At 44.1% G+C, this 121,896-nt stretch overlaps 3 protein-coding genes across 5 annotated transcripts in view; all 3 read right to left on the reverse strand.

Annotated features, from left to right (window-relative positions):
• Positions 1-6,930, reverse strand: part of LOC111151940 (nuclear respiratory factor 1) — a 146,533-nt gene extending 139,603 nt beyond the window's left edge. The window contains exon 1 of one of the 3 annotated variants that reach the window (XM_022510178.1): positions 6,844-6,930. The gene's annotated coding sequence lies outside the window, so the exon portion shown is untranslated. Of the gene's footprint in view, positions 1-6,241; positions 6,290-6,843 lie in introns of those variants that run through there. The other 2 variants (XM_022510171.1, XM_022510175.1) reach the window with 2 other exon arrangements.
• A 51,254-nt stretch (positions 6,931-58,184) lies between these two features.
• On the reverse strand, positions 58,185-60,724 carry LOC111151906 (small lysine rich protein 1). Its single transcript, XM_022510119.1, has 2 exons — positions 60,712-60,724; positions 58,185-58,378 (listed from the first exon to the last, which is right to left on the reverse strand). The coding sequence occupies exons 1-2, from the start codon at positions 60,722-60,724 to the stop codon at positions 58,185-58,187; spliced, it is 207 nt and encodes a 68-aa protein (XP_022365827.1).
• Positions 60,725-76,321: 15,597 nt separating this feature from the next.
• Positions 76,322-121,610, reverse strand: LOC111152015 (striatin interacting protein 2). Its single transcript, XM_022510284.1, has 21 exons — positions 121,482-121,610; positions 113,780-113,849; positions 110,920-110,994; positions 109,783-109,917; positions 108,315-108,435; positions 107,488-107,556; positions 107,183-107,289; positions 106,344-106,471; positions 104,808-105,011; positions 103,336-103,571; positions 103,010-103,075; positions 102,166-102,229; positions 101,186-101,257; positions 98,306-98,380; positions 97,543-97,640; positions 96,985-97,111; positions 94,290-94,390; positions 90,231-90,297; positions 79,175-79,279; positions 78,111-78,315; positions 76,322-76,666 (listed from the first exon to the last, which is right to left on the reverse strand). The coding sequence occupies exons 1-21, from the start codon at positions 121,608-121,610 to the stop codon at positions 76,416-76,418; spliced, it is 2,505 nt and encodes an 834-aa protein (XP_022365992.1). The 3' UTR covers positions 76,322-76,415.
• Positions 121,611-121,896: the final 286 nt, after the last annotated feature.

A 121,896-nucleotide genomic window follows, 5' to 3' on the forward strand; every position in this document is an offset into this window, starting at 1 on the left:
TTGGTATTCCTCCCACCTTCCTTCTGGTGTTCTCAGTCCTATCTCCTGGAGGTGCCTCAGATCTCTCCAAAGTTCTTCACCTGAGATACTCACTCAAAATTTCTTCCCTTGGGTCTGTCCCAGTCAATCAAACTGACTAATTTCAGCCAACCAACACAACCAGTATTTGACGTAATTAACTGAAAAGGCCCTTGACGTTTGTGTGTGTCAACACTTGGAGAATTTCAGAAAAGTTATGGACCCTCTCCCCAGAAAAATTGCATAGGCACACATAAAAAACTTCTCATACAATTTCAGGAGATCAGGGTTACGTGGCCAAAATATAATCCATGAGTCCCAGAACTATAAAATCCAGGTTAGGGGCACCTGGGTGGCTCAGTGGGTTAAAGCCTCTGCCTTCGGCTCGGGTCATGATCCCAGGGTCCTGGGATCGAGCCCCACGTCGGGCTCCCTGCTCGGCAGGGAGCCTGCTTCCTCCTCTCTCTCTGCCTGTCTCTCTGCCCGCTTGTGATCTCTGTCTGTCAAATAAATTAAAAAAATCTTTAAAAAAAAAAAAATCCAGGTTAAAAACCCCTGTACTTAACATTTAAATATTACAAAACCTCAAAACTCTTCAAGAGGAATTTGCATTGACAAAAAACTCAGGATGCCTGGGTGGCTTAGTCTGTTGAGCACCTGCCTTCTGCTCAGGTCATGATCCCAGGGTGTTCAGATGAGTCCCAAGCAAAGCTCCTTGCTCAGTGGGGAGCTTGCTTCTCTCTCTGCCTGACACTCCCCACTGCTTGTGCTCTGACAAATAAATAAAATCTTTAAAAAAAAAATGATAAACTCAAACATATTATACTACATACTCAAATCTATAAAATCTAATTGTTAGAACTGAAGTCTTCTCCCAAAGCTTTTATGCTTTAATTCCCATAAGAGAAAGGGAAGAACAGAACCTATTTACGAGCATGGGTCATCTATTAAACTGGGTTTTACAGACCTTGCCCATATTCAATAATGCTCTAGAAATCTATTGTGTTCACTATCATGATTCCTGTCAAAACAATACACACGCACATTACATACACACACACTCAGAAAATACGTTTTATCTCTTAATTGCCAAATCCAGTTTTCATCCCAATGAGCTCTCCCTAGGATTTCATGTTGCTAAATTTCCTGTTAAAATTCCCTTAACCCCTATCCTTAGCTTCTTCAAACCCATACTATTTATCTTATCTCTTTAGCCATTCTTTTTCAACTTCCCTCATAGGCCCCTCTTCCTCCATTTGACCTTCAGATGTAGATGCTTGACAGGGTTGCCCTTAGCCTTCTCCTCAATCCTGATATTATAGTCTTTTGCAGTTTCTGTATGACATTATGCTAATGAATACAAATCTCTTAACTGATCCCTGCTTCCCCTTCTGCTCCAGCCCAAATCTGTCAATAGGGAGCTACTTGACGGATCTTGACTCCCACATCTAGAATCATACCCTATCACCTTCTTTCTCAAATTCTGTTCTTCCAATACATCCCCTATCTTAACTAAAGGCATCATCACTCATCAATGAAATATAATCTCTGAACTCCCCCATTCTCTTTCCAATCAGCACAACCTCATCAGCTTCATTCATGTTCCACTACTGCTCAAACACAGCAAAATCCACTTGCTATTCCTCAGACTATCAATGCCCTTCCTCTAACCTCTTCTCCATCAGAGGAAACACTCACTTTTCCAAGTCCTACTTAAAGATCTCCTACAGTCTTCCCTAACCTCACTTATTCTCCCACATCACTCACCCTCTGCCTCTATAATTCCATACCAATCTTTGTTTTACTTCTCAACAAGCTATATCATAGTTAGTCCAGCCCTTATCTTTCTCCTTTAGTAGACAAGGCCTGCGGTTTACTTGTTACTGTAGCACTTAACACATCCCTGGACTATAGTTATGTCTTTGATCAATGACTGGTGAATGAATGGCAAAACTCCAAAGTAAGGACAGAGTTAAGGTTCTATCTCACTGAAGGGTGTACCTTATCCCCTTTTGAACATAAAACAAGAATTGAGTCCCCTAGTCCCTCATTCCCCATTTCTAGTGCAATGCTTAGTTTTAAGCAATGTTTCATGGGGACATTTCCTCACTTCCTCTTGTTCTTTGTAGGGTTAGCTGCCAGCCTAACCACATTAGCATTCAGGAGCAGCAACAAAACAGACTCTCCAAGTTCTAAAAAGCAAAGACTTTACAATTACCAATAGTAATACAAGTTCCTTTTGAAAAATAGTCTTAACATTTACGCATACGAACTTCATTCTTCATAATTCTGAAAAAGGCTTGGCATAGTTTACCCAACAGGCACCATTTAAGAGTTATTAAGAAAATGTCCATTTAAACCGTCAGCCAAAATTTTCACATTTATAACAACATAAATCGGCATGCATGAATAAATCTAACTACTATGCTTGTATACTAAGTACACTCACTATAAACAGCAGTCTCAATCACCAGATGACCCACACATTAAATAGTTCTTTTAGCTTCCTTTAAAAATACAGGCCCATCGCTTCTCGGCCTTTTGGCTAAGATCAAGTGTAAAAATACAGGCCCAAAGGGGCACCTGGCTAGCTCAGTCTGTTAAGCTTTTGACTCTTGGCTCAGGTCATGATCTCTGGGGGGTCATGATATCAAGCCCTGAGTCAGACTCTGTGCTCACCTTGCAGTAGGCTTGGGATTCTCTCTCCCCCTGCCCCTCCCTAGCTTGCTAGCTCACTCTCTCAAATAAGTAAATCAATCTTTAAAAAAAAAAAAAAAAAAAAAATGCCCAAAATTCCACTGATCATCCCAATCTATAAAACTAGAATCTTTTATCAGAATCAGTTATTTTCCCCTCTTCTCCCCAACTTTCCCAAAACATATACACACATACACACACACACACTCACACACATTCACACACATCCACATACACCCACACACCACTCTCTTAACAAACCTGGTTTCCTCAAGAAATTATCTGATGGCTCAGTAACAGTTTGATAAAGCAGGCTACAAGGTCTGGGATTCTGGAGGAGATCCCATATGGTACAATTATCTTCTAAAAGACTACTTTTGGTGACAGAATACAGATTTGTCTCGAGGGACCACAAATGTGGTAGGCTTGCCTTATTTGCCTCCTAGTTTTTTTGTTTTTGTCTTTCAAGAATATACTAAAAGCTCTCTTTAAACGTGTATTTGACTTTTCAGTTCATATAAATGTTCACATTTCAGGCACACAGACATGGTGAAAAGGCAAAAAAAAAAAAAAAAAAAAAAAAAAAAAAGACCGTGTGATGAAATGTGTTTGAAGCTTCAATAACTAAACTGCAGAGTGGGATCATAAACTCATTAGCCTAATTCTGAACTGCACTTCAGAAAAAATATGTATTCCAAGGCATATATAATCCACTTATTTTTCTTGAGCAGTCAAAAATTCTTCTCATTTTCCAAGTTTGTACATATTACATCAAAATAACTTCAAACAAAGCAGTCTTGTTGCTTCAAGATTAAAAGTTTCCAATAGCTCAATGTGGTTGTAATCTTCTGGAAACACCTGAAATTGATTTGTCTCACCTCCTTTTACTATTTCTCTTCCAGCCCACTCACCTTAGAATATTGATGGATAAAAGTTCTAACTGAAAAGCTCAAAAAGTAATAACCCACCCCCTAGCTAATATATGATACACATATGCACAAAAATTAACATGTATCCAGAGTCTCAAAACAAAACAAAACAAAACCAATGATTGGACTTGGTCTAAATAAAATGTTCTAAAATAAGCTTAACAAGTAGGTTTCTTTTTCATTGCAGTTTTACAAAACATTTATGGAAAATTGTATTTGGATAAGCTCAAGCTGAAAATAGTAGTTTTAGCTCTCGAGGAAAACATGAAAGAACAGAGAAAATTTCTAAAACATTTTTTTACAAAAGATTGGCATTTAAGACTGATTTTCCAAATACAATACACACACACGTAATTTTATAATTAATTCGCATCACACAATGTCACACACATTTAAATTCAAATATCACATTTCCTAGACTAATTACAACCCCAGAGAGGGTACACTGAAATTCTTGAGGTTAGACACTTCTGAGACTCAACAACAGAGTTCCCGCTTTACATCCAATTTTTCAGTGGCACTAAGTGGATGAACAAGCCCACTGCAGCACAAAGCATTGGGGTTGCCTAAAGAGATCTAACAGAAGCTGAACATATGCAATAACTTCCTGTTCTCCAGAGGACTGGAGGGTGTGTTTCTAAAGGCTGACAATTCATAGCCCTTCCAAAAACCAAAAGTATGTCTTTTCAAATACTTGTGAAAAAAATTTTAATTCCAAAAATTAACTGTTCATCATTATTACTCCCCAAAAATTTACTGAATGCCTTACTATATATAAGAGGTATAAAAAATTTAATCCCAGACCATAAGCAGTTTAAATTTCCCTTAAAAAAGTCACCCATTTGTGATTACTTCACATAAAATACTTCTTGAAGACAACCCAGGGGTCTTCTTGAACTCACAGTATACAGGCAATGCAAAATTCAGGTATTTAAATCACAGGGAGTTTGTCTTCCACTCCCTAAAAAAATTAGAAATGGATGTACACTTGTGATTTAATAATAACAAGAAACCCACAATTTTGGGTTCCATCAATACATGAATTGGGAGGGAAACTTGAAATCCTTTCTTCTTTAATCCCTTTTAGATGTGGACAAGGGCTCTCATTATCTGCTACTCTTCAAGAGTTTCTTCCCAAATCCAGGAGCTAAGTTTCCTCAAACCTGGTAAGAAATCTATTTTCATGAAAACTCCTGGCTTGAGGATGATTTCTTTTTTTCTTTCCTTTCCTTTTCTTTCTTTCCTTCCCCCCCCCCCCCAGCTAAATGAGAATATAACCACTGACTACTAAGCAAAAAGTCATTTTCTCTCATATATGTTGAGTCTGAGATTGGGGGAGGGGAAAAGCACATAGCATGAAATCAAAGGATTTCAAAAAAGGATGTGCCATAAGATGGTAAGCAGTACTTATTAATCTGATTGCTTTATTTTTGTCTTTGTCATGGATTCAGTTGAAAGTCACATCTAATGCCTGACAGAATAAAAAAAAAAAAATCCCTTGACACAAACAATTTTGAACACCCAAGAGTAAGTATTACATGAGATAATTGTTTCCTCTTCGGCTCATAAAATAAGGAAATTACACTCATGCACAGATTCTAGTCATATTTTCACTACCTTATGAGATAACACATCAAGAACATTTAAACACAAATCTGGATACTAGTACTGAATTTTAAAAACAAAACAAAAAAACCCAGCATCTCCAAGGCTCCCCTCCCATCCTTCCTTGAGTGAGGAACCCAATAACTTACTGTTCATAGTCAAAGTAAAAGGAATTTTTTTAAAGGCTGGGCATGAAATAGGAAAAGGATCACGGTGAGCACAGATGATGCCCTGGGAAAAAAAGGCGAGATGGCGCATACCCATTCTCCTGTGAGCACTGTCCAAGCTGACAGGTTCACTCACACTGCCTTCACCTTAAAAGTTTCCCAATCCACTGTCTCTACACACTTAAGAAAACATGAATTTTGCTCTGACCACAAAAAGAATCAAGCACAACTGACACCAGCTCTGAAGTAAGCAATTAATATATTCTAACGTTTAAGAAAGGTTGGAGATAGGCAACAGCTCCTCCAACTGGCTGGAGATTACCATTTGAAGCCCTAAAAATATTAAGATTTTTAAACAACTCCAAGTTCTGATGGGCACAGTTAGATGCACTATAGAAACTTTGGGACCAGCAGCAACGACACAACAGGTGAGAAAGGAGGTGGACATCACTGCACAGTGAGGTGGACAACATGCAGAGGCAAACCCTTGAGCTCCCAGAAAGGCTGGGGATGTGAAATAATACACATGCACAAGGCCATCCAGAGCCCCTGTCTTTACAGTGGCAACAGTTCGGTTCCTTCCGAGGGTCGCGCCACTCCCCCTTCTCCTCACCCAGGGGACCACCACCCCAGGCACAGGAAGAACCAAGGCCCCTCCACCGGCAGCATCTCAGCTGAGGAAGAAAACACAATGTCGCTCCTTATTTCTGCGTACAAAAGGACTTTGCGCCCTCCTCCTCGAACTGCCGCCGCTGCCGCCCGGGGCCGCCTCCTAACTTGCAAGAAGGTGGGCAACGCGCCATATTCCAGCGTCCCCCAGTCTACCTGGGTAACAAGCCCACGCCACCCCGGCGGGAGGGAAGCTTCGGCGGCCGCCCGAAGAGCCAGCCTCCTCTCCTGCAGGAGACAGCGGCTCCCGCACCCCGGCCCGGCCCACCGCGCCGCCCGCGGACCAGACCGGGGAAGGGCCGAGGGGGCGAGCGGGGAACCGCGGCTCCGGTCCCGCGCAGCCCGCCCACCTCCCGCTCCCGGGCCCGGCGCGCTCTCCCGGACCTCCCGCTCCCGAGCCCGCGGGAAGGCCCGGCCCGGGCCCCGGGTTCTACGGTGGCGACGAGGCCGCGGCCCCCAGAGCCTCAGGCGGCGGGGGAGGCCGGAACCCTGGGGCTCTCGGGAGGGCAGCGCCTCCCTCCCGAGCCCGCCAGGACGCCTGGGGCCTACTGCGGCCTGCGCATCCTCGGGGTGGCGGTTTGACTGGGCCGGGCCGGGGCCCCCCGCCCGAGGCGGGCCGAATCCGGCGGGGGCCCAGGCCCGGAGCCGGGGGCGGCAGGGTGCAGGCTGCGGGGCGGGCCGGCCGGCCGGCGGGCGGGCGGCGTGTTGCGGCTGCGCCGGGGCTGAAATAGCTGGAGATTGCGCGGTAGGGCACTCACCTCAGAGCGGCTGCGCTACCGTGGGCCTGCGCCGTGGAGACTGCGACCGCGCCGGCTCCTCGCAGCCTCCTGCCACCAGCGGCAATGGCGAGCGCTGCCGCCTCTGCCGCCGCCGCCGCCGCCGAGGAGGGGGAGGGGAGGGAGAGGAGGCACGCACGCGACGCACGGGCTCAGCTTCCCCGCCCGGCGGCCGCCATGATGGGGAGGTCGGCGCTGCTTCAGCTGCGCCGGCCCGGAGGGGGCTTCGGGCGAGGATCCCTCTCGGCCCCCGCGGCTTCCTGGAGCCCACATTTAGCTTGAAATGGTTGGATGGGGCCGGAACCATGAAGGCGACTGGATTAGTCAAGTGTGGACTCTCGGGAGAGTGGCGCAGGCAGCCCAAGATGGTTGCTAATCTGGAAATAGTAACATTTCTCGCCCCCCAACCCCGAGAATTATATCACCTCCTGAGTAAGCCTCGACAATTGGGAACGGGCTTCCCCGCATTTCCCTCAGCCTTGACAGTCGCATCTTCACCCTTTCTTTGGAACGACCTTTGTTTCCCGATTTCAAACCCTGCCCAGGTATTTAAAAGCAAAATTTTCTGCGCAAAGCAATACATTAATTTATCCGCTCGTTCATTCGTTTGGCAAACCTTGGTAGAGGGTCCCTTCTGTGCCACTTTTGTTCTGGGCACGCTGGAGATGCACCTGTTAGACGAAGTCCTTGCTCTCAAGGAGTTTGTACGTTCGATGCGGGGAGTCAGAAGCAATAGGGACCTCCAAGCAGGTGCCTGAGAAGTAAAGAAGAGTGGGTAGCGGAAAAACAATCTAATGTTAGAGACATACGAGAGGTAGCTTCGTTCTTGGTTTTTAAAAGTGTGATCAGGAAACTACGTGCATCAGAATCACTAGGGCTGATTACTTAAATGCTGGGCCCCAATCGCCACAATCTTGGCTTGTTAGCCCAGGAAACTGCATTTTTAACAGCCCCCCTACTCACACTTTGTCCTGGTAATTCTCACGAACACCATAATTTAAGAACCATTGCGTCAGAATGCACGGTTGGTTCAGGCTACCAAATCATCGCTAATCAAGAAGCTGCAAAAGACGTCATGGTCTCCCTGCCACCAGAATTGCCCTCTCCAATCCATTCTCCGCCCTATAGCGTGAGTGGTCTTTCAAAAAAGAAAAGCATGTCATTTCCCTGCTTAACAGGCTCAATAAGATCCCATTGCACATAAGTTAGAGCCTAAAATTCTTTGAGTTGGCTTCAGGGTCCTTAGTGACCTCACCCCTGCTGCCATTTTGACCTCATCTGCCACAGACTTCTCCCTCAGGCTGTAGCCAAATCAGGAAGCTCTCAAGTCATACGTGGTGGGAAGTTCTCCGACCTCATAATTTTTGCAAGGGCTGCTTTCTCTGCACAGAACTTTCTTCTCCACTCTACAGCTTCTCGTCACCTGCCACTTCTTTTTTTTTTTTTTTTTTAAGATTTTATTTATTTATTTGTCAGAGAGAGTGAGCACAGGCAGACAGAGTGGCAGGCAGAGGCAGAGGGAGAAGCAGGCTCCCCGCAGAGCAGGGAGCCCGATGTGGGACTCGATCCCAGGACGCTGGGATCATGACCCGAGCCGAAGGCAGCTCCTCAACCAACCGAGCCACCCAGGCGTCCCAACACCTGCCACTTCTTAAGGTGTCAACGTTAATGCCTTTTCCTCCAGGCAGCGTTCTCGAATCCCCTCAGATTGACTGCTTTCGCTCTTTAATCCTCATACCCAGTCTTTATCATCTGTGCTTACTGAGCACTCACAATGTTTCAGGCCCTATTTTAAGTCCTTTACACACATCATCTCCTTTCTCATGTAGATGTCAAGGAAGAGTGCATGAGGCAGGTATACTGTTATTATTACCTCATTTCGCAGGTAGAGAAAACAGGGGCATGTTGAGGTGGAGCCTAAACCCAGACAGTGAGAGGTCTGAAAGCCATCAGCTTGACCTCAGAGTTGTGCTCCTAACCATTATCAGCATTTTCACATTGCAGGTTGGTCCCCACCGAGGAAGCACAAAATGAACGTAGTGGGTCATGACCAACATTTCATAAAAGAAGTAGAAAATATCAGAGAGCATCAGACTTAGTAAGGCTCTTGTTTCGTGAAGCTTTTATTTGAGATATATAAATGTATGTACATGGGTTTGCGTATTTGTTCTGGATCATGATATAAAACACATTTCTTACTGGATTACGGCTGCAAAAAGTTTGAAAGTACTGCGTTACTCTTTCTCCACAGCACTTCTCAGACCACGAATCTCCACAAACCAGAAGCTGCAGGCGGGCAGGGATTTCTTCTTGTTCGTGATTATATGCCAGCATCTCATGCAATGCCTGGTTCACAGTAGACCTTCAATAAGCATATAATGAGAGATTTCTGTGTCTACTCTCCTCAGACATGCAAGTTATTTTCTTAAGACAAATGAGCCTGTGAACCCCAGTTGCTCTGTCCAAAAGGCTCTTCATTCTGAATAACCAAAGATTCTAGAATCAGTCTCAGGAAAAAGGCAGAAAAATCTACCCTAAGAGATTAAAAGAACTGGATTCCAACAAAGTGACAGTGCTCAGCTTCAGCACAAGAAAGCCAGAAACTGTAGATAGGATAATGTCAGAAGACAATTCTATAAGGTAAGGTGTGGGTAGTAGTTGCATTAAGAAAGAAGGGATGACTTGGGGTGCCTGGCTGGCTTAGTCAGTGGAGCATGTGGCTCCTGGTCTCAATATTGTGAGTTCAAGCCCTGCCTAGAGAAGAAAGTAAAGGAAAGGAAAGAGAAAAGAAAGAGAGTGGAGAAAGAAAGGAAGGAAGAAGGGAGGGATGGATAGGAAGGAGGGAGGGAAGGAAGGAAGAAACAAACAGGGAGGGAGGAAGGAAGAGAAAGAAGGAAAAGAAGGAAGGAGGGAAGGAAGGAAGGAAGGGCAGACTGACTTAATAGGACTTAATCTTGGTGCCCAGAGTGAGGATAAAAAGAAGCCTAGACCTTTGAGAATATATTGGGGGTTCATCAGCCCTGGCAATGCAGAAGATTTCCAAGTTGGCTTTGATTTCAGTAAGCTTCTAATCATTTGGGGATGGCTCTCAGTTGGTTAAACATCTGCCTTCAGCTCCAGTCATGATCTCAGGTCCTAGGGATCAAACCCTGTGTGGGGCTCCCCACTCAGCAGGGAGTCTGCTTGTCCCTCTCCCTCTGCCGTTCTCCTACACCTGTGCTCTTGCTCTCTCAAATAAATAAACAAAATCTTAAAAAAAAAAAAAAAAAAGAAGCTGCTGGTCATTTGGCTGAGTTATAGTGTGTGCTAAGAACCAAATGAGTGGTCCTACAGATAATAAATGTTCCAAGGTAATCAGAATTGAAGTTATGTGGGAAATTTCAGAGAGATGTGTCTTGATTTGGCCTTGAAGGCTGGGCAAGATTCTTATGGGCATAGAGCAGAAAGGTGAAGACACTTTAACTGGGTGGATTGTTGTGGGAGACGGAGCGGTAGGTGGAGGTGGGAGGCCTCCCAAGGGTGTTTAGTAAGTAAAGCAGTGAGGTAGGTCTCTGTTGGAGCAGCCAACATTCAGGCCCATCCGAGCTGGTTTGCTCACTAGTGGGACACTTGACAGGAGCTGACTTGTGGGGAGGCTTTTAGCTATAGTAGGTAGTCTTCTAGTGTTGACTGTGTCCCTTGCGGTGGGGTGCGGGGGACAGCAGGGGCGGAGATGAAGAAATATGGCTGAAGCAACAGTTTTCACAGGGACCTTCCAGGACCCATGTGTAAGAGACCCAAGAGAGTTCAAAGCACCAGCCTCCCCATTTCTACTTTGGAATGTGTGCGGCCCCAGCCCTATAAGGATTAATGGGAACCTGGAGCTTTATAAATAGTACAAAGGAGTTTTGCCTCTTTGGGAGCAGTGAGGGCCGGCCCAGGTGGGGTCTGCATTGCCAGAGAACGCTGGCCCCCACAGCCACACCCTCATGCTCTCATTGTACCATTAGTTTTGAAGTCAGACTCCAAGTTCAAAGCCTGGCCATACTACTTCCTACCTATGAGACCTTGACAAGTCACTCAACATTTTAAGCCTCTGCTTCTCTGCCCAAGATGTGGAGGTTAAGAGATAATATAAGGACTCAGAACAGAGCCTGGACCCAGGAAGCTCATAGTAAGCGCTGGGTATTATTAGTACTTCCCAGCTACCATTAATCATGCAAACTGCTTGGTACAAAATACAGGTACGATAGATGTTCGCTGTTGTGGTGGTGATGATGATGAATAAGTATTCGTGAGCACAGGTAAATATCCCTGGGGACTCCCCCAAAGCTAGTAAGAGGATTCAAGGGATGCCAAAGCAAGGGATTTGTGTAGGGGAGCAGTGTGTTACAAGGTTAGAAATGTCAGGGTGAGTTTTTTTATGCCTGAGGGTGGTTTGGGGGGAAAAGGATGGAAGAGATTGTTCACTGCTACTTTATTTAAATTAATATTTCTGTATTATGGTAACAACTTTTAGGGTGTCTGGGTGGCTCAGTGGTTGAGCGACTGACTCTTGATTTCAGTGCGGGTCATGATCTCAGGGTCATAAGATCAAGCCCCATGTCAGGCTCCACGCTCAATGTGGAGTCTGCTTGAGATTCTCTGTCCTCCTTCTGCCCCTCCTGCTTGTGCTCTCTCTCTCTCTCTCAAATAAATAATCTTAAAAAAAAAAAAGTAACAATTTTTAAAATCTATTTTTCTTTGAGCCTTTAAGCCGATTTCATCTATTTCAAAATCTGGGAAATTCTAACATTCTCAAAGGACCCTCTTCTCCCTGAACCTAGAGTCTCTTGATAACCCCCTATCATGTGTATTTCCTGCTTCAAACTGTTTCCCGAGTGTCTGTCCTGCCCTTGAGAATTTGAACTGTGACCAGGAGCTCTGCCATATAGACACTGCAAGTTCAGTAAGTTAAAACCCAGCCTCATTATCTTCCCTCCAAACTGCTTCTCCTGTGGTCCCTGTCTCAGTTAACAGTGTCTTTTGGATATAACATCTTAGAATCCTTTTCATATGATTTCTCAGGTCAATTCCACACATATTTATTGGGCAGCTCTCTATACCCAATGCCAGAGATATGGGGATACCGTGGGGAACATGGGCCTTATCCTTGAGAAAAGGCTGATTAACGCTCCTTCAACTCAAATGGAATACACTACACTCCTTTAAATAACACCTTCGCTCATGTTATGTTGTTAAATAACTGCTAAACATTTTAAACTGCACTTATATGCATAATGTATTTACTTTGCCTTTTAAACTCTGTATTTAAGTGCCTGATCTAACAAACAGAATGTCCTCATATAAATAATAACAACAACAACAATAATTAACTTATTGAGCATTCACTAAAAGTCAGGTACTATTGCAAGCTCCTATATGAACTCATTGATTCCTTCCCAGCAATGTTATGAAATAGGTACTATAATTATACCTATTTTATACACAAGAAAGCTCAGACACAAGAAATTTAAGTTACTCCTAGTCAGATATCTAGCAAACCTAATATATTTAAAATCTAATAAGTTTTAAAACCTAATATAGTCAACTTTAAATATAGTGAATGTCAAACTCTCTCTCTTAAAGATTTTATTTATTTATTTGAGAGAGAAAAAGAGAGAGGGAGCAAGCATGAGCGGGGAGGGGGGGGTGAGGGGCAGAGGCAGAGGGAAGAGCAAACTCCCCGCTGAGCGGGAAGCCCAAAGTGGAGCTCGATCCCAAGACCCTGGGATCATGACCTGAGCCAAAGGCAGACACTTAACCAACTGAGCCACCCAGGCGCCCCCTCAAACTCTCTCCCTCTTTTTCTTTTAAAGTAGGCTCCATGCCCAGTGTGGAGTTTGAACTCTGGACCCTGAGATTGAGAGTCACGTCCTCTACCACCTGAGCCAACCAGGAACCCCCAAACTCTCTTTCAATACCATTTTCAAACTAATAAAAATCTCTAATACAAGTCTGAAATCAATTACCTAATTATATATTTTACATTATAATCACAAGGCTAATTTATCAGATTCTCTAATAAATTATCTACATATTACAAACACTGAAAATACCAAATTAAACAGAATATTATTACAGCTAAGACAAAAATACAAGTTCTGTGGTTTTATTCCATCGTACTCATATTTAATTCTGAACATTTCTAGGATTAAATATTATTTATCATCCCCAGCCATTGAGGTCACTGCCTCAAGCCATTTGAGCTTGCCTCCGCAGGAGAATGGGGATTCCCATCTCAGCTGGCTGAGATTGCTTTTTGGCCAAGATGTTTCAGAGGGATTCTTCTGCCACCACTGCAAACACGTTAAGTCCTTAAGTCCCTTCAATGTAATGTATGTCAACAAAGTTCTCCTAGATCCTACCCCACCCCACGGATTAGATTCCCCTGGATGCCTAATCTAGTTCTTTCTGCACTTACTGATTAGGTTATGAGGTAGATAAAATTCTGGTAACCATCAAGTTCCTTCTTCTCTTGATTGGATCCAACTGGTCTCTTTATTGGATGATTACATTGATTACACTTGGCGTCCGTTTCCTATTCTTGCCCTGTCTACCACAATCCTAAGGCCATTCCTAATAATGGGGGAGGGGGAGGTGGGCCAGGTTGTAGAGGATCCTCATGGCCTTCTTAGGAATTGGTTCTTAATTCGGGGCAACAGTTGGCTTTTGACCATTTTGAGTAAGACACTTAAAAGGTCAGAATAGTGTAGATCTGCCAGGAATCCAAATACGAATTGAGTCACTGATTCCTGGAAGGCACTCAAAGCTTGCCACTGCTTCACTCTTTTTAAGGCGGAGTCAGGATGGTGAGCGAGAAATTTCACCCAACCCCAAACTCATACCCATATCCACAAAGGAAGAAAAACTTAGTGAAACTGGAGAATATGGTTTAAAGTACTTTTCTAGGGGTAGAGGCTTTAAAAGGTAGGAGGCTCAGGATGGGTAGATGTGGTCTCCCTTCCACTATCAACATATCCTGAATGATAACAGGGCTCTTCTTACCCCTACTTGGAAGCACCCAAACCAGCATCTTCTCTTTTCTCCTTCTAGAAGTCGCCAGGACCTGGGGCTACAGCCCCACCCATGATGGCTTGGACAGCCCTAGCCTTTGGGCAGATTTGTCTTTCTGTCCAATTTCTCTGATGAGCGTGGCTTTTTGTGCCACTAGGAAGTAAAATTCTAAGACTTGTGTTTGGGCATCAAGTGGGGGGAATAGACAGAGATGAACAGAGTCTAGCCTGTCTTTCCTGACTTCTGCATTGTGGTTTGAGGCCAAATACACAGCTAATAATAAAGTTCTCTTTTGCCTCGTTGTGTCATTGTTCCCTTTCCTTGTATTTCCCCCACTGACCTCTCAGGAAGGGGAAATGGCTGGCCAAGACAGGATTTAGGCATTCCCAGATCTCCAACCAGATATCTTCTCCATAGTGTCTTAATAACAGTCCTTGGAAGATATTCTGAACTCCCCAACAGACCTAAATTAGGCTGGAAATGTTTAAAAGAAATGAAAAGAAAAAGCAACGGGGGAAATAAAGGAAACTTCTACACTACTTGGTAACTAATGAAATACTGAGGGACTAGGAGGGAAAAGGTCAGAGGTAATTCCAAGGTTTTAAGAACTAAACGACAGAAAGATGGTGGTGTGGTTGACAGTCATTTGAAGGGAGAGCCAGTTTAGATGGAAAGAGGATGTGTTTGGTTTCAGACAGATTGAGTGATGGGCGGCAACTGGGAAGCCATATGCTTTGGAGAGATTGCTCTGGGCACAGGCACCAGCTGGGAATGGAGTGGAGGTGGGAAAGGCTGAGGCAGAGCAACCAGGCACGGATGCAAACTGGTGGCATTGAAGGGAGGGAAGGATTTGAGAGACATCGGGAAGAAAGATTCATCAGGGCTTGGAGAATGATTAGATCTTGAGGGTGATGGAGCAAGTGAGTTGTCCAGTAACTCCCTAATCCTTACCTAATAACTTTAGACAGTTGCTCTTTTTAAATATCATTCACTCAATTATTTATTCAACAAATAGCTTGTAACAGTCACCTTTGGGTGTGACATGCTAACTCATGAGATTCCCCTTCTCTGGAAAATGCCTCCATTCACAGAAATGACCACCAGAAGTCACTCCTGTACTTCCAAACCCTCACCACACCCCCCAAAGCTGAATGACTCAGGCATGCATTTGACCCAAGCTATGCCAAGTGTATTCTCTGTCCTGGGAATTTAGCATGTTTGGCTAAGAGACACAGACTGGCATCATGCTGGAGCTGAGTCACATTAACAGCGGAGTTAGAGAAAAGATCCATGAACAACACTGAGGTCCTCAAGGCTATACTATCCCTCTAGTACCTTCTGGCCACAGATGATTCGTCTGGAAATAGGTACCTGACTCAGGTTGGCTAATCACATCCTTTCCTGGAGATTTTGAAATTGGAATTGAGATCTCTATCTCTCTTTCTCTCTCTCTAACTTTACAACTTTTTACTTTGGAAGCTGTAAGCAGAAGCCATTCTCCACCAAATGAACTAGGGAACAGAAACAGTCCATCAGTACTGAGAGAAGGAGACATAAGAGAGAATTTCCCAGGGTCCCCACAGTGCTCTAGTCCCTAGTTCTCTTCCTGGTTTTCACAGGATCCCTGCCGATGGGTTTCCCAAGTTCCTGAATATTCTCCTAATAAATTGCCTTTTTTTGCTTAAAGGACTTTGAGTTGAAATTTCTGATGGGTAGACGCTCCCAACCTAAAGAGTTCTAGTAACAATATATCTGTGCGTATGAGGCTCTAGGCAAGACAGCACAGATCCGCTATGGAGCAGGCTTGGTTCTGTACTCAACTTGGTTAGAGCAGTGGGGAGAAGAGAAATTCTGTTATCAATAGCTACGATCCAGGTAAGAAGAGAAAATTCACTAGAGACATTGGAAGCTAGGGCCCAAAACTGCTAACAGAAGGGCTGGACTAGAACGAGGCAAGCCAGGAGACCTTGTGAGTGCAGGCTTGGCACTTCCACAACCCAGAGAGAGCATGCCTCCTTAAATTTTGCTCCTTAGGCACCTTTCTCAGCTCATCCCTCTTCCGGCCCTGGCTAATAGTGAGGGACAGGAGGACTTCATAGGAAAGTTAGTACCTGAACTGGACCTTGGGGAGGAAGGAGCTGGACTTGGTGGCAAGGTCTTACAACTCAAGGTAAAGTTAACGTTATCAAAAATACTCCCGTGAAAACACAAAAGGATTACTCTAGAATCATCAGACGCTCAAGTATGACTTAAGTATCCAGAACATGAAGAAGGTGGGCACACTAAGAAAAAAGGAGGGAACACAGTGAGACTGTGCTGGCAACAAGAAAACAGTGGGGACTGTTAAACTGGGAAGTGACATAATCAGAGCGGTACTTAAGAAGATTAATTGAACAGAATGGCCTGAACTAAAAAGGAAGGGCTAAGGTCAGAGCAAAAACAGTCAGAGGCTATTGTGTTAATCCAGGCAGAGAGGTGAAAGTCTAAACAAATTGGCACTGGAAACAGAGAGACTGTAGGAAAAATAATACACATTAATATAATTTGGCAATTGATTGGGTGTTGGAGACGAGGGAAGAGAGGAATTCGAAATACTACCAAACTCTGTGCAGCTATAACAAAGGATGAAAAAGCATTTGATGAAATAATGTCCAAAATATATACATGAAAAATGCAAGTATCGCTGTGTACACGGTATGCTATTTGTATTTTTCTTTTATTTTGCCTGGGTTTTGTTGTTGTTGCTGTTGAGGTATAATTGACCTATATCATTATATTAGTTTTAGGTATATAGCATAATGATTTGATATTTGTATACATTGTGAAATGGTCACCACAATAAGTCTAGTTACAATCTGTTACCATACAAAAGTTAAAAACAATTATTTTCTTCTGAGGAGAACTTTTAAGATTTACTTTCTTAGCAACTTTCAAATACGCATTACAGTGTTATTGACTATAATTACCATGCTGTAAATTACATCCCGATCACTTATTTGTTTTATAACAAATAAGGGGCGCTGGGTGGCTCAGTGGGTTAAAGCCTCTGCATTCAGCTCATGTCATGATCCCAGGGTCCTGGGGTCAAGCCCCACATGGGGCTCTCTGCTCAGCGGGAAGCCTGCTTCCCTGCCTGCCTCTCTGCCTACTCATGATGTCCGTCAAATAAATAAATAAAATCTTTAGAAAAAAAAAAGGAGGAGGAGGCTTGTACCTCTTGACCCCCTTCACCCATTTCGCCCACCTTCCAACCCCTTCCCCATCATTTATACTTTTAAAAGCGAAAAAATGTAAATAAAAATATTTCTTACATATGCAAAATATAGGCATATATCCTTAAAGGAATACACACAAAACTTTGGCATTACTGGCCTGTTAAGAGGGGAAGTAGATGATTGGGATTCAGTAGTGGGAGAGCCTTTTCCATGTACATCAGTGAACCTTTTGAATTTTGAACCATTTCGATGTATTGCCTGGTAAAAAAACAATTCCTTAAAATTACTGAACAAGGGGTGTTTGGGTGGCTCAGTGGGATAAAGCCTCTGCCTTCAGCTCATGTCATGATCCCAGGGTCCTGGGATCAAGACCCGAATCAGGCTCTCTGCTCAGCATGAGAAATAAATTTAATTCAAAATAAAATTACTGAACAAAAACAACCCCAAAGCCCAAAGATGATGCTAAAGTATGGAGCCGGTGACAGCAGCTCCATTAACAAAAGTAAAGACAGGAAGTTGGGACTCAGTGGGTTAAAGGCTCAGCCTTCGGCTCAGGTCATGATCTTAGGGTCCTGCATCAGGCTCTCTGCTCAGCATGGAGCCTGCTTCCCTTCCTCTCTCTCTGCCTGCCTCTCTGCCTACTCGTGATCTCTCTCTGTCAAATAAATAAATAAAAATCTTAAAAAAAAATCTACTTAAAAAAAAAAAAGGAAGAGAAGTTCATTTGAGAAAAAAAAAAAAATGTGTGCTTCAATTATGACATACTGAGACCGGGATGCCAGTTGTGTACACCCAGATGAAGGCATTCAGCTAGCAGTGAAGAAGGGGAGAACTAACCTACACAAGGTCATGAAAGAGCTTTGCCAGAATAGTCACCGGAATGGTGCAAACAGAAACCAGAATTCATGGGTTGCCTGGCTGGCTCAGTCCGTAGAGCGTGTGACTCTTGATCTCAGGGTTGTAAGTTCAAGCCCCATGTCGGGTGTAGAAATTACTTAAAAATAAAATTTAGAAAGAAAGAAAAAAGGGAAGGAAGGAAGGATGGAAGGAAGGAAACAGAATTCAATGTGTAGTAGAATAAAGAGGAACTGGGAGAGGAGAGATGACAAGAGTAGATTATTCCTTTAAGAAGGATGGATAAAAAAGGAGTACTGGAGAGATTGTGGTAGCTAGAAAGAGCTAAAGTCCAAGTAGAATGCGGGAGCATTGATTATATTTTTAGGCTTCTGGAGAGGAGCCAGTAGAAAGAGAAGGGTTGAAAATACAGGAAGAGGCAGGAATGATGGAGCAAGGACCCTAAGGAGGAGAGAAAGGCAAGAGTGGAATTAGGCTGAAAGGATGTGGGTACCTTCACATTTAAGAGAAGCCAGAGAGGAAGAAGGAAAGATGGGTGAGGATATAGATGTGAATGTTTGTAGGGGATTCATGAGGGAAAGAGGATTCAAGCTGGTTGGTCCTTATTTTCTCTGTGAGGCAAGGGACTAAGTCATCTGCTGAAAAGGGAACCCAGCAGTCAGTAGCTCCGGAACAATGGCGAGGTGTGGAACAGGCCTTGCTTAGGGAGAAAGCACCTTGCAAGGGCAGATGAGGGGTGACCACTAGTGTTTGAGAGCCCAACTGAAATGAGGCCCCACTCAAATATGGTGGCACCCATCAACACGACTCATAAAGCACTTTCTGTGACTTTCCACAGCAGCCCACAGACACTCAGGTGGCCAATACATAGCTTTGTTTCCTTGTTTTGGGCTTTCTCTTTTCTTGAGAGTCAACTTAGTTTTGTTTGTTTTTAACCGTGGTAAAATACACTATATTGGTTTGTTCAGGCTGCCGTAACAAAATACCCCAGACTGGACAGCTTACACAGCAGAACTTTATTTTCTCACAGTTCTGTAGGCTAGAAGATGTCGGTAGGTTTCTTCTGATGCCTCTCTCAGCTTGCCTAAGGCCACCTTTTCGATGTGTGTTCATACTGTCATCTCTCTATGCCTACAGCTGTCAGTTATCTCTCTCTCTCTCTCTCTCTCTCTCTGTGTGTGTCCAGATTTCCTCCTCTAAGGACACTGGTCATGTTAGTGTCCTAGATGTTCATGCCCTAACAGCTCCATTTAACTTAATTACCTTTTAAAAGACCTTATCTCTAAATACAGTCACATTCTGAGGAGCTGGGAGTTAGGACTTCAATGTATGAGTATCAGGGTAATGCAATTCAACCCATAACATGCATACAATATAAAATTTATTATCTTGACCATTTTTAAGTGTATAGTTAAGTGTTTGTTCCCTCATGTTGTTGGGGGTGTGTGTTGGGGGTGGGGTGCCATTTTGTAATATGCCCAGAATATTCTCTTCTCCTAACAAGGCCTGCCTTTAAGACAAACTATTTCACCAAAGCCTAATTGACCCGAGGGAAGGAAAATATGGAGTTCTAGCCCCCTCTAGCCTTTCTGTCTCACCTAAAGGGAGGATGAAGAGATTGAGTTGCACTTGTAAAGGTCACAGCCTTCAACTGAGATCTAATCATCATACTTTATGATATTTCCCCTCCCCCTCCTCACAACTCAAGCATCAGAACCAAACCCAGATATGGCAGGGATACTGGAACTATCAGACCAGAATTTAAAATAACTGTGATTACTATGCTAAGGACTCTCATGGAAAGAATAGGCAACATGTAAAAACAAGTAAGTAATGTAAGCAGAGAGATGGAAATTCTAAGAAACAATCAAAAAGAAATGCTAGAAATGAAAAACACCATTATGAAAATGAATGGCTTTGACAGAGTAGATAGTACATGGACACAGCTGTGGAAAGAATTAGTGAGCTTGAGGATATAGGTCAATAGAAATGTCCAAAACTGAAATGCAAAGAGAAAAAAATATTGAAAAAAAAAACAGAACAGAATATCCAAGAACCGTGGTACTATTACAAAAGGTGAAATGTACACATCAGTGAAATACCAGAAGGAGAAGAAAGAGAAAGGAAGAGAAAAAAGAGCTGAAGCAGAAATGACTGAGAAGTCCCCAACATTAATAACAATGTATCCATTTTGGCTCTCTTGGCCCTGCTCCAGCTAAGGATAGGCCAGAAATCCTAGGGAGTTAGATCCCAACAATAGCCCTCCATCAGTGAATCGGTAGGAGCTGGAGGATAAATACCCCAGCTTCCTCACTCCTTGGTTGGGACCCCATGAGGCATGTTTTACACTGTTTCCCAAAGTTCTTCAGCGGGATCCAGCCTCGATGCCCACAACAGTCCCCTGTTGTATCACATACCTTCTGTTGCCTTCTCTGCCTTCCCTGTCTCACTTGCCCATCTCCAACAGGGCTTCCTGGTATCACTTTCCAAATAAGAGGCTCACCCTCAAATCCTTGGCCCCAAGATTGCTTTCCAAGGTACCCAACCTAGTATCTCTAGGTATGTTCATTATGATGTATTACTTCTATGGTAGAGGATGATTTGAAAAAAAGAATCGCCCCATCTATAAGGTGTTTTCAAGCATGAACCTAAAGACAACATTTTAACTAGTGTATTTATATTATCTAAATAGCCGTCATTTGGTGTATTTGGAGAGCAGAGACTGGAAGATTTACATGAGGTAGAGTTCTTTGAGTTGGATATTTGATATTTTGGTGACCAGGCCCGTTGTAATGCAGAAGCAGAACAGGAAAATTTGCAATCTAATTGTTGCCCCATTATCAACTGACCATGTGCCATATTTTTTTGTACCATAAGAGTAGAGCAAATAAAACGTTGTCCCTTTTATGCAAATAAATCAAGAGTATAAACTGCTTTGAGGTATTTGGAATTCAAGATATATTGTTATGGTATTTTTTGAACAGCTAGGTGAAGTTTACTTTATATTTTTACTTGACATACATTCATATTGCTGAGTATTTTAGAGATGACCCTACATGCTGGGTAAATATAAAATTTGAATATAGTTTTAGATTATAAAGAAAGTGACTAAAACTCTGAATGAGAAAAAATTTGTCTCACTGAATTTAAGACCATCTTAATGTTTGTGAAGGAAAAAAGATTAGAAGAACATGTATTAAAATTATAAAGTAATTTGTATATAAATGGATAAGCTAGGTTTGGGGTCTTGTTGGTTTCTGTTTTTCAAAATTTTGTTTGTATGATTACATTATTTTCATAATGAATACAGTATTTTAGAAGAAAGTTCATAGAAGCAGAGAATACAAGATCTAATTAAAGGAGAGCTGCTTTAATATTCAGCTCTCTGCTTGTTTAATTTGAAACTTCCACAATAGGAAAAGAAGACCCAGTAAACAACTTTGCAAAATGTTTTCAGCCACTGGGTTCTTAAGCAGAGTCTCTTCATAGATTAAAGCATATTTTTAATAAATTTTTAAATGATATGTAATATAAAAGTGCAAAAATTGGATGTACAGAGCTCAGTGAAATTTCAGTCAACTCACCTGTGTAAAACCATCCTGTTGGAGAACTAGCACATTCCCACACCCCAAAGTCCCATCTCCTGCCTCGTCCCGGTCATTACCACCCAGTCCTCCCCAAAGGCAACCATCAGCCTGACTTCTAACCTCATTGGCTGTTTCTGAAGTTTACATAAATGGAAATTATAGTATGTATTCCTTTGTGTCCCGGTTCTTTTTTGTCAGCCTAGTTTGTATAGCTCATTCTCACAATTTATGACTATATCACAATTTATTTATCGTACTGTTCTGGGCATCTGAGATATTTCCAGTTTCGTGTTATTATTAACAATGTTTGTAGGTTCTCATGCATGTCCCGGGATGCACGTACAGATACACAGTTCTGTTAAGGAAATGGAAGGAATGGAAGTTCTAGATCAGTGAGTGTGTGTTATGTTCAGTTTAGCAAAGATTCTCTGTTTTCTAAGGAGGTTATCCCAATTTCCACCCCCACCAGAAGTGTGTGAAAGCTGAAGTTGGTCCACATTCTTTGTCAGTACTTGGTATTTTCTTTTCTTTTTCTTTTTTTAATTTATTTGACAGAGAGATCACAAGTAGTCATAGAGGGAGGCAGAGAGAGAGGGGGAAGCAGGATCCCTGCCAAGCAGAGAGCCCGATGTGGAGCTCGATCCAAGGACACCAAAATCATGACCCGAGCTGAAGGCAGAGGCTTAACCCACTGAGCCACCCAGGTGCCCCAGTACTTGGTATTTTCTAATTGTTCCCATTCCAGTGAGCAGATGTGGTATTTTGTGGCAGTTTCAATTGGTATTTCCTTCTTCACTAAAGAGGTTTAGCACCTTTTTTCCATCTTATTGACCATCTGTACAGCTTATGAAATGTCTGCTGAAGCCTTTTGCTCAGTATTCTATCAAGCAGTATCTTTTTCTTATTGATTTGTACGAGTCATTTATATATTCCGGATGCGAGTCCTTTGTGGGTTATCTATTGTGCAAATATCTTCTCCCACTCTGTGATTGTCACTTCACTCTCTTCGTGGTGAATTTTGATAAGCAAAATAATTTTTTTCTTAATGGTTTGTGCTTTGTGTGTCCTGTCAAAGAGATCTTTGCCTACCCTAAGATCATGAAGATTGTTTCCTCTATTACCTTCTTGAAACTGTATTATTTAAATTTTCACATTTAGATCTACTGTGTACATGGAATATATGTTTGTGTTATGATGTGAAGTAAAGGTCAAGCTGCTTTTTTTTTTTAAAGTAAGGGTATTCACTGGACCCACCATCATTTATGGAAAACTGTCCTTTCTGCACTATTCTGCTTTTCCAACACATAAAACAAGTGATTGCATATATGTGAGCGTTTCTGGATTTGGGCTCTCTATTCTGTGCCAATAGATCTTCACAGATTTTTTAATTCATGAAAGACTTACAGAGGGAGAAAGGGAAAGTTTAGGGGCATTCATTATAAACATATGTAAGTTATAAAATGTATTACTATCATTTTATTTGCTTTAATTTCAAAGTTACCTGTTTTTCTTTTTAACAACAAACATTCAAAACCATCAGCTACTTAATTTTTTTTTTTTTTTTAGTTCTATAGATTATTGTAGATAAAAGGGTGCGGAGACCAAATCCAGCAAGCCTCAAAATGATTCTCCCCCGGGGTCCTTCGTGCCAACTGTTGAAAGCACTGAGTTTTGAGTTTTAAAATTATTCCAACAAAGGTTACAATGCTTTATTAGAAACTCATTCGTCTAGAAAGTAGTTTATATACAAATAATTTTTAGATTCCAATAATGGTAGCATACATTTCATAATTTAAATGTACTGGGATATGACATGTGGAACTCAACTTTGTTAGTATCTTTGGAGGGAAGTAATCCGCTGCTTTGTTTTATTGTGTTTTGTTTCATACTGGTTTATTTAGGGGTTCCGTTTTCACTCCTCATTAGATTTTATGCATTTCTCATGTGCTTCTTCACTCGTTCATTCATCCATTTCTGAAGGGCGACTGGCTGTTATCTTGATTGGCCAACCTTCTTCGTAATAAGATTTGTTGACAAGTCCTGGATTTTCTACAAGAGCTTCACTAGTTTCAGTTACTTCTTCTGATAAACAAGAGAGTTCACTAGCAGCTTTCACACTTTCCAAAGCACCAAACTCACCTCGTTTGTTCCATTTTGTCCAAACTTTAGGCAGACTACAGTAAACATCGGCACGAAATTGCTGTGCAAAATTACTGATTCCCGCTCTTCCAATACCATTTTCTGTTGTTACCCATTCGTGTTGTGAATCGGCCCATGGAGAGTGGAGGGCAGCCTGGGCGCAGCATTCCGATGGCCTGGTCCTCAGCCCCCGGGGGGCCACCCAAGGCGGGCACTGGAATGGGCAGGGAAGGGGCAGGCAGTGGGGCAGCGGGCAGGGGCACAGCAGGTGCGGAAACGGTGAGCAGGTGGCAGGCCACGTACGCCTCACAGCTCCTAGCGCCATGTGCACAGAGGTAGGAGGTATCGATCACTTAATCTGAAATTTTTTAAAAGTTTTTGAGTACATAATATAGATTTGTGGCTCAAGCATTAACTTGTATATAAAGTTATGCAAATGTTGACCTGTGTATTTAATTTCCATCTACCCTAAGAAGTAACTACTGCTATTAGTTTATCTTCCAGATATTTTTTTTTAATTTTATTTTTTATTTTTTTGACAGAGAGAGAGATCACAAGTAGGCAGAGAGGCAGGCAGAGAGAGAGGAGGAAGCAGGCTCCCCAGTGAGCAGAGAGCCCGATGCGGGGCTCGATCCCAGGACCCTGAGATCATGACCTGAGCCGAAGGCAGAGGCTTAACCCACTGAGCCACCCAGGCGCCCCTCTTCCAGATATTTTTAATGCATGCATAAGCTACCATGAAAATATATTTTTCACAATGATAGTATGTTCTATACACTCTATTACACCTTGCTGTTTTTATACTTAACATATCTTAAAATATTTTCCCATAATAATGCAAGAGAGATTCCCTATCCGTCTTACGGTTGCCTAGTGTTCCATTACATTTCTGTATGGTCACTTAATTACCCTGGTGAGGGACATTTTGTTTGTTTCTAGTCTTTCACAATTATAAATGATACTACAAAAAGTATAAGTAATATTACAAAAAGTACTCTTGCATGAGTGGCATTTTATTTGTGAGGGACTGTAATTGTGGAATAAATGTCCAGAAGTGCATTGTTAAGTCAAGGGGTTTCCATGACCAGAAAATGACAAATTCCCTGAGAGGTTCCAGGTTACACTCTCCCCACCAATGGAGGAAGGTGCCTCTTTCTCAGGAACTGTGCTAGGATCTTATAACCTCGTAATTCCAAGACAGGGCTCACACAGAGCCTTCCAGTCCAAGTCCACACTCATTAATTCAGAGGAAAGGTCACAAACTGGGTGAAAGGAAAGCATCCATGGGCTTTTTGCTAAAAGAGAGCAGAAAGGATGTCCTCTCTTTGCTCTGATTGTGCAGTGGAAGAATCAAGTAAGTCTGGAACTGCTATGTCTGCTACCAAGGGTGAGAGGTATCTGGGAATCCTCCAGTCCAGGCTAAAACAGGGCCGAGAGATGGCGAAGGAGGTGAAGGGGCACCTGAAACCAATCTTGCCTAAATCCAAGAGGTTATGTGTATCAAGAACAACTTAATTGTTTGCTCCTTTTCTTTCTCTTTCTCTTTTCTCCTCCTCCTCCTTTTTTCCTCTTCTTCACTTACTCCAATTTTAGGGTTTTTTTTTTTTCCCCTACAACTCACAGTCTAGAGATTCTTCAACACAAGTCTCCACCTTCAAGTTCTTAAAATAATTCGACCTTTTAGTTTACCGACCAAGATGCTCTATTTCTTCTTTTCCCTTCAGCTTCATTCCACTCTTCTTCCATTGTGGTTTTCTGGTACTTAACTCTTGTTTAATTGATGGGTCATCCAACATTGAACATAATACCCCCAAGGCCCCTTTGTAGGGACTATGGGAGATACAGTCCTTTCCCTCGAGGTTTAAGGCCCTGGGGAGAGAGCCAGGCTTTTACACAGAGAAGGGTGATCAGTGCCATCAGGAAATCACTAAATGCCTGATACAATGAACAGGAGGCCAGAGGGAAAAGGCATCACTTCTCCCTGGGGTAGTCACAGAAGAATTCACGGAGGAGACAAGACTTTTGGTTTTTAGGGTTTCAGATAGTACATTGACATGGTCCGACATCAGAAGGTTCCTATAATGTACAGGTTGCAGCTTAACCACGTGGAAAGGGCACAGCTCAGTGACACTGAGTCCATTTGTGTACTGTGTTACCATTCCCACCATCCAGACCCAGAACGCTGCTGACATTGCACAACTGAGACCATCACCTTTAAGTGCTAACTCCTCCTCCCCACCAGGCCTGGCAACCACCATTCTACTTCCTGTTTCTGTGAATGTGACTGCTCTTGGTACCTCACAAAAATGGAATCAGGCAGTATTTGTCCTTTTATTTTACTAAGCATAATATCCTTAGGGTTCATCCATGTTGTAGCATGTGTCAGAATGTTCCTTCTTTTTACTTATTTTTTTTTTAAAGGGAGGAGGGGCCGAGGGAGAGAGAGAGAGAGAGAATGGCAAGCAGGCTCCATGCCCAGTGTGGAGCCCAGTAGGAGGCTCGCATCTCACAACCCTGAGATCATGACCTGAGCAGAAATCCAATCATATGCTCAATCTACTGAGCTACCCAGGCACCAGAATGTTCTCCCTTTTTAAGCTGCCTGATATTCTACTGTATGTGTGTACCACATTTTGTTTAACTGTTTGGGTTTTTGAGACTTTTTACTCTCCTGTTGTCCCATTCCTTCCTAATTTATACCATCAAGCAGATTTCTAGAAGGTCAAGCCTTTATGTTACTCTTTTTTATTGGGCAGAAGGACCTACTGGCATGACTGTCTTTTCCCAGAGACTACAAGGAGCTGAACTCCAACACCTCCAGAGGCCAGAGTCCTCCTCTTCTTAGTTAACTTGGTTTCTTCAAAGAGACACTTCCTTTCAGGGCCCTTTGGGATTTCAGTCTTCTCAGCCCAGAAGTCCTCTAGGGACTGAGCTCCCTGTGCTGGCCCAGAACCCATTAGCATCCAGCTGAGCAGTTTCTGGCAAAGGCCTTCTGAGTGGATTTTCTTCATGTCCCTGGCAGGGACCTTCAGGAAGTGCTGCCTATTCTCACCCTGCCCCACTGACTGGGTTCCTGAGGCATGTTGTTTTCGGGCCCACCCTCAGCTGTGTCCTTTCAGACGCTTTATCTTCCTGGGACCTTTTGTGTTACCCCGGGGCCTTTGCTCAGTCTTTCACAGCAAAAGGCTAGGGCCACTCAGTCTCTTTTTCCATTGCTTTTTTACCTTCTTAAAAAAACAAGTGGACAATTGTACTGTAAGAGAATGCCCTTGTCCTTCGGAAATACCCTCATGTGACTCACGTGGTGAAATCACCAGGATGCGAAGGGCTGTGGGCAAGCCCAGGTCCTGGGGATGTAGGGGTAAAGGAGCATGGTGCCTCCGGTTTACAGAGGATTCAGGAAAAAAATCCATCTATAAGCATATAAGGAAAAAGGATGATAAAGTAAATGGGGTAAAGTGTCAACAACTGATGAATCTGCTGCTGTGCGTTGAATATCGCGTGCTCTGACATTTGTCTGCTGACGGCCCAGGCCCCCAGGGGATGGTATCGGGAGGCAAAGCCTTTGGCAGGTGATGAGGTCCTAAGAATGATAATGGGCGGAGTCCCTGAGAGTGGGATTAGTGCCCTTAAAAATGAGACCCAGAGAGCTCACCCCTTCCACCCTGTGAGGACCCAGAGAGAAGCCAGTTGTCAGTGAATGAGGAAGTGGTCTCTGGCCAGACACCAAATCTGTTGGCACCTTGATTTTGGATTTCCCAGTCTTCGGAACTATAAGAAATAGATTTCTGGGGACACCTGGGTGGCTCAGTGGGTTAAGCCTCCGCCTTTGGCTCAAGTCATGATCTCAGGGTCCTGGGATCAAGTCCCACATCGGGCTCTCTGCTCAGTGGGGAGCCTGCTTCCTTCTCTCTCTCTCTTTCTCTCTCTGCCTGTCTCTCTGCCTACTTGTGATCTCTCTCTGTCAAATAAATAAATAAATTCTTAAAATAAAAGATTTCTGTTTTTAAAAGTTATTTTTTAAAAAGATTTTATTTGACCGAGAGAGAGAGAGAGAGAGAGATCACAAGTAGGCAGAGAGGCAGGCAGAGTGAGAGGGGGAAGCAGGCTCCCCACTGAGCAGAGAGCTGGATGTGGGGCTTGATCCCGGGACTTTGGGATCATGACCTGAGCCAAAGGCAGAAGCTTAACCCACTGAGCCACCCAGACGCCCCAGATTTCTGTTTTTATAAACCACTCTGTCTGGGGCCCCTGCGAGGCTCAGTCAGTTAAGAGTCTGATTCTTGATTTCAGCTCAGGTTGTGACCTCAGGGTTGTGGGATAGAGCCCCCAGTTGAGCTCAGTGCTCAGGAGGGAGACTGCTTGTCCTTCTCCCTCTGTTCCCTCCCCCAACTCATACTTTCTTTCTCTAAAATAAATAAAAACTTTAAAATATATTAGGGCACCTGGTGGCTCAGTGGGTTAAAGCCTCTGTCTTAGGCTCAGGTCATGATCCCAGGGTCCTGGGATAGAGGCCCGCATTGGGCTCTCTGCTCAGCGGGGAGCCTGCTTCCACCTCTCTCTCTGCCTGCCTCTCTGCCTACTTGTGATCTTTCTCTGTCAAATAAATAAATAAAATCTTTGGGGCACCTGGGTGGCTCAGTGGGTTGGGCTGCTGCCCTCAGCTCGGGTCATGATCTCAAGGTCCTGGGATCAAGCTCCCCATCAGGCTCTCTGCTCAGTGGGGAGCCTGCTTCCTTCTCTCTCTCTCTCTCTGACTGCCTCTCTCCTACTTGTGATCTCTCTCTGTCAAATAAATAAATAAAATCTTTAAAAAATAAAGGAATAAAATCTTTAAAAAAATACATACAGGGACGCCTGGGTGGCTCAGTTGGTTGAGCAGCTGCCTTCGGCTCAGGTCATGATCCCAGCGTCCTGGGATCGAGTCCCACATCGGGCTCCTTGCTTGGCGGGGAGCCTGCTTCTCCCTCTGCCTCTGCCTGCCATTCTGTCTGCCTGTGCTCGCTCTCTCTCCCTCTCTCTCTCTGACAAATAAATGAATAAAATCTTTTAAAAAAAATACATACATATATATATATTACTAAGCCTATGGTATTCTGTAATAGCAGCCCAGACAAAGAGGGAAATTCTAAACACAGCAGATTATCTGATACGTTTATATGAAAAATTGGATTGAAAGGCTGTTGGAGGGTGTGTGCCAGAGAAAACAAATTAAATGAAAAACCAAGGTAGATATTAACTATGGGGAGTGGGGGAGGAATTGTATGAACCATGAAATGAAAGCGCAGTAAATCAATAGGCTCAGCGTTCAGTTGTTCCAGGTGTTTGCTGACGGCCTTCCATGGGGCCCCGGGGATCATAGTGGTTAACAAAGTCCCTTCCCTCAACAAATATGTAATCAGGATTTACATCAATAAATACATAATAAAATGTCAAAGGGTGTGTGTGTGTGTGTATGGTAAGTCTGTGAAGAAAAGAAAAGCTGGAAAGCAGATGGAGGGAAAATAATCTGGAAAGATTTCTCTGATCAGGTGGTATTTGAGTGGATCCATGAATGAAATGAGGAAGGATTTCAGGCAAACATCAGGGAGGAGAGTGTCCTGCTAGTTGGAAGAACAAGTGTAAAGGCCCTGGAACAGGAGTACGCTCAGCGTGGTTCCATGGTGGAGGAACCAGGGAGGCCGCTGATGCTGGAGAGGAGTGATGGAGAGGGAGACAGGCAGGGGAAGAGGGAGTCAGGTCCTGTAGGATTTTGTAGGACCTGGCAAAGACCGGAATGATTCGGAGTCATAATGTACACACGGGATACTGATCTCACTGAAACTTGGGGTCAGAGGACGGAGGTCGTGCCGAAATGTCAAACCCTCACCTACTGTAACAGAAAGTCAACAGAAACCATCTGAAGTTGGTACAAGAAATAGGAGAGTAAGCGTATTTGGAAATGTGGAGATAGATACCAGAAGAAATAGCTAAAAGAGTTGACCAGGGTGTGTCTGGAAAGGCAAGAGCAAGGCGTGGCAAAGGAGACCGTTGCTGACCATTACGAGCATTTTAGTGTCAAGTGATTTTTAAAGACCATATGCCCATGTGGCTCTGACAAAAACAAAAAAACAGGAAACAAAACCTCCCAAAAACCCAGGCAGTGACCTCCCGTGTCCTAGTTTGACAGGCGATGGCAGGGATGACCATCTATGACATGGAAGGTTCGCTGTGATTGCCCCCCGGAGTTTTGTTCACCTGCTTGGAAAAGCCCTGAAAAGGCTGCTCCCGCCACCCCAGCGCCATCAGCAGGGGTGTGAAGCAGATCTCTCTGGAAGCACACTCTGGGCCTGCCCCCATACTTCGACTCTTCCTCACCAGACAAGCTTGGCTCCTAGAACCAATTCAGTTCAGCGATAAGCAGCAGCCACAGATGGGGCAGGCTGAGGGCTGTGATAAGGGGTGGGACAAGGTTTGAACGTCAAACCAAACTGACCAAGGCCTTCTTGCTCTACTTCACAACACTGTGGGCCCTGTTCAGTAGGAGAAGTTACGAGAAAAGAGAACTTAGGTTCCCTGAGTGTTCACTGTGCTGTTTATGTGCTGGAGGCTTTACGTACATTTTTTTCATTTAATCCTCACAAGCAGCCCTGTGAGTTTAATGCCGCTAAACCAGATACTGAAGAAAAGAGTTAAGATGGTAAATGTTATGTGTATTTTTACCATAATTTAAAAAGAACAGTGACAACTTTGTGTGGAAGGTATTATTTCTGTTTTCCAGAAGAGGAAACAGAGAGGCTCAAGAAATTAAATACCTTGTTCCAGCTGCCCATCCAGTAGGTGTCAGAGACAGGTGCACCGGGCTTGGATGGCTTTCTGCGCTGTTGGGAGGTCTCCGCGATAAGGCAAATGCTAAATGAAATGGAAGGAATAAGGTCTAGGAGGAAAGTGTAGCCTTTCTTTAGTCTCACAATTTTGTCTGCTACCAGCCTGGTGCTCCTCCCCAGAGGAGTGGGCCAGTGCTGGGGTGAGGTATACCACTGAACATCACCCCCCGCCCCCACCTTGGAACTCTGGGAGAAGCCCTTCATCAGTCTACTTCCAGCCCTGAAGGCCATTCGGGGGAGGGTCTGCAAATGTCTGCAGCAAATGAACTTGCAGCCCTGAGACTTCTCAGATACTCCACGGGAGGCTCCTTTCACTTGATTTCAGGTTCTGAAGTAGCTGAATTTTTAGATGATGCAAATCCGATTCTTTCCCTGCAGGAGTTGGAGGAAATGACAAGTACTTGGTAGAGGGTAAAGAGAGCATCAGCATATCATTAAAATGCAGTTGGGAGAGCCGAGTTGGGGGGGGGCGCTTGGGAGGGCAGGTGAAGGGGTGAAGAATAATTAGGATAATAACACCATCAAACACTTCTGCAAAGCATGCTGTGTTTGCAGGCACCGTTCTAAGTACTTTCTGTGTATTAATTCATTTAACTCTCATAACCATGCTATGAGGTAATTATCAGCTATTATTAGTTAGCTAGATAGTACACATTTATAAAGCATTGGATAAGAAAAGTATTATTTATAATAGACAACAACTAGAAGCCACTGGAGTGTCCCGCAACAAGGAATATTAAAACCATGGAATTTATGGGGCCATAATGTCATCTCATTACCTCCCTTAATCTTTACAACAGCGCAAGAAGAGAGGGCCTAGTAGAAGCCCATTTTACAGGTATGGAGACTGAGGCTGAGAAGACTTATAAGGTTAGATTTAAAAGTAGATTTGAATGAATGAAAGAATGAATACATAAATAAAGTAGATTTGAAACCCAGCCCAATCTAACTTTGGGACCCAACCTCTTACCTATGATGTTATCCTTCCTTGAGGCCTGGAAGATCAAAAGTACTGCACAAAACTGCCATTCACCAGGATTATAGTCATAAAACCTGCGGCTGTGGGCAGATGCCCACATGACTCCACTAGATGAACTAGGGAAGGGGGTAATTCGAGCAAAGTAGGTAAAGTTACTCTCTCTGAGTAAGATCCTCACAGGAGACCCAGGACAAGGCCCTCTTTCCCCCCGCTCTCACTGGCAACAGCCCCGTTTAGCTGTCCTCATACTGTGTGCCACTTTGAGCATTGGGGCCTTGGCGTCCTGGGTTCCAAAGGGAGAGAGGTGACAGAAAACAGAACTTTTCCTTTCCCGGGTTCCCCTGGGACCTTCAGACCTGCCCTGATACTCGCTTTGCTGAAGTCACACCTGCTTGGAGCAGGAGACCGTAGCCAGGGTGTCTCTGAGGCTGACCTTTCGGTTGCATCCCACACCTCTGGGAGCCCGGGACCCCACTCACGCGGCCTCCTCCCTGTGTGGACCCTGTGTCCTCCTGTGCACCATCAGTGGTCCAGGGTGCCTTGGGTGACACTGGGCTCCTTTGACCCAAAGCAGACCTCTCACCCAGAGCTTGTCAGCATAGCAAGTTTACACATGACGGCAGAGGGGAAACAAGACAGGTTCGCATCCAGGCCACACCACGTCCTCAGCTTTCTCGCCAGGCCTGGCTTCCTGCCACGTCTCTGGCTCTTCTTCTTTTCTTTCTCGGGTCCCCTTGACTCTTCTCTCTACACAAGCCCAGGCAGGAATACCTCCCTCTGCTTCACGCAGAACCCCTGCCCTCCTCTCCCCGCCGACTCCACTCCCACAGGTCACACCAGCCACCGGGAGACTCGGCAAAGGTTTATTCCTCCTTTCTTAAGAGGAATTCTAGTGACAACTGTTCAGGGAAGAAAAAAAAATTGTTTAAGCCATTTCGGTCATCGGAGGTCAGCTTCCCCAGAAAACAGACTCCGAAACAGAGATTTGTATGTAGGAGGCTTAAAGGGACGCGCTCTTGGAACAACTCCTGTAAGGAACAGGGGAAACAGGACTAGACAGAGGGAGAAGTTAAGCTTCCATGCACTCGCAATGAGTCTTTACCCAATCTCACAGAAAGTTCTGGAGCTGGGACGGCCCCTTGGAATTATGCCATTGAGCCAATGGGGTCAGGCCTTCGTACTCTGCTTTCCACACATGCACTCACTGGTCATTCACTGTGTGTCAGATGGCCCTGTCGGCTGAGGACCACTCCAGGTAGGGACACAGCAGGCCAACTCAGCAGCTGGGGATGTGAGCGCCTCCCTCCCCTAAAGGTGGGATGTGGGTGGCACACCACAGCAGCCACTGCAGTAATAATAATTTTCAAAAAGTGTGAAACAATCTCAGTGCCTATCTGTTGGGGTTTTGATAAATACCTAATGGTACATCCACACCGAAGAATACTACGCAATTGCTAAAACTTAGTTTGTTTACCAACATAGAGTGGTAGTCAGGATATATTTTTAAGTGAGAAAAATGAGTTGCAAAACAGAACTACCTCATAACTTTGTTTTTATGTTTAATAAGTAAATAGTCTAAAAGGAGCCCAAACTTTTAATACTACCTCTGGGAGAGGTGATTATACCAAAAAACTAACAATAAACATTTATTATAATAATCTTGAAGGTAAAACTTTTTCAAAAAAATTTTATTATTACTTTTTAAGGATTTATTTATTTATTTGAGGCGGGGAGGGGCGGAGGGAGAGTGGGGGAAGGGCCCCAAGCAGACTCCCCACTCCAGCGCGGAGCCCGACCTGGGGCTCGATCCCACGACCCGGAGATCATGACCTGAGCCAAAATCAGGAGCCAGCTGCTTAACCAACTGCACCACCCAGGCGCCCCTGGAAGGTTTTATTTTTAAGTAATCTCCACACCCAGCATAGAGGCATATCCTCCAGGACTGAGCTAGCCAGGCGCACCAAGAGAGAAACTTTTCTAGAAAAAAAAAAATCCTAGCCAACTGAAAGCGGGCAGCTATTGATGAAGTGTAAGTCAAGGAAGTGATTTTTCTTGCTGCTGACTTGAATTTCTCCCCCATCAGTTTTCTGTAAGAAATAGTGTTTCTCCCCACTTCCTGCCTTAAATTGTGTGGCAGCCCCTGTGGCTCCTGAGCCACTGTCACATCCCATGTGATGCAGAGGTGGCTGCGGGCATCTAATGGGGAGCCTGTTGGCTTCGTGTCCAGTGTGGAGGTCCAGGAGGAGCTGGGGTTGCCCAGATTCCCCAAAGTCACGTGACAAATTCCCAGGAATCCTGGGCTGCTCCCTCTTCACCCGTCATCCTTGTCATCATCGTCGTCACAGTAACAAGGACCACTTAGACTTTGCCATGTGCCAGGCGATATTCTTTATAATCGGTACCACCTTTCTTCCTTATGATAGTCTTCCAGATGTTTGTCTTAGTTTCCAGGCAAGAACCTGAAGTCTTGGGGCGCCTGGGTGGCTCAGTGGGTTAAAGCCTCTGCCTTTGGCTCAGGTCATGATCTCAGGTTCCTGGGATCGAGCCCCACATCGGGCTCTCTTCTCAGCGGGGAGCCTGCTTCTGCCCCCCCCCCCCCCCCCCGCCTTCCTGTCTGCCTACTTGTGATCTTTGTCTGTCAAATAAATAAATAAAATCTTAAAAAAAAAAAAAAGAACCTGAAGTCTTTGCCCGACTTTGTGAACATACTACAAACCAATGAACTGTGCACCGTACATGGTGACTTTTGTGGTGACTACTACGTCAATAAAGCTGCTTTTGGAAAAGAGAAAACTGGGGAACCTTGGTGGCTCTGTCAGTTGAGCGTCTGACTCTTGGTTTCGGTCAGGTCATGATCTCAGGGTCGTGGGATCAAGCCCCTCGTCAGGCTCCTTGCTGGTCATGGAATCTGCTTGAGTCTCTCTCTCTCTCTCTCTTCCTCTGCCTCTCCCCTGCTTCCCTCTCAAGTGATAATAATAATAATAATATTAATAATAATAATAAAAGAAACAAAAACTGAAATCTATATGGATTAGATAACTTGCCTGAGATCACAGAGGTACAAAGTGGCAGGACGGCGTGAGCAAGAAGGAAGCAGACAATGGAATCTGGGCAGTGTCTGTCACCCCAGAGCCTCCTGACTGCCTGAGGCGGTCTGTGGTTCTCAGTGTCACTGACTACCCGGGTCCGTGGAGACAACAGGTCTGGAGTAGGCAAGCCATCTGGGCAGTGACTTGCAGTAGTGAGTGCAGCATCTGGTCTTCTCGGAGAGTGGCTTTCACAGTGTGGGGTGGGGAGGGGCTGGTATGAGAGGGAGTGAGAAAAACGAGTGACATCCATCAATGGATGCCCCATGCCCAAAACTCCTGAGGTGTGCATGAGGTGGAGCAGGGGCCCAGGGAGTTGCTGGGGCTTATGTCTCAAATGTCCTGGGAGCATTGAGCTAAGGTCACGGAGACTGGGATGTGGGGAGGAAGCGACTGACGGAGGGGCTGCATGGGGCTGGGTCCCAGATCTCTGTCCACCCCCCCCCCCCCCCCCCCCCCCCCCCCCCCCCGCCGTGCTGGAATCTGTCCTTCTGAGTAGCCCGCATTCCTTTGGAGCAGAATCCAAGCCAGGGGCGTGGGGATGGCTGGAACAACACGTGCCTGTTCTGCTAACTAGACCATCAGCATTATCTTGAAATAGTTGGTGTGAAAAAGTTTGATGGGTTTGAAATCCTTTGCCTTATCACAAGAAATTTCCATAAGAGCTGTTAAACTCTTTAAAGATAATTTCAACTGCTGTAAAAATTTGAAGGGTGATAAAAACACTTTAAAATTTTTTATCTCCTTCTTGGGCAAAATTTCTCATTGATGGTGATAACCAAAAACTTGAATAGATCATTATTTTAAAATCTCCATTGGCAATTATTTATTGCCATTATGAGGCATATAAAAAAGATTTAAAAGAATTATGCCCATGCTATTTTTACTATCCTCACTACAGACCAGTGCTGGGCCATCAGGCAGCCACTGGCCACGTGTGGCCACTGAGCACTTGAACTGTGCCTGGTCCAGATGGAGATGGGTTATATTCCACTTACAAGTGAAAATACACGCTACACTTAGTAAGAAAACAAGAATGCAAAATATCTCAGTATTAATGTAATTATTATCTAATAAAATATCTCATTAAATTTCATATCGCATATTGCAATCATAAGATTATGGATATATTAAGTTAAATAAATAGACTATAAAATTTTTTTTAAAGTATGTTCATGGAAACAAGCTCAAGTTTCTCATTAAAAATTTGAAAATATTTTATTTGGAAAATTTTATACAAATTCAGTATTTAATATGTTCTCTAATGACTTTATATTTTATTTTTATACTTCTTTAATGTAAAGAAAACATAATTACTTTTTCCATCAAGTCCCACACAGATGTCCCCAAATCCCCTCCAGTTTACTTGAGCATGTCATAATAATGTGGATGTTTCCTACGAGTGTTATGGCATGAAATTATTTCAAAGAAGGTATTTTTCAGCATCTATATTGTTCAGAAAGATCCTTTTGAATACCTTGAAGGCTTATAAAAGGCATTTTTGTGCATCTCTCCATGCCAGGCACCATGCTGGATTCTGGGGATGCACAGCTGTGCATATGTCATCGTGTATTAATATATATAGTGACAATGGTGGGAGGGAAATCTTTGTCGTCCCACTAAGAAAAGGAGCTCCCAGCAGCCTTCTCTGTTGGCTGCAGCATTCATGGCCATCTTAGTGAGATCAGCCACAGGGCAGTGGGCCCGGAGACCTCTCTGAATGGAGTGACAAGGAACGGTGGGGGCCTTTTGCTTTTTTGAGCTTTATGTTGAAGGAGGGCCGCTGGCAGGCTCCTTACGGCACATTTCTACGGCATGAGGCTTCCTCTCTGTCCTCCCATAAACTCCAGAAGGCCTGCCTCAGCTGCCCAGCGTCTGTGCTCGGGTTTCCTATAATCATATGCCTGAGACAGGCATGTCACGAAATCAGAGGCCAGGCTACCCGGGTGCTTATAAACTCGGTTATTTTTTACATGTGTGACTTTGGCAAAACATTCAGTTCTCATTACAGGTTAGCCTGATGCCAGAGCTGACTTTCCATTTCCAACTTGGCCCCCAGGGAGGAACCCCCCATTCTCTGTATATGGCCTCTGCAATGCAGGGGGCCGCCCCATGCCCTCACTTGCATAATTTGAGATGCCAGCATTTTCTCAGCTCTTCCAAAGCGGAGCCCATGAGACTATCCATCTGGAAAATCGTCAGAGAGCTCTGAAGGTGACGGAAATCAACATTAGATCCCAGACTATGGAGTCACTTCCTGGAAATGCAAAGAAACAGTAGGGCATCTGTTCCGACGAGTATTACTTTCTCAAATTCTGTGTGGTCTTGGGCCTGCTCTGTGACGTCATTTCATCATAACTTTCTCTGTCTTTGCCCCAAAATACCCATGTAATTGTGCCTTGAGCAATTGATGTACAAGTGAAGGTATCGGTATATACATTATCATAAATATTATGTATATGTATGGATGTACAGCAGAAGTGATGTGCTTAATCATAAGAAGTGTTGTATTTTATCCATGTTTAAAAAGGAAGGAATTGGGCGCCTGGGTGGCTCAGTGGGTTAAGCCGCTGCCTTCAGCTCAGGTCATGATCTCAGGGTCCTGGGATCGAGTCCCGCATCGGGCTCTCTGCTCAGCAGGGAGCCTGCTTCCCTCTCTCTCTCTCTCTGCCTGCCTCTCTATCTGCTTGTGATCTCTGTCAAATAAATAAATAAAATCTTAAAAAAAAAATAAAAATAAAAAGGAAGGAATTTGCTCAAAGGCAAACCATCTAATGTAACTAGCCAAGAAAGAAGCTTTCAGGACTTTCAAGTATTAACTGTTTCTCCTATCTAGGAAATGCTATAAAGTTCAAGTTAGTTAGGAATGACGTATGTTTTTTGTTTCAAACACCTAAGACATGCTTTTCAGATATTTATATTGCCGTATTCTTTTAATTTTTTAAGACTTTATTTTTAAGTAATCTCTACACCCAGGATGGGGCTCAAACTCATAAACATGAGATCAAGAGTCACGTGCTCCACCAACTGAGCCAGCCAGGCACCCCTATATTGCCATATTCTTTTTTTTTTTTCTTTTCTGAGAGAGAGAGAGAAAAAGAGAAAACAAGCAGGGAGGGGCAGAAGGAGAAGGAGAGAGAATCGTAACTAGATACCCTTCCCCCTCTGCTGAGTACAGAGCCTGACGTGGAGCTCAATCTCAACCGTGAGGTCATGACCTGTGCTGAAATCAAGAGTTGGACGCTTAACTGACTGAGCCACCCAGACTCTCCATCCTATTCTTAATTGAATGCTTTGAATGACTACATCCAATTCTGCACCCGTACCCCCTGGTATTGCTTTTTAGCCTTCCTGGAAATCAGTTTTTAAAAAATAAAGACTTATTCAGATCTGAAAAAAAGAAAAATGTGTTGTATTGACATGACCGGGGTCATAGGTATTTCTTACTGTTAAATTGTCTAAACATTTTTTTAAAAGATTTTATTTTTTTTAAAGTAATCTCGACACCCAATGTGGGGCTCGAAGGCACAACTCAACATCAAGAGCCACATGTTCCACCAGCTTAGCACCCCAGGTGTTTTGACTATTAAATAAACATTTAAACTTTTAAAAGGTGTCCAGTTAAAGGGAAAACTGATAAAGCCCTTTGAAGAAAGCGTGTTAAAAGAATTTCATCATTTAAATGCGCAACAATAGGGGAAGACTTAAGTAAGTCCCAGTAGAAAGGACTGTTGTCATCATCATTTTCATTTTATCAATGAGAAAACTATAGCACAAAGACCCAGTAAGCCACTCAGCAAAGACCACAGAGCTAGTTAGTGGCAGAGCAAGGATTTGAACCCAAGACTGTTGGGTCCTCAACCAACTGGCAACCACTGGGTTACCAGACAACACACTGTCCCACAACCACGGCAAATTTTCATAGCCAAGCAACCATGGGTGGGGCTGTCATAGTTAGAACCTTCTAAAGGGGAGGCGATTTCCAGCATCTCCCACAGCGTTGGGATGTACACCCGGTTTGTCACACAATTGTACTCCCAGGACACCCTCCAGGAGAAATGCTTGTGCCTGTACATAAAGCCTATTGTACGGGTGATCGAACCATCGTAAGTATCTGCTAACGGGAACGGCAAAGCCAATTATGGTACTTCCGTAGATGAACTATTTGGGCAGCTTTCTTAAAATGCAGATCCCTAGGCACCAGTAAGGGAATGTCTCCAACCTACGCTGTGACACGAAAAAGCTAGTGGTGGGGCCATTAGTTAAAAGGCTGTTTTGTATGAATCCTAGAGAAACGTCTGTAAGGATAGAAGCTAAACTGTTGAAAGTGGTTTACCTCTGAGGCATTGGCAGGGGTTGGGGAGGGGGGAGTGGCGGGGAGAAAGAAGGAGGGAAGGGAACATTTTGCCTTGTCCTCTATATATTTCTGAATTGTTCTAATTCTTTACGGTAAGTGTGGGTTACTTCTATAATTAAAAAAAAAAACTAATATGGAAAAAATATTCCTGTTTTCAACCAAGTTTTAATGATATGGGAAAATACTGTAACAAGTGAAAAAAAAATCAGAGCCTGAAATTATGTATACGAGTATGATCTCAGCTGCAGAAAAATGCGTTTAAAATCTGGAAAGGAAATGTATCAAAATGTTAATAGGCACTGCCTCTGGGTGGCAGGATTATAGGTGGATTTTTTTTCTGCTTTACTTTTCCATACTTTCTCAATGTGCCTTATTAGTGTTAGAAAAAGGAAAAAAAAAACAAAGCAGGTCTGCCAAAGGTGCGTAGCAGGTTGTGAAACTGAAGCAGCCTCTGGCCAGGCTGGGGGGGACACCCGCAGATTCCTGACCCACCAAGGAGCATGTCCCCTTGCGGAGAGGGCAGATGAGGAGTGAAAACAGGTTTTCTTCTCATTTTCTGATTATCCACTTACCTTGAAGGAGGAAAATGGAGAGTCTCCAGGCAGAGAGGGCGAGACCCCTGACGGTGAGGTTTCAGATCCTCAAGGTCAGGGCTGGGCTTTGCCGGGGGGAAGGGGAGATCACCGTGGCTGTAGGGGTGGGTGTAGTTCAAGCCGAGCGACTGGGTGCAGGGCGGGGATGGCAGGCGGGCACCACACCGAAAGTTCTTGTGTTGTCCCCTAGAGACAGCGGGGGCACTGCCATGACACAGTGTAGAGCTTGGGGTCACATGGTGGTGGAGGCAGGGAGCACAGCTCTGTCACTTGACCCAGATGGGCCACTTCTTGAAGTGTCTGAGACTGCGGGGGCACTTTCCGGAGCAGTCATCATGGCAAGGTCGAGGACTCTGGAGAAAAGTATCTTGAAAGAGTACTTCTTTGAAAAGTGATTCTTTCGGTAAAGAGCTCTTGGCCTTTGTGCCAGTTCCGGGCCTGTCTGGCATGCTGTTCTTTGCTCTCCTCCTGCTCTGCCCTGTGATAGACAAGGGCTGCTTCCAGAAGGCTGTTTCCACACCTCCCAGGTCCGCTGACTTCGGACTCCGTGTGGCCAGCGGGAGACACTGTGCAGAGGCTGGAAGACGGAGAGGCAGGGGGAAGCTGGGGAGGTTCTCCTCCCCACTCTCTGCCTCCGCTGATGTCTCTGGCAGCAAAAGAGCTTCCTCTGTCACACCAGCTTCCACTGAGGAATGCTGGGTTCCAGGCACCCCCCTCCTCTCTTTGTCCCCTTAAGGATTGGGGCAGTGTGCTTCCTGCCACCTCGGACCCCTACCTGCTTGGCTTCCCAGCCAAGTCTTCCGTCACACGTGTAATCACTCCTTGCCTTAAATTCCCTCTATTCAAGGTGCTGTCAGTGGTTTCTGTTTTCCTGGCTAAATCCTAAGCTAATACCTTCTTGGTCTAGGGCAGTTCCTGTAAAGAGAACCTCCAGATGGCCATATCGAAAAAGACTTATTATGTGAAAGCAGCTGGCCTCCTCCCTTACCCTGTCCCCCAGGCTTCTCGGCCTTTACTTTATATGCAGATAAACTGAGGATCTTGTTAAATAGATGGAAGGCAGGGCTCGAGAATCGGTATTCCAACACGCTCCCACCTGGTGCCAATACTGAGTAGCCAGGCACAGAGGCTTCTAGAACTGTGTGCCCTGTAATAGCTCAGTGCAGTCGTTCTCTACAGCACCGCCGCTAGGGGGCATAACACCAGGTGAAACTGCGTCTCAGAAGCCACGTAACGCCGGTTTGAATACACTGTCCTGACTTACTATTGAGTGGGAGGTGGAAGGTGGAAGCCAGCCAGCCACCCGGTAGCGGACTGACTGCATTCTTGTAGCTGCAACCATCTGACTCTTTTATTAGGACACCTAGATGGGTTGTGCCTGGTATTTACTTATTTGAATTTTATTTTTTGTAAGTTACTTATTTATGTCCCCTTTACTACACAGTACACAGGAGATTTCACCTCTGAATTTCATTTTCTGGGGTAGTAAAGGGGATGTTACAGAATATCTGTTTTACAAAGAGACCTTGGGGTGGAAGAAGGTCGTGCAGCGCTGGGTTAGAGGGGCAAGAGGACAATGGGCACCTCCTGGAAATCCTGGACTGGAAGTGGAAGTAGGCACTGGTAAGACTCTGGGTTGTTGGGGCACCTGGGTGGCTCAGTGGGTTAGGCCTCTGCCTTCAGCTCAGGTCATGATCTCAGGGTCCTGGGATCGAGCCCCGCATCGGGCTCTCTGCTCAGCGGGGAGCCTGCTTCCCCCCTCTCTCTGCCTGCCTCTCTGCCTCCTTGTGATCTCTCTCTCTCTCTCTCTCTCTCTCTGTGTGTGTGTGTCAAATAAATAAATAAAATCTTTAAAAAAAAAAAAAAAGACTCTGGGTTGTTTCCCTTTCTGGGGAGTGAGGCTCGGGCGAGGGGGGGAGGATACACACACGCTTGATTATACACGGGATAGTGTCGTTGTGTCCATGACAGCATTTTCATTTTCACGGTGTAAGAATGGGGAGAATTACTGATGATGTTACCAAGCAGCCAGACGCGGGAGCTCCAGTGGGCTCTGTCGTTCCTCTCCACTGCCCGGCTCCTGAATACCCTTTCTCCAGGTGGGGGGCATTCCTTGTCTTAGGCACCCTCGACAGCAGGTAGAGCCTGCCTCCCGCTACAGAAGCTAAAAAGACACTCCCTCTCTGGGGCTCCCCTGCGGCTGGGTGTGGATCCATGTCCTAGACACACATGGAACAGGTGCACCTGTCCCGGACTTTGAATGAAGACAGGATTGCTTCTCCCTGAGTAAGGAGGAAAGCCATTACTGAGGAGGTGATGTTTAAGCTACGTCTTGAGGGATAAGTAGAATTTCAGCAGGTTGGGAGGTTGGAGGAATGAGCAGCAGATGGATCAGAGGGTTGGGTAGGTGAGCAGGCAGTCCGGGTATGGCAGAGGCGTAAGTGTGGAGATATTTTAAAACAGGTCAAGTGCCATTAACTTTACTCATGGATGTTGGAATCGAGGGCATTGATAAGGAGTCAGAAGACCAAGGCTCAAATATGGATCCTGGCTGTTGTGACCTTGGGCCAGTCCCCAGCCCTCTGGGCTCACTTCCCTTACTTGGAAAAAAGGTAGTCCTACCACTACCGGTGTGCCCTCCTCACATAGTTTTTGTCGGGTCATGGGAAGATGAATGTAAACTGCTTTACATGGAAAAGCCTGAACAAAAAATAATTATTACAAATAATGTGTGTAGGGGGTGGGATACACAAAATAGTGAGAGAGCACAAGTCCAGGCTGAGAGAGGTTAGAAGACAGTCACGTCTGAGGAGGAATTTGGTCAAAGACCAGCTCTTCCTCAAGTGTAGGACTGGGCAGGTGGGGACGGGGTGGGGTGAGCAGACAGCACTCGCCAGGCAGCTTCCACAGCTGGAGAGCCGGCCGTGTCAGCAGGAGCACAGATACTCAGCTAGATACTCCTCTTCTGGGGACAAGGCTCCTCCGGTGTCTCCCTGAGGTTCTGGTCTGATTATGTCAGCTGCTTTGGGGGTGCTCCCAGTCTTCAGCCACCCTTGCTACAAATGCCTTGTGTTGTTTGCTTTCTCTAGTTGGCCAGTGTCTTCTGTCACATTTTGATTCTTAATTTTCACCCCCAGAAAGGAACTCTAAGCTTGGCCCACTTCCTCACGTTCCCTCAGGAAGAGCGTGAGGTACAGGAGAGAGCCTGTCAGGCTTCTTGTCGGCGCTGTCCATGTCAATATCACCCTTGCCGTCCTCAGAGCGCTCAAGGTCAAGCCTCCACCCTCCGAGTTCCCTGGGCTGAAAATCAGCAGTAGATTGACACACCTTCCTGTTTACATCCCAGGTGATCATGAAATCTTGACGATACTGTAGGAGGTCTTTGGGAATTCACAAATTAAGCAGTCAAGGGTATGATGATTTGGGAGCAACTCCAAAGTCCATGGGCCTCCAGCAGTTTGGAATGGGGAATCACCACTCACCTAAGCAGGTGGTGGTGTCAGAAGTTTTCCAGAAGGTTCTGCAAAGCCCCAACAGTAGTTGAAAGGGCAGCATTTAGCATGTGACAGCAGATAGCCTAGTGAGTGATTCTTTTAAAACCAGGGAATCCAGAAACTCTGCCAAAGCACCCCTTCTATGACAAGGATCCATTCCCCATGCCCCCAAAACATCTGTGGGGTCCCTCTCCCCCACTCCCCCCGTTCAGGGGCCCATCTCCACCTGCCTCCTGCAGCACCTCCTTGGGCTTCCTCCTCCCCTCCTCCCCCGGCTGCCCCCACGCTGATCCAGGATCCAGGACACACCACCCCCCAGCCCACCCCGTGAGCCCCGCTGCTGGACCTGCCAGCCCTCCGGCCCAACCTGCAGCCCTTTCTCCGGCTGGCGCTTCCACCCAGCCTTTTCCTCCCGGAGCCGCCCTCCTGCTCCAGCCGCAGTCATCCATGCGGTGACTCCACGATTGAAGACCTGACTCACATCACATGCTCTGTCAACTGGGTCAGTGTCGCCAGCATCCTGTGTGTGGTCAAGTCCTTACTCATACTTACATTCCAAACCACAGGTGGTCAGCTAAGACAGACAAGACCAGAAGACGCTGACAGTTCCTGGGGGACATTAACTATACAGCGGGGATGAAGAGGCAGGACAGAGGACTGGTGCCCCAGGGACCCTGGGCTGGAAAGCCATGCACTGATCCCTCGAGGGCCTGGAGAGTTAGGACAGGCCAGGAGCCCAGAGTTCCTGGGCCCCCGCCTGCCTGCCAAATACACAGCCTCAGGGGATTCAACTTCACAGGAAGGAGTGTCACACCCTGTGGTTGGAAAAAGTTGGTTGGAGGCAAATGGGTTCTCTCCAGAGCTGTGGTAGATTCCAGCCCTTCTGCACTGAGGAAAATGGAGGAAGTGAGGTCAAGGTCCTGTCCTTGATCTGGTCCAAGGCTGGCCTCTACAGGACCCAGGCCTGGCCGTGGGCTGGAGGGGAGGAGTGGAAGAGGCAGGAGCTGTGGAAGAGGAGCTCTGCTGTAGGAGGAGGAGGTGGAGGAGGAGAGCCCCAGGGAGGAGACCAAGCTCCAGACATCTTCCTGCAAATGAACCGAGGATTTTTTGCTTTTATTCAGGCCAACAGATCGGGAGATGATTGGCATGGCCAAAATACTTTGCTCTCTTTCTTGACTCTGTCTTCAAGGTAGCGGCTTCTGTGGCTGCGGTTCGGGTCTTTGTACTCACCCTGAGGGTGACTGGCAAGGAGACGGCCTCACCGGAGGGCATCACGCCCGAAGATCGAGTTGTGCTCTTGGCAGGCGCACCTGGAGGGGCTGAGGCTTCCCTGGGTCGGTGTGGAGTGGAGGCTCTGGCCGGCCTGGAAGGAGCCGCACACATGCTTGGAGGAATGTCTGTGGATCCCTGGCGCAGGCTGGCCAAGTCAGAGGGCGGACTCCCACGGTGGCCAAACAGGAAAAAAAGAAGACGACAGGCTGAGCCAAGCAATGGATGCAGGGCAACCGGCGCTCGGTCACGGTCGTGCCCGCCTTTGGCAAGAAGACAGGCCCCAGTGCCAACTCTTAAATCCACTGTAATCCTGGCTCTTCCCGACAAAGCCACTAAATCCAGTCAACAACAACGACAACAACACAACTTTGTCACGCTTCCCAAGAGCAGCGGCACACTGCCACTCAGGCCTCAGCGTCAGGAGTGAGGGGAAAGCACGGGCCAGAGCCTTTATTGGGGTTTTGCTAGAAGGAATAGACGAGGCAGGGTAGGCACGCTGGGCAGGCTGAGGAAGGGATAGTGGGGGCAGTTTCAGTGGGCTCTGGCTCAGGGGCATCCCTAGCGGTCTGGTGTCTGGCCCTGGGGGATTTAGGGTAGGAGAAGAGTTCCTGGCTGTAATAGGGACCTGATAAAAGGAGGTGAATGTGGGCCAGAGGGGTGAGGGGCGGATTGGTTGGTTTGTGTATCAAATGTAGGCTCACCGGCGAGTTGTCTGCTCTTTCTAGAAAGCAGCTAACCATGGGAGGGGCAGTCCCTCTCTGGGCCTGCAAGGCCCCCCACCCCTACCCCAGACTTCAAAACATCACAAAATACAGAGAGTAGAAAGCAGAATGTCAGAATGTGCCAGAGCATCAGGGAGTCTTGGGAGAGGCTGTAACCTCCCCATGAACCCCACCCAGTGAGGTAGAGCATGAGAGACAAAAGCGGCACAAGAGAGCAGGAGGCTAAGCTCCCTCGGATGCTGGGCTGGTGTGGTGCAAACACGTTCTCACTCTCACCCAGACCGTGCGGCGGGGGTGCACTCAGGCTTCGGCTTTGGAGTCAGACCTGGCTGGGTGCCGCTGTGTGACCAGGGGTAAGTTACTTCACCCTTCTGAGCCCAAGCGGATGGTTGGGAGAATTAAAGGAATTTGAGGACAGAAGCTTCTCTACTCAGGCTCCTTGTTCTGCGAGTTGCACAACGTCTCAAGAGAGCTCTCTGGAACTAAAAGAAGGCTGATTTCCTGACTCCACCTAGACCTTCATGTGATCTGGGCCACCCCCAGTGAACTGCGGAGACACAGCAAGACCAAGAGGAGTGAGTGTGTACAGGTAACAGCGGGGACACAGTGGGGCGGAGCTGAATCACTCAGCGTGACCCCGGGAGGGCTGGCTAGGCTCTGTGGGCGGCCGCCACTAAGAGCTGGAAGCGGGCAACCAGGGCCCCGGGACACAAATACCTTTCTGGAGCCACACACGGAGGGCTGGCCCCCCTCGGCAGGGTCCGCAGACCTGCTGTAGCCCCAGTACTGAAGCGGGAGCTGTTCACCTTCACACGCCACAGACTATTTTCAGCTCCGTGAGGCCCAGAATGAGAAATAAATTCACATCCTCGGAGGAAGATCAAAATGTCATCTCAAGTTCCTAGTAGTACCTGTACATTCCAAACTGTGGAGAAGGAACTATTTGCTTATTTGTTTTAATATAGACATTTTTGAAAAGATTTTTTTTATTATTTATTTGAGATAGGGCAAGAGAGAAAGAAAGCACAAGCGGGGTGGGGGGCCAGGGACAGAGAGAGGGAGAAGCAGACTCCCTGCTGAGCACGCAGCCCAATGAGGGGGTCCATCCCAGGACCCTGGGATCATGACCCGAGCTGAAGACAGAGGCTTAACCAACTGAGCTACCCAGGTGTCCCAAATACAGACATTTTAAAAACAATTTGATTTGCTCATGGGCGTTTCTTTTTTTTCTCAAGATTTTATTTATTTATTTGACGGGGGTGGGGAGGGGCACAAGCAGGGGGAGCAGCAGGGGAAGAGGGAGAAAGAAGCAGGTTCTCCGTGGAGCAGGGAGCCCTACACGGGGCTTGATCCTAGGAACTTGAGATCGTGACCTGAGCCAAAGGCAGGGTTTAGCTGACTGAGCCACCCAGGCTCGCCTTCCTGGTCATCCTCTATCTGCAAATTCCATGAAGGCTAAAAATCAAGAGTTCTCTTGTAATACTCCGTAATCCAGCCTACTCCCACAACTACTCCTGATGGAGCAACATCTTGCTGAGGTGATTTCACAGGATTCTGTAGCCAACACTGTCATCACCCATCTTCTGGCCAGTGCTGTCACTGCACGAGCCCACACCCCGGGCCCTAGGGCACCCCGGTTTTCTGAAATGCCTGACTCATCCTACCCAGGCTTTCTTGAAGAAAGTGAAGTGAAATTAAGCCCTCCCACACGCCTTTAAAAATGTATACTCTAAATTCCAGTTGTCGTAGTAACATCTTCATGCTGCCCGCTGCCTTTTATATATTTTGGTGCTGATGGACCATCCGTTACCATGAGAACGGGAATGTCTTCACACAGCGAACCTTGTGGAGCTCAGTTTTGTGTCGTGTGCAAAACAAAACCCGCGTCCACAGGGCCAGCCTCAACCGAGCTCTGATAGTTAACAATGGAATGGGACCTAGAAGCCACTAGTTTCACTTGGTTCTCTGGATTTTATTTTGGGAAAAAAAGGTGTATTTTTTTAAAAAGACTTAGTTGTTCTCTTGTCACTCTTCAGTGGTTATATTAGTTTCAGAGATTAATTTATTTGAGAGAGAGAGAGAGAGAGAGAGGAGAGGGTCAGAAGGAGAGGGAAAGAGAGAATCCTAAGCAGGCTCTGTGCACCATAAGAGCCCCAAGTGGGGCTCTATCTCACGACCCTGAGATCATGACCTCAGCCCAAACCAAGAATCGGCTGCTTAACCGACCGCACCACCCAGGTTAAATGCATATTCCTTTCTTCAGAATTGAAGAGATGTTTGTTCACGTCTGCCACACAACTGTAATCATCTCCACTTTCCCAGTCCGACCCTCTAGTGACGGGGTAGTGCTGACCGAGCAGGCATTCCCTGCCATCCAGAGCCAAGGTCTGGATGGTGCATCGATTCTCTCTTTCAAAGGTGAGTGTTTGGAATATGTAAGCTCTCTGAGTTCAAGGACATAACACCTGCTTCTTCAGAACTCTCTGCAGAGTCCTTTTGATTAATTGATTTGACTAGAAGCTTTCCATTCAGATGTACAGAATGAAGTCTGGGGCTGAGAATTTAAAGTAGTTCATTTCAGAGGACTTGTGTGTGGGAACCGACTGGAAGGTAGGAAGAAGCCAGCCCCACGGTGTGAAGAGCGGGCTGCGTCAAGGCCACATTCTTTACAAAGTCCGATCGCTAGAACTGCGGAGCCGGTTCGTGCATCTGCTGCGGGCTGGGCACTGGGCTGGGCACCGGACTGCACGAGCGGCGTGTGCTACCTCACTTCATCCTCATAATATACATTCTCTTCTCAGCTTTCATTTTACAAAGGAAAAAACAGAGCCACGAGTATTAAGGCAACTTGACCCAAAGTCACACACCTAACTACCTAGTGGAGCTGGGATTTGATCACCAGCATCTCACTCCACAACCCAAGCACTTGACCTCCAAGCTAAGTAAACCTACCTTTCACAAAGACATCCTCCATCCAGGGCCAGTGGGATGGGCTTTGTACATCTGTGCAAACTGGAGAGGGAGACGGCAGCACCGGGACCGTGTTTTAACAGATCACAGCCTGAGTTCTGTCCCTGTGCATTAGTGCGCTGCTATGCCTTCACCAGCAGAACGGAGCTGGGCTCAAGTGCAGGGGTGAGAATCAAGTCATTGCCAGCGGCCCTGTCCATCAGTTCCTGGTCCTCCGGAAAACAGTGTGGCCCATAAAGAATTTTATTTTTTGACCCCGTAATCCCAGTCATGGGAATTTGTTCTAAGAAAATAATAGAAAACAAATCTATACACAAAAAGGCATTCATCCAGCATTACAGATCACTGCAAAAATTGGCAGCCATATACACCTCCCGGTGTCACCTCGGGTAGACTATGATACATCCACTGAATGGAACACCACACAGCTATTAACAGACAGCTGTGAAGACAACAAAACGAGACGTTAAAAAGAATATAATTCTACATTCAGTTCAGCATCTGAAAATTACCCTTCGCTAAGACTATGACAGTGCTTTTATTTTATTTTATTTTTTAAGATTTTATTTATTGAGAGAGAGAGCATGAGAGGGGAGAGGGTCAGAGGGAGAAGCAGACTCCCTGCTGAGCAGGGAGCCCGATGTGGGACTCGATCTGAGGACTCCAGGATCATGACCTGAGCCGAAGGCAGTCGCTTAACCAACTGAGCCACCCAGGCGCCCCATGACAGTGCTTTTTTAAAAAAATTAGTTTGTAAGAAGATGGCCAACAGACATTTGAAAAGATGCTCAACATCACTCATCATCAGGAAATTCAAACCAAAACTACAATGAAATATCACCTCACACCAGTAAGAATGGCTAACATCAGAATGATAAGAAAAAACAAGTGTTGATGAGGATGTGGAGAAAAAGGAACCCTCAGGCAGTGTTGGTAGGGATGTAAATTGGTACAGCCACCGTGGAAAACAATATGGAAGTTCTTCAAAAAATTAAAAATAGAAATCCCCCATGATCTAACAATGTCATTAGTGGGTATTTACCCAAAGAAAATGAAAACACAAATTCAAAAAGCGATACACACTCCTATGATATGGCAGCATTATTTACAATAGCCAAAGTATGGAAGCAACCTCAGTGTCAATCAGTAGACAAATGGATAAGGAAAATGTACACACACACACACACACACACACACACACACACACACACACACACAGCAACGGGCTGCCCTGTCTGATAGAGTCTCGGAGGGTGATTTCGGCCGTGTGGATGGAGCTCAGCGGTCTTACAGAAGACCACTGGCTGCACACATCTGGGGGCAGACTGCCAAAGAAGTCAAAGCTGAAGGACACTTGGAGACAGAGAAGGGACCAAATGGCAGTGGGCAATTCAACTCTCATAGCCCACAGGCGGCCCATACGGGAGGACACAGCTGTTCACAGCTCTCCCGGTGACCATGTGTGGCAAATGGGACTATGGTCCATATAACGGTGACTGGTGTCCCAGAAGCCAGGGACCAGGAGATTCTAAGAAGCCACTGTCTGAGGGTCACCCGCTGGCCAAGGGCACTGTCTGATGAGCTGGCCCGCCCGAGTCTGCCCAGCCTTCAGATTCCTGCACCCCTGCTCGTGCCAAGCCTGCTGTGAGCCTGACCTCTCCGTGACAGCTTCTCTGCCTCATTGTTAATTCATTTTACATCCTCGTCCAGGAGCAAAAACACAAGGCTGGTGTAACTGGGGGAGGCTGTTCACAGAGTAACAGATTCAAGGTGTGAATTAGCGGGTAGGAAGTACAGACTCTGAACCAGGGAATGTCAAGCGAGGCCAGGGATGAAGTGTTTTCTGCGGGAAATAGGTCGAGCAGTTGGAGGGTCAAGTGGGCAGTGGCATGTGGCGTGCATCGGGGCCTCGAGTGGAGTTGTGCAGGAGGCCAGAAAGAATGCCTTGGTTTCTCTGAGTCACAAGAGGAGGAGGAGAAATAAGGCTGTATGCAGAGGGAGGGAACAGGGTGGGGAGGGAGCCTTGGGGGAGGGAGGATCACATCTGCTTTCCACCCTCCACCACTGCTCAACTGCAGAGATAAAGCTTTCTGAAGGAAGTTTCTGCTGTGTAAGTTGTCCCTTCCCTCACAGATAGAGAACAAAGAGCCTTGGTTGATTTTGTGTTTTCTTATTGTGGTAAAATATATGCAACAACAAAAAAAATGGATCACTTTAACCATTTCTAAGTAACTGGTTTAGTGGCATTAGGTACATTCACAATGTTGTACAACCATCATCACTGTCCATTTAAAAAATTTTTTTAGAGGAGGGGGCAGGGGGCAGAGGGAGAGGGAGAGTCCCAAGCAGGCTCCCTGCCCAGCGCAGGGCTTGATGGGGCCTCGATCTCACAACCCTGAGATCGTGGCCTGAGCCAAAATCAAGAGTCAGATACCCAACCGACTGAGCCACCAGGTGCCCCCATCACTGTCCATTTAAAATTTTTCATCATCTCAGACAGAAAGTCATTAAACAACAGCTTCCCTTTCTGCCCTCCCCTCGGCCCATGGCAACCACTAGTCTGCATTCCAGCCCTATAAATGTACCTATTCGAGAGAACGCGTGTGTCATACGGTATTTATCCTTTTGAATGTGGCTTAGTTCACGTGGCATAACATTTTCAAGGTTCATCCATGTTGTAGCCTGTGTCAAAATTCCCTTCTTGTTTTCAGGCTGAATACATTCCATCATCTATACAGACCACGTTTTGTTTATCCGCTTTTGGCTGCTGTGAATGCTGGTGGACACGTATCTGTTTGGACCCCTGCTTCCAGTTCTTTGGAGTATATACCTAGTAGTGGGATTGCTGGGTCGTAGGGTAACTCTATGTTTAACTTTTGGAGGAATCACCAAACTTTTCTACAATGGCCACACCAAGCCTTAAGCTATTTAAATGGAGAATCTATTCCAAAAGCCTCAGGTCAGCCTGGACTGGAGAGATGGTCTAATGTCTAGAGTTCAGGAGGTCAGGGCCTCCCTGGGATGTGAAATGTGGGTGCCCCATCCTAGCTGGAGGAGACAGGACACACTGGAGATTCCAGACCGGGGTGACCAAGAGGAGTCATGTTAAGTAAAAAGTGGTTGAAGGAACTGGAGTGTTTGGCCTGGAGCAGAACAGGGGTCCTCCCCGAGAACTGTCTCACAGAGTGTGTAAGGCTGCCATGCGGCAGAGCGAATGGACCTTTTCGTAGCCATGGAGGTAGAAGGGGAGAGCGGGTGAGATCCACCAGGAGACCAGCTCTGGCTAAATGCTGCTTTGAGAGCAGGTTGTAGAGAGGGTTCCTGGGGTGGGTCATCACTAAGGCCCCATGACTCGGGGAGGTCACTGAGAAGACAGCGCAGAGCGGGAACTCATGCTTTATGGGACTCTCATTGCTCTTCTGTCTTGAACAAATGGAAAGGTTCAGCTCAGTTTTGGGGTGTCTGGTTTTGGTTTTTTTTTTTTTTTTTTGGGCAACTGACAAAATCTTGGGCTTTCTTTTTTACACAGGAAATCGGGAAGCACACAGTCTGAATACAAATCGTAGTGTAATTAGTGTAGTTGCCAGATTATGAGTTTCATTGCGATAAATTTAAACATCAATCAAAATAAAATATTTAAGAACCATCATCTTATTTGAATGGTTTCTCTAGAAATTGGAAGAAGAAAATGTGGTCAGAGGTAAGAAGAGTTTTGAGACTTAAGACTCTGCTTTAGGGGCGCCTGGGTGGCTCAGTGGGTTAAAGCCTCTGCCTTCAGCTCAGGTCATGATCTCAGGGTCCATCAGGGCTCTCCGCTCAGCGGGGAGCCTGCTTCCTCCTCTTTCTCTGACTGCCTCTCTGACTACTTGTGATCTCTCTCTGTCAAATAAATAAATTCTTTAAAAAAAAAAAACACAACAAAACTCTGCTTTAGGGGTGCCTGGGTTGAGTGTCAGACTCTTGGTTTCAGCTCAGGTCATGATATCAGGATTCTGGGATCGGGCCCGTATCAGACTGCCTGAGAGTCTTTCTCCCCCTCTGCCCCTCTCCTGCTTGTACTCATGCTCTCTCAAATAAATAAATATTAAGACAAAACCAAACCAAGCCTCTGCTTTGCTCAGGTATCCTGACCCCTTGGTCACCTCTACAGGTGACTCAATAAACAGAACAGAAGAGCACAAATGTGGCATCCTGAGGGTGCATTTCTTCCTGAAGCTGCCTCTCTCTACCACTTGTTTCTCAGTCATTTTTATTGTGTTTCCTTTCTCGTTTTCTGAGTTTTTTTTTTTTTTTTAGATTTTATTTATTCATTTGACAGAGATCACAAGTAGGCAGAGAGGGAGGGGGAGGAAGCAGGCTCCCCGCTGAGCAGAGAAGCCCGATGTGGGGCTCAATCCCAGGACCCTGAGATCATGACCCGAGCCGAAGGCAGAGGCTTTAACCCACTGAGCCACCCAGGCGCTCCTCTGAGTCTTTTTTTAATTACAGAAGCAATGCATGCTTCAGATAGTTATTAGCGCTGTCCAGCAAATATTTCTGGTTCCCCTGTGGGGTATGTGTGACATCGCATTTCCCCACTCCCTTAAAGTTAGCTGTGGCCACATGGCTCATTTTAGCCAGTAAAATAGGAAGTGATCGGTCACTTCTGGGTGGGAACTTCAAGAATCCATGTGCAATTTACATTTCTTTCTTTCCTTCTCTCTGCCACAACCTACAATACCCCAAATGCAGGCTGCTCTGTAAGCCCAGGCCCCGGAGTGAGGGTGATACGGGGTAAGCCCCCAGCCCACCCTCAGTGGACATGGAGCCTGAAGGAGAAATAAGCCTTTGGGTCAGCCCTCTGGGAACTGGAGCTTTAATAAGAAATAAACCTTTGGGGCGCCTGGGTAACTCAGTGTGTTGGGCCTCTGCCTTCGCTCAGGTCATGATCTCAGGGTCCTGGGATCAAGCCCCGCATCGGGCTCTTTGCTCAGCAGGGAGCCTGCTTCCTCCTCTCTCTCTCTGCCTGCCTCTCTGCCTACCTGTGATCTCTGTCAAATAAAGAAATAAAAATCTTAAAAAAAAAAAAAAAGAAATAAACCTTTGTTGTTTTAAGCCACTGAGATTTTGGAATTGTTACTGTAGCATAAATAGCTTCAAAAGGGGCGCCTGGGTGGCTCAGTGGGTTAAAGCCTCTGCCTTCAGCTCAGGTCGAGATCTCAGGGTCCTGGAATTGAGCCCCACATCGGGCTCTCTGCTCAGCGGGGAGTCTGCTTCTCTCTCTCCCTCTGCTGCTCCCCTGCTTGTACTCTCAAACACAACGGGCAAGAGGGCAAGAGGGCAAGCTGGCAAGGCTTGCTATCAGAGCACTACATTTTAGGAGGGAAGAGAACCATTAATCAATCAGCCACTTAACTATAAGAGTATGGAGACATATGGAGCCCTGCAGAGTGCATAGGGCATGAGACCTGCTTTGGCCCTAGGTCAGGGAGACTTCTCTTGGAAGATGCAAAGCTGGGATCTAAAAGGGGGCCGGGAGTTAGCCAGGGGAAAGGGAGAATTGTGTCCCACACAGAGGGAACAATATGAGCAAAATGTCTGAGGCAGAAAGGAGCTGGAGTGACGGGAATGCCAAGAAGAGGGTGAAAACATGCTGGGAGGTGGGGAGGACGCAGCCAGCCACCTGTCCAATCAGCGCTTGGGGACCTTGGTGGTGCACCCCAAGAGCAGTGGGTCACCATGGGAATGTTTGAGGCAGAAGGGTTACATGATCATACCATATTTTTAGAGGGCAACTGCCAATATGGGATTATCAAGGTAAGGAGGTCTAGTGAGGAGAAAATCAGTCCCAAGTTGGCTTTGACACGCAGGACAAAACATGATGCAGCCCCCAAAGCCAACAGCAGGTGGCGCTGCGTGCATGGCTGCCAGCCACTGGGAGCATCTGGCCACCTCCGAGAACCCGCTTCAAGCTGGGGCATCTCTGGGTTCTCACAGAGACGCAGGGACACACGCTACACCCTTCCACCACCAGGATGGAGATAAGGAATGCACTGCGGGGCCAGGGGCAGACCTGGATTCTGACAGGAGGTTTGGGTTTGTGCAACCACAGCCAAAGCTTCCCTGTTCATGTTCCTCCCCTATTTTATAGAGAAGACCGACGCAGGAGCCTCATCCAACAGACCATGATCCCTGTTCCCATTCTCTCACCCTCCCCGACATCTGTGCAGCATGTGGTCCCGCAGACCCCCCTTTTCTCCAGATTTCCTTACCCTTCTCGCCCTCCTCCTCTATCTCGGACAGTCCCTCCCTCCTCTTCCTTCTGTCCCATGAAAGGAGATTGTCCCCATGGCTCCTGACTCGGTGCAGCTTTCTTATTTCTACAACTGACCAGCCCCTTGTTCCAACCATGAGCTTGCCTGGAATACATCTAAACCTACACTCCTGGCCAGCCAATCCGTCTGAGCCCTAGTCCCAAATTCCCAGGTCTCCCAGGGAAGAGGTCCCCTTCACCTCGCTTGTGGTTTACAGCCAGTTCACATCTGGTGCAGCCACCGAGGCTGAGGAGCAGGGGAAGGGGAGAAGGGGAGAAGTGGTCCAGGCCACAGCCGTGTCCTCCCTCTGGGCTCTGCACCTGTCTTCTCTGCCGCCCAAGTTCTGCTGACCATAGGTTTCTGCTTTTCTGCAACTTCAGCTTGTTGGGGACCCCTGAGGCTCCAGCTCTTTCGTGGTCTCTTTCTATGCTTCCTTCAAGTGTCAGCTTCCTACGTGCCTGGTCCTCTGGGTCTTTATAGGACGGAGACTCGGATGGACCCACTGGTCTTGGAATAGACCAGGCTCCCTTGTAGCAGCCAGTGGATGAGTTTTCAGGGGTCAGGAGCCTCCTGCTGGTCCAACCACCTGTGCCTTAGGGAGTAGTGTTACTATTGGTCAGGTATTACTAAACATGATCACCCAGGATAATTCTTCATGGGATGGGGGGGTGGTTAGGGTTAGCGTGGTTGACAGGAGTGCTTTCTTCTCCCCTTGCTGTGATTCATCCCCTTATAGATGAGATCCTGGAAAGAATTTGCTTATGTTTTTCCTTCACTTCCTCACCTTTCTGTCACACATCTTTTCTCTCTCACCTTTTTTTTCCCTCAAATACCACTTTTGTTATTTTTTTTTTTTAAATCTCAATCCTATAGAAAAGTTGAAAGAAAGTACAGTGAACACACAGACCCTTTATGTAGACCGGGGTTCTCAACCTTGATGCCATAACGTTTGGGGCTGGAAAATCTGCTGTTGCGGAAGCCTGTCCAGAGCACTGTGAGGTCTTCAGCAGCTTTCCCTGACCTCTACCAACAGATGCTGGGGGCATCCCCTCGACTGGGGCAACCGAAAATATCTCCAACATCACCAAATGTCCTTTAGGAGATAAAACAGCCCCCTGGGGAGAACCACTGACCTAGATTCAGGAAACTTTTGTCATATTTGCACGTGCAAACACAGTGTATATTTACATGTACCATATGTAAACACACATATATTTCCTATACACATGTAATCATAGTGAGCAAATGCGGCAAAATGTTAATCTGTGGCTCTCTAGCACATTATACAAGTATAGATATTATATATGCATATATGTGTATTTTACATACATATAGAGTACAAATGTGGCAACATGTTAAAATAGGTATTTTATACACACACACACACACACACACACGCACGCACACTGTTTTCCTGAAACATTTCAAAGTAAGTTGCATACATCACTACCCCTCCCCCTAAACACTTTAGCTCCTGAGAAGATCGTTCTGGCATATAACCACAATAAGATTATCATGGCCAAGAAATCCACATCAATACGGTATTATTTTAAAGCCTACATTCATTTTTTCCTCAACTTCCCAGTAATGTTCTTTGTGGATTTTTGGTCTGCAGTGTCTCTTTCATGATAACACAGCAAACACTCCATCGAAGGGGAAACAGACTGCCCTCCGTCATGATGGGACCCATGCATCAGCCTCCTTTGCCAGGTATCAACTGTGCCCCAGCTGATCAGATTAGTGCTTCCTCTATTCCAGTGCTGACTTGCCTTTCTGCTCATCATTTAACAAACTCGGGAGAAGAAATCCACTTCCAGATGATCTCCTTAGCCTTTATTTAAATGTCTGCTGCCTGGCACGTCTCCCTGGATGACATCATCCATGCTGGGGACAAGATCAGAAACAGCTCTGCAAATTCCACCCCTCAGCGTTCCAGTAAGCATCAGGGCTCAGATACCAGCTCTGGAACCAAGCACGGCTGAGAAGGGCATGAGACCTCCTACCTTGTTGAGCTGAAAGACTCAACAAGCATTGTGGCACCTGGTTAGGCCACAGTAACTAGAGCAGAGCTCCTCCCCAGGCGTCCTCCAGCATCTACACCTGGCCGGGGCGGGGCTGTGAGCAGGAAGGCCACTTCCCCACCTCCACCCTCCCGCCCTTTGACCTCGGCCCCCCCCAACCCGCCCCAGCCACCATGCAGCATGCTCAAGTTTGAGAAGGGCTGAACTGGAGTTAGTGTGTTCCCAAACAGAAACCACTTGCATTGGTCCCAGCAGTGTCTAGCAGTGTGGCGGGGTGTTCCCTTCCCAAAGCCTGTCCACAGAGAACCAAGAGGGCCCCCCTCCAGGTTAAGAGCAGCACCAACCTTTACCTGAGCAAGCCAGGGCCCCTCTGGCAACTAGTCAGGGTCTCAGAGTCCGCACAGATGGGACAGCTGCAGGAATGTCATTTCCAATAAACTCACGTGCGGTGCGAGCGCCCCACTTCTCCAGTACAAGGATTCACGTGATTGCCTTTTCTCCTCTGATGCTTATGAGATCCCGAGTCTTAGGTTGCAGCCTTTCTTAGCGTGCTCCACGAGCCTCTGAGGTCCTCACAAAGCAAGCCGAGGCATCATTAGAAGTAATTCAGGCAAGCTGATCATTCCCAGACAGGTGCTGCGTTAGAGAAACCAGCTTCGGGCTCCCAGCTGCAAATGGAGACCACGGTGCAGGTGTCCCTGCTGGGAACGTGGTGCGGCATGCCAGGAACAGAGAGCAGGAAAGGTGTTCTGTATGCTAAGTGATTCAGAGATGGTGTTTATACTTCAAAATGTCTCTGCTTCCAAGTTTCACATTTGGGGCTTTTAGGCCTTTTGGACTGAAGAGAAAGAACTGCAGTTTCATCTCTTACGTGTCTCCCACAGACTGGGGAGATCATGGAAGAGCAGCAGAATGCCCACAGCAAGTTTCTAGCACCAGGTCCGTAACTCAGGCTCAGCCACGTTTAAAAGGAAGCCTGCCGAAGGTGGAAGGAAGATGTAAGCATGGAGGAAAAGTGTGGAGGAGAGTCTAGTGAAATGGAAAGAGGGGAGAGATGTATGCCGATTTGCTCCCTTTCCCGGTAACGGGACATGGTCCCCTGTCAGATCCTTTGAGTCATCTGTTTATACGCCCTACCCAGGTCACAGCAGGACTGACGCTCGTGTCCACTGGCGTCCCTGGCTCATTAAAATCAGCCAAGAGTCAGACTGCTGAGAAGAAAATTCTAGAAACAAAGTAGTCATTATTTTTCCTGAAAGAGATGGGGAAAGCAAATAGTGCCCAAGAGAAGGTTCAGAAGCAAATCCCGTGCTTTTTGCCATGTCTTTTTTTTTTTCTCCCCCCCAAAGTAGGCTCCACGCCTAGCATGGAGCCCATGAAGCCCAGGGCAGGGGCTTGAACTCACCACCCTGAGATCAAGGCTTGAGCCAAAATGGAGAGTCCAGCACTCAACCAACTGAGCTACCCAGGTACCCCAGGCATGCCTTTTCTACATAACAAACATGTTTAGGCAAAATAAAATACATGCAGGCTAGAACTGCCTTTTGAGAACAAAGTTTATTCTGACCCAGAATTATAATAATTTTTAAAGTCCTTTCAATTCCACCATGCTCGGTAGGAATTACTCAGACTTTTTTCCCTCTTGACTTCTGAAAAAGCAAACTGGCTAACTCTAGCTGAATTTAGCTGGGAAGTAAAATGCATTTCTTTATCACTGACTACCACAGAAAAGCACACTTAGCTTGCATCTCAAATTGTCTTCAGTAAAGTCTATTTTGCTTGCAGTAGTTGTGTTACCCTGATTTCTTGTCTCCAAGTTCTGCTCTCTGTGAAATGCTATTAAGTCTTGTTTTTCCCTTTCTTTGATTTGGGAGCACCTGGCCAGCGGAAGCCTCGCAGCTGCAGGCAGTCGGCAACATTGTGGGCGATGTAGTAGAGGTTCAGCATGGCGGCTGGGCTGAGGATGTCCACTTCCGGTTTCTTCTGTTTCTTCCCGCGAGACTTGCCTCGGCCTTTTCCTCGTTTCCCTTTACCTGGCTTTCAAAGACAAGTACATACACGGCATAAGTCAGTTATTTTAATAACCCTGAAATAATCTCAAGCATTTCCTATTATAAGAAAAATTTCCTATTATAGGAAAAGTGACTCCTGAGGAGAAAAAACTGTAACAATAGCAAAAAATTTTCGCATGGCGTGAGAGAAGTCACATGCGATCTAATTCAACGAAAGTTTATTAAGCACCCAGATTAAAAGAGACCCAACCTAATCTAATGGTCGTGTGGACGTTGTTTGCATTGATTTGAACAAACTGCAAAAAGACATTTTTAGGCAATCGGGGACATTTGGCAATACCAAGGAATTATTAATTCTGTTAGATGTAATAATGGCATTGGGTCACGGAAGAAAATGTTTACACATCTCAGAGATGCACACTAAAATCTGCAAGAAGGTCTCAGATTTGCTTTAAAATACTGCAGCTCCCCTCCTTCCCCCCAAAAGACAGATGATGCAAATGTGGCAAAATCCTGACAGTTTCAGAGTCTGAGAAATGGATACATGGGGATTCATTATACTACTCTATTTCTGTGTGTGTATGAAAACTTTTATAATAAAAATTTAATTAAAAACATTAGATAATCAGATGCCGACACATATTTTGGCCTTTGATATGTTGCAGTCACTATCTCAGTAAGCAGTCATGAGGGTTGAGACAAATACAAGGCACCTAGTATAGTGTCAGACCTGAAGGAAACAATAAGTGATTGTCCCCATCACTTTATCACCACTAATCCTCCAAGCTGTGTTTTGAGGGAGAGAGGCATTATGCCTGTTTAAAAATGGAAGAGTGGAGGCTCCACAAGGTCACTGTGCAAGCCAGCATCCGCCAGCGTCCGTTATCACCCTGGCTCTGGCCATCACCATGCTGCCAGGCCAGTGCCTTCTGGGAAAAGGAATGGGTACCGTCCTAACATGGGAATAAACTATCTGAAGTTCTGCTAGAGCTGTGCAAAGCTGAGTTGACTTCTCTATGTCCTATGACCCACCCGTAAAGTAACAGATGGACGTGTATTATTAAGAAAGGTTTCTTCTAGGCAAGGGAAAGGAGAAGAATGTGTAAGTTATCATGAACACCTGCAAAGGCCAAATATTTATATAAACTAGATGCCATGTTGATAGCATCTCACTTTAAAAATGTCCCAGGCTAATCAAAGAGAAATATAGTCAATGTGTTAAAAACACTAAAATACATTTTTATTAAGTGAAATGGAATACACTCCTAGATACAAAACCCAGGAATGAAGATGAGAAGTATCTTGCAACAGTGGCCTGGCTTTCATGTGGAAATCCAAAAAAAACAAAAAACAAAAAAAAAACACAATATGAAAACCCATCTGATAACCATACCTCCTGAAAAAAGATCCCCTCAGGGTATTAGGACGTACACTATCATTAGCTCTTAAGATTTGAGGGTCTTGGCTTTATTTATGATTTTATAATTTTTTGAATGTCAACCATACAACTTATCTGGAATAACTGCTCCCCCAAAAGTGTTTTAATCTCTAAAATAGTTTGCTAACTAAAATTCACACAAATGTTCGATATTTTTATTCCAAGTTCTCATCTTTTTGTAGAAAATAGCAAACCGACTCTAAAATTCATAGGGAAATGCGAAGGACTTTGAAAAAGAGCAAAGTTGGGCACCTGGGTGGCTTAGTTAGTTAAGCTGCTGCCTTCGGGTCAGGTCATGATCCCAGGGTCCTGGGATTGAGCCCTATGTCGGGCTCCCTGCTCAGCGGAGAGCCTGCTTCTTCCTCTCCCACTCCCCCTGCTTGTGTTCCCTCTCTCACTGTCTCTCTCTCTGTCAAATAAATAAATAAAATCTTAAAAAAAAAAAAAGGAAAAGGAAAAGAGCAAAGTTAAAGGACGAATGCTACCTTATTTCAAGAATTATTGGGGGCACCTGGGTGGCTCAGTTGGCTAAGCGACTACCTTCAACCCAGGTCATGATCCTGGAGTCCCAGGATGGAGTACTGCATTGGCCTCCCTGCTCAGCAGGGAGTCTGTTTCTCGCTCTGGCCCTCCCTCCGCCCCGCTCATGCTCTCTCTCTCTCTCTCATTCTCTCTCTCTCAAATAAATAAATAAAATCTTTTAAAAAAAGAATTATCATACAGCTACAGTATCCGGACAGTATGGTATTGGTGTCAAGACAGACAAATAGATCAATGGAACAGAATAAAGAGTCCAAAAATAGGTCCACACATAGACGAACAACTGCTTTTCAACAAAAGTGCAAAAGTAATTCCATAGAGCAAGGATGATTGATGAGGGATAGCAGAAAAATGTTCTTCAGCCCAGAAGGCTGACCTGTAGCCTGCATGGTTCCGATAAGGATCAAATACACTCTGGTTGCTGCAACCTTGAAGGGTCTCATGACTGCCCGTAACTCTCACTGACAGTTCATATTGAGCTGAATGATAAGTGCCAGAGAAATCTTGTGAAAGTGGTCTTATGAGTAGAAATTCAAAGAAAACATTTATGATCTAATACTCCCCACACATCGTGCCTCCCTCCTGAGCACTAAGCATAGAACCACTAACTTTGTACAACAAATCTGCAGCAATTTCTGCCCATGGGTCCTGTCCCCGTGCTACTTAGATAAACTTACTAAGTTGCACCTAAAATGTCTCAAGAACTCTTTCTTGACCATCATGCTCAACAATCCAGCAATAATAATTTTTTTCAGAAAACTGGGCTGGAACAATACATATCCATTTACAAAAAGATGAAACTCAATCCAAAACCAAAAAGTATAATAAAAGTCCTAGAAGAAAATATAGGAGAAAACCTTTATGACCTTAGGTTAGACAAAGAGTTCTTGGATCTGACACCAAAACACGCTCCATAAAAGAACAAATTGATACATTCATCAACAAAATGAAAAACTTGTGCTCTTCCAAAGGTATTGTTAAGAAAATGAAAAGCAGACTGGGAGAAAATATTTGTAAATCATATATCTGATAAAGCCCTTATATCCAGAATGGATAAAGGACTCTCAAGACATGGTAATAAAACAGAAAACAATAAAACATGATCGAAGATTTGAACGAATACTTTCCCAGAGAAGATACGCAAACGGCCAACAGGCACATGAAAAGATACAAAAGATACGCAACATCAAGTCCTTAGGGAAATCCAATTAAAACCAGAATGAGATACCAGCACCCATTCACTAGAATGGCTCAGGCTACGGGAGACTGACCTACCAAGTGTTGGTACTCTTAGCTGGTGGGAATCTAAAACGAAAGAGCCACTCTGGAAAACGGTTTGACAGTTTCTTTAAAAGGTTAAAAACATACCTACCAGGGCGCCTGGGTGGCTCAGTGGGTTAAGCCTCTGCCTTCGGCTCAGGTCATGATCTCAGGGTCCTGGGATAGAGCCCCGCATGGGGCTCTCTGCTCAGCAGGGAGCCTGCTTCCCCCCCCCCCTCTCTACCTGCCTCTCTGCCTACTTGTGATCTCTGTCTGTCAAATAAATAAATAAAATCTTTAAAAAACAACAACAACAACAAAACATACCTACCATGTAATCCAGCCAATTAAAGTGTATATCTGTTCTAAGACTTGTACAGGCGATGTTCATAGTAAGTTTGTGCTAGCCAAAAACTGGAAACAGCCCAAAAGTCCATCAGTGAGTGAACAAATAAACAGACTGTGGTATAACCATACACTGGAATACGATTCAGCAATAAAAATGACTGCTGATGCACGCTACAGCTACAACATGGCTGGCTGGCTCAGTCAGTGGAGTGTGGGATTCTTGGGTTTTGGGTTCGAGCCCCACTCTGGGTGTTGAGGTTACTTAAAAAAATAAAATCTTAAATAATAATAATACAAGTGAAAGAAGCCAGACAAAAAATCCCCATACACGCTGTATAATTCCATATATAAAAATTCCTACACATTACAGGGGCGCCTGGGTGGCTCAGTGGGTTAAGCCGCTGCCTTCGGCTCAGGTCATGATCTCAGAGTCCTGGGATCGAGCCCCGCATCAGGCTCTCTGCTCAGCAGGGAGCCTGCTTCCTCCTCTCTGTCTGCCTGCCTCTCTGCCTGCTTGTGATCTGTCAAATAAATAAATAAAATCTTTAAAAAAAAAAAATTCCTACACATTACAAACTAATCCACACAAGCAGGGCAGATCAGCGGCTGCCCCTGATGGGAGGTTTAGAGGGGAGTGATACACAGAGAAGCAAGAGAAAAAGACTGAGACCAGAGGAGCACAAGGAGACTTCCTGGGGGTGATCAACGTGTTTGTCACCTTGATTGCCGTGATGGCTTAATGGGAGCATCCAGATGCCATGCTTATCAAATAGTACATTAAAATATGTCCAATTTATTGTACATCACTTATACCTCAATAAATCTGTTAAGAAATTTTTGTGAGTGAATCAAATGTGTCAAGAGCAAAGGCGAAGAACAACAGTAATGAGATTGTAAATGCTATTACGGAATTAACAATGTAACCATCTGAAAATGAGGACCTTTTTTTGGTGTTTCAAAAGAATAACTGCAGCTTGGTTTGAACTTTGTACTGTTTCTATCATTAATAAAGTTACGGCTTCTTGTTGGATAAAGAAAAAAAAAGAAATTTTTGTGAGTGAAAACTTTCAGTTTCTCAGCGGGTTGGGTCAGTTCAACACAACTCCATGGCTCTTGGCTGTTTCCGGTCCCACAACACATGGCTCCCAACTTGAAAATCTCCTAACTCCTTAATGAAGACCACTGCTCCTGCCACACTGTCCTCTCTTCTAGTTCCCGAACCCGCTCAGTGGCTCCTTGCTCCCGCCTCTTCCCCCAGACCTCCACAGGGAAATCACTGGTTACTTCTCTTTGTGTGGGGCTCTGCTCAAGTTGGAAAACCCTCGCAGATACTGCGTCTACATTCTATTACTGGGGTGACCACATAACTTATTGTCCAAATCAAGACACTTCAACAAACATAAATTGGGACTGTTCCAGGCAAGCAGTGGAGGTTGGGGGGTACGGATGGTTTCCCAACACCCCTCTCAGCCCTGTCACCTTCCAGCTTCTGACCCCAAGCACACTCCACTATTTAATCGTGCTATTTTGTTCGTGTGTTTATTGTTTGTTTCCTAGCCAGAAGTTTGTCTGTGAGCTCAGCACTGAATTCCGAGGGCCTAGACCAACGTCTGGCACGTTTGTAGGTAAGAAAAGATATTTGCTGGGTGAATACATTGCAACTCAGATGCAATTCAAATTGGTTTGATTTAGAAACCAAAGGTAGATATCTGCTTTTCTGAATTTTAAGATGCCTCTTTCATTCATTTGATAAATATTTAACAGATTATCTACTGAGCACCAGGACCTGCAGTTCCGGACTCCTGTCTTCATGAGGTTTACAGTCCAGTGAGGGAGGAATTACACACAGATTTACTCACTATACTGTGAGTGAGAGCCCAGGATACCTGGCATTATAATGACACAGGTTGGACAGGGAGTGACCTAGTTCGGGATAGGAAGGAAGGGTTCCTATGGGCTGAGGGGCAGGGAATTCCCAGGCAAACAGCTTGTGCAAAGGCTCTGAGGCTGGAGGGAACATGCCGAATTGAAGGGACCTCTCAAAAAAGACCACTGTGGCTGAGGCCACACTAAGTGACCATGGCAGGGGCACAGAGTGAGAGGAGTTTAGGCTGGGAAAGTAGACCGTGTGCAGCTCTGGCCTGCAGGTCTTGGAAACTAAGATGTTTAACTTTTACCCAAGGGTCAGTGGGAATCCATTAGCTTAAATGGCTTTATTAAACCGTTTTGCTTCAGTTCCCTGGGCTCTGAACAAAAATGACAATACCAACCATGCACAGTAACCCGGGGAATGCCACAATTTAAATCAAGAGACATCTATCTAGTGCTTTTATATGAAGTAGGAGGAACACAGATTTACCAAACACATTTCTTTCTTTCTTTTTCTTTTAAGATTTATTTATTTGACAGAGAGATCACAAGTAGGCAGAGAGGCAGGCAGAGAGAGAGAAGGAAGCAGTCTCCCCACTAAGTAGACAGCCCGATGTGGGGCTTGATCCCAGGACTCTGAGACCATGACCTGAGCCAAAGGCAGATGCTTAATCCACTGAGCCACCCAGGTGTCCCACCCCAAACACATTTCTTTTCGTTTCTTTTTTTTTTAAGATTTTATTTATTTATTTGACAGACAGAGATCACAAGTAGGTAGAGAGGCAGGCAGAGAGAGAGGGAGGAAGCAGGCTCCCTGCTGAGCAGAGAGCCCGATGCGGGGCTTGATCCCAGGACCCTGGGGTCATGACCTGAGCCGAAGGCAGAGGCTTAACCCACTGAGCCACCCAGGCGCCCCCCAAACACATTTCTATACTAGAGACAAATGGGGATGAGGAGTGAAGTTCTCCAAGGTGAAATAGCTGAAGCTCTGGAAGCAAGGTGTAGAAGGTCATGGGGGCTTGGGGAGCAATATGGCAGCAAGGGGTACTTCTGAGCTGGGCCCATCTTGCAAAAAAGGAGATCAATAGCTTGAGATGGGGTGGGTGCAGGAGGCTTCAAGAAGAAGGTGGGCCTAGTGTGGGATGTGTCTTTGTTTCATTTTGTTTAAAGTAGAGAAGTTAATATGGTAAATAAAGCTCAAGAGGCTAAGGCCCCGTGACCCTGGGCTCCCAGCGGTACTAGCTGAGCAAACTGGAAATTCCCAAGGTCCTGGGGTGGGGGTTACAAGGTCATAGCCATTCTGAAACCATCAAACTGGGGGAGGAGGAGGACAAAAGAGATGGAGAGCCCCTGGACAGAGGTAGTGGAATGGGGCCAGTGTCCAGGCAGATGGTAAGGAGGGCAGGACTTGACCCGTTGGTGGCAGTGAGGGTAGGTAGCACTTCGAAGGGACTGGATGAAGGCTGAGGAACAGTAGTGCTTATGAGTTCCAGGCCAGGAGAATGAACATGCCATTGGAAAGTGCAGAGAAGGTAGTGATTAAAAGATCTGGAGTTGGGAGATGTTCTCTGGTGGAGAGATTCAGTGGGAAGTTGGGAGTGGTTTAGCTTAAGATGGAGTTCTGTGAGCCAACGAGGTGAGATGGAAGTTTAAGGAAGTTGCAAGCCTTCCTGGGCATAAAATTCAAGAATACCCTGCACAAAAGATATCCTCCAAAGCCTTTCTTTAAGCTAGTGTTCGAAGAGAGAATCACTCGTTAGAACCTGCAATCTGGGTCGCAACAGCACTCATTTTCTGCCTCTAATCCGTAGAGGAGAATCCTGCACAGGACCCAGGATAGCGGCAGCAGAAGGTAAGTGCCTGGGCCAGTCGCTATTGACCCGTGCTGGCACTCTGGGGTTTCACGCCCGGTACCCGCCTCTCCTTATTTCCCACACACATGGTTATGAAGGTGGCTCAACAGAACCAAGGAACGAAAACAAACCAACTCACAAAAAGAGGGCTCAGCCTGATTCTGTCCCCCTTGGCGCGCGCAGACCACCTGGGCAACCCCTCTCCCCCGCTACCCTGTGTCAGATCACTAGGTTGGACACCCCCCACAACGACAGGAGACGGAGGTGCCCATCTCGCGGCGTGTGGGTAACAAATCTTGGTAAAGCGTGCCTCGACGCGGCAGAACGGTATTAAACTAATTTAGCGCAAACCTGGAACTTCTTATACTTAAATAAGCCATGTATTACCATGGTAATTCCTCAGTTGAGCAGGTGAGTGTGGCATGGGTTCCCAATCCTGAAACAGAGAGAGAGAGCCCAGTTCTCCGCATCGCCTGGGGGCGGCGCCCCCGCGACCATCCCTGCCGCCTACCCGGCTGCCTCCGCACTGGCCCGCGAACCGTCGCAGGCCCGGGACTTCGCCACGCTTCGCGGGAGCCCCAGACGCTCAGGGGAGCCCGGCAGGGTTAGGGGGCAGCCAGCCACCCAGCCACCGCCGCGCGGAGCCTGGGCACCCACCGAACCGAGGCCGCGAGCCGCGTGACCCAAGGCCAGCACGCCTCGGAGTCTGGGGGGGCGCGGGGCTCGCGGGCGCCGGCGGGGCCGCGCGCACAAACGCCGGGCTGCGCGCGCCGCGGGGGGCGGGGCCGCGCGGTGTTTATCTGTTGCTAGGACACCGGGGCCGGGCGCCCAGCGGTTGGGTCGGGCGGGGCAATCCGTCCGCAGTCCCCTGCAGGCGTCACCGCGCTAGCTGGGTCATCTCACCTCGCGCGACGGCCGCGAGTGCCGAGAAGCTTAGCCTCGCGCTGGGAGCCTGGACCGGGCGGAGCTCGGGCGGGTGTGGTACTTGGCTTTGGAGTAGGCGGGTTCCGCCTAGGAACCCCCCCACTCACTGGCTGACCTTGAAGAAGTCATCGAAGATTCCAGAACCTTTTTTTTGAAAATGACATGCAGCCTTTGAGGGATGAAGTGAGAAAAATAGGGGGAAGTGTTCATATAGACCCTGGTACAGGCCCCAAGAGAGAAAAGGCCTGAAAAAAGGTTCTTTGGCTCTAAGTGAGGCTACACAATAGGGGTGGTTCTGCTTCCGACCTTGTGAGTTCAACCCAATAGATGTTTACTTGTGTTCTCCAGTGTGCAGCCTTTTTTAGACTCATTTTTGTATGCCGCAGCAGTGTAAGAGACGCTAACAGATTAATGGCCATGATTCAGTAGAAGTACCCCCTTCATTCTAGCAAGCCTGGCCCCTTCTTCCTCCTCCTTGATGTCTGAGCCTAAGTTAATGTTGCTCTCCCCTTCCCCTCCTCCTCCAAGTCTCCTCACTTGCTTCTGATATGTGCATTATGCCCCTTGTTTATCCCAACATCACTTAGTCATCTTATGTCTGCCTCCTGCTGCACTTCAAGTGTTGGCTGATCTCAAAGTCCAGTCCTTAGCTCTCTGCTGTTGTGCCTGTGTCTCTTCACTGATGGCTCATCTGATAATGTCAGTGACTACCTCTCGGGATTACACAGCCCCCAGCAGAAAGAACGGCCTCCAGCTGAGCTCCAGCCTTCAGGTTGCACTATTCTCTGGACTTTGGGCATCTCTCCCTCTGTCAGTGGCTCAGTTGGTTGTCAGTGGCAACACTGTTCTCCCAGTCTCTTGGCCCTCCGTCATCCCTAACTCCTCTCTCCAATGAAGAGTCCAGGCCCGAGTATTCCTTGTAAATTCCTTTATGGATCCTCCCCCTTGACATTTTCATCATTCTAAACTAGACGTTCATTTCGTATTGCAGATAGGAGTTAACACTGAAGGAGTGCTGATGTCAAGCACCTTACTGAGCACTTTGCACCATCATGGCATCATTACTTCCCTACAACTAGTGTGGTAGTTCCCATTATGTTCTCCAGTTTGCTCGAGGTCAGAGGGAGTAAGTAACAGTCTTTTCTACTGTCAACCCCCCCCCACACCCCCAGCTCCCATTCTCTTGCAGCTGACTTGTTTGTGCCTCATTCTTCTCCCACACCATCAGGAGGCGGCACTCATACATAAAAGTGAGGTGATGAATGTGTTAATTGTGGTAATCCTTTTACAATGTATACGTGTGTCAAATAATCACATGTACAGTTTAAATATATTACAGTTTCGTCAGTTATACCCCAATAAACCTGAAAAAAAAAAAGCTATAAAGCACAAGATAGCTGCTTTGTCAGTAGACAGGCAGAACATAAGTTGGTCTAGTGACAATTGGAACAACTTCAATGGCGTCACTATTTTCCATTGACCCAAGTGGATCTTCAGCTTTTGCACTGGAGAAGGCTTCACACTGACCTGCAGGAAGGGGAGGAGGGCTGCTGAGGTGGCGCTGAAAAGACAGACTTTGTCATATAACACAGCACAGGTTGCTGTTAGAATAAAAAAAAAGTCATTGACAATGCATGCATCTTAAATAACAGTCCACTTAAGAATCATTTAATATTTAGGAGTTAAGATCTGTTTATTCTATAAGAACTGAACAAATCTTCCTGTGTAAACTGGAAGCTGAGTTAAATTTAAATAACTATTCAAATTCACATTAGAATTTACACTAGTGGGGAGCCTGGCTAGCTCAGTCAGAAGAGCATGTATTCTTGATCTTGGGGTCATTGAGTTTGAGCCCCACGTTGCGTGTAGAGATTACTTAAAAAAAAACTTGGAAAAGAAAAGAATAGTACTACTTAATTTTATCTGTTTATGAATATACATCCTTATGTCTCCTTTATAAATAGTAATACAAACTGTGCTGTTCTTTAAAAAAAATAACATTGCCAGAATTGAAGCATGCATTCTTAGAACATCCAAACTTAGAATATTCTATCGTTATCTTTCTTAGAAGTTGCATTTAAAAATTCCGATTTCCTCCTTTCTACTCCCTCCCTCTCTTCCTTTTTTTTTTTTTATATCTCATTAAGTTCAATAGTATAGCACTGTACTCCATCCTTTAGAGCTCTAATATTGTAGAGGAAGTTACAGAAAAAATAAACTGTTCTTTGTCGGTAATTTCCTCTGTCCAGCCCCTAGGGTCCCAGTGTGAGAACTTTGGGGGAACAATAAAGACCAGCTGGAATGGACAGGAGACAAAATTATTTAGAGCAGGGGTCGGCAAACTTAGTAACTATTTTAGGCTTTACAGGCCTTATGTGTTCTTTTGCAACTACTCTGCTGATGTAGAATGAAAGCATTTATAGACAACATGTAAGCCAGTGAACATGGCTGTGTCCCAATAAAACTATCACAGAAACTGAAATGTGAATTTCATAGAATTTTCATGTGTCATAAAATATTTTTCTTCTATGGATTTTTTCCCCCAACTATTTAAGAATATAAAAACCATTCTTACTTAGCTCATGGGCTGTATGTATAAAACCTGTCAGTGGGCCAGATTTGGCCCCGGGGCTGTAGTTTACTGGTCTAGAGAATTAAAATGCTATTAATTATTCTTGCTGGGGTATTCTTTGATGGAGGTGGGGAGCAGAGAATGAGTGGGGAATAACGGTAATCAACAATGATTCAACGCTCACATTTAGCAAGCATTATTCTAAACACTATATGCACATCAATTCATTTAATCCTTACAATCCTAGAAGGTAGGTAAAGTATTATCCCTGCTTTACAGATGGGGAATCTGAGGCAGAGAGAGGGGAAAGAACATGTCCTTCTTCACAAAGCCAATAGATACAGAGCTTGCATAGAGTAGCTCACCAAGTTGCGTTAAGCACCCTCAATCTGAGCCATTATGCTGCATGGCCTTTCTGGGTAAACTATCTCACATTTTACCGTGAAGACATATTTTTACAGGCATCCACATGGAGAATCTTTGTCCTGCCAGCTCCATTAAGCATTTGAACAAAAAGTTACAGAATGTTCAAACTAATGTTTCCATTTGGAGGGAAAGGGACAGATGGTATTGTCATATTTAGTAAGGAAGTCACTGTCACCAAAGGTGTTTGAGCAGAGATGGGGTGACTTTTGTACTCTTGTGGTTCCTTAGAAAGACTTTGGTTATTTTCCATAAAATATGCAAAAGTAAAAATTTAAAGTTCTTGCTTTTTGAAATTTAAACCTGGCTAATTAGTAAAGGAGCAAACAGCCTAAAAACCTCCCCATAGCCCACTCAGGCACAATCTCATTACATTTACAGGATCTGGGAGTCTGAATGTCCAGAGCTGCTGGTAGGAAATTATATTTCAAATTGCTTTGGCCTATTGCTATGAGAACTGAATAAATCTCCCTTGACCTCATCCCCATCAGCACACACACATGCATGTGTGGGTGTACACACTATTCTTTCCACCTATACCTTTTCTTCTTAACTGGAACATACTTTAAAGCAGTGTTAGGGAAAATGATTTATTAAATATATTAAAGTTATAGTTATTCAAGAAAATATTAATATGGAAAAATAGGTTTCTGGGATAAATATGATAAAAATAAGAATAGGACAGAATATGTTGTGCTCCCATGTATGAAAAAAAAATATTGGGGGCGACTGGGTGGCTTAGTCGTTAAGCATCTGCCTTCAGCTCAGGTCATGATCCCGGGGTCCTGGGTTCGACCCCACATCAGGCTCTCTGCGCGGCAGGAAGCCTGCTTCTCCCTTTCTTTCACCCCCTGCTTGTGTTTTCCTTCTCACTGTCTCTCTCTGTGTCAAATAAATCTTTTAAAAAATATATATTGGTGGGGAAGAGATGGGTGTTATCATCGGAATTTTCTGAAAGGATAAAAAAATAGAAAAAATATTTACAGTGATTACTTCTGGGGAATGAGATAGGGATCTAAGGTAGGAAGTTACATTTTTCATTATGTGCTCTGAAAAATTACTTGAATCTTTTATATGTATCTTCTTAACAAAAATACCTATAAATACCTAAATATATTCTTCACTTTTACACTTGCTTCCTTATGTCCAATCCTCTACCTAAGCCTGAAACTTTCTTTTTTTTTTTTTTTTTTTTAAAGATTTTATTTATTTATTTGTTTGAGAGAGCCAGAGAGCATGAGATGGGGGAGGGTCAGAGGGAGAAGCAGACTCCCTGGAGAGCAGGGAGCCCGATGCCAGACTCGATCCCGGGACTCCAGGATCATGACCTGAGCCAAAGGCAGTCGCTTAACCAACTGAGCCACCCAGGCACCCCAACCTGAAACTTTCCTTACTTGAACCTTCTTTGACTCCATCAATAGCTGCAAGCATCTTTCAAATAAAAATAACTTCCTTCAGGTCTTGCCTTACACCTCTAATAATGATAGAAAGGAAGAGTAAATTAATCAGTTTTGCTACTACATGTCTGATGGGTGTTAGTGGGTGTAGTGGGTTGAATTGTGGCCTCCCAAAAGATATGTCCAGGTCCTTATCCTCAAAAACTGTGAATACTACCTTATTGCAAAAGAGTGAATCTTACCTTATATGGCAAAATCTTAAGAAAAGAAGATTATCCTGATGGGCCTTAAATTCAATCAGAGGTATCCTTAGAAGAGAGAGAGAGGCAGAGGGACTTTTGAGAGAGGGGGAAGCAATGTGACGACAGAAGCAGAAATTGGAGTGACATGAAGCTAGAAGCTACCAGAAGTTAGAAGAGGCAAGGAAATGATTAGTACCTTTGAAGGGGGAGTCCTGCTGACACCTTGATTTCAGACTTCTGTCCCCTGTAACTGTGAGAGAGTAATTTTTCTTATTTTAAGCCACCCAGTTTCTTGTAACTTGTTACAGCAGTCCTGGGAAACTAATATAGTGGGGAAGAAAGTACAATAGCTAATGTTAGTTGTTTGGATTCCATGAATGTATTCATGTTTCTTCTGGCTCAAATAATACCATAAGTTGATTGTATTTTGAGGTAGCTAATTCTTTCGTAGACATTTCAGTACTCAATCTATGACATAGTGAGATTTCTGTCAGTGAAAAGATTAGAGGCTAAATAAATACGTAGCTGATACTAATTAAAGGAATTCTTGTGTTGTATGGAGATTGTCCTAGATGATCTCTGATCTCTTCAACTCAAGAATACATTTCTGTAAAAATCCTCCAAATATTGAGGTTTAACATTTTAAGGCTAACAGAATAGCCAAACACTTAGAACCACCTGGAAATGTATTTGAAAGTATAAGGAACTCAGGACTTATCTTCTATAAACTTTCCATACCAGTACTTCTGAAGGAATACCAGAGGTCCCTGAAAATTCATTAGTGGGAAAAAAACTCATGTGCTTTCTCAAAAATCACCAATAGGACTCACCCATGCCAACATTTCCAAAAGTATTTTCCATGTTGCTGTACAAAATGCTCTGCCAATATAGATAGAGCTTTGATCTCTCCCCTTGTTCTACTCTATTTTAGAGATTACACATTTTTCTTATATTGTTAAGCTGCCACCATATAAATAGCTCCCTTGTTGAGTAGTGAGATTATACAGGAGGTAATTTTCTTCACTATCACTATATTCTTTTTTCTTTTCTTTTTTTTTTTTTTTTTTTTTTGGTTGAGAAAAAATGAGAAAGCAGACAAAAGTTTTGTGTATTGTATAGATAATAAAATCATGTTGTAGATATTTTTATTCTAAAATATATTTTATGTATGTATTTATATATGTATTTGATGTCTCTTATGTTGAAAAGCGTCATATAAAATATCCATTAAAATATGTATTAGTATTAAACACATGTAAGAATAGCTATAGCTGCTCTAAAACCACAAAAGTTGTTTATAAATTCCATAATATTCTGTAAAACATTTTCATTACAGAAAACACTTTGTCATAGCCTTACAGAAAAGTCTGGCCTGGAATTATAGTACAGGTAAAGCAGATGTTAATTGGTCATGCCCAGTATTTCTGAGATAGTGGCAGGACTTTCTTTGCCTCTGCAAATTACCCTAAACACACTTAGCACCTTGGCAGAGTACCAAAGAGTTGCCAAGTTCATACTTGACCTTGCCTGAATATTAAGGTGGTTACTTAGCTCATGAATAATAGCATTTGTGAGATCAAGGTCACAAGTCTGATGGTTGTATATGCCAGTGTCAAATTTATTCCAGACCTGCAGCAGCATTTTTAGTCTCAGCTAGTTTTATTGCAAATATAGGTCATTGCTAAAAGGCCTAGAGAGAAAGAATTCAGACTCATCACAACTACTTGTGGGACAAAAAGAGACCACTAAAACATTCATTCATTTATAGAACTGCCTTTATATAACCAAGATTATTGTTAGGTGAAGAGCTGGAGGAACTATGGACACAAAAGGTCAAGAAAGTCACAACTGAAAATATCAGCATAAAGCACTGAAATGCGTGGTTTCAAATGCTCACTGGAAAGCTATGGAAATTCTCAAGAATCTCTAAGAAAACCCTACCACCAATCTCAAAATCTCACTGAGAAGCTGCTGTGTGACTCACTCTCTACCCATATGCCTGGTTGCAACTGCCTTCCATAGGTAGAATGTACTTCTCTGGCCCAATGTTAGGCTTGCCCCAGATGAAGTGCTTTTTGCCGGTGGAATATGAGCAATTTGACTTATGCCCCATCCAAGGAAGAGCTTTAAGCACCCTCCAGGTGGTTGCATGGTATGGTTAGGTGCTTGCTTCTGCCCCTTACCATGAGAACAATATGTCCCAGCCAGGAGCTAGTCCATCAGCCTCATGCCAGTATAAGATGATGTGTGGAGCAGAGCTAAATCTAGCAAGTTAACTTGAGTGGAGCAGAGCTGCAGCTGATCTGCAGACCCAGAAACAAGAAATAAAGGTGTGTCCTAAGCCATTGAGATTTTGCAGTTGTGTTTGTATTAGTCTACCCCCAGGGAATATTATGCAAGATTTTACATATTCATCTTCTTTATGTATTATTCCCTTCTATACCTGTCTTTAAGATTCTTTTATGTTGAATTAAAGACCAAATTTCTAACTCTAGTTTAATTTCTCTTTATTAAAGTGCTTTCAGTAGATAAACCATGTTAACAGCACAAACAACACAAACTTTACTGAGATATTCACAAATAAAAATCATCTATAAATCACTCAGGTAATGTTCTTCTAAACAGTAACAGTAATCACCATTGGATGTTGGTTAATCTGAATTTATTCCTAACCACGCACATGGATTCTCAAATTGGAAGATTCAGTTACTTTAACATATGGGGCTGGCTGTCAATACCTGAATGCTATCCCAGCAAGTCAGCAAAAAAATGTGATTTGAAACTAATCACTTTTCTTGGTATCTCAGTTTCTCCATCTGCACTGAGAATTAATCTTCCCTTAAGAGAAGACTTGTAAAAAAGTATGAAACGTTAAAGCTCAGCATACTTCTATGCCTCAGAAAGCATTCATGCACATTTTTAAAAAGGCAACTTATTTGTTCTTGACACAAATTAAATACTGTATGGCTTTAAGAGAAATAGATTGATGACTGCTCTTTCCTTGAAAATTGCCTTTTCAGTTAAACCACATTAAAATAGATTAATAGGATTCATCAACGATATGCTTAGTGAATTACTTTGATTGTGATGAGGACAGCTGTCCTACTCAGGTAAAATTTACAAAGTATTTTAAGAAGTGTCATCTATTACATACTTACATTCTTCATTATCTTTCCATAAAAACAGAAGTCCTGCTATCCTAAAGCTCAAAAAGCTAAAATCTGGGGCACCTGGGTGGCTCAGTGGGTTAAAGCCTCTGCCTTTGGCTCAGGTCATGATCCCAGGGTCCTGGGATCAAGCCCCACTTCGGGATCTCTTCGGGATCTCAGCAGGGAGCCTGCTTCCCCCTCTATGCCTGCCTCTGCCTACTTGTGATCTCTGTCAAATAAATAAATAAAATCTTAAAAAAAAAAGCTAAATCCAAGCTTTAGTTGGAGTTCTGGTCTAGTTTCTTTGGATATTGTCAATAACTGTATCATGACTTCCAAATGAGACTGTGGTTGACAGAATAAATAAGCCATTTCTTACAAGACCTCCTGGCATAATTAAAGTAGCCTGATGCTATCATAAAAAAGATTCAATAGTGTCCATGACAGGGGGGAGAACATTTAAAAAAAAAAGCTTGAAAATATAGATGACATAATTGTGGGAATAGAAGAGGAAAAAAATGATCCTGATCGAATCAGAAGCTTTTCTAAAAACCTCGTTTCTGCTGAGAAGTATGTGATTTTTTTTTTTTTTTAAGATTTATTTATTTGAGAGAGTGTGTTTGTGTGGGGGGGGTGGGTGGGCAGAGGAAGACTCCTCAAGCAGAGGTCTCACTGAGTGCGGATGCGGGGATTGATCCCATGACCCTGAGGATCATGACTCAGGCCAAAATCAAGAGTCAGACATTTAACTAACTGAGCCATCCAGGCGCTCTGACAAGTATGTGATTCAAACTTCAGTAGAAATTTTTTTCCTCCAAGATTTTACTTGGCAGAGAGAGCAGCAGGCAGAGGGAGAAGCGGGCTCCCTGCTGTGCAGGGAGCTGGGAGCAGGACTTGATCCCACACTCTGGGATCATGACCTGAGCCGAAGGCAGATGCTTAACTGACTGAGCCACCCAGGAGTCCTCAAAAGAAGTGTGCAATACTTTTAGGTAAGAACAGTATTACTAAATCTCCATATGACACTTTGAAAGCATTCAGAGTAAAAAGGGAAACAAAAATCACTAATCAACATAGAAGAAAAATGGTAAGCTGTAATGCTCTTGCTATTCCATTCAATTAAAAAATAAATTGATCATGAGCACAAATGGACATAGCCATCTCAGTAAATAAAACCTCCTGTAATTACTTGTCATTAAAAAAAATGAATTGGATGAAAGGGATAATTTTTTTTACAGTGTACCAGTCATTTGGAGACTGACGTAGCTTCAGAAAAACATGAAACATCCTTAGAGGAGGTCTATTTCAGACTGGCTATAGCAAAGCACTCCATGCCCCATATACAATACACAGAGAAATAATTTTCAGATTGAACATAGATCTCTTCAGGAGTAAAGAAAAAAAAACACTTTACATGATATACCTTACTATAACATGCAGTATTTAGGTAATAGTAAATCATCATCCTTTACAAAGAAGGTGCAGGTGCTCTAAAATCATCTTTGAGCTAATAATTTTAGAGAGAGGTGTCAAAATTTTTAATTTAAAATACACACTTAATTTCAAAGTTGGTTTTGCCAAACTTCTTATGGGTCCTAGGAATCCAGGATAAGCAAGAAGGAAATGTTCTCCCTATTTTATGACTTGCCTCTCCCATTACCTATGATGAATGTCATGGGTCAAATGCCATAATAAACTTATTCTCACTCTTGGGGCTGGCAAAGGCTGGCCTGGTTTTGGTTCTGGGCAAGACTAAAGCAGGGAGCGGTCCCACAAAAGAGCCTATCCAGGACTGATCCAGCAGATGTTCAAGGCCAACTTGGCACCCAACTGACCCCAATGCAAGTTGACCAATCTGTTGTGACTCAGGATCCTAGCCTTGTACTATCTCCAGGCCCAAAGCCCCCAGAATGGCCCGGGCCATTCAGCTTTCCCCTGAACAAGCACTCTCAGAGCTGGAAACAAAGGCCGAATGGGCAGGGTAGGCAGAGCACCATTTATTGGAGCCAAACCCCATCTATCAGATGTTTTTTCCCTAAGAGCTCAGTGACTCTGGAGCAGCTCCTCCCAACAGATGGGCTGTGAAAACACCTCTCTCTCCAGCCAGAGCTCATATGAATAGTGGAAATCCTCAGGCAGATCCAACCTCTGCCCCAGCACACTCTGCAAGCAGTTATCCACAGGTGAAAATTCAGAGTCCTGGGGTTTGTCATACCGGCGGCTGTTAAAAGCCTCAATGTTGGCCCTCAAGGTGCATTCTTCTGCTTGGAAGTCCCATGGCCTGGCATCGATGTCTGTGTTGGGGAAAGAAGAAGAAGAACAATTATACAACTCAGGATTCTGCTCCTCCTACCACAGAGTATATGGTCTACGGGGAAGAACAAATTAAACTCAGAATTACTAAGTACTAAGTGTATGTACTTACAAGGTACTAAGTGTATAATATGCTGTCACTCCAGTTTAAAAAATACACATGTATATGCAGAGACTATCTTTGGAAGGGTAGTCTAGAAACATCGCTAACAGTGATTACCTATCACATTGTTCCATACCTTGCTTTTTATTTAACAACTAGATGTAGTCTAGAAACATCACTAACAGTGATTACCACTGAGAAGGAAATAAGGTCCCTGAGAGGGTGGACATTTTTTTTTAACCTGTACTTTCTTTTCATTATTTCACTTTCTTACTAGGTATATGTATTATATTTTCCAAAAAGGCAACTCAATTCCCTTTACTGAGCTTTCCTAGGGTATGGGAGTTACCCATTTGAATGGAATCACCAGCTCTCAAGGAATGGAAAGAGGCAGGAAGAGGTACAACAAGGAGAATCAGAATGGACCAAATACTGAAGGATTTACTGATTGCTTGTTTGTGACCTCTCCCAGCATATGATAAATGTATGTGTCAGCGTATGTTAAAATTATGAGGTAAAATCTTTACCTTATTTACCCCACTCAGACACTTATTTCAGGGCTAGAGATATATTTTTCCCAGATCTCTCGTGTCCCATACACAATGGTTTACTCTTTTTTTTTTTTTAAAGATTTTATTTTTGAAGTGCCTGAGTGGCTCAGTCGGCCAAGCATCTGCCTTCGGCTCAGGTCATGATCCCAGGGTTCTATGAAAGCATGTATGCGCAAGTGGGGGGAGGGGCAGAGGGAGAGAATCTCAAGCAGATTCTCTGCTGAGCCTGGAGCCCCACACGGGGCTTGATCCCATGACCGTAAGATCATGACCTGACCCAAAACCAAGAGTTGGATGCTTAAACAACTGAGCCACCCAGGTGCCCCTAAAATGGATTTTTATAGTTAATATAGGATCTGGGCACATGCTAGAATTTGGGGGCAGTAACCCTAATGTTTGTTATATCAGCACCTGACTATAATTACAACTTTCTTATCCAAACTATGTAACAATTCATATACCAAAGAGTAGAGATAACTGTTTATTTAGTTTCTTTTTTAAAGATTTTATTTTTTTACTTGAGAGATAGATAGCATGAGAGTGAGAGAGAGCATGAGAGGTGGGGAGGGAAGGGCAAAGGGAGAGTGAGAAGCAGACTCCCCAGTGAGCATAGAGCCTGACAGGGGTGGGGGGGCTTGATCCCAGGATCCTGAGATCATGACTGGAGCTGAAGGCAGACGCTTAACCCACTGAGCCATCCAGGAGCCACTTATGTAATTTTGTTTAAACCCTGGGAAACTCCCGGAGGTCAAGAGCTCTGAGAATACTCACCATTCCCATAAGCCCAGTCATCATTCATGCGGTGGCGTACTTTCTGATAGATGGCTGACATGGTTTTCATATTACTTTTCCTCCACTGGCGCCCCAGGTACTTGGTCTGTATTTTTAGCAGCTTCAGAACATAAAGTTGCAGCATGGCCTGTTTGACCTTGAGGGCCCGCTTTAAGATTGGAGCTGATTTGAATACCACCAGCATCTACCCGTTTAAAGAGGGGCAGGAGTGAAGAAAGGCAGGTAAGGATCTAAAGTGTCTTGGAACTTCCAACTCACAAACAATTAAGCCAAACTTGACTGGTCTCAGTACCCTGGGGGAGCTTTTGGGAATCCATGGCCTAGGTTCTATCTATATTTAGTCTTCAAGAACATAGAGGAACCACTCCATTTATATGTCACAATTCAAAGTTCCTAATATTCAAAGTATGTGATATAAAGAGCAAAATAATTTTGTCAGCTACACATCCCATTTCTACTCTTACCAGTTTCTTTGTATCTTCTGGATACATAATTCTAGGTACACATATTATTTTTATTAACAAAAACCACAGCCAACTACATATCCTGTCACATTGTTCCATACCTTGCTTTTTATTTAATAATATATCTTGAAAATTATTCCATATCAATAGAATTGCCTCACTCCTTTTTTTTCCTGCCTCGTTCTTTTTAATGGTTGGATAATCTATTATAAGGATATACCAGTTGGTCCTGTATTCATGGGCTTTAGATTGTTTCCAGTCTTTCATGATTCATGCTGCAATAAATAATCTTAGCCTTGTATCATCTGGGATATGTGCTTATAATCCAATATAAATCCATATAACAATGCTAACTTTCCAACCAGAGCTGCCCTGGGGGAGGGCCCATATTCAGCTCCTTGTAAAGAAATGGACTGGTGAATAAATATCTCACATGGAATAAATGCCCAGAATTAGGTGTTCACCTTATGTAGCATTCAGTGTCTTCCTATAGAGCTCACAAAGCAGGAAGTCCATAAATATTTAAGATTAAAAAAATTCAGTCAGAGGGACACCTCTATGATCTGAAGCCCCACTCACCATGGTTCTGGAATGCTTCCATTTGGTCAGTTTGTTGAGCAACCTCAGAAGGTTGATACAGGAAAAGAGGTTCCTCCAACAGAATTGATTGTTGTCTCCAGCTTCCTGTAATAAAACACGCCCACCATTACCTCAACACCTATAAGGCTTTCATTCCCACAGAAGCCTGGAAGTCACTACTGGTAAGTATAGGTGAGGCCTTCCTTATGAAATGCTACCTCCTCACCATTCTGCTCTTCATACACTAAGGTCTCAAAGCATGCAATATACTTTATCTGAAAACACACAGCTGCCAATCCTGGAAAGCTACACCTAGAGCAAGTACTGAATAGAAAGAGGATACATGAATATAAGAACGCCACTCAAGTTTCTTGTGTAACTTCCTGCTTTAGAATCAGAAAAGAAATGATAGAACTTTTCCGCTATATACTTTGCTCTTACATAAGCTGTGTTTGTAACTGTTAGGAGTTATTCTGGTAGATTCCTTCCTTCTTTCCCTTCCCTTCTTTCCTTTTCTTCCTTTCTTCCTTTTTTAAGTAGGCTCTAAACCCAATGTGGGGCTTGAACTTATGATCCTGAGATCCAGTCACATGCTCTACTGATTGAGCCAGTCAGGTGCCCCATTCTGGTAGATTTCAAACTATGTTAGATGGATATGATATTCATTACGTTTGAATTTTTAAAATCATCCTATGCCCTCCTTTATCAAACCCTATTGCAGTAAATTGCTTAATTCTCCAGCATGGAAGCAAAAATGGCAGATGGTAAATTCTAACCAGGTGTTTCTCTTATGTTTATTGATAGCTTGTGAGCACCCAACCAGAGATAACAGATGGATGTCAGATTAGAAACAGGTATCTAAAAAAAAAAAAAAAAAAAGAAAAAGAAAAAGAAACAGGTATCTACTCACAGAAACATTTTTCAGGGACAAAAATAAGAGCCCTTCTGGATTTGGGGGCCTGTAAATATATTGATGTCAGAAGCTATATGAATCAATGAGCATGCATGGTGACCAAACTAACATCTTAGAAATTCCTAATGCCTACAATTTGATAGGAGGATGTAAGAGTAGGAGACAAGGTGTAGAAATGAGCTGTTGTCTAAAGAATGGAAAATTACCCCCTCCTTTCCCAAATTAATCCAAAGTAAGCAAGATAGACATACATCTAATGCAAAAGGAACATGCAGGATTTTTGAGAGTATTAGGCTCTATTAAGAAATAAATAAGAGTAAGAGCCAAAAAGTTTCAAGGAAACTTTTTAGAAATATTATTTAGAAAAAATGTTCTACTTCCTGTAGTAAATGTTCAATATTGTGCTTAGAACTAGTCCCTGGAGAACCATTTGTTTCCTTCTAAGAGAAAATTCCATGGGAGTTTCCACTCTAGTGCATCAGCTAGTTGGCTTGTCCAAAACAGAGAGGTTCTACAGATGTTCCATCTTGTGTGGCTAACAGAGGAATGGACTCTTAAATGTGTGTGTGTTTTTTTTTTCTTTTTTAAGAAGCAGGGGAAATAGAGAACATATAGGGGAGGCCATGTATATCTCCACTGTGAGCTTCCTTTATCCTGATTTCTAATATGATAGCAGCATAAACAGCCTTGCATTCCTTAGCACCTCAAAAAATATGGGAGGGGTACCTGGCTGGCTCAGCTGGTAGAGCATGTGACTCTTGATCTCAGGGTCTGAGTTCAAGCTGCATGTTGGTTGTATGAGCTCACCTTAAAACAAACAAACAAACAAATGGGAGTGGGGTATGGCTTGTGGAAGCAGCACTGGAATAGACACTAGGATACCTGGATTATGGTTTTGACCCTGGATGTATGATGGTAGATAAGTCATTTCCCTGTTTCTTGTAAGAGGTCAAATTAGATCATCTTTAAGTTCCTTTCACCTCTGATCATTTAATAATACTGTGATTTATCTCAACTTTCTCCATTTGATTAAAAAGTGAAGTTTTAAGTGAAAGTAAGCTGATCGTGGCTGCTTTTTCCTCAAAGCTGTCTCAAGAGTCCCAGGAAAGATACCCTAGTTCCCTCCTAAAGATAGTCTCATCTGCCCAGGGTCTTGCTCTCTTTTTTTTCTGATAATGGTTCCCCACCAACTAAAACTACCCCCAATTCCTACGTCACCAGATGTTGCCTGAAGTGGGCACTGACAGAATACATGCTACTCCATGGCTATCTCAGGATAGCAGATCCCAGACTTGTCCATGCAACAAGCTCCACATGGAGTCCTGCTCAAGCCTTCTGCCTTCTTCAAACACAACAGATAATCATTTTCCAGCAGACCTTTAGCTCCATGGAGTGCCTTTCTAGATCTGCCAGACTTGAGGGTTTTTTTATTTGCTTATGTTCATTTAGGGCAAATGGCCTGCTTTCTCTGTTTTGGGGAGGCAGGACTTAGCATATTGAGTAAAATGTAAACTTCTGGGGGGGGGCTATATTTTGTGAGTAGCAGCATTTGGCCATATTCCCTTGTTTCTGATATTTTACACTAGCCAAATCAAGACCTTCACTCACTCACTTTCTACCAGCAAAAATTGAAAGAAGAAAACATTTGTCCATGTTCCACTTGCATACACAAACATTTATTCACAAAACAATCCCATTTACAACTGCACCCCCCAAAACAAAAAACTATGAATAAACTTAACCAAAGAGACGAAAGACCTCTACTCTGAAGAGTATAAAACACTGATGGAAGAAATTAAAGAGGACACAAAGAAATGGAAAGGCATTCCATGCTCATGGATTGAAAGAATATTATTAAAATGTCTATATTACCCAAAGCAATCTACAGATTTAATGCAATCCCAATCAAAAAACCAACATTTTTCAGAGAACTAGAACAAACAATAATAAAATTTGTATGAAATGACAAAAGACACTGAATAGTAAGGAAATTCTGACAAAGACAAAACTGGAGGTTATCACAATTCCAGGGTTCAAGTTATATTACAAAGCTGTAGTAAGCAAAATAGTATGGCTCTGGTACAAAATAGACATATAGATCAATAGAACAGAATAGAAAACCCAGAAAGAAATCCACAATTATATGGTTAATTAATCTTTGACAAAGGAGGAAAGAATATACATTGGGAAAAAGATAGTCTCTTCAACCAATGGTATTGGGAAAACTGGAGAGCTACATGCAAAAGAATGCAACTGGACCACTTTCTTTCACCAATACAGAAAAACTCAAAATGGAAAATGACCTCCATCTAAGACCTGAAACCATAAAAATCCTAGAAGAGAGAACAGGCAGTAATTTCTCTGACATCAGGCCATAGCAACATCTATTTTTCTAGATATATCTCCTGAGGCAAGAGAAATAAAAGCAAAAATAAACTATTGGGACTACATCAAAATAAAAAGTTTCTGCACAGCAATGGAAACAATCACAACTAAAAGGCGACCTATGGAATGGGAGAAGATATTTGCAAATGACATATCCCACAAAGGGTTAGTATCTAAAATATATAAAGAACTGATACAACACCCCAAAAACAAATAATCCCATTTAAAAATGGGCAGAAGACATGAACAGACATTTCTCCAAAGAAGACATCCAGATGCCCAATAGACACATGAAAAAATGTTCAATGTCACTCATCACCAGGGAAATGAAAATCAAAACTACAATGAGGTATTACCTCACACCAATCAGAATGGCTAAAATAAAAAACACAGGAAACAACAAATTTTGGTGAGGCCGTGGAGAATAAGGAACTCTCTTGCACTGTTAGGAAATGCAAACTGGTTCCTCAAAAAGTTAAAAATAGAACTACCCTATTATCCAGGAATTGCACTACTTGGCATTTACCCCCACAAAAACACAAAAACCCTAATTCAAAGGAATACATGCTCCCCTATGTTTATTGCAACATTATTTACAACAGCCAAGATATGGAAGCAGCCCAAGTGTGCACTGATAGATGAATGGATAAAGAAAATGTGGCATATAAATACAATGAAATATTTTTCAGTCATAAAAAGGAATGAGATCTTTTTTTAAAAAAAGATTTTATTTATTTATTTGACAGAAAGAGATCACAAGTAGGTGGGGGTGGGTGGGAAGCAGGCTCCCCACTGAGCAGGGAGCCCAATGCGGGGCTTGATCCCAGAACCCTGAGATCATGACCTGAGCCTGAAGGCAGAGGCTTAACCCACTGAGCCACCCAGGCGCCCCAAATGGGATGAAATCTTGCCATTTGTAACAACACGGATAAAGTTAGAGTATAATAATAAGTGAAATAAGTCAGAAAAAGATAAATAGCATATGATTTCACTCATATGTGGAAATTAAGAAACAAAACAAATGGGTAAAGGAAAATAAAAAAGAGAGAGAGACAAACCAAGAGACTCTTTAAACTATAGAGAACAAACTGAAGATTACCAGAGGGTAGGTGGGTGGGGGGAATGGGGGAAATAAGTGATGGGGATTAAAGAGTACACATATGATTAGTACTGAGTAATGTTATAGAATTGCTGAATCACTACATTGTATACCTGAAACGAATATAACACGGCATGATAACTATACTGGAATTAAAATTAAAAACTTAAAAAAATTGTTTACACACACCTTGTGTCTAAAAATTCAGTTCAGGAATCACAACCTACCCTTCATAGTCTCTAAAGTACTATGAGGGTTCTGTTCTAAAGATCCATCTTAGCCCAGCTGCGTGAGCCAAGCCAAATAAAAACAGAGGCTTACTCCAGTTAGATGGATAATTAACTCACACGACTGCTGAAAGAACAGAGTGTTTCTTCCTTTTGTACTGAGGAAATCAGATTGGTTAGAATCTGAGCACTAGAGGAGACTTAGCTTTTAGACTTGGCTAATGAGTCTCGTCCAATTCTGTCATCCACAGAAGCAAAACCTGAGGCTCAGGGAAAGGAAGGGCTTGCTTAAGGTCACATAAGTGCCCCAACCAGGGCCTGAACCTCTATCTCCAGTAATTCACTGAATTATAATACACTCTGTCTTTATTTCAAGCAAGTAGAAGATAACAGTTTCCAGAAACAACACAAAAATAGTGAGGTTTCCTGTATTAAAGGGGAGAGTGTGACTGAGTTTGGTCAGCCTATAATCAGATTGAGCCTTTAAAGAAGTTGCTTCTAGGGGTGCATGGCTGGCTCAGTTAGAAGAGCATGTGAATCTTGATCTCAGGGTTGTGAATTCCAGCCCCATGTTGGAGGTAGACAGTACTTAAATAAATAAAAACTTAAAAAAAAATAAAGAAGTGCTGCTAAGTGTTAAATCTAATACATCTCAAACCTTCTCAGCTTTTTAAAGTTCCTAGTGATTATTATTCTCATATTGAAAACCAGCTCTTCATCGAAAATCAGAATTACTAATATTAGCTTGGTTGTTAAATAATGAATCCATGGGAATTTTGGAAAAGCTTATGGTCATCTGATGGCCCAACCTCTTCCTTTTATAGGTGGAACTCCTATACCCTACAGGAAAGTTGCTCAAGATAACTTAGAGCTGTAGTTCAGTCTGCCTTTTCTATACTTAAAACTAGTCTATTTCTTTGCTTCAGGCTTCAGGTTTTCCATGCCATGTCAACCCTGCGTTTATCTGAACCTATTTGAAAAAACATTTGCTAGGTTTTTTTTTGTTTTGTTTTGTTTTGTTTTAAGATTTTATTTATTTATTTGACAGACAGAGATCACAAGTAGGTAGAGAGGCAGGCAGAGAGAGAGGGAGGAAGCAGGCTCCCTGCTGAGCAGAGAGCCCGATGCGGGGCTCGATCCCAGGACCCTGGGATCATGACCCGAGCCAAAGGCAGAGGCCCAACCCACTGAGCCACCCAGGCGCCCCCATTTGCTAGGTTTTAACACTTACTGACTGAAAACTCCAATAATAACCATTTCTTAGAAAATTATTCTTTTGATTCATTCCATTATTATGGTTCACACAACTGAAAATGAATTCATATTTTTAGCTTAGACTTTCTTTTCCCAAATCATTATAGAATAATTCCCTTATCGTATGGATTTCTGACAATTAAGTTACTGCTAGATTAAGAACCCAGATATCTGGGGTGCCTGGGTGGCTCAGTCATTAAGGGTCTGCCTTCAGCTCAGGTCATGATCCCAGCCCAGCAGGAGGCTTTCTTCTCCCTCTCCCACTCCCCCTGCTTGTGTTCCCTCTCTCACTGTGTCTCTCTCTGTTAAATAAATTACGTTAAATTAAATTAAACTAAAACTTTTTAAAAAAACCCCAAATATCATAAAAGAGAGCCATAATTCTTAAGTGGTATGAGTGAAAAAGGAGGAAGGAGAAGAGAAAATCTCAAAATCATCTGGGGAGCTTTAGCAACCTATTTGTGCCCTGGAGAGGGATCTGGGCAAATGAGTTTGAAAAATCATTCCAGAGGGGTGTTTGGGTGCGGCAGTCAGTTGAGCCTCCAGACTCTTGGTTTCTGCTCAGGTAGTGACCTCAGTTGTGAGATGAAGCCCCAAATAATGCTCTGTGCTTGGCATGGAGCCTGCTTGAGATTCTCTGTTCCTCTCTGCTCTTCTTCTCACTTGTGTGTGCTGGTGTGTGCACATGTATGCTCTCTCTCAAATAAATAAATAAATCTTAAAAATAAAAAAGAAAGAAAAAGAATTCCAGAGATTCTAATCTCTCTATTACCCGTTACAGAAATGGTGGCTTAACAGGTAAGTTGATAAAATATTAAAAAACATTTTTCCATGGTCCTTCCTCTATATAAATATACCTCATAGAAAATAAATACCTTATGATGTGCTCACATTATATCTAGAACAGAGAAACAATAATGCTAAAGGCAATATTGGTTGTAAATAGTGATGACTTTTAAATGTTGGAAGACTTTATTCAAGAATTAATAATTTCACTTGCATATATCTAAAAGGAAATGCCAAATGTTTCTTTGCAAATGGTTAGGTCATGCAAATTCTGACTCACTGTTTTGGCTCTACCTAGCTATTAGGTTTTGGACAACACTTTACCACTCTACCCATTTCCTCATCGGTAAAGGATGGGAGTTAGCAAGATACAAAGAAACTTATAGCTCTGATACTCAGTGATTCCATAAATACTACTTTTTCTCATTCCTCCATTCTTAATTTATAGGCCTATTTGAGCATTTACATTGTTCAAAATATATGCCCTTCTTTGTATGTGAAGCTGCTGTTACTAAATCATATTCTGTAGGAAAAAACAAGTATTTTGAAATCTGGGTTGGCTTTGCAGCAGTGACAATAGATTTACACAGAACTCTCCACATTATTTTTTTTGGTCCACATCTCTGTAAGATAGGAGAGGAAAGGAGGATGGGATGTAACCTGTATGATTTCTCTTTAGGACCAACAGGCCCACAAAGAAAGCAGATCTACAATCTTACCCTCATTTCAACATACTCTGAAAGCAGTGGTGTTTTGTTTTGTTTTTTAAGATTTTTTAAAAAAATTATTTATTTGACAAAGATCACAAGTAGGCAGAGAGGCAGGTAGAGAGCGAGGAAGGGGAGCAGACTCCCTGCTGAGCAGAGAGCCCGATGCAGGGCTTGATCCCACAACCCTGGGATCAAGACCTGAGCTGAAGGCAGAGGCTTTAACCCATTGAGCCCATCCAGGTGCCCTCTGAAAGCAGTGGTTTTAAGATTTTTTTTTTATTGCACATATCTCTCAGTAAATAATTTTTGTTGTACTCCTAAATATACATGTTTACTTCTAAGATAAAAATGCACTATTGTAATGATATTATGTATGTTCTAATACACACATATAGAAAGACAAAATGATATTTATACATACAAAAGATCAAAATATTCCATCCTCCAAAGCATCATCTTGCACACCTTATTTTTTAATTCCACTGCTCTAAACAACCATCAAAATACTGAGCATTCTACAATACTTGCTGAAGCCATATCCACTGTCTTTCCTTTTTTAAAAAAATTATTTTTATTAACATATAATGTATTATTTGCCCCAGGGGTACAGGTCTGAGAATCATCACGCTTACACATTTCACAGCACTTACCATAGCCCATACCCTCCCCAATGTCCATAACCCAGCCACCCTATCTTTACCCCCCTCACCCCCCAGCAACTCTCAGTTTATTTTTCCACTGCCTTTTCTAGCAATCTCCTTCCAAAGACGATACCTATCTTCCACATGACCATACAGTCACTAACCTCTTATGTCTGGAATTTAATGTTTTCCTACTTTAGTGGGTTGAATTTGAATATAGACATTTGGAGATACAGAAATTGTAAGCCTTCCTATACCAGGTGGGTAGTACATTGGTAAGGATGGCCTGTTGTAGAGCTAAGTATTTTGACAAAACGGGAAGAATTTAGAATTTGGAGTTATACAGGGAATACGGAAATAAATGCCCAACAGTAGTAGAAAGCAATCATTTTCAAAAAATTAAGGAGTGGGGTGGTAGGGTTATGGACATTGGGGAAGGTATGTGCTATGGTGAGTGCTGTGAAGTGTGTAAACCTGGCGATTCACAGACCTGTACCCCTGAGGCTAATAAAACATTATATGTTAATAAAAAATTAAAAATTATATGAAAAAATTGAGTGGAATATTATGTGCAGCTATTAAAAATTATGTTCTTAAATATGTTCAAAGTTGTATTGTGAACATTTAAATTATTAGGTGGATTGAAACATATACAAAGTCCTTATTTTCTTAAATAATGTATGTGTGTATATATGAATTAATAAGTACATATAGTGTACTATAGGATACTATAGTATACATATAAATGACTATAGGAAAATATTAACAGTGGTTACGTGTAGGTAGTATAATTAAGGTATTTTTGTTTTCTTCCCCATATTTTTCTGTATTTATCTAATTTTTTGCATTAGTATATACTGATTTTATAACCAGGAAAAAAATTTGAAATATTATTTAAAGAAAATCCTCTACATTTATAAAAAAAATCAATACATTTTCTGTTTATAATTAATTCACTACGCCTGGAAAAGAGATGCATTTTACTCATATAAACATTAGTCTTTTCTGAGTGTAGAAGCCATCAGTTTAGATAAACAAATAAACTTGCTAGTTACTTAAGCCCATCATTAGGTTCAAGGGAAATACTTAACACCATAAATTTAAGCCAACAACAAAAATCTGTGGTTACCAATTGAAACCACCAGGTGCCACTGTTGCTTTACAGAAAGGAGAGGAATACCTAGCACCGATTGGTTTCTTTTTTTTTTTTTTAAGATTTTTATTTATTTATTTGACAGAGAGAGATCACAAGTAGACGGAGAGGCAGGCAGAGAGAGAGAGAGGGAAGCAGGCTCCCTGCTGAGCAGAGAGCCCGATGCGGGACTCGATCCCAGGACCCTGAGATCATGACCTGAGCCGAAGGCAGCGGCTTAACCCACTGAGCCACCCAGGCGCCCCCTGATTAGTTTCTTTAGAATAGATACGTGCTTTTAACCTGCGCATGGATAACAATAAAATCTTTTCAGAGGCAGAACAATTATTTCAATAATTTTATGCTCATATCCCAAAAGGTAAATCAGAAGAGATTTGAAGTTATAGTTCCCATCAATTTCCTACATATGGGATTGAGAAAAGAGAACATATTGTATCAAGAAATAGATTTCAGCCATAAAACCTGACTTTACATTTTGAAATACCCTATTTATAGTAGCATTTTAATGCTGTTTATCACTGTTTTCTGTGAGAAAGTGCATTCTTCATTCTAACTCTAAACAGCAGGGATGTAAGTCTCCACCCTGGCTCTGCGACTTCTAACTGTAAGGTTTTTGCAGTTAGCTTCCATCTATAAAACAGTAATTCCAAGCTTACACAGTTATTTTAAAGACTGAATAATATCATATGCATAAACAGGGTTATTAGACAACTTATTACTTCTCTCTGCAGGGATAAGAAGTTCTCAGCTTCCTTGGCCACTGAGGTCGCATCTAAGTGAGACAGGAAATCTTTGCCCTGATGCTAAAATGGGTGCTAGACATAGTATCTTAAAACATGGGTCTTTTTCTAATTCACTATCACTTATGAGGAGAGGACCATGACAAGTCACTTCATCCACTGGGCCTTCTGGTTCCTCATCTTTGAAATAGGATTGGGCTAAATGGCTCTCAGGTCACCTCCAGCCAAGAATCCTGTTTCTATAAAACCGTTCCACAGAAGGTATCATTCTATTTGTGCATAGTACATTTTTCTAATGCAACATTTTGCAATTATTAAAGTTGGGAGGCAAAGGGTTGTGGGACAATGAGTGCTATAATCCAACATTCAGCATTTGAGCTCCTTTCATGTACCAAACACAGTGCTAGACTCTGGGGGTATAAAATGAAGATGATACCATCCCATCTCTCCCTTCAGGGAGTTTTCAGTCAAATGGAGAAACAGATATAGATAACCAAGTACCGTGCAACAGAGTGAGGTTGTGGACTGAATGTATCTAAGGAGGTATATTTATATGAGGCAGGCAGTTAATCTTCAGGATGCTGTTGATCAGTCAGTTTAATGAAATTAAAGTAATTTTGAGGGACTTTTCTGATTTGCTTAAAGTTGTTTCCAGGATGAAATTTCTGGGTCATTCTTCTGTGGGTATTACCAACTTTTGGTTTAAAGAGATCTAGGCAAGGTATTTTCTGAAGTACATACTCCTGGGTTTTATAATCTATATGAAAATGAAAAGTGAGTAGTCTATAGCATAGTGGAAAGGAGACAGATCATTGTTTGGAATAGACCAGTAGAGCTTCTCCTGCCATTTAGCACAGATGTTCACATTCAGTTTCGGTCCCATTATCTTTCTAAATTCCCTCTCCTACTTAGTGTTTGTCACTGATCTTTTCTCTTCTCTGCAAATTGCTATGCTCAGTTTTTCCAAAATTTTCTCAGCTGAGTCTGCAGCTCTAAACCCCCACTGATACTGTGCTCTTGCCAATATACATTTATTGATCTGAGATGCCCAAACCAGGGCATTATGGAACTGGAGAAGAAATGGAAGAGCAAATACCAGCTTCTGCCATCTGGTAATTTCAAAAGCTACCAAATCCCCCTCTGCTTACCAGACTCTCTGTAGTAAGCTCCGGCAAATCCTGAATGGTACAGCAAGGGTAATCCAGGATCGAAATGCTGCAAAATGCAGAGAAAGGGTAGGCTTTAGGGAAATAGCAATGGCAGGAAATGGCAATTCTGAAATGGCAGGAATTATTTCTCTCCAGCAGGCCCAATCTATTTCCCAAATTGCTTAGTGACCTCAGCTGAAACTGAGGGTTGTGGTGCCAGGCAACTCCAGTTCTAGTCATGAGAAGAACCCACAGAGTTCCTTCAAGCCAGTTCTCCATCTAGCAGATGGAAAAGAAGGCAGCAAGGGAGCCTCTGGTATAGCCACCTCTCTCCTCTCTTCTTTAAAGAGTAAGGACACATGTGCACTTCCGTTTTTGCATTTAAGTGTATGCTTATGTATATGTGTCAACCGTGTTCCCAGAGATGCTGCCCAAACTTAACCCACTTAGTAACAACCTGTGGACAAAGGGTGAAATGAAGACCTTTCCTATGTCCTTTACCAGATGTTTCTGAAAGCCAGCAGCTCTGGGAAATGATCATGGAGGCCATTCTTGAAGGGAGCTTAAGACAAAGGCAGCTTCCCTTAGCAGGGCCAATCTAGTAGCTCAAGAATGGTAACAGCACTGGGGCATCTGGGTGGCTTGGTCAATTAAGCTTCCAGTCCAACTGGATCTCACTTCAGGTCACGATCTCAGAGGCATGAGATCAAGCCCCACATTGGGCTCTGTGCTGGGCATGGAACCTGCTTAAGATTCTCTCTCTCTCTTTCTCTCTCTCCCTCTGCCCACCCTTCCCCACCCCCACCTGCACTCATGTATGTTCTTAAAAAAAAATTTAAAAAGAGAATGATAACAGTATCTGCCCCCAGAACTGACAGTGGGGGACCATAAGGGAGCTGGAGGCTCTGTGGTGAGCCCAGGGAAGCAGGAATGAGTAGGTAGGGAAAATGATGCACTGCATTATGACAGGGACATAGTTACTCAAAATTATAGTTTTTTCTTTCATTTTCTCTCTTCTTCATTAGTACAGTGCAGGATTTAGCTCATCTCTAATGCTCCTTCTCATTCTGACATTCCATAAGGTTTATAACCAATCTATTTGAACTAGCGCAATTGGAAATAGATAAAGGATGTGGGCAAAGCAAGGGCCATAAAAGAGTGTGGGTTTCTTTTTTTTTTTTTTTTAAGATTTTATTTATTCATTTGACAGACAGAGATCACAAGTAGGCAGAGAGGCAGGCAGAGAGAGAGAGGAAGCAGGCTCCCTGCTGAGCAGAGAGCCCGATGCTGGACTCGATCCCAGGACCCTGGGATCATGACCTGAGCCGAAGGCAGAGGCTTTAACCCACTGAGCCACCCAGGCACCCCGAGGAGTGTGGGTTTCTTGGACCTGTCTCCACATTTTGAAAGTCAAAACTCTATCCAAGCAAAAGGCAACAATTTATTTACCTAGAAATGTTTACCTTTGTCCAAGAAACCCATAATGATAACCTAGGGGAACCAAGGTAGGAGAAGAGAGGGCAGTGGGTCTACCTATAACATTGATCATCATCTTAATCACTCTTCTGGATTCTCCGAGGGTTGCGAGTTCTGTACTTAGTGCTCCATTAGTATAAATATTCTTGGCTGGCTTATCTACTTATCTACCCACTTCCCACAAAGCCCCATGGCAAAGATGATGCTGGCAACGAGGAAATGGGGGCAGGAAATCAAAGATAGATTTGTGCCATCCTCTGTGAACTGAATTCTAGCCTAAGGGGGCAAAAAATAAAGTTACAAGTTTCTGGAATATCTATCTAGATTGTAAAAGCCGTAAGGAAACTGTGCAAGAAGGGGCTATGGGCGCTCCGAGTTCTCAGGGATCATGCCACAGTAAAGCTTATAGGTGGTGTAGAAGAGGACCATCTTATCCTGGCCAAACTTAGTTATTGATTAGTCTGGCACTACCATTCTTCCAATTCCAAATAGAACCTGATGGACACCTATCAGATTATTTGCCCTCCCCTTCTAGGCCCATGGTGAGGGATGGTACTTAATTCCTGAGCCCCTGCCACACTTGATTGATCCAGGAGTGGATCTCTTACTGGAAATGTGGAGCAGGGCTCTCCTAAGTTTATCTTAACTGATACTTATATAAAAGCTCTAAGATATAGTCAGGGAATGCATTATTTTAATTTTTTTAAAAGATTTTATTTATTTGACAGACAGAGATCACAAGTAGGCAGAGAGGCAGACAAAGTGAGAGGAGGAAGCAGGCTCCCTGCTAAGCAGAGAGCCTGATGTGATGTGGGGCTCGATCCCAGGACCCTGGGATCATGACCTGAGTCGAAGGCAGAGGCTTTAACCCACTAAGCCACCCAGACACCCAGCGAATTATTTTCATTTTAACATGAAAATACTGTGGCTCAAAAAAACCAGGGTCCTTACTTGAGATTACATAGCTAGCAAATGGCAGGTCTCATGACTTCAGAAAGTTCCATGTGTATATGTGTATTTTATTTATTTTTGTTTTATTTTATTTTATTTTTTAAAAGATTTATTTATTTAAGGGCACCTGGGTGGCTCATTCAATTATACATCTGCCTTCTGTTCAGGTCATGAACCTAGGGTCCTGGGATCAAGCCCCATACGGGGCTCCCTTTTCAGCTGGGAAACTGCTTCTCCCTCTTCCTCTGCTCCTTTCCCTGCTCATCCTCTCTCTCTCTCAAATAAAAAAAAAAATAAAATCTTTAAAAAAATTTGAGAGAGAGAGAGAACAAGTGTAGGGGATGGGGAGGGAGAGGGAGAGGGAGAGAAAGAATCTCTAGCAGTCTCCCTGCTGAGTGAGGAGCCCCATGTGGGTCTCAATCCCAGGACCTTGAGCTCATGACCTGAGCTGAAATTAAGTGTCAGACACTCAACCTACTGAGTCACCCAGGTGCCTCTGTGTATTTTAAACTACATATAAGTAGGCTGCCTCTCCATGGTGGACTTTCAGGCAGTACAAGATTGGTGAGGCACCATTTCCTGGCCCTGTCTAGTCACCCCAAGTAATCAGATCAGCCTTCTTTTTTTTTTTTTAAGATTTTATTTATTTATTTGACAGAGAAAGAGAGAGAGAGAGAGATTGAGCACAAGAAGGGAGAGTGGAAGAAGGAAAAGCAGGATCCCAGCTGAGCAGGGAGCCCGATGCTGGATTCGATCCCAGGACCCCAACAAGATCATGAGCTGATCACTGAGCTGAAGGCAGTCGCCCTAACCAACTGAGCCACCCAGGTGCCCTCAGATCAGCCTTCTTACTTCTACTTTAGGAACTCATCCTCTGGTAAACTCTAATATGCTTATAGTTCTTGTGGAAGTAGAAAACTAAAGAACAAGGATTTACTCTGTAAACCCCAAGTCCCCACTTGACTGGAGGAGTGAAAAGCAATTTGTATTCATAACAATTGTGACCAGAAAACAATATGTGTTTTGACCCTGCCTCTGCTGCTTACTTAAGTTGTCTCATTAGCATGTTAATCTTGAGCAAGTCAATTAAGCTTACTGAATTTGTTTACTAATTGGTGAAATGAGAATAAAACTTGTTGTAATACTTAAATCATTACTGAAGAGATTAAATAAAATACCATATATATGTTTTATTACAAACTGATCTAAGTAAGGGTGTGTTATTTATTTTCAGTTACAAATTCTGCATAACACTACAGTTTACAAAGTGGTATAATTGTTCCAACTAATGATTTAAACTAAGATCAGGGCTGGCCAGATAAGAAGACTGTTCACCAAAAAAAAAAAAAAAATCTTCCAATCCTTCTGCCATAGGGCTAAAATTTCATTGTTGCAGTTTTATTTATTTGAGTTATGATATTTTCTTTAGTTTTCAAAACTATTAAAATACAAATAGCTCTGCGAAGAGGCCAAATCACACACCACATCAACTAACACTTCAAGGAAATTAAATTTAAGCTCTAAAAGAAAAGGGACTAGGGGCAAAAAGAGAACTGAAAGGCTCAGAGATGATGTATATTTCTCAACCCATACTAAACAGAACTTAGAAATAAACCTGTCCAGAGCCCATACCTGTTTTTGGCAGTGATGTACGACAAGATATTTTGATTGAAGAACTTCAGGATCAATGGAATGCAGTTGGCAAATACCAAATGTTGTGACACATATTCAAACTGGATTAAAAGATCAAAGCAGAAAGGGCTGCTTATTTGTGGGATAATAGAAGGTACATACGAAAAATAGGATTGGCAAGCACAACTCTAATATCCATTCCTAAGAGTATCTATTGTCTACTTGTATTATCAGTCCTCCTGTCTGAGAAGTGGGGAGCAGCATCATCTAGCCAGCTCACCCTGCAAGGAGGGGGACAATCTGCAGTGTGTGTATGTTGCCAGCACCTGACCAAAAGCACAAAACATAAACAAGACAAAAAGAAAATCCCACTCCAGGTAAATAGAAGGAATTGCTGCAATATTTGTTCCTAAGCTCAACAAGAAAGGAAGACTCCCTCTGGGAGCTGTCTTCCATACCAAACCTCTGTTTCATAGTGTTTCAACAGTGATTGATAGAGCAGGAACAGGTGCAGCTTACTCCCAGCAACTGCTGGCATCATTCAGACAGGATGGATATGGCACACAGTAACCAAGTGAACCACTGGAATGTGGGCTCCAGCATGAGTCTGTCTGGTTCACTATATTATCCCTGGACTTACATTATCAGTATTTTAATGAATGGATTAACAAGAGCCCTTAGGTCAACAGATACTGTACTGAGAATAAGTCCAAGATCTCTCTGATGGGCTAATCCCAAGATCTCTTTGATGGGCTAAACACTAGAAATAGGGATTCCATTTTGCTCTCTTGAATTTGGATGGGGTCTGTGTCTGGGAAGACCTAGTGGGCAGTATCCTGGAGTTGCATCACCTGGATTTTACCTGTGATGCACTGAGGAACATCAGACACAGTTTTCTTCCAGATCCAGAACCCAAACACTGGGACAGTACAGAAACTGGGTTGAAAAGCAAAAAATTGTGGTGTTTTAAATCCCGTAGCTTTTCCTGATCACCAAGAAGTAGCCTTGCCACCAAGCCAAGCTGCCCTCTGCCCCTGTGTGTGTGTGGTTAGAGGCGGGAAGTAAGCTTGTGCTGCCCCTTTCTCTCTTCTGCTCAAATATTTTCTCCCTGGCAGCCGACCTGGGGTATTTTCCAAAGCTCCAGATGGAGCAGCCAATACATACCCGCTATGAAGTTATGGAAAATGTTTTTCAATTTGAGATGTGTCTGTAGCCTTGTTGGGATTCACCAACACTGACACACACTGGCAAGGACCATCAAGCCACCCACCTGTCTGGCTGTTGATCTACATACTGCCCACCAAGAGAAGCAGACAGAAAAAACATGTCTATGGTTCTCTGTTCTTGCTACTAGGAACACTATCTCCCTCCCACCCCTACTCCTCCCAGCCCTGCTGTTGCTCAGCAAACACTGGCAGAAGAAGTGCAAGAACCCAGGACACCTATAACACACCCAAAGATGTCTCTGAATGTACTAGAGTGGAGAAATACCCTGATTATATAGGCAAAGCTATATGCATACAGACCCTGCAGGAGGCTCTGTGCACTCTGAGAACCTGCTGTTCTAACAGCAAGCTTGGTTCTGACTTCTTAGGAGAAAAGTGGGGCAAAGACACTGAGCAGTCATGAGGTACCTCCTCTCCTCCCCACGTTCTCAACACAGAGACCATCCATTACCTGCCCTCAGGTTCTCTGATATCTTGGCAATGTCCACAGTACCAAGTCCAAACTCCTCAGCATGGTAAACAATGCCTTCGTGGGGAAGCAGCTTCTTAACCTTTCCTACGCTCGGCTTCATTTATAAAACAGGGATAAAATAACACCTACCTCGTAGGATTAAGAGAATAAAATGAAATGCCACACGAACTTAACAGAGTGTTGGGCACATTATAAGTACTCAGTAACTGTGTGCTATCATACGTATTATGATCTGCTCCCTGCTATCCTCTCCAGCTCCATGTATCACCAGGCCTCCCCATCTCCCCCTGCTCCAGGGAGAACTCTAACAACATTTAACCAGTTTCCAAAGGTATTTTTTCTTCTCTCCTCTGGCCTTCCATAGATTAACATTTCTGCTCGAAATGCTTCCTATCTTCTTTCCCTGATACCTCCCATATCCTTACTAACATCTGTTTCTTTAGGATTCAGGTTAGAAGTCACTTCTTCTCTATCATTGGTTGGATTACCAGCCAGAGCTTACCTGTATCATACACTTATCATTCCATAATTAGCTATTTATATTATAAGACTTCAAAGCCCTTAAGAGCCGAAACTATGCCTTATTCAGGATTATATCTCAAATGTTAAAAAAGAAAGAGGGCTTCACATATAGAAAAGTTTTTCTACATAGTTTTTCCCCACTTTTTTTTTTTTTTTTTTGTGTGGAATACTTGAATCCTGTCTTGCACTGCTTCAAAGCTGGCTGGGCACATTCCTAAGAAGCCAAGGATTCCTACCCACAACCGTTGGATAATGTTCAAAGGACACAGACATCTGCACCTGTCTAGGACAGTTCCTCACATCCCACTCCATACCCCTCCGCAAGCTTGTGCAACAGGTATAAGAATTCCCGAGGAGGACAAAGCAGAGGCTGAAAGATGTTCAATTGGACCAAAAAGGCCCCTATATCCCTTCTTTGGGAGACAGGGCCTGGAGAACACCTGAGACCTGCGGAGAAGTGCTGTTAGGTGCTCACCTGGTAGATATGGTTCAGTTTGAAGTGTTTGAGGAGGAGCAGGAGCAGGGCAGAGATACTCTTTACAATGATCTCCTTGTGTCTGTTCACATCGATGCCCAACTTCATGCTCTGGAGAACAGTGATGCTACAATGGGGAGAGGAGGAGTCAGTGCGAAGAGAGGCTTAGAGAGAGGCCTACAAAGACCCAGGTATTCAGGTCAGAGACAACATATACAAGAAAGCCAGAACTTGGGCGATCTGAACTTCTGCACTAGGGAAACCTCCAGAGTTCCCACTTATGAGCTCCTTTGCTCTTTTTCTTCTCCCTTTGGCAAGAGCTCATCACGTGGCAACGTCCACCCACATACCTATGCAACCAGTCACTGGCACTGATGTTGCCCTGCAGACCCTCGGTTTTGAGCTAAAAAGGAACCCAACAGAGAGCATTTCAGTGGAAAGGGAAGAGACCTCTTTGGAGATAATCCCTATGAGTGTTAACAAGGTGGGGTGGGGACTAGAGAGATGCTGTAGACAAAACAGCTAGCATTCAGCAGCCAACCCAGTTGAAGCACTCACGGCATCTCCTCAGGCAGGACATCTGCCAGGATATTGATAGAGTCTGTCTTAGCTTTGGAGGTGGGGGCTGCAGCCAGCAGAATCTTAAGTAGAGCAATCTAGGAAGTAGAAAATGAGGAGATCCATCTCTGTCCATCCCATTCAACAAGGCTATTTTTCCACACCTCAAAAGCCTTATGAGAAGTGTTTTAATGCTTCTATGTTCATTCTTCAGTAACCAAGTATCCCCAGCCTCCAGAAGGGCAAACAGGTGCCCAGTCCTGAGAGACCTGCCTGTACACTGAGGAACCAGAAAGGAGCTATATGCTGTCCTGCTTCAAGACTGCTCTTGAGGAATAGAGAGGCAATACCTAGAAATAAGGTGAGAGATATAAACACAATCTCACCTTCTCTAACCCTTTCCTTCCTCTGACCCTGACCATCAGCATCCTCACCACTCAGTCTGAGGCTCTCTAGGACATGACAGACCATGGCCTTAGAGGGACTAGGGTACTTACTTAGGAGGGCTCCCAATACATCCTGCATGAACCCCAACTTATTCTCCACCTTTCCCAAAGAAGGACTTGGAAGTATAGCCAGGTCTTCCTTCCTCTTGGAGAAGCCTTGAGGAAAGCTCAGAATTCTAATGTGTTAGAGAATGCTTTCCCTCAGGGGTGAAGGCTCAGGGAACAAGCTCAAATAATGGACAGGTCAGCTTGAAATGGTTCTCAGCTGTCTGTTCCTGGGGTAGAGAAGGGCAGCTCTGGCCCAGCTGTCTCCTTACCATGTACTGAGGGAGGCTGTAGAGCATGCCCTGGTAGAGGATTTCACATGGCGTTTCTGGTACCACCTCTTCCCCCTACGGCAGGAAATACAGTTTGTCCAGGTCATTTTCCAGTTGACCAAAGGCTATGTTTTCTTAGTTGTGAAGGGTGACATGAAAAGATCGCTAAGCTGGGAGTCAGATCTAGGTTCCTATCCAGCTGTGTTAACGACTCATTGTATCACCTTAGGTAAGTTTACTTCCTCTCTGGGTCTTAGTTTCCTCTTCTTTAGGATCACTGGGCTGGTCTGATGTCCTCTGAGGGCTCTTCCAGTCCTGACAATCTATAATTCTGGTTTTCCCATTATCTGGAATCAATATAGAATCCTTCTTTCCCCATCACATGTTGGATCAGGAGTCAGAACACCTACCTAGGAGTTGGCTCAAACCACTGCTTTTCTGGCCACACATGGGCTTAAGTCAGGGTGCACATATGGCTGGGACACCCCACACAGGAGCACTTCCTATGGTGTCACTCTAAGGCCATCCAAGAGCTCTGGAATATTTGGAAGTGAGAAGTAGGTAACTCAGCAGAGAAGGTTGATAAGGGAGTTGGGTAGCCCATGGCCAGGAGAGGCAGGAAGGAATATTAGGAGGGAAGCTTTTAAGTAGAAACTATTTTCTTTCCTTCTCCAGTAGCCCCTACTACATCTCTTCCTCCTTTATGACCAGCCCCCTTGTCCGCAACTCTCTTCGTCCTTTGATGACCCCATCTAATCCTTTTTATCAGAGCAGGAGGACTGGGGCCTCGGGTATTTGTGGGGCTACTCAGGCCATCATCATCTTTGGACAGTTCAGTTCCTCCTCCCGCAAGATACCTCTTTTCCAGAGCAAGGGTCACTGCCTTGAGACCCTGAGGTAGGGAGGAATGACCTGGCCCCTGCCATCCCATATAACTCAACTGCTGCTTAAATGGGCATTCAGTAAACTCAGGCAATAGATCTTTAGGAGAGCAGGTTGCCTTCCTGCTCTTCCAAAAATCTATTTCCTACCTTCTCTTCTGCTCTGTCCTCAAACCAATCCCCTCACCACCCCCCAACCCCTCAACAGTTGCTAACCCAGCCTCATACTTCATAGAGAAAACAGAGGCAATCAGACGGTTCATCTTCTCAACACCAAATATACTAGGGTCTCTACCTTCCTTCCTCCTTTTTTTTTTTTTAAGATTTTATTTATTTATTTGACAGAGAGAGATCAAAAGTAGGCAGAGAGGCAGGCAGAGAGAGAGGGGGAATCAGGCTTCCTGCTGAGCAGAGAGCCTGATACAGGGCTCAATCCCAGGACCCTGAGATCATGACCTGAGCTGAAGGCAGAGGCTTAACCCACTGAGCCACCCAGGAACCCCTCTACCTTCCTTCTTGACATGAAGTGTGAACCACGTTTGTTCTGTTAAAGGCCGACCCACCACTTGTGCTGGGGATCTCTCAACCCTTCTGCTTTGTCGAATGGATCAGTTCTGCAATTGTCTCTTCTCTTCCAGATCATCTCTTTTAGGACATAAATATATTCCAGTGTCTTCTAACTTTAAAACACTTTCCTCTGACCCCACATCCTCCTTCAGCCAACATTCCATTTCTATCCTCTCTGCAATAAAACAATGTTGTCTGTGTTGACCATCTACCTCCTTTCTTTGCATTCCTTTTTCAACTAGGCTACAAGCCCCATCTCTTCATTTGAGGTTGCTCTTATCAAGGTCACTAGTTATTTTCATGTAGCCTGATCCAATGGGCACCTCAGATCTTACCCATTTATCAGCAGCACTGGACACAGCTGATCACTCCCTTCTTGAAAAATTTTTTCTTGGCTTTTATAGTATCACAGTCTCCCACATTCTCTCCCACCTCACTGAGTGTTTCTCTTACTCTTCTTTTCTGGCTCCTTTCCTGACTCATCCCACCCTCAACACAACTGGTGCACTCCAAGACTTTGTCCAGGGTCCCATCCTCTATCTCTATTCCCTCCCTGGGTTATCTCAGCCAGTTCTATGGCTTCTAACACTATCCATTAAGTCAAGAGCTCCCAGATTTATTTCTCTAAGCCAGTCCTCTCTTTGAACTCTAGACTTATATATTCAGTTACATGGCTGCTCACATGAATGGTTGCTTAATGGATATCTAAAACTGAGTATGACCAAAATAGAACTCTTGATGAAACAGAACCCCCCACGTTTCACCCTGCTTCTACTCTTTTCTGGTAAAGTCTTTACACAGCAGCCAATGGTTTTAGACAATGTAAATCAGATCATGTCATCCCCCTGCTTGAAATCTCTAAGGGCTTACTTCTATATTGTGAAACAACTTCGCAATCCCTATCTTTGTTTACAGATCCTTTATTAAGTGGCCCCAGACCACCTCCCTGACTCCATCTCATACAACCCCATCCCTCACCCCTGTATTCCAGCCATAGGCCTCCATTCACTACCCCTAATACTCTGAGGTTGCTCTTACCCTCATTAAGGCTATTCTCTTCGCCTAGAATGCTCTTTCCCCGATATTCCTATGGCCAGCTCCTTCTTGTACGTCATATTTTAGCTTAACTGTCACCTTCTCAGAAGTCTACCTATCCTGACTTCCTAATTGAAAGTAGTCTCCTACATGACAGATGCCTCTATCATGCCATCCTATTTAAATTTTCTTCATTGTATCTCCCATTCTTAATTGTCTTCTTGTTTCCTTAATTACTTATTTTCTTTTTTCTCTAACTTTAATGTATCATGAAAGTAGAGACCTTTGCCTTGCTTGGCACATAGTAAGAGCCCAACAGTATGCACATATGCTCTGTGACAGCACTGCAGACAGATTTCCTCCTGCCTTTCTCCTGAACAGGACCCCCTTGACTCACCAAAGACATGGGGCACTTCTCCAGATCCTCCTCATTCTTGATTTGAACATCTGCAATGGAGATGTACTTGTGCTGGGAAAGAAAAGACATCAATTAAGAGGCTGAGGTTACTAAAAAAAATTTTCTTTTTAATTAAAAAAAAAGGGAGGGTGCCTGGCTGGCTCAGTCTAAAGAATGTATGACTTTTGATCTTGAGGTTGTGAGTTTGAACCGTGTTGAGTGTAGAGATTACTTAAAAAAAAAAAAAAAAGATACTGAGGGCCCCAATCATGTATGTACCAGCCTCTTGCTTAACTTCCTCAATGATAAGGAAAGGTCCTGTATATGAGTTGTCACCCCAAATAGAACATAAACTTTGAAGGTAGGAGTCTTAACATTGAGTCCAGCGCTTCATATACAATGTCTGTGTTTATTCTATGTTCCTATATTTGTTGAAGAACAGAAATACTCAAGTATTTATCTTCAACCAAAGGGCAAGGGGAAGTAAAGGAGAGTCCCATGCCCCTGGACCACTACCCTGAGAGTTTTGCTGCATGTGAATATGCTTCCGTGCATGTATATGGAATGATGAAGGAGTGAGGGAGAGTTCAAGGTCTCATCTCATCAAGAGATGACTCTTTTTACTCTTTGCACTCATATATACTCTGGATGCAGAACAGACTGCTACTAATCCTAGCCTTTGGGAGTTAGTGGCCCTATAGGAAGAAAGAAGTGAGAGGAAAGGAGCGAGGAAGAGGAAGAGAGAAAGAAGGGTGGGAGGAGGGAAAAGGCATGAGAGGAAGAAAGGACAACTTTTTTATCTATCTGAATGTAGGAAAATGGTTAAGTAGGAAGAGACTTAATTTCCTCCTCTTTGGCCAGAACTCCTGAAGGAGAAATACAGAATGTGTCTGGTAGAAGAGCCAATAACCAGGACGTTGGTAATCAAACTTGCCTTGATGGCTCCCTATCCCTGAAGACTGAGAGCCCACCCTGGTCACCTGCTTTAGAGTCTTCACACTCTCGTGGATGGGCCTGGGTAATCCAACCAAGGTATCTGTGTCCCTGTGAAATGTGAGATAAACCAGATCATAACTATCAAAACTTAGAGAACTACTGGTAAATCACTGACCTCTACCTCTGAAACTAATAATACATTATATGTTAATTAATTGAATTTAAATTGGAAAAAAAAAAAAAACAATAGAGAACCACTGATATCCCCTGGAGTTACATGGACCATGCACTTTCAACATGTGGTATTCTGGATTTTTCCCTTCAAGCTTCCAGGTCCCCCATTATTGTTTCAGGACACAAAAAGAAAAATGCCACACAGAAATGTTCCTGAAAATTAGGATTTTTGTATAGTCTTTTGTGCATTTACTTTGTCAGGGAATGGTAGGTTCCTTAAAAGGGCATGTAGCCCAACTATAGTGAAATACCAGGAACAAGGCCTTCTCCATTTTGTAGAGCTCAGCCAGTGTGAGGAATTCATGGGGGAGGAGATATGAGGGAAGACTGGATCTGTTCTGACCATATTGCTTCTTCACAGAATTCTGGCCCATTAAAACAGGAAGGACCCCTAGGGACAACACTCTCATGACAAAACTGAAGCCCAAGAGGGAAATGACTTGTCACTCAAGGTCCTACACCTAGCTAAGAACATAAGAGTTCTTCGAGGAAACTGGAAGGAAAAAAATTCCATGGCACCAGGCCAAAGTCATTAGGAGATGTCCATAGTGTCTCTAGGTTACACCACAACTAGCAGGCAACATCTCTTTTTCCAGCCACCCACTCCTCTGGCCCCTTAAGAACCACTTTATAGTCAGCCATCTAGTCACTTACTGCCCCAGAGTGAATCCGATGAATTTGTTCCTGCTCATCTCCAAGAAGTGCTCAATGTCCTTCTGTCTGAGAGGACAGTGGAGAGATAATTCCCAGAAAAGGAAAAAAAAAAAGGCAAACCTTGAGAGACAGAATGTTTCTGAGCTCCTAACCCTTCGAGGAGGATTAGAGCAGTGGGGGAAGAAGCAGCTAACAGAGAAAACTTCGAATCAGGAGTTCTGACTTCTAGCCCAGCTTATTGAGACTTGAACACATAGATCACTGCACCCTGGGACTTCAGTGATTCTAGTTCCAAAACTTGGGGTCCCCAGAGTTATCAAACCTACCTGACCTTTGGGGCCCAGGGTAGGCCCTTGGGAAAGGCCACCCGCTCAGCAGAAAGGGATGCCTGTGAGGGTGGAGGTGGCACAAGAGGGTCTTGCTCTAGCAAGTCTAATTCTCCATCCAAGGTTCGTTCTCCATCACCAGCAGAGTCCTCTTCCTCCTCTGTGGCTGGCTCCTCTGTCTTAAAGAGGTCTCTTTCATTGTAGATGTCCAGGCTGTCCTGCTTAGTGAGGAGTTGCTGGGCGGGGATTGGGATGGCAGAGAGAATGTATACAGAGGTCTTACTCTGAGCATCTTTGTTTGAGGTCACCCTCTACCCATAAGCTACTAGACTTCAGGATATGTGGGGTAACAACCCAGCCCTTGTAAGAATATCCCCTTCCCCACTTAATCTATCCACCAGGCCCAATCCCAAGACAAGCACCTCTCAGGCAACCAAGTCATTGGCTGGAGAACAAAGCATACATAATCCCAAAGTCAGTTACTTAGCTTTCAGAAAGCATGGATTTTTTTCCTCCCAGCACTTTACTTCCTAACTATGTTCTGCTTAGGTGAACATTCAATTAGTTTGCCTTCTGTGAGCTTATACCAGCTGGCTGACTGAGGAAGAGGAGGACAGAGGCTTGCTGCTAGGCAGAGGGAAGCAAGTTTGGAATTTTAAAACTTGTTGAAGAAAAAAAGATTGGACAGAAATAGGCCAAAAAGTTAACAGTGAGTGCCTCTGGTTTGTTAAGCTTATGGGTGATTTTCTTTTTTCCTCCATTCTTCACATTTTTATATTTCTTCCAAATTTTGTACAAGGAGTATTGCTTTACAAAATAAAAAATAAAGGTTGAAAAAAATTACATTGCTGATTGTGTAGACTGGATTACTGAACATGACTGTCTAACCTGTCACCTGTAACTGGTGAACTCAGGTATTTCGGGGAGGTTAGTTTGTGGGTACACGGCCAAGTCTCAGTGCAACCAATCATTCTGATCTTCCCAGGCATCGGACTATACCTGGAACACTTATCAGTCACCTCCTAAATGTAAGCCTCTGGCTCCAGGGCCAGACAAGAGCATGGCTGGCTCAGAGTAAACCTTGCCGTCAATAAAATGACACGTGCCTCACCCTGGGCACGTGATTTGCTGGGAGCCCTGTTCAGGTGATCTGGGTCCCTATCTTCAGTATCATGCCCTAACTGGTGCCGGGGATAACTCCAGGCATACCAGGTCTGGGCCAGTGACCCTGTATTAACATATGGATCTACGAGGTAAGATCACAGTGTTACCTCATGATAGCCCGGGAGCCTGTGGAGCCAGGAGACAGAGGCCAAAGTACAGACTCCAAGGTTTCAGGTTGGTTACAGGGCAATCAGAGGCAGGATGAGCCTCATCATTTACTGCCCTTTCCTACCACACCCAGAATAGCTCAGAATCTTAATTTTTGGCCAACTAGTATCAAAACACCACTATCTGCTTTTATTTCTTACCCTTCGAGAACCACGGCGGCCTCGCAACTTAGAGGGTGGTGGTGCCAGCTGAGACTCCCCCAGGTCGAGGGTGTACGAGGGTGGGGAGGCGGCGCGCATGCTCTTCACCACCTGGATACTATCTTCCGCCAATGGAGGCAGTCCCAGTTCTGCCCGCTTCTGTACTTTGAGAACCTGTAGACGCTCAAATCCACCGAGGGTAAACTATAGTATAAACAGGAAAGGGGCAGAGGAGAGGAAAAGAGGGAAGTCAGAAGAAACAAGATCAGGGAAATGTGGATGGAGAGGAAGAGCCATAATCTCCAGTCCCATTGGGGCCCCTTCTTAACTAAGAAGTAATAAAACAGGAAGGGGCAAATGTAGTTACTATTCCCAGTTTGAGGAGCTCAGGGGTCAGGATAAAGCATTGTTTACTGACTCAGGGCTGGAAACATCACCAGAAATTAGGAAAAGGACTCCTGGGGGCTTCCAGTGGGAAAAAAAAAAAAAAAAAGGAAATTGTGCCCCCTTTTTAAGGAGCACAACCAGATGCTATAAAGCCCAAGTCACACAATTTCTCCTGCAGTCAAAAGGTGATTCCAGGGGCACCTGGGTGGCTCAGTGGGTTAAGCCGCTGCCTTCGGCTCAGGTCATGATCTCAGGGTCCTGGGATCGAGTCCCGCATCGGGCTCTCTGCTTGGCAGGGAGCCTGCTTCCCTCCCTCTCTCTGCCTGCCTCTCTGTCTACTTGTGATCTCTCTCTGTCAAATAAATAAATAAAATCTTAAAAAAAAAAAAAAAAAAAAAAAAGGTGATTCCACCCTGTGAAGCTTGCTCTGGAGGGTATGTTGTTCAGGCAGTCCTATGGAGTGGGAGCCAGAGATGAAGGATCAGATTTAATAATTAGCAACAGAGCTGTAACCATATACTTATAAAGATTCATTTTCTTAAGATTTATTTATTTATTTTAGAGAGAGAATGTGAGCAGGGGGAGGAGCAGAAGGAGAGAAAAAGAGAGAGAAAAAGAGGGAGCGTGGAGTCTAACGCAAGGCTCGATCCCACAACTCTGAGCTCATGACCTGAGCCAAAATTAAGAGATGGACACTTAATTGAGCCACCCAGATGCCCTAAGACTTCTTTTTTTTTTTTTTTTTAAAGCAAATCCTCTTTTTATCTGGTTGGAGAACAGGCAATAAACCCCATATTTTGTAGCTAGAAAAACTGAGGCACAGACAGTTGCCTGATGTTGCTCAGTGCAAGTAGAGTCTAGATCTCCCAGCTCTCAACTAGTATTCTTTCCATGAAATGTCAGTTCTACCATGGGGAGGTACAATGACACCCCAACTCACAGAGTGACATCTCCTGTCAGTCCAATAGAAACAGGTAACCTGCTCTGACACAGAACATATGATTTCTGTCCATTGGCTAACAGCTGCCCTATTCTTCTGCCTAGCTCCAGCCTCCTGGAATCAGACTATAAGAAAGTGAGGTGGCAGAGGGCACTGCTGATCTGATGAGCTGGGAGTAGAGCGGAGGGGGGTAGGGGTCAGCCACTTACCATAACCACTTTCCAGAGCAAAAGCAGGACCTTCTTTATGGGGAAGTGGGGAGACAGGCCACTGCAGAACTTGGTAACCATGGAGAAAAGCAGAAGGGCAAAAGGTTCCTCATTATGCATGGAGAAGCCTGGGGAAGAGGAGAGAGAGAAGTGAGAAAGTGAGAATAAGAATGCTAAAACCCTGTCCCTTTAACCTGCTTCCGGACACAATGAGGAAGGCTCTCACCTCCTCCAAAGAATTTGAGTACTTGTTCCTTAAAAGGAGGCTTAGAAAGGCCCCAGGGGGAAGGGCAGGAAGGGAGGTCATGGAGGTAAAATGGCTTAGTCCCAAGATTGAGGGTGGATACCAAACTAGAAGTAATAGTAATAAAGATGTTGCTTTTTGGCTGAAGGACTCAAAGCATTTCATAGATTACAACTCACTTTCCCACATCAGTCTAATATATTTTAAAAATCCCATAGGCCTTCATATCTTATCCCTGTCTGATGACAACATCAGTATTTTCAAGGCGATTCAACTCATTTTTCCATGTGAGATTGATAATGAAATGTGAGATGGATGGCTATTTCTATTTTAAACCAAGGAAACCAAGGCATAGAAAGGACACATGATTGGTACTAATTCATAGACACAAGGGAAGTCAAGCCAGGTCCTCATGTCTGCCACGTAGTATCTCTGCCCTAAAAGAATGGATGCTAATTAGAAAAGAGGAAGGGGGAAGGAAGGAAGGGAGAAAGGAAGGAAAGCTATCTGTCTCTTCTATGCAGATGTGCAGATGCTATGCTTCCCCTCCACATCAGCATCTCATCCCTACCCTTCCTCAAGTACCACTTCTTACTCAATTCAGTGCGGAAGGTCTCCCGTGCTGTCCTCCAACGGCAGGAGTCTGTCTCTCGCTCCAGGCGAATATTTTCCACCAATAGGTACATGACACTCAGCAGCACCCTGGGGTTATAGAAGGGTTGCAAGAGGTTCCCAAAGCAGCACCCAGCCTGAAGTCAGAGACCTCAGGGATGATCTCTGTGGGAGCCCAACCCAGTGGAATTAGCAGCTACTAGTAGTCTGGGTGTTTCTGGGACTCGGACAAAGAGTAACCCATTGCTAACTATCCCCAGTTTCAAACGTAGGGCCAGCTCCACTTACCTGAGCTCTGTGCTATCAGCAATGGAGATGGCTGGTTTCCGAAGAGCACTGCTACAGGCCTGACTGTTGCTGCCATGGGAAGGAAGGAGAGAACAGGAACTCATAAGGCCTCTTTACACCCTGTGTCCCTACTTATCATATACACAAATGTGAGTACCTGCTATTTCCTGGCTATGTAGCTAAAAGAAATTGGTCTAAGGTAAACGAGCCCACCAAATTCCTCTGCCATCTCAGTAAACCTTTATCTGTGGTGAAGATGGACAAGGGCAGGGTCTGTGACAACCCCTCCTCTTATAATCCACACTGTACCTAGCACTGTGTTGAACACAAAATAGATGCTAAGCAACACTTTCAATCTGCCCTCTTTAAACTCCTGGGTAATAGGCATGAGATAAAACAAGGGATCCCTATAGTGGTAGCAGCAGATAAGGCCATCTCTAGAGCTATGACCCATGAGGGAAGAATTGGGCATAGCAACAGAAATTGGTCCTATCCCTCTTGGGTCATGTTCTCAGGTAGAACAGTTTCCTTCATGGATTCCAGAGTTAGGCTGAGTTGAGAAGGGCACCCACCTAGGATAGGACCCTAAAGCCCAGGACTAAAGCTGTGAGTGGGGCAAAAGCTATTGATGAGTCCAACCTCAGGGAGGAGGACAGAATATCAGAGAGCATGGCTGGATAGAGGGGAACTGTCAGGAAGCTTTGGGCTGAGGTGTGAAGAGCCCCTGCTCCCACAGAGGTCTCTACAGTGAGGGAATCAGCATAAAACATGAGGCACACTCCAAGGAAGGGGGTTGTCTAGGCCAGTTCTTCCCTAAGGCTTCTCACTCGATTTCCATGTGGAGTAGCTCCAAGAAGGCCGAGAAGGTCCCCATCTGATAGAGCAGGAAGCAGTTGTACCTGGACCAGTGTAGTACATCGACCTCTGAATCACATTCCCCAAAAGTGCCTAAAGAACCAGATAGTGTCATACGGGGTTGAGGTGAGAGGGATATCCAATTCTTTCCACCCTTCCCCATGGTCTTAAGACTATCTTCCAACAACTTGCCCAACAATTAGGCTGACAAAGGTAGGGCAAGGGCCCTCCAGAACTCCCCTGAATAAGGCAGTGTCCAGAGTCAGGTCCAATGTGCTTATCACTGGCCTGTCTTAAGTTTGAGTTCCCTGGGAAGCAGATCCCGAGAGAAGGATTCAAAATACAAGAAGTTTACTTGGGAGATGATCTCAGGAACCATTAATAGAAAAGTGGGGAAGTGAGAGAGGGAAGAAAAGGCAGCTGAAGAGCTGAAACCCAGGTTGGGGGAAGCTCTGGGAAACAGTGTATGTTTTATACCCCTCAGAATCATCCCACCCAAGAAGGGTGAGGTAGTTGGGCTATTCATCCACTAATTCCTGTCATTCATTGATCAGGGCTACTGGACTAGAAGAGCACATTAATTCCCTAGCACTTCCTGCCTACCCTGTATGGGCTACAGAGAAAGCTCTTAGGTAAAAAGTTAAAGGTACTAGCAGTTGGAAGTTGGCCAGAGCACCAGACCCACGAGATATGGTTAGGCACTGCCCTGTTTGCTACAGTCTTCCCTTTAATATTCTCCTACCATTTATTATTTTCTTTAATAGTTTTGATTTTGTTTTGTCGTTGTTGTTGTTTTAGCTCCCAGCTACTTGGTTCTATCAATAGTCCTCTGTTTATGATCTCAAGGTATACTTTTACTATTCCAGTTAGGTTATCTCATTTCTCTTTCGAATACCTGGCTGTTAGGTCTCTTCTGGGAAGGTTTTTGAAATTAATCACACCAAGTTCTGATCCCAATTACCCACTGCATCCACTCCTGCTGCTATGCTGACTTGAACCCTCTAAATGCCAATGAGAAATAATGCAGAGGGTTCATGTGTGAATATGTGGCACTCCATTACCTCCCCTCAGTGGAGGTTAGAGCCATAGCTGAAGAAAGTAAGCCTCCGTGCTCAGCTGGTGGTACACTAACTCTAGCCACACTGACTCTCTTACTAAGTCTCCACATATATTTATAGCCCACAAGCAGGAAAAAAGAACTTTATAAGAAATCTTGCCATGCCTGGTAAGATAAAGGCCAGTTCCAAGGGATCCAGAATAGTACCCACCACCATCTCCTTAACTTCCTTATAAGCATCAGGTTACTCCTAGCACTTGACAAGATCTGTCCCTGGGAGGCAGCGACCTTGCTTTCTTAGCATGGCCTGCCTCATCCTAGTCTTGATAATATTTCTCTCCCTAGTTTTCACCTATCTTAAGCTGGCAAAGGTGGCCACTTGCCTTGGGCCAGGTACAGAACAGCCCGGGCCACCTTTAGTCGCCGTTCCCTACTGACCACCTCCAGTCGGTCCAGGAGTCCCATCACATAGGCCTTTTGGGCATCTTCCTCCAATTCCAGCCACTCCTTGCCCTGCACTGGGGAAAGAAGGCCATACAGATCCAGTGTCAGCTTTTGCCTCCCCTTCCTAGAAAGGCTCCTGATAACATACCCAGCCCCCAACAAATTCTTCTCCTCAAAAGATTTCCTTATTTAGCTGAGAAAGAATAAGAGATTGGAAAAGTAAAGAAACCCCAAAGTTCTGGCTAAACCCACTCTGCAGTACATCTTTCTCCATATCCCCTTTATTCTCCACACAAAGCCTACCTATTCTGTCCTATCTCTCTGCCTTTTCAAGGAGTTCCCTCTCTCCCTATATATCCAATTCCTATTCATCATCACAGGTCCAATACTAAATTACCTCTTTCCCACTAATGCTCCAGCCAGAAGATCTCTCTCCCAAGATACTCCTCCCCTCCAATCCCCCCAAGATACCTTTTACTTCTTTTCTGATACTTACCACTTTCCTTTTGTCCTCAGTTAGTTTTGTGATGTACACACTTCCCCTCTGCCACTGGACTATAATCTCTTTGAAGATTCTGCAAATTTACCTTCACCCCTGCCCCCTACATCTTGCACAAAACAGTACTCACCACACATCTCCTGAGTTGCAAACTGAATTCACTGACCAAGTAAGGAAATGGAGGTCTGAGACGATCAGTGTAGACACATGAAATTATTATTAGATGCTATTAGGAGTGAGGCAGAGTTGGAGGCAGGGATTGAATGTTAAAGTCAAGGACTACTCCAGGCACAGAGTTCAACCAGGCAGCAGGGCACCAGCCCAGTCCCCATCCCTCTGCTCTCTGTGCCTCTTATATCAGTGAAACTGACCAAGCTCAGGCTTCTCCTGCTCCCATTCCATGGCCTCTCCACTTGAGATAAAGGAAATGTCCCACATACAAGAAGGGATAGAGAAGTGGTAATGGAGAGGATGAAGAAGAATCATACTTTGTTTTGGGCGTTTTCTGGATCAGGCTGGGATATCATGGGGGGTGGGGAAGAAAAGCAGGTCTCTACGAATAAGAATCTGGGATCACCTTGAGTCTTGAAATCTTCTTCAAAGCACCTCCTGTTAGTGGTGAATTCCAGGTTTTCAGTGTAGCTATACAATTCTGTGTTAGGAAAGATAGGACAGAGTCACAAACATTCAGCAGACCCTTATAGAAGGGGCCTGGGGTGGAGAAGGTGGCATGAAAGGGCTAAAGCTTCCAACACATTCCTGTGTCCAATTCAATCCAGTGCCAGCCTCCTCCCTTTCGGAGCAGTTAAAAATAGCCACTTGTGTCCCTGGGTGATTAAACCATCAAACCTGTCCTCCTCCTGCCAGCTGGCTGCTACAGCAGAGAAGGCAGTCTTCAACACTTGGTGAGGGCCAGGGAGGGTTCGAGCAGAGAGGGCTTACTGTCATCACTCCTGTTTCTTAGGGCTGCAACCCCTTCTGCTTGTCAACCCAGACTGAGACTAACCTGTCTCTAGGGAAGAGAGGGGCAACACAATGTCTGAAATTTAGAGGCAAGATGCTTGTGTTATTCAAGGAACCAGAGTAAAGGCTGGAGAGTATGTGTTTCATGGCCCTTTGGGGTTGAAGCCAGTTCATTCTCTCCCTGCTGAATTTCCTCAAAGGGTATAGAAGTTTAGGTTCCTGGCCATGACCACCCAGGTAGAGACAGCATCAAACCATATAGAAGCAGCTGTTGATGTCAAAGGGCTGCTTATGCCCAAGAAAATCTAACTCTATTAACAATAGCCTCTGAATACAAAATGCAGAGAGTTTATGAGAAATAAAAATGCCCTTTCCTACACACACACTCCAGAACATTATACCAGGAAGTACCTTCATCTTACAGAGGATGAAGAATTGGAAGTTGAGAAGTCAATAGGTGACAGAACAGATTTCCTCAAAACTCTGTTCCCTGAGACCCTTGCTGGAAATTTAACTAGGTCACAGATAATTCACAAAGAGAAATTCACTTATGTTCCAGCCAGCTGTCTAATGGTTGAGAAACACCTTGTCTGGGAGTCCTGAGTTCCAGAATCCTGGATTGACCAGAAGCAAATCCATCTCTGATTCTGATACTCTTCATGCTCAGTGAATAGTGTGCATATATGTTTTTTAAGAGCACAGCATAAACCCAGTCAGAAAAAGGAACAAGGCTGTTAGGTACTAAACTTCTTGTTTTTACTTTTAAATTTTAGATCATGAACTTCCAGAGACAGATAAATACAGAATACATAAAATACCTGTGTATCTTCTACCCAGATTAAACAAATATTTACACTTGTTATATTTACTTCAGACATCTAAAGTCCCCTTTCCCTCCCCAGTCTATCTTATTCCCTTCTCTAGTGTTAACCATTTTAATGAAATTGGTGTGTATCCTTCACATGCCTGTTTTTGTACTTTTACGGCATATGTATATATCTGTAAACAATATGAAGTTGCGTTTGAAAGTTTTTATCCAAACAGGATATTATATATTTCTCTTGAAATAATTCTTAGTATGTCTTTCAATAGTTTTTTTTTTACATGACTGTAATGAACACATCTGTTTACTTAACCGACACTGTTCTTAATCAAGGGTGCAACTAGACTTCTCAGAAATATCTTTCAGGTTTGTGTGTTTAAGCAGTTTTTTGGATGCATGCATAAATTATTTTGTCACCATTTCTTTCACTCTCAATACTGTTTTTAACATTTATTGATATTGGAACATATTGATATAGATCAATTATTCTAATGATTATGTGGTAGCCTACTATATTGATATGCTACAGTTTACCCATTCCCCTAAGTGGTTTTAAATTTTTCACAATGGTCACAATAAACATCTTTATACATGTTTTCTTGGGCCCAAATGTTCTTTAAAGGGTACATCTAGAATCACTGGGTTATAATATGCATGCATCTTCAACTTTGTTAGATATGACCAAATTGCTTTCCAATTTTGTACTCTGCTTCCTCATGCCAAACAACGTATAAAAGTACTCATTTCGCTGCACCCTCACCAACTTCAGGCTTTTAAGTTTTGCAATCTGATGAATGTGAAATAACATATCGTTATTTTAATTTGCTTTTCCTCATTTACTAATGTAGTTGAACATCTTTTCATATATTTATTGATAATATGGTTTTCTATCCTCTGAATTCCTATTCATATTCTTTGACAATTTATTGGGTTGCTCATCTCTCTTCTCTTCTCTCTCTACACACACATATTTACACATACATGTATACATATATGAAATATATTTATATTATTAGGAATTCTAATCCTTTGTTGGTTATTAAACTCAGCTCTGTCTTTCTGTCACTCATCACAAATTTATTCCCTGTGCTTATTCACAAGAACTTCTTTAAAAGTCCTTGTCTCTTTTCTCTGAAAAAGCATGTCTCAAAGTGTCACTTCCATGTGACAGAATATTTAATTTTCACACCATCTCCACCCAAAGCTCATTTATTAATAACTGGCATTCATAGCACGTGTAACATGGAGGCTCTTGATGTGAGGAGATCACACTTAACTCAAGCTAAAATCCAGACAAAGATAGACAGGGAGAGGATGGCAGAAAGAAGGGGGCATTCATGCAGAGATATGAGTGAATTTGGGAAAAGAAACAGGAGGAATGGGGGAAAGGTGGAGAGAAAACAGATTTGAGAGTGTACCGAAAGAGAATAAAGAAGGATGCGCAGAAAAGGGCGATGGAATAAAAGTGGAGAATACTATTGCCAAAGGAGAATTCACAGAAAGAAATGTAAAAGCAAACAGATATTTACTGCTGGAGGTTGGACAGAAGAAGGAATGTGGAGAACAGACAAGCTGCCAGGGGAGATCACAGACCCCTGCCTTCTCCTCCTGGCTGTCCTTCCACTCTCCACAGACCATCTCTACCTCATACCTGACAACTCTGCTGCGTGCCCATCTGCATCTCCATACTCAAATTCCAGAGTGGGACAGTCCACAGAGCCCTGTAATAGAGAAGTCTTTGCAGTAACTTGGGAAAAGGGATGAAAAAGGAGATTATACTCTCATTTAATCATCTGCTTCTCTCAGAGGCCAAGTTTAGATCGAGGATGCAGCTAGGAGAGTCCCCTCTGGGCCTTTAATACAAGAGGTACCTTCCTTCTAGCCAACATGTGAGGCTCAGTGCAGGGCAGGGCTGAAGGTTCTTATATAAAATCAGAAACTCTGAGTAAAGGGTTAGGATTGTGAATAGATATGAAAGCTACGCAATCTGTGCCTGTGTCTGACCTACATAAACAGGGACCAGAAGAGCATGTAGCTGATTTTTAGAACAATGAGATGAACTAAAACAAAAGAGGTTTTTTTCAGCTTAAACTTAAAGCTTAAGAGCTAATTTCAGCTATGTCGTTAACCCACTGTATGATTTTGGGCAAATCTCATTTTTTGGATCATAGTTCTTCATTTATATAAAAAAAAGCCCCTCGGCTCTAGTGTTCCACAACTTTAGGATTGTCAGATAGGTAGTATTTCTACTCCAAGTTATTTTAATATTTTAATCTAGTTATTTTAAAACTAGATTCCCTATGATGTTGTATGTATAAAGTTATAATTTTTTTAAAAGATTTTATTTATTTGTCAGAGAAAGAGAGAAAGCACAAGCAGAGAGAACAGCAGGCAGAGGGAGAAGCAGGCTCCCCACTGAGCAAGGAGCCTGATGTGGGACTCCATCCCAGGACCCTGGGATCGTGACCTGAGCTGAAGGCAAACGCTTAACCGACTGAGCCACCCAGGCATCCCTAAATTTAGAATCTTATATAAAAATATTTAATGTGATCCCACCCCCCAAAGTTCTTTAAGTATTTTGGAGTTATTTCCTACCAGTATATATTAGTATGTATAAATTTAAAAATTTTTGAATCTCTGTCATCTCATAGGGAGATCTTAAGCAAATCACTTAACCTCTCTGTGCCTCAGTGTGGTATAAAAAATGTATTTGGTCTTTGAATGCTGTTCCAAGCACAGAGCTCCTAAGACCTCTGGAATTTCCTAATAAGTGTAATTCATAAGCCCCAGTCAACGATATTTGAATTTATGCTAACGAGGTGACTCCTGGTGAGCCTTTAAAAATTTCAGGGCTGCCCCAATCCCAGAGAGAGAAGGAGGCTGAAGATTGAGTTCAACCAGTGGCCAATGGTTTAATCAACCATGCCTAGGTAATGAAACTCCACAAAAGCCCTAAAACAATGAGGTCTAGGTACACCAAAGTGATAGGAGGGTGAAACCTAGAGGGTGTGGAAGCTCTGTACCATCCCACCCCCATCCTTCTCCTTGGTCTTTCATCATTTGGCTATTCTTTTTCTTTTTTTTTTAAGATTTTATTTGTTTATTTGACAGACAGAGATTACAAGTAGGCAGAGAGGCAGGCAGAGAAGTGGGGGAAATAAGCAGACTCCCCACTGAGCAGAGAGCTCGATACAAGGCTCGATCTCAGGACTCTGAGATCATGACCTGAGCTGAAGGCAGAGGCTTAACTCACTGAGCCACCCAGGCACTCCATCATTTGGGTATTCTTGAGTTATATTCTTTATAATAAAATTATCATAAGCAGAAGAGTTTTTTTTAAATTCTGTGAGTCATTGTAGCAAATTATGGAACCTGGAGATGGTGGGGTTAGGTGTGGGAGTGGTCACAGAACCTCTGAATTTACAGTTGGCCAGGTTGAAGTGCTTATGTCTGGGGGCCCCAGGTCTGGCTGGCATCTGAAGTGGGGACAGTCGTGAGACTGAGCTCTTAACTTATGGGTCTATGCTAACTACAGTCAGTGTCAGAACTGAATTGGTGTCAGGGAATTACTGGAAAATGAAGTGCTCAGTTTTCTTATCTGTAAAATGAAGATAATTCATAGGGTCATTATAAGGACTAGATGAGTTATTAGAGAAAAAGCATTTAGCACACTACCCAGCACTTGATAGCACTATGTAGATGGTTACAATACTTTGTTGTTTGTTTGTTATTTTTTTTTAGATTTTATTCCACTTATTTGAGAGAGAGAGAGGGAGAGGGAGAGAGAGAGAGCTGGAGCAGAGGGGAGGGATAAGGGGAGAAGGAGAAGTAGAGTCCTTGCTGAGCAGGGAAGCCAATGTGAGACCAATTCCAGGGTCCTGGGAGTATGACCTGAGCTGAAGGCAGACATTTAACTGACTGAGCCACCCAGGCGCCCAGTTATACTACTTTGAATTTTACTTACTGTGCTTACAGGTTTTTTTTGTTCTGTTTTGTTTTGTTTTAAGACTTTATTTATTTATTTGTCAGAGAGAGAGCGAGCGCACAAGCAGGCAGAGTGGCAGGCAGAGGCAGAGGGAGAAGCAGACTCCCTGCCCACCAATGAGCCCGATGTGGGACTCAATCCCAGGACCCTGGGATCATGACCTGAGCCGAAGGCAGCAGCTTAACCCACTGAGCCACCCAGGCATCCCTGTGCTTACAGTTTTAACATTGTATTATAAAGACATTTTTCTCTTATTATTATGACTATCATTTTATTTTATTTTTTTAATTTTATTTATTTATTTGAGAGAGAAAGACAGTGAGAGAGAGCATGAGAAGGGAGAAGATCAGAGGGAGAAGCAGACTCCCAGTGGAGCAGGGAGCCCAATGTGGGACTCAATCCCAGGACTCTGGGATCATGACCCGAGCCGAAGGCAGTCGCCCAACCAACTGAGCCACCCAGGCGCCCCATGACTATCATTTTAAACAGCTAATTGTACAACTGGTTTGCTTAACCAGTTCTCTATTATTGAACATTTAAGTTGTTTTTAATTTTTTGTATTATATGCATGAAGCTGTAATACACTTATAATTTTTTCATATTTAGGAACTTTCCCAAGGATAGATTCTTTTTTTTTTCAACTGAGGATAGATTCTTGCAAAGGAAATGAATGCATCAAACCTTATGAATACTTGTATGGTTCTTTGTATATGACAAGTTTTTTTCCAAAACCACTTTATCAATTTACACTGCCATCAAAGCAAATCATATTTAAATCCACTATAGCAAAGATTTCCAAATACTTCTGGGTTACAGAGACCCACCCCCCGCCAAAAAAAGGTGGAGAGTAGGAATTACATTAGGTAGTTTTGATAAGTAAAGACTTAAAAACCTTTTTAAAATACGTATTACAAAAAAGGATAGCTTAATACTCCCAAAATAAGGACACAATATTAGAATAAAAGAGTCATTAACAGTATGTGTTTTAAAGTTTTTTGATTGCAAATTAAAGAATAAATAAACTTTATATCAATGTCCCAACACACACACACACACACACACACACAAATTGGAACAAAAGTTAAACAAAATAGTATCACTATCACTATATGTGATGGAGATATTTTCTATTATTCTATTTCTTTAAAAAAAATGTTGGTATCAACTCATAGATTACCCCTACAGTTTGAAAAACACCATTTTAGGGGTGCCTGGGTGGCTCAGTGGGTTAAAGCCTCTGCCTTCAGCTCAGGTCATGATCCCGGGGTCCTGGGATGGAGACTTGCATCGTGCTCTCTGCTCAGTGGGGAGCCTGCTTCCCCACCTCTCTCTCTGCCTGTCTCTCTGCTTATTTGTGATCTCTGTCTGTCAAATAAATAAATAAAATCTTAAAAAAAAAAAAAAGATAAAAAAAAAAAGAGAAAACACCATTTTAAATTGCATGCATCCTGCAGCAGGGCCAAGAGCCAGCATACCAGTGACAAGATGTCACATGTCCCCTGCTATGATGTGACCAGAAGGATAGACACCTTTGTGGTCTTCTACCTGAAAGCCCAGAATCTCACCTTACATGAGACAGACCTTGAATGAGGCTCACTGAGAAATTCACACAGCCCACAGCAGGCTCAAAATAACTGAGGTCTGAGAAGTACGCCCAAGGGACACAACCTTACATCAGTCAAAGGACCAATTTTGCTTCCATGGTTTGGACAAAGGTACTGTGGAAACTTGAGTGACTGGCAACAGGGGAAACTGAGCAAGGGGTATAAGAGCCCTCTGTACCATTTCTGCAACGTCTTTGTAAACCTAAAATCACTCCTAAGTAAAAAGTTTAGTAAAAAAAAATTTGCATAATCCTTTATTTATTTATTAAGTAAGCCCTACACCCATCATGGAACTTGAACTAATGACCCAGAGATTAAGAGTTGCATGCTCTACCAACTGAGCCAGCTAGGCACCCCAAATTGCATACATCCTTTAAATTTATTATATTGAACTACATTTTATGAAAAACTCACTTCCATGCCCTGAATTTTCCTCATTTTGCCACAGACTAGTAAAACTTTGTCAAGGACTCTGAGAACAAATTAAACTGAGGGATCTGGCTAACAAGGCCTGAGGTGAATCATTTTGTTAAGAATCTTCATATTAAGGGGTGTTTGGGAGGCTCAGGTGGTTAAACCACCAACTCATGGTTTCGGTGCAGGTCATGATCTCAGGGTCCTGGGATCCAGTCCCATGTGGAACCCTGCGTCAGGCTCTGCACTCAGTGGGAAGTCAGCTTGTGGATTTTCTCTCTCCTTCCCCCTCTGCCCGTCTCCCTCTGCCTCTGTCACTCGTGTGTGCTCGCCCGTGTGTGCTTGTTCTCTCTCTCTCTGCGTCTCCCTCTCTCAAAAATAAATAGATACATCTTTTAAAAAAAATTCTTATTAAGCAAATAATTATTCTCTAGCTTCCTATTTTCCTAGGGATGTTCATACACTAAGCCATTTGGAGAGGGTAGGTCAGCTAGTGGCCCCTACAAACACAGTGATGGATGAGGGGGCTCTCTTGAATTGGGCTAACAGTAATTCTCTTCCAGTAATCCTTTAGAAGCACAAAAGAAGGGAGAAAAGACAAAAACAAAACCATCTCCTCTGAGGACTGTCTTCCACAGGAAAGCAAAAGGAGGGAAGGAAGGAAAGGCAGATAGTCATCTAAGTCTGGCACCTGAGTGTTGTGGTGATAGGGAATGTACTGAAGGTAAAAAGCAGCTTTCCTGCTGCAGTGGAAGGTGGAGGAAAGCTAATCTTTTCAGCCAGCCTTTTGGCAAGCAACAAGCCTAGATGGAGAGGATCACTGCAGTTGTCCATTTCCAAGCATAAAAAGTGCAGCTGCACACAAGCAGGAGGTAAAACTGTGGGGCAGGTGGAAAGCTCTGAGTCTCTGGATACTGAACTCACTGGTAAAAGGAAAGTTCTATCAGAGCCCTTTTCCTGAAAGAAGACTTGATAGGCAAGGAAAAGGCCTCCTACTTCAGTTTTGTTTTGTTTTGTTTTTTTACGATTTTATTTATTTGTTTGAGAGAGAGAGACAAAAAGAGCACAAGCAAGGGGAGAGGCTAAGGAAGAGGGAGAAGCGGGTTCCCTGCTGAGCTGGGAGACGCATGGGGCTGGATCCCAGGACCTGAGATCACACTCTGAGCGGAAGGCAGCCTCTCAATCATCTGAGCCACCCAGGCATTCCTCCTATTTAGTTTTAATTCCCCCAAAGAACATATCATTCTGAAACCAATTACTTACTTGCATATTGTCTTGTCTCTCCACCCTGACTAGAATGTTTGCTCCACAGAGCAAAGACCTTGTCTTGTTCACCACTGTATTCCTAACACCTAAACACCTAAAAGTGCTGGGCATGTAGGAAGGGCTCAGTAATTTTTTTTTTTAAAGATTTTATTTATTTATTTGACAGAGAGAAGGGGATCACAAGGAGGCAGAAAGGCAGGCAGAGAGAGAGGAGGAAGCAGGCTCCCCAGTGAGCACAGCCCTGACGCAGGGCTCAATCCCAGGACCCTGAGACCATGACCTGAGCCAAAGGCAGAGGCTTAATTAACCCACTGAGCCACCCAGGCACCCCAGTGATTTTTGAATCAATGAATGACCCACCCACTCCCCCCAAAATACATTTAATATCTCTATGGGGGAATGAGGTACAGGGTGCCTTAAAAGGCCAGATTCAGAGGTGCTCAGGTTGAGCATCCAATTCTTGGGTTCCTCTCCAGGGGTCATCTCATGTGTTATGTGATAGATCCCTGCATGGGGCTCCATGCTCAGCAGGGAGTCTGCTTGAGGATTCTCTCTCTCTGAAATAAATGAATCTTTAATAAATACATAAAATACTATTTTTAAAAAGGCCAGGTTCACAGTGATGCAGGAAGGGAGATGATGTGGATATAACTCTCATCTAGCTAGCAAGACAGTAAGGCTGAGCTCTGCCTCTGAAAGGTGGTGTGACTTAGGGTCAGTCTTTTCATCTCCTCCACTTCTCTTTTTTAGAAAATGGAATGGATTCCTACTTGACTGTATCAAAATGGAAAACATATATGAAATCCCTTTGGAAACTGTAATATACTATTCAAATGGTAAACCACTGCTGGGACAAGCAAGACCTGGCTTCTAGTGCCAGCTCTGACCCTATGAGCTACTATGTACTGACCAATTACGGGTCTTGTGCCTGAACTGAATTAAACATCTGACATTCAGTTATCTCATTTGGCTTTATCACAACCTTCTGAGGTAGATAGTATTAACCTCATTTTACAGATGAAGAAAATGGAGCTCAGAGAGGTTTGGCAATTTGCCAAAAGCCACACAGAATAAATGAGAATAAATGATAGGGCTAGGATTCAAAACTGGGTCTGATTGATCCCAAAGCCTGGTGCTCCTGGCCACTATGCCAGATATATGTTCCTGGGCGAGTTACTTTTGTCTCTTACTTCTGTAAAACAAGGGGCTAAACCAGATGATCTCTACAGATCCTTCCACATCTGACATTTTGTGGTCTATTCTGTGTGTGTGTGTGTGTGTGTGTGTGTGTGTGTGTGATCTATTCTCCTGGTCCCCACTCATATCCAAACTGGCTAGATGAAGGGGGTAGGGGACTAATAATTCACTTCTTTCATCCTCCTAGTTAGCATTTTTTTTTTTTCCAGAAGTGACCCAAACATTCATATTCCTATCTGTGGGTTTGTATCCTGGACAGTTCTATCCACTCCCTCTTGTACAGCCCCTGCCTGAATCCTGTCTCATTAACTCTTCCTTGTAGGGGTCCTGATGTCCGTGGAAGGCACTCCCTAAAGAGCCTGCCAACACTCGTGGGACCGCAAAGCGCAGAAGTCACTGGGCACATCTGGATCGGCTCGCTAGCCCCGGGCTGGAGGGGTGTGTGAAGCGACTCTCCCACACGCCCGCCCTCTCCTCTGCGGCGCAGCTCTGCCCCCCCATCCCTCGGGGCCCCCATCTCTCCGCTCCCGTTTCCTCTGTAAATCTAAAACACGAATCCCCACTTCAAGGGGCTGCAGAGATGAAGTGAGATACGTATTTGAGAAGTATTAGTATGCTCGCTATCGCGCTCCATCTTCGCGCCTCCAGAGGAGAGTCCAGAGGGGCTAAGAAGCCCCCGACCGGGTAGGAGACGGGCAGAGAGAGATCAGGGGCTGCAGAGCCCAGAGTCCAGGCTGCGGAGGACCCCGAGGGTCCCGCCCCGAGGGACCGCCCCTAGAGCACCGGGGGCTCCGGAATGGTAGGGGGACCTGGCCGAATCACCTCAGCCACCGCTTCCCGCCCGCGGGCGTCTCCCGGCCCCAACTGAAGCTCTACGGGTTCCTCACCTCCGACTCCCGCCGCTGGCTTCTGAACGCTTCCCGGCCCTTGGGTGCTGCCTGCTTCCCTTTGCCGCCGCCGTTGCCGTTGCTATTGGCAGACGAGCTCCCGACCCCGGGCGCCACGGGGTCCTCCATGCGGCCCTTGTCAGCGTCTCCCCTCAGCTTCTCCGCGCTCTCTGCCCGGGGCGACCCCGCCGCCGCGCGCCGGGAGCCATGCCCCGCCCCCTCCACAGCTATTGGCCGCGGTCGCGCCCCGCAGCCCCGCCCCGCAGCGCAATTGGTTGTTCGACGGCTCCAAGCGGGACTTGGAAGGGGGGGGGCTCATTCACTGGATTTCGCCCCCCTCCTTTTTTTTTTTTTTTTTTTTTTTTTTTTAAGTCCTGCGTAGTTGCTGGTAGCCTTAGGCTCCGGGGTAGGCTCC

The sequence above is a fragment of the Enhydra lutris genome, unplaced genomic scaffold (genome assembly GCF_002288905.1).
Source record: "Enhydra lutris kenyoni isolate GAN:26980312 unplaced genomic scaffold, ASM228890v2 scaffoldscaffold27, whole genome shotgun sequence".
In the NCBI taxonomy this organism is placed as follows: domain Eukaryota; kingdom Metazoa; phylum Chordata; class Mammalia; order Carnivora; family Mustelidae; genus Enhydra; species Enhydra lutris.

What these genes read in the sequence shown, in the direction of transcription:
- LOC111152015 (XM_022510284.1), bottom strand. Translation starts at nt 121,610, where the DNA reads ATGGAGGACCCCGTGGCGCCCGGGGTCGGGAGCTCGTCTGCCAATAGC. An exon ending in AGAAGATTTCAAGACTCAAG is followed by an intron (nt 109,918 to 110,919) that starts GTGATCCCAGAT and finishes TTCTTTCCCCAG; the next exon opens with TGCAGGGCAAGGAGTGGCTG. An exon ending in AGAAGTGCCCCATGTCTTTG is followed by an intron (nt 98,381 to 101,185) that starts GTGAGTCAAGGG and finishes TTCCTGCCGTAG; the next exon opens with GGGGAAGAGGTGGTACCAGA.